This window comes from Anarhichas minor, unplaced genomic scaffold (genome assembly GCF_050575085.1).
Source record: "Anarhichas minor isolate MPS153535 unplaced genomic scaffold, ASM5057508v1 ptg000026l, whole genome shotgun sequence".
In the NCBI taxonomy this organism is placed as follows: domain Eukaryota; kingdom Metazoa; phylum Chordata; class Actinopteri; order Perciformes; family Anarhichadidae; genus Anarhichas; species Anarhichas minor.
In genome coordinates, this window is record NW_027466472.1 from 7,847,501 (window position 1) to 7,963,520 (window position 116,020).

At 42.0% G+C, this 116,020-nt stretch overlaps 6 protein-coding genes and 2 non-coding genes across 12 annotated transcripts in view; 6 read left to right on the forward strand and 2 right to left on the reverse strand.

Annotated features, from left to right (window-relative positions):
* alkbh8 (alkB homolog 8, tRNA methyltransferase) overlaps window positions 1–2,179 on the reverse strand; it is an 8,601-nt gene extending 6,422 nt beyond the window's left edge. The window contains exons 1-6 of the mRNA XM_076100477.1: window positions 2,023–2,179; window positions 1,354–1,487; window positions 1,155–1,255; window positions 819–950; window positions 492–587; window positions 47–151 (exon numbers count right to left, since the gene is read on the reverse strand). Of these exons, the coding sequence (XP_075956592.1) occupies window positions 47–151; window positions 492–587; window positions 819–950; window positions 1,155–1,255; window positions 1,354–1,487; window positions 2,023–2,160 (706 nt within the window). The 5' untranslated portion in view covers window positions 2,161–2,179. The remainder of the gene's footprint in view (window positions 1–46; window positions 152–491; window positions 588–818; window positions 951–1,154; window positions 1,256–1,353; window positions 1,488–2,022) is intronic.
* Window positions 2,180–7,578: 5,399 nt separating this feature from the next.
* sln (sarcolipin) lies at window positions 7,579–7,836 on the forward strand. The gene is made up of 2 exons (XM_076100566.1): window positions 7,579–7,668; window positions 7,816–7,836. The coding sequence occupies exons 1-2, from the start codon at window positions 7,579–7,581 to the stop codon at window positions 7,834–7,836; spliced, it is 111 nt and encodes a 36-aa protein (XP_075956681.1).
* A 358-nt stretch (window positions 7,837–8,194) lies between these two features.
* kbtbd3 (kelch repeat and BTB (POZ) domain containing 3) lies at window positions 8,195–13,809 on the reverse strand. The gene is made up of 10 exons (XM_076100817.1): window positions 13,559–13,809; window positions 13,301–13,466; window positions 12,365–12,547; window positions 11,543–11,716; window positions 11,158–11,448; window positions 10,455–10,697; window positions 10,044–10,334; window positions 9,741–9,890; window positions 9,347–9,499; window positions 8,195–9,250 (listed from the first exon to the last, which is right to left on the reverse strand). The coding sequence occupies exons 1-9, from the start codon at window positions 13,807–13,809 to the stop codon at window positions 9,377–9,379; spliced, it is 1,872 nt and encodes a 623-aa protein (XP_075956932.1). The 3' UTR covers window positions 8,195–9,250; window positions 9,347–9,376.
* A 1,980-nt stretch (window positions 13,810–15,789) lies between these two features.
* Window positions 15,790–40,281, forward strand: fam168a (family with sequence similarity 168 member A). Of its 5 annotated transcripts, XM_076100971.1 has the most exons (10): window positions 15,792–16,007; window positions 25,956–26,063; window positions 26,729–26,820; window positions 29,644–29,724; window positions 30,469–30,492; window positions 33,439–33,584; window positions 33,976–34,026; window positions 34,138–34,324; window positions 34,912–35,038; window positions 35,188–40,281. In XM_076100971.1, the coding sequence occupies exons 2-9, from the start codon at window positions 26,002–26,004 to the stop codon at window positions 35,022–35,024; spliced, it is 756 nt and encodes a 251-aa protein (XP_075957086.1). In that variant the 5' UTR covers window positions 15,792–16,007; window positions 25,956–26,001; the 3' UTR covers window positions 35,025–35,038; window positions 35,188–40,281. The 5 variants fall into 5 exon arrangements, with proteins under 5 accessions (XP_075957090.1, XP_075957086.1, XP_075957088.1 ...); XM_076100975.1 differs by lacking the exon at window positions 25,956–26,063 and having other exon boundaries at window positions 15,790–16,007; XM_076100973.1 differs by lacking the exon at window positions 33,976–34,026 and having other exon boundaries at window positions 15,798–16,007.
* A 10,539-nt stretch (window positions 40,282–50,820) lies between these two features.
* Window positions 50,821–50,893, forward strand: trnaa-agc (transfer RNA alanine (anticodon AGC)). The gene has a single exon. It is a non-coding gene; the product is annotated as a tRNA-Ala (tRNA).
* Window positions 50,894–56,808: 5,915 nt separating this feature from the next.
* On the forward strand, window positions 56,809–60,423 carry p2ry6 (pyrimidinergic receptor P2Y6). Its single transcript, XM_076101014.1, has 2 exons — window positions 56,809–57,227; window positions 57,407–60,423. The coding sequence occupies exons 1-2, from the start codon at window positions 56,809–56,811 to the stop codon at window positions 58,077–58,079; spliced, it is 1,092 nt and encodes a 363-aa protein (XP_075957129.1). The 3' UTR covers window positions 58,080–60,423.
* A 3,199-nt stretch (window positions 60,424–63,622) lies between these two features.
* Window positions 63,623–115,784, forward strand: arhgef17 (Rho guanine nucleotide exchange factor (GEF) 17). Its single transcript, XM_076100816.1, has 25 exons — window positions 63,623–65,930; window positions 65,967–68,902; window positions 101,509–101,586; window positions 104,556–104,738; window positions 108,158–108,274; window positions 109,148–109,240; window positions 109,347–109,523; window positions 109,661–109,711; window positions 109,913–110,022; window positions 110,181–110,266; window positions 110,366–110,484; window positions 110,610–110,817; window positions 111,103–111,176; window positions 111,294–111,377; window positions 111,489–111,592; window positions 111,699–111,814; window positions 111,990–112,109; window positions 112,195–112,468; window positions 112,597–112,683; window positions 112,859–112,926; window positions 113,122–113,270; window positions 113,475–113,649; window positions 113,904–113,999; window positions 114,334–114,516; window positions 114,633–115,784. Exons 1-25 carry the CDS (start codon window positions 63,623–63,625, stop codon window positions 114,824–114,826), a joined length of 8,190 nt encoding a protein of 2,729 aa, XP_075956931.1. The 3' UTR covers window positions 114,827–115,784.
* On the forward strand, window positions 106,384–106,456 carry trnam-cau (transfer RNA methionine (anticodon CAU)). Its single transcript has one exon. It is a non-coding gene; the product is annotated as a tRNA-Met (tRNA).
* Window positions 115,785–116,020: the final 236 nt, after the last annotated feature.

Genomic DNA, 116,020 nt, shown 5'->3' on the forward strand with positions numbered 1-116,020 from the left:
TCTTAGTTGGTGAGTCATCATTAGAGACATGACTGGTAAAACTCACCCTGTCCAGACTCATACTGGTTGACAGTCAGCTGGTCTGGCAGGATGTCGACGTGTTTGTTCTTCACACACCGCTCCAGAACAGCTAGACACTCCTGAGGAATACCTGGACGGACACAGACACGGACACGGACACACACACACACACACACACACACACACACACACACACACACACACACACACACACACACACACACACACACACACACACACACACACACACACACACACACACACACACACACACACACGGAATCAAAATGTAGCATCTTGTTGCTCACTATCCAATACATGAGATATAGGTGAAAATAGAAATATGGAGATTAAATCTACCAACAGAGCCCAAAAATATCAATAGATGATTTTAAGTGATGTGTTGGCCAAACAGTAAAAATACTTAAAATTGAAATATTTAGATTTTTTTGTTTTTAATGGATGCTTACCTGCAGCCAATGGCTTGTCCTTATCCACGTTGTTGTTGTCGTAGCGAAACTCAAAGCCATAATGTTTGACTCTTCTATGCTTCAGAGCTTTTTGAGCTAAAACACATAAGAATGAAATTAGCAAATGAGGTCCAAATTCTTGTATTTCTTATCCGAATTGTACACAACAGTTGTGTACATTAAACTGGATTCATTAAGGCTCTGTCATCTGACTAATGCTCAGCTTTATGACAAGATTGAATCAAGTTCCTGGGTGATCATGAGAAGTTCTACATAGCAACTTAACTTGAGAAACAAACACAGACAGCAAATTACGCAGCCCCTCACCAGTGACATCATCATTAGTGGACGACCAGTCGACAGCAGCGAGCAGCAGAGCCTCTTCCTCCGGAGACACAAAATCCTCCACCAACACTAATCCATCAGGCAAAGGAACGGACACTTCCTCCTGACAGGTTACTACAGACACACAAACAGAACATACAGTAAGGATCACACTACTGCAAAAGTATGTTTCTTATTGGACTAGATATCCAGCACATGAAGCACACAAACTTCAGCCATCCAACTTACTGTTAAAATAAACAATGCTTCAAATGAGTGTAGCAGATCTGACAGTATTTTAGGCTCGCGTCTGTAGGTGTCAATGTTTAAGTCAAGTACCTGAGTCGACATAACTGAGGTAGAGTGTGACGCTGTTCTCTCCGCATTGAAGCTTTTCCCCATTGAGGTGGGTGTGGGCTTTCCGAGCACTCTCTTCAGATCTGGAAACAAGATGACAAAAACAACGGTGTGAGTTTCTTCCAGAGAGGTGAAAGCAATTAACTTGTGTCATATAGTATTTTCGGCCCAGCACCTGTACCTGTACGTGACAAAGGCATAAGGCTTGTGAGGGTGCATGATCAGTGTCTCCACCTCTCCCATCTCGTTCAGCGCTGCAGACAGCGCCTCTCGACTAACTCCGTTCCCCAGGCCACCATTAGCCACCACCAAGCTCTGTGGAACAGACAAGAGGTCGACTGGTTGATTCTATAGAGACCAGTTTAACAACATAAACAATTTGAAAGACGACATCCAAAACAGGCTAATCACTGTTTGAACCCTACACCTCAAGAATCAATGGCTTCTTCCACCAGGCTGTCAGTCTGATAAACACCTAAACAGACTATTTATTATTATTATTATTATTATTATTATTATTATTATTATTATTTCCTAATAATACATCCAAACAGCCCAAGACACACGTACATTTGTACATTGTATTCCCCAACAAAGTTTAAACCGCTATTGTTTTCTTATAAACGACAGAAAACAGTAGATACAAGCTAATATTAAAGTTATACCTGCAAATTAGCTAGCCAGCCAACAGCGTGCACTCTTTCATTCAACTCACTTAAACTGAAAAACAACTTTGAATTGTGAATCTAATAGCTGTAAATATTTAAAATAAGTAGCTCGAAGAGGCTAAATGTTAGCTAGCTCTCTCTTCGCTGCCACTTCCTGTATATGAATATTTATTTTGTGTTACCTTGGTAGGCTGCGGTGCTGTACTGATGCCTTCATGTTTCAGCAACGTGTGACTGGCTTTTAACTGTTTACGAATAACTTTTCTGTCCTCTTTACTCCTTCTGACAGCTTCCATGTTGTTTCCCACACTAGCTTCCATGGTACGTCCGTGTATTTTGTCCGGGTGCAACAAGCATCAAACACTGACGGTTCCCGACGATTCTCATCCCAGGAGAGCAGAGCCACCATGCACAGTTGGCTCCTTTGAACCCCTTCTCAGACAAAGCACAATGGCAACTAATACCATTAACAATGGCTGTGTTCCAACAGTTGCAATGTGATGCAGCAATTAATTGTAGGCGTATACCTTTGGCAGCCTAAAATGTTAACTGTTTCACTCTACATTTTCCTCTGGTTGTGTGCCCTTCTATAATGTGAGTTCAGACCACCAAAATAAGGAAAGAAAGTCTATCTTTGTTACTCAGTAGTATGTCCAGTGAGATTACTGTACTTTCCATGGGTAGACTAATAGTCTAATACTGGTATTAATGTCCTAGTGTAGGCTATAACATCCCAGCAGGGACATATTGATCTGTTGTTGTATATATCTATATCGAGCTAATGATGGAATACCTCTTGCTCTTTTAGTGTAAGCCTCCCTTCTCTTTTCTCATCTAAGATACCCATTTTTTCCACTTGGTATCTAAGGCTTACTAACATCCAGTGTTTTGCCCTGCGCTCCATTATATAGGACCTGAACCCTGAAGGCAAATCCATGCTGCATGCCTTCCTAATCTCCGAACAAAAGACAGACAGAATTGCCCCAGGGATCATTCTATAGGCCCCGCTAACTTGATACTATGGGATAAAAATACAAGTATACAGGATGACTATCTTGGGTAGACTGTTTTGCAATCCATTTTCATCCATGTCATTCATCCATCATCAGACTGGACTCAAATTCTGGCAACTGAGGATAATCTTGTGTTACATGAGAATGAAAGAGTATCACAATAGGCTAGCTGGCTAATTCTAATGCATCCTTTTCAACAAAACACATTACCCTACACATCAGGGCAGATGCTGATCAGATACAACCAGTGATTTACGTTCAGACATGTTTCTAAATTGTAATTGATGTATTCTGTCTATTGTTTTGATTTTTTTGCCCTGATTTCTGCTCTCTGTCTGCTTCCTCCCTCACAGGAGCCAATTAGCTCAGATCCTGCATTTGAATTCCTCTACAGTCAGATCAATGACTCCACAGCCCCTTTGGGTGTGAGTATGTGTTCCAGCATGCATGTACTGTATGTGTTCGTGAGCATGAAACTTTTGTGCGTCAGTGTGTGCGATTATACACGGGTGTGTGTAGTGTAATGAAGCCCTCACCTGTCCTCAGCCATCTCAGTAATTACAGTGCCAGGCTGAACTCTGGCCAGTGGGAACCCTTCGTTGTTTTATCAGCACGCTCAGTTTAGTCTCCAAAACAGCAGCTGGTCAGACAGGAGACTGTGGCTGCCCTCTCCAACACCATTACAACGCTCTGCCCCATCTTATTTTTCCAAACAGTCAAATAAATAAAGAATATAAATAGTCTTCTCTCCGTTGTGTGTGTTGGATGATGCCTAGAGACTTCAGTCACGTACGCCCTTGCTGGGAGATTAATCAGCAGCAAAGCTTTATCCCTTGCTGCAATTTCTTAGCATTCACAACACACACAATTTTATCCAGTGAACACGATAATGAAAACACAGGGGAAAGACATTAATCAATTCTTTGTCTGATGACAATTTTGTTGCAATCCATTACTCTGAGTCAGTCTGACTTCCCAACTGTCTTGTCGTAGAAAAAAACGATCTCACTAATAGCTCAATTAAGTAGCTGCTGTGGAGTTTTCAAACACACAATTTTCCTCGGCGCATGAAGTAGTTACTTGTACTTGAAAATGTCCATTTTATCAGAGCACTTAAAGAACGTCTCATGCAAGCTGGCTTAAAAAGTGAGGTGCAGGTCATTTTTTGACATTGGAAACAGAAGCTGAGGAAATAATCTCACCACAAAGTCCACTAAGTATCTGATGAATGATCCATCTGCTAATAAAGACCATGGACTATGTGGTAAGATTTGTTTCTCAACTGCTATTTCAGAGTTGGTCAGCAATGAACTTGTGATCAATGAGTGTCAGCATTTTACAAAGTGGAAATATGTCTTTCAGGTTATGAACATGAGATTAGGATGATATTTTCCTTGCCAGGGCTTAAGAGCTGCTTCACCTTACACATCAGCCAAGTTCTTAAAAAGCAGGGTAATGGTGAGAACTAGAGTGGAACCACTTGTGTACCCAGAGGCATGCCATTACCCTTTGTAGGGCCAGAAGCCAGAGGCCAAACTCCTGTTACTGGCATCTTTGTATTCTGATTAGCTGTAGACTGCATGACGGAGATGGACAGATTGCTTTTTGAAATAGTTATTCAGTTCAATCGGGACTATATGCAAGCAGATATCGGTCGTTGGAAAAGGATAAGAGTCATAAAAACTATGGCAATGAAACCGGTAAAAGTACAGAAATATATCAGCCAAAATCCCTCACGTTTTTTTTTCATTGTTCTTTCATGTTCTATTTCCAGAGAGGAAAATATTTTCGGGACATGGTCATTAGGTCTAATCTTATTCAAAAGGAAATATGACTGATATGCAACCAGGTCATTGGCATTACAGATACCAACAGGAGAATACATATGCTGTAGCACTGAAGAATGTACAGATCCATCTATTCGCTGACTAACTGGCAGCTACAATGGATATGAGACAGACAGAAGTTATGAGTTGAGGTCTTTGGCAGCAGATCTGATGTTCAGACATAATATTACAACTGGCCTAAAGTATAAACAGGCCTGAGCCTTGTGTTTGCTGCCTGTATCATCTCTCTGTCAGGATCACAGTCAGCTCAGAGGAATTCCTGTCTCTCCTCGCCAGCAGGCGTTTAGCTTAGCATAAAGACTAAAAGCAAAACCTCATCTTGTTCATTTTTCTATGGATTAAACATGCTACAACATGTTAAGCATTTGACTTGCTGTATCCCCGTTCCTTCCCATTTATGCTAAGCTAATTGTCGCCTGGCATAAATTGATTGTTGATATTTTTGGTATTATAGATGATTTGATTTGTCTTTTTCATTCACAGCTGACAACCATGAAATTCTCACCAAACTTCACTGGTAATAAACAGTAGTCGTATTGCATGCACGTACACCCACACACATATCGTCCCAGAATGTGTGGAATGGTGTCTCTGAGGCCTTGTTGACACCCCTCCGTCTCTCCACTGATTTAGAGGGTAACCCTGCCAGTACTTTTCTATCTTAAACACACACAGCTGTCAGAGTGGGCCATGGTCCACCCCGCACATAGATGCCTGCACACCTCGCCCTGCTTTATTCAATCACCCCGGCGCTGGATCTCCGTGACAATGGGAATCCCTGGGTCAAATAGCTATTGGTTTGACGTTGGCAGGGCAGCAGGGGGATAAAATAGCAGACGTTTTGATCTTTTAAATCCTCTGGGAAGGACCTTGGAATCCTGTGATGGAGAGGTTCAAGGGAGCCAAGCTCATACACACTTTGTCCTGCTGTGACCCCTCTGTGTGTACGGAAGAAGGTGTGTCAAGGGGGTTTAACATTAGATCAAAGATAACACGGTTTTAAGCAGCTGTCAAGTGTGAGATGAACTGAGAGGTTCACTGTGGTGAACTTTCAAAATCCCTTTCTTAGCACCAGCGTAGAAGGGAGAGTGTAAAAGAACAATGGTTATACATTACCACAAGAGAGAGAAAAACACTTTAAAATCAACATCTATTTAAAGGAATAGTTTTGGCAAATACACTTTTTTGCTTTCTGGCGGATGAATTAGATGAGAGGATTGACAGCACTCTCTTGACCTCACAGTAAACAGCCAGCAGGTGGTTATCTTTGTTCAGCATGAAGACTGGAAGCAGGGGGAAACAGCTAGCCTGGATTTGTCCAAAGGTGGCAACATCTGCTCTCTAATTAACACGTTGTATCTTAGTTGTTTAATGTCATTGCAGTCAGTACTGGTAGCTCAGTAGTTTTCAGTTCATTTAGGTCAAGAAATAGAATTACCAAACAAAAATACTGAAGGGATGAGGGTTATCTGTCATTGTCGATTACAAAAAGGGTCGTGCTCTCCATAGCGTGCCACTCTCATCTGTTCTTTCTTTTCTGTCACCAACAGGCCGGCCTATACAATAAGTCCCACCCTCTTGAGAATGGCCCTACACATCCTTTTATTGTCTTTCCTGGCTGGTAGGTGTCATCCAGCAGTCACAGAGAATATTGAAAGTAACTCAAGTGCAGTGGCATGATATTACGTATTAAAGTATCTAAATAACTAAGGGAGGAATTAACCTTTCCTTTTTCCTCTTTGACTTGCCAGACAGCATGATAAACTATGGTATCAACTGGATTTAAATCTACATGCCTCCAATGTTGCATTTTGGAGAGGTCACTCGGTTATTGTTCTTTGCCCCTGTGCATAGCTCATACCCAGATACAGATACTGTTTCAGTTTCCTATATCCATCAGAAGACATGGATATTGTGTTTGGAACAACTGTAATCCACCTAGTATCTGCAATAATGTTTTATAAATAACCCTGAGTCCCTCCACTGTTGTGTGTCTCTGTGTAAGAGGGAGACTCTGTATGGTTATAGATGGAAAACACCAGTGGATGATATTGTGGAAAGTAAGACACTCTATTGGTTGTTTAGTTGCTGCGTGACATCAGTCCGGTTGTATGTGAAACATGGGCGGTCCGCTAGGGTGACTACTTTAGGAGCGGGCCCTTCCCCTGGCCACCGAAGAGAGCTGGACAACAGCAAGAAGATCAGCTGCTAACAGATACTACAGAGAAGAAGTGCCACAATAGAATTGTCAGCGAGAAGACAAGCTATCAGAGATCAAGTACTACTGGAGCGCATGAGAACGTCTGCTTTCTCCTCTTCCTGCTCATAGTGAGATTGCTGCCAAAAAAGGAAAGGTAACAGTTCACCGGCTACATCTGATTTTGAAAATGCAATGGGTGCAAAGGGGCTTGTATCTATTTCTTTCATGCACCAATAACTTTCCCATACAGTACTTTCTAACCTGATCACATGTATGATAGTGTATCATTGAGTATACTTTGCTGGTGTGTGTGTCATCTCCCATGTGTTTATATGAGGGCGTATTGTTGGCCCCTCTCCCTGTTGAGTGATGGAACAGATGTAACGACCCGCCTAAGAAGTGTCTGATCCCTCTAATCTATAACAAACATGCACACGCAAAACACAGCACATGTGCCACTGTAGACACACATACACTTATATATATATATATATATATTTTTACCACCATACTATTTGCCTTGGTAATACCTTAATTATATGTTTCATTGCTCATATCTCTCTACACTTCTCAGGTCCAGGACCAGCCTCAGCTCTATAAAAAACACTCAACATCTGCACCCTTCGTATTTGTCTGCTTCTTTCCTCCCCTCCTCCTCTTCTCGGGTGTGATACCACCATGGACCGCTCGGTACAGGAGCTGTTCCTCAACTTCATGATCGTCTTAATCACTGTGCTGCTGATGTGGCTGCTGGTGAAAGCGTACCAGGCCTAAACCATGGAGCAACGAGAGACGAGATGAACGGGAGGAAGAGGAGACAGAGAGATGTGTGTGGAAGGAAGCCAGCCTGATTATTGTAGGACTTTGATTATTCTTCAGACACAGTGTTTACATCTTTTCATTCTTTTTTTGTAGTCTGGTCCAGAGCTCAAGTAGCGATGCGATGTCTAAAATCATGCGATTGCTACAGACAGATTGTCATTTAAAAACTAATCTTGGATCAGAATTTGTTTTGAGATGTTTTTTGAAAGTGGCCTTGAATATTTGGCAAGAGCCAAAGGGGAAGTCACAGTAGAAATGGGAGGGTGAATAAAAATAAATAAACAGGGGTTTTAAAGCAACAGCTATGAGACACAGTAATGTCACATAAACAGTAGTACAGCATCCCATGTGGCATTCCTGTGACAATGATACAATGAACCATGCTGTTGAGTCTATTGTTCTGTTTTTACTAAGTGATGAAAGTATCTATGCAGATATTATATCTACTCAAAGAAGAAGACATCTACACAAATAAGGAAGCATTATGTTTATGTTCACTTCTTGCCATTAAACAGTCTTTCATTTGTTGGATTAGTTTTCTGTTTCATAACACAAATGTACTTTGCATTTATGATTTACACCGTGACGCCCTTTTCTCCTCCTGCTCTCTGAAATGTTAAGCATTTGTGTTCTTTGAAGCTACAGAGTGTTTCTCTGTGACAGTTGCACATTTTCATCAAAGCAGTTACTGAAGCTTATCAGGAGATTTGTGGATTGATCACATGTAGAATTATACATCATGAGAGGAGAAACAGGGCATGCATAGATACATGGCAGTCGGAAACTGAATATATGCAAGTAGTTTAAAATGAAAATCCACCCAGATCATTTACACAGCATTGCATTCAATTATTTTAGTTGAGTTTTAAATAGTCAATTATGTATGAGCAGGTCTTCATCAGCTAAAACAAAGGACGAATCAAGAAAATAACAGGCAGTCCTAATGACATAGAATATAACACAAACCCATAATAGGACCATTTTCTAAAAATATTACCATCTTGTGAAGCACATTTAGTTGAAAGGGACGTATACGTGTTTGTGTAATTTTGCCAAAACAAAGTTATTTGATCCATTCATGATGCAAATACCCCAAATGCAGGAAAATAACACTGAATTCCTCATGAAGGCTGTGTAAATGGAGCTTCAAAACTGTTAGATAACAAAGTATTCTTTTCTATGTTCTAGCTGTAGGAGAGCTGATAAGTGTACAGATACTGTGAGTTCTTTTTCTGGGGAATTCTCCTTTTCATACAAAGCAGGAAAAAAAAATATTCAGTTACTAAAATAGGATTTCTAAAATACTACTCTTCTACTCTATAGGGTTCCTCCATGGGAGAGACCACATTTTGAATGACACAACAGAGACCCTATGACAGCAGGTGCTTCACACATACAAAGTTAAGGATTAAAGTCTTTAAATAAACAAAAACAATAAAATAAATACCTGGTTTAGGTGCTCTTGGGATGTGAGGATGTGTGAGTGATGCGGTGATAGTCACAGATTGTCATTCTCTCAGTCAGCTGTCTGTCGTGCACAGAGGGTTGAAAGCCTCAAAGGGAGACTCATGGGTACTTGCTTACATCAGTGACACATGTAACACACACATGTATATCCACTCACATGTTTTCATGAGTGGGTGTCTGCTGTGTATCAAGCAGTGTCACCCCATGGGTCTTTGTATCTGTTGAAGCTGATTAGCTGGCAGTGGAACTCAGTGAGTGCTCTGGGCATGGGAGTCACTTCCTCCCATTGGTTTCTCTCACTGTGGTACACCTATACACAAGAAAACAGACAGATCTTAGATGATGAATACCCTCTGTTTGTCTTTGCAATGGGATTACTTTGATGCTAATGTTTCTCTGGTGAGCTACTGATCACGTCTTCAAGGCCTCTTAAAAATAAAGTGACATTTTGCCATCAAGTGGCCTCCACTTTCAGCTCAGGAAAAACTTGGACCACCCCCTTTAGCCAATAAAAGTCAAAGTAGCTACTCTGGATAAAAAAGTTCTCGTACCTGAACTTCATCGGTGATCTCGTCAGGTGAATAGTCTCCACCCAGGATGTAGATTCTGTCTCTCATACCAACCGCTCCAGCATTGAACCCAGCACACTCAAATGACCCTTCACCCTTCCACACGCAGGTCTCTGGACAAAAACTGTAGACCTGGATGTAGAGAAATAGGCGAATTTTGAAGTCCGAATTTAACAATAAACCTGCTCAGAAAACGTAAACAACATAACCCTTTGTTAATGCCTTCACACTACAATGCAATGACTGACAACTCATGCATTCATCAGTGCCAATCTGATGGCTCACTTTGTAAGTGGAGAGGTCACAGAGGTGCAGTGTATTATGAATCGACACCGCCTTGACCAGTGTGGCATGGAAGAACTGGCCAAACTCTGCCACCAGGCGGCTCCACTGGTCCTGCTGGGCGTCGTAGCGGAAGAAGCAATCCAGCGAGGGGTTGAAGGAGTCTGTGAGCTCCACCTCTGAGCCCAGTGTATAGATAACACTTCCACAAGCACTGGCCTCAGGGTAGAAGATGGCAGTGGGCAGCGGGCTGACTGAGCACCAGGTCTGGATCAGAGGGTTATAATACTCCACCTACAATACATGATAGAAAAGAGCCGTGTTTAAACTGCACATTAACAAAAAATCCACAGTTAATAGTCTAGCAATAAAAGGAAATCTTCACCCAATTGTATATAAAGGAAACACTGTTACCTCCAGCAGACTGGGAGCTCCCCTTCTTGATCCTTTGGTCCGTCCTCCAATGACGTACACTCGGTCCAGGCAGGTCACAGCTGTGTGCGTGGTTCTGGGCTTTCGCATGGGAGGCGCACGCGTGCAGGTTAGGGTCACAGGACAGAAACACCAAACCTCGTCCGTGGCGTCGTGGAACGGCTCGGCCACATGGAGACGTATTGCCCGGCAACAGTTCCCCCGGCAACCGCCTGTCACAAACATCTTAGATCCAGTGGAAAGACGATAAGTTGGCAAATTTATTCAACCAAAAAAAAAAGGAATGGCCCCATTTGTTTGTTGTCCAATTTTACGATTATGCTCCTCCTTTTACATCTTTTCTCTAAAACAGTGATTCCTAACCTGGAGGTCGGGACCAAAGATAAACTCAAGGGTTAAAAGATAATACAAGGAATAATAGTGTCTTAAAAACAGGTTTCTTCTCTCACTTTTCCTTAATTGTTTTTTATTTCTTGTGAAACAATACTGTTATCGGCATACTTTTACCTCTTGAGGTCTCTAAAACACCTTAAAACAAAACAATCTGGAGAAGAAAACTCACACCCCATGCACACACCAAGGCTATAAGTCTATAACTTGTAATAAGGGGTCACAGGTTGACAAATGGTTGGGAACCACTGACTCCAAACAGCAGCAGGACTCGAGGTTCAATCCTAAAACGTACCTTCTCAGCAAAGCTGGTAACGCAGGATCCTGGTGGGTCTGGCATAGCAGCGCCCCCCTCTCCGTGCCCTGTCCCCAGCTCTTTCCACTGGTCTGTTTCCAGACAGTAGCAGAAGGTGTGGCGGATCTCTCCATTCTCCTCCGTCTTGTGGGTGTAGATGTAGCTCTGTGTGGTGGCTGGCCTGGCGTCAGAGAGCAAGCCGCTGTAATGATCCTGCTTGCTAAGAGCCTCTGAGAGCAGGGCGAGACACGACTTACCATCGCAGAGGAGGGCGTCTGAGTCACGCAGGGTCTGAGAGAGAAGGTGAGGGGGAACATTGAGACCTCATTGCCGAATCAGCATTCCAGCAAAAATCCCAAATCCCGCAGATGCAGCGTGCTCATACCTTTAGTAGAGGTGCAGGTAAATGGTGGAGTCTGGTTAGAGATAACAAGCCCGGCAGCAGTTTTTGTCTTCTTGAGAGATCATGGCGTGTCCATCTAAGAAGGGACATCACCACAGCCTCCTCACTGGGCACGTTAAGAGCATCTGAACTTAGGCATGCCTCCAACACATTCACCTATAAGAAGCAATGGAAATAGTAAATACTGACTGAGTTCAGGCTTTTTGATGTAGGCAGAATGATAATAAGATCACTTGTCAAATCAAAATCACTTTTTACACTATTATTACTAAGAAAGGGAACAAACTTCAGGGCCAGACTTTATGATTTTCTACATATTGTTGTGGGAAGAATGTTATGCCCTTGTGTAGAAATTACATAAATTATGCACACAGTACCGCGTTTTATACATGAACTTGATGAAATTGTTTAAAACCCTTTCTAAATCATAGCCTTTTTTCCTGAGCATGTGGAAGATTTAAAAAAAGGTTAAGATGGCTGAAGCCTTTTGGCAAATGTTGTTGCTATATCTTGTTTTAAAGGCCATTTAAAAGGGATGCTGTCCTTTTTCTCAACTTCCTTCTTATATGGATGCATCATCACGTTATGAATCACGAAGAGTTACAGTTGACTGGTTATGAAATATGATTTGGAGTCGACATGTTAATTACTGAGAATGAGCAAAAACAGATTAAAGTCAATGCTCAGACAGATTGCAGACTCTGCATGCATAGTAGGAATGTCTGAGTTCATTGACAAATAATCTACATTCATCCTTATATACACTAAAATGCCTTCCTTATCGTGTCCTTTCTTAAGCAGCACCTGCATATCCAGAAAGTCCTGGGTTTTGGAGAGGTCAGAGAAGTTCTGAACCACAAACTCGTTGGCACTTTGGAGGAGGGAGGCAGAGCCGTAGGCCTCAGCGAGGGAGAAGAGGGACAGACAGTTACCAAGATCCATGGTTTCTATCAGGAAGTCGCTGCATGCTCGGGACAAGACTGTAACCTGAGGACACAAACAGTACATATTCAAAAATGTTTGTTATGCTAGTTAAATGACAGCCCTGTAATTACATGAGGTCACCAATTCATATAACCATAAAAATAATAAAATTGTTAGTTGTCCAATGCTAATTTGTGCAACAAATGCTAATGAAATACAGTCTGTACATGCCCACACAGTCCAGAGAGGAGGTCTGACAAGTCAAAATAAGTGAAGACATCTGTGAGGTTGTACCATAGGAAAGGAATTCAGCCATCATTCATTTTGTTATTTACACCTGTGCTTCACTGGGTGTCGCAATATACCAGTATTTACAATGACCGTGACATTTATAAATTATTGATGATGTGATAACATCATGTAAATAATCCAGCACCTCTTGAATCATTTTATATATGCAGCTATAGTTACAGACTCATGTACCATCCCCCTACAGTCGTGTTTTGAGTGTAATATTTCCAAAAATAGAGACGAAATGTTAAATAAACAAAGTTAGAGATGACTTTGACTGATGATTTTAAAAAATGAATCAAATTTTCCACAAATATTGTGAATATTGTTAGACTGAATTATTTTAGTCATGACAATCGTGCAGTAAAAATCTTGTGATATTGTCACAGCACTAACTGTAACATGTCAAAATATGAAGAATATGTAACACCCTGTGGCAGATGAGGAGGCACTAGTTATGGCACAAAGTTAGCAAAACAACTGTTTGTTTTAAAGGGAAAAAAGAAAGAATTGTTGTATTTCTACCTGCAGAAAAGAGGCAACCTGAAACAGCATGTCCACATTGCCATCAGTGATGAGTATCTCTCCAGAATAGGCAAAGTCCAGGAAAGAACCCACTGCCACCGGACACTGGTTACCCAGAGTCACTGAACCATCACCACGCTCTCTCATGTCCACCTCGAACATGGCCCTAAAGACAGAGCAGTTACTATCGATAGACAGATAGATATATAGGTAGGTAGGTAGGTAGGTAGGTAGGTAGTGGAAAGACAGACAGACTACCTGAAGAAATCACTGCATGCTGCAAGGACACAGCGATGGCAGGGAAAACTTTGTTCCTGGACCTTAATGGTGAAGTCAAACATCAAGCCCTGCTCCCTGAATGATCTGAGCACGCCCAGCAGCTGGAGTCCGTGGGACTCCGGCACCCGCAGCAGGGTCCGGCACTCTGGGACTCCATTGCATTGTGAAGTACTGCCGCTGGAGTTGTGGGCATCGGTGCTACAGGACGATGACTCTTGAGGTTCATCCATCTTCCCAAATTTTGATAATATATTTTAAAAAAATCTGAGATCAAAATGCATTTCCACAGAATATAGTGAGCCTGCGATAAAGGGGTTCATAATATTAGGCTACAGAAAAAAAAAGTTTAAGGAAAGATCTGGTGTCTATCACAGTCAGTATTGTCACAGTTCAAATACACAGTAGGCTACCTTAGATAATGAATCACTGTTAAAAGTCAAACACATTGTAGTAATAGAAGTACATGTGCAATATATTGGTATGTTGTCTGAAGAAGAACATGCAGTAGGCTACTCACTGTGTCAGCACCTCGGACAGCTCTCTCTTTCTCACGCCATTCTAACTTCCGGAAGCGTGAAATCACGCGACGACTCGTGCGGCTTTTTCTGTGTTAGCGGCTGTATTTGTCGGTAGCATCATATTTACTGAAAGCGCACCGTTGTGTTACTGATATTGAGCTATGTGTCTCTTTTATAAAAAAAAGTGTTGTGTGTGCATGTATGCGGCTCTTTGTTTGCGGTAGAGGGATGCGCAATGGCAGATGGGAACTGTAGTTCTCTCTTATTTGTAGTTTTACAGGCGGCAAAATCTCGGCGAGTGTGCTCCTATAGTGTAGCCCAGTCGTTAGAAGTTAAACCGTTAAACGTTGCAGAAATATACAAGAGTTCTCAAATACTACAGACTGTTATAAGCTTTATTTGGGATTTTGCACGCTGTTGCTGTTTGTGTTGATATTTGCTCTGCAGATATCCATTAGTCACTACAAATCCATTGTCAATGTTGCTGTTCTTTATGTTTATATATATACTTTTGGATATACATTATACATAGTACATGTTTATGCTTACCTCTGTTCTACTTTGTTGTCCTTGTTTATTTATTTAGTATATTTGTATATTCTCTGTATGTACGTTGAGAGCAACGTAAAAACCGGAGTCAAATTCCTTTTATGCGTACGCATACATGGCCAATACATTGATGATTCAGATAGTTCAACTTCACTCGTTTTTATTTGTTTAATGTTTGCACCATGTGTACCAGCAGTGGTATCTGAAAGACGTTAAACTAACTGCAGCAATCATTCACTCTGGACTTGATACTTACACATTATTGTTCTAGTTGTAGGGGGCAACTTTACGTTACAGCCCAAGAGACTGGCTAAGAACTAAGACAGCATTAAGCGGATTACTTAAATAATAGAGATAAAATAAGATATTAAATAACAGAATTACAATATACAGTAAATGCAAAAAGGCAGGCAGCGTGTCAGGACGTGTGTGTTTTGAAAATTGAGTCATTGTGTTGCATTGCAACTCATCACCACTGGGTGGCGTTGCCTTGCTGTGAAGCAACATTTGTGGTTGTTCTTATGCACGAAGTAAAAGCCTCTTGTTTGAGTTAGTGAACGTGAACTTCCAGCCATGCTGCAGTACCGTTTCACCGCCACGGTGCTGCTGACCACATATAACAGACACACAATGTTGATTTTCGAGATACCACATATCAGCAGGCTTTTTGTAAACATACACTAATATTACTGCAGCGCGGTACTCATATTCATATACGCAACAACATATAGGTCACTTCTCATCAACACAACAACCACAGACTCAATCATTGAAGTGCGAATACACAGAAAACAGAACAAAGAAGTAACAGTGTTATTATACAACAGCCTGTCAATTAGACCTTCAACTACATCATCTGTATTAGACTAGCATTCAATAGTCACGCTAACCCTTAAAATTGAATGCTCCATTATTGATTGATTGAGAGTAGGACCAGTAATATATGTCAAGTATGAAAAACGAATGCCCTTCTCATTTGCTGTTTTTATTGTGGTTAAAAGTAAAAGTCTGAACCATATCGATCCGCGCTACATATGATCATTATTATTATTATTGTGCTATAATCCAAACCGCTCCACTATATATATTATCGGTGGGTCAGACCCCCTCCTCCCTCCTCTCTCTTTAACTACATCCTTACATCCCTCCCTTCCTCTCTCCCTCCCGGCAATGCATCCCCATCCCCCACACGGTGGCCGTCTCTTCGGGTGAAAGCTGTCTTCTCTGCGCCACTGGTCCGACAAAACGCTGCTGTAGCAGAGCCAGTCCGCACCGACCTGAGATCAGAGCAGACACACGGGAGCGACATCACGTACTCGCACACAACACACGGGGAATCTTTTTATTTGTTCGACCAAGTGGTAAGTCTTCTCCGATGTTTTATAATGGAGGGCAGGAATGTCCATGTGTCGACTTCTTAGTTTTCCAGTCTTTTTTTTTTTTTCCTCCTCCGTTTCCCTTCAATTGTCCTCCGTGGTGGCTACAGTTTGGAGGACTAGCGGGCTACGCTAAACGAGCTAGCATAAATTGCGGAGTCCAACTGACACTAACTGTCGTTGTCGTGTCAGTATTAATGGTTTTACCGTTGGTGGTTTGAGCCTAGGTCGGTATAGGTAGCCGCTATTGTACCGGTGCAGTCCAGTCTGACTCACTGCGAGTGTGTTTCATTGTCGTTGGCTAATCTCCACTCAGCTAGCTCGCTAATTAGCCATTTGAGCAGCGTGTGCCGAGGGATGCGAGGATGCTACGGGGTTAGCGGGTCTCTTTTTAGGGCTATCAGACAAGCTAAGCTAACGTTACAAATATAGATTCCTGCATGGGGGTACCTCGGAATGGGTTGAATAGCCATGCTAACGGTAGCTAATCTGGTGATAATTGGCAAGATGGCATCTCGGAGTTGTTATCTAGAAATCGGCGGATTTTCAAAATGGTGTCTTAAGCTTGTTTGAGTGTGACCCTTTTTGTCCAACCACGGCTGTTTTGGCGTTGCTCGCTATCTCAGGAATGCCGTGTGCTGCCATACTCTGATGGATATAAACTAACGTTATCTATTAAATACAAACGCCTGCACGCCAGGCTGTCTCCTCTAGATTACAACCCCCAATATGAACAAAACAAAGGTATCTTGGAGTGTAACTAATTAGTCTTAAACGGAGTTTTGTGCTGTTTGAAAATATCCATAGCGGCTTTCTGCATAATGGCCATATTTGCACACTGGCTTTTAAATGGACCACTTTCACTAAGTCTATGCGCATCATTCACTCTTGGGTTCATTATAAACATGTGGTTCCTGATGTTAAAGTTGTTGGTTAGATGAAGACCCCTGGCTACTGTTAGAACAAGTATTACAAATACAATTTTGTTTTGGCAGAAACTAATGATTATGATCTGTATTTATTAATTTGATGACCAGTTTTTTTTTTTGATCAAACAAGTATTGTTCAATCTACAAAATGTCAGAATACATAAAATGTCTCAAAATCTATAGTGACACTTTCAAATGTCTTGTTTTATTTGACCAACTCTATCTTATCAAAAAATGTTTCATATTTTCTAAAATAAGGACATGTAATCAGAGAGCTGGACGTAGACAATGTTTAGCTCGGCAAAGAACTTGAACTATTAATCATGATCAAGATTCTTATTGATTCATTTTCTTTTGATCCACGAATCATTCAGCGCTAGAAGAGATTCATCAGTCTGTACTCACTGAAGACACAGAAGCCTCACATGGTTCAAAAGAGACAGGATTACACAAGATGCTTAAGGCATATTTTTCTTCTCTCTTACGACTAGTCTTATCGGGGAAATTAATCCTCTTCACGATCATCTTTTTTTTTAGGGGGGGGGGGGGGGGTAGCCTGCTTTAGTCATTGACTGCTAATCCAGTTTAATTCAAGAAACCTTATCTGTAGAAAGGAATTTATGAGATACTACTGTTCTTGGCCCTCACCAGAGCAAAGTTATCTGTGTACAGCTCAAAATGGTTTTCTGTAGAGACTGGAAGATGCACACGGCCCCATGCATGTTAGATATTCAGTCACGTGGTTTGTTTGAAAATGTTATGCTTCATGAGGCTAAACAACATTAGTCATATTGAATGCACCCAAAATAAATACAACAAATGCAAATTCAAAGGCTGTGCACAGTGTTTTTAAGACTAAATCAAGAAGCATCTGGCAGAGTTGCATCACCCTGATGAAGGCATATTAAATGCAGGGACAATGCTCAGAAATGTCAGTATATTGATGACATTTCATCATTTTTCGCAGTGGACTTAAACTAGAGCTTCAGTTTAATCTTCGGTCTAAGGTGACCCCCCCCCTTGTCTGCCATGATGGAGGAAAGGGTGGGTAATATGGGCTTTGGTATGCGTTCAGCACATTTTGTGTATGAATGGTGGGCTGCACATTGCAGCCGTAAAACTGTCAGACTATAGAAGGCCGGAGTCACTTAATGTTACGAGAGTCAGTGGTTCTAAAACAGGCCATCTCTCTAGCTCTTCAGTCCCGTGTGGTTCGAACCACTTAATAGGTTTATCATCAGTGAACAAGATGCTTACAGACGGCAGCAGATTCACCCTCTGGTGTCCAGCCCACAGTCCTCTGACATGATGACCAACATTTATTTAAAGAGAATAGCAGATACCATCAACTGGCTTTGGATTGGCTTTTATAATACACATTTATATCATTCAAATTCATGACTTAAACTGGGGCACTAATTATTATATTCATCATCTTTAAATATCTAATTATCTCTTTTTAATAATTGATTAGTAGTTAAACTATTAATGTCAACTTCTCAAAGCTAGTCCAAAACCGAAAGATACACATTTTACAAAATAGAAGACAATTGAAAGCAGCAAATGCTCACATTTGAACAGGAAAAGGATAATTATTTGCCACGTTTGCTTGAAAATTGACTTAAATGATCAACTGACTATCAAAATAGTTGCCAATTAATTGTCTATTGATTGGCTATTTAATTAATGGACTAACCATTGCAGCTCTAATCTGCTGACAAAACTGTTTCTTTATTGTCCGAACAGTTTCCTGATCAGCGTTGATAGATCGTTGTGTGGTGATCTTTGATTTAAGTGTGTGTCTGTGTGTGTGTGTGTGTGTGTGTGTGTGTGTGTGTGTGTGTACAGTGGCAGGTGAGACATGTCAAAGAGAATACAGGACAAGGATAAAAGGTTGAACTGATCCCTGGAGACAAAGTTGTGATGCATTCAGTGTCAATCGTATGGGGGGGGGGGGGTGGGTCTGCCACTGTGTCACACAGTGCACATATGTCTGCGCTGCACGTTGTTGTTTCATTACTGATCACGATCAATAGTTTTTATTCATGCTGTAGTCCAGTAGCAGTGTGTTGAGTGAACGTGTATCTAATTAAACCCAAGGGATAAAGCCTGACAAGTTGAAGAAGAAGAAATGTATTCTTAAATCAGCTGGAAAAAGTAAACGCATTGTATAGAGTGAAGTGATCGCCCTGTACATAAAAAAAAAAAAAAAAAAACACATTTGACTGGTTGTCCATTGCTGCAGCACCTCCTTTTTGTCTGAAACGGCCCGTTTTAGGGCAGGCCTGTCTCTTTAAGGCCCCTTTCAAAAAGCCCTGTCGGCTCCGATTGGTCATCTGACACAGGCCTGAGCAGGCTCCACCCACTAATTCCATACACAGACGGCCATGTTTCCGCTCTACCACATCTGCTTTAACGCCGTCTAAGCACAACTATCTGAGTTTAGCTGCAACTCTACCGTGATTATTACCACAATAACTAATTGACAGCGAGTCTCCTGCATGTAAACATCGCCTGCTTTTAATGCATAAATAAATTCCTTAAATGCGCAAGGAATATCTCATATATCACATATATATTAGTGTTAAAATATATCCATATATTCGATACATTGTCCACACATAACACATTGTCTTATTTTTCTTCAAAGCAGTGTTACAAATGTTTAGATTTAAAAAAATTCAACATCAAACTCATGACCAAATGTGATCTTTGTTCTCACCCAGCAGCTCGGTGTTTGCTCATTATTGCAATAGACAGGATGCACCAGTGCCTGCCTTTTTAAATATTGTTATGGAAGTGTTTACACAGTGTTGAGGATGCATTTATACCACGGCACGTACAGGCATGTCAGAGTCGGCTTTTTCTTTAATAATAAAGTAGCTTTTAATAACTCTGCTACCATGGAGGCGATTAGCATGGGTTAATTCTCTTGCAGGCTAAATTGTGGAATAGAACAAGTCTTGTAGGAGCTTCAGGTTTGTACAGCCGGATATGCACTACCACATGTTAGTCTGTAAAATATTCTATTGGGTGTTTGATGTAAAATATTCTATTGGATGTTATAGATGTAAAATATTCTATTTGATGTTATAGATGTTTTTAACTGGTTTAGTGGAGAGGTAGGACTTTGGCTCATGGTAACGTGGTACCCATAGATATCTCTTGGCAAACTTTTATCTTCATCCAGTACGAGTGGTTCAGCCTCATGGCCGTAGACTTTCCAGTATCGTTCAGGCCTGCTATTGATGTTGTAGTTGCTTTGAGAACTCATTAAAAGTCAAATTACTTGATGCTTTTTTTATAAGAAAGTTACACAGAAGACTCAAATTAACACCTTTTTAAAAAGACTCTTTGTTGTCACCACCCTCTGTTTCTTTAACGTTATTGAAGGTAACACTTTAACCTTTTTTTTACACCAGAAACGGTAAGTTTCAGATTTCTTTGTGCATCATGAAATCATACATTTTTAATACAAGCTGTGTCATAGCAAAATATCCAAATGTTGACCTCAGTGTCAATACCTTTTTTTTTTTTTTTTTTTTTTTTTTTTTTTTTTTAGAAAACGTTCCATACCATAATGTGTGACCACAGCAGGTGTAGAAATGTCTATAAATGGATGATGTCGAAGGGTGTTTATTTCATGGTAACATTTCCATTTTCACTGGGGCTTTCACAATACTGTCACATAATCCAGAGATGCAGACCCATGAGGTGCGTGACGGATGAGACGGTTTTGGAAAAGGAGAATGGAGTAGGAGGAAGCCGGCACAGAGGAAAAAGAAAAAGGGGAGATGCTGTCCCAAAGAGTCTAGTGCTGTCCTAGATTCAAAATAGCCCCGGGGCTGTTTGGAGCTTGTTGCTGCAGGGCAGGTCTGATTGTGTTCAAGGAGGGGGTGCCTTTGAGCGCTGTAGCAAGATGGATCTGGTCTCTGACGTGATTATGGATGTCACTTCTGACTGTGATAGCATGACACTGTTGGTTTGGTCTGTGTCCCTTGGGCCTGTGTGTTGTTAGCTATCAGGCTGTAGTTAGCATTGCTGCTCTTTCAACAGCCACGAAAACCTTCATGAGCACAATATGTTCTATAAATATTCATTTCAAAGAGAAGCACTTAAAATGATACATTTCCAGGGGCTTTAACGCAGCTTTCTGGTTGTTTGTCAAATAATATACCTTCTATGTTCTTGATATATCGTTTAGTCAATAAGATGTCAGGACAAAGTGAGCCCAGGTAATATTTTTAAATGGCTTGTTTTGTCCAACGGTTTTCAGTTGATTATCACAGAAGGCAAAAAAATCTAGAAAAGGATCTGAACCATTCCTGATGACTCATTGTTTCCGCTCTACAGTACAGTGAACCAATACAATAATATGCTGTAGAATAAAATCAATAAATTGGAAGCTGCCTGCATTACATATTTAATGTACGACTCATTATAAAGGTAGGTTAAAAAAAAAAAAATCTAATAATGCGGCACATTACACTCAGCAGTTTATCGTCTTATGATTTCTATTTCTCCGTTTCCTTTTCATATGACCCAAGTGAAATGCCGCCTTCTTGAGGATTAAAAAAAGAAATGTGTTGAGCTCTATTCTCTCCTGTGCTGAAGTGTGATGACGCCCACCGGTTTTGATTTGTTGCTTTAAAGAGTAGCTGCCTGGTGAGGTATTATGTGGGAGGACGGCGTAGGTGTGGGGGTTGTGTTGTACATGTTCTCTAGGAATGGGAGCTCTTTGTGTGTGTGTTGGAGTGAGTGAGTGAAAGGTTTATTCTTTCACAATCCTCCCTCATTATTACCTCTTCTGGTCTCCCCCCTGGGCTGCTGGAATCTCCCTTTATGGAACCACGGTTATTGTTTTGCAACACGCGCATTTTATATTAACATACACAAATTAAATATGTGGGCGTAATCTTTAAAGATCTGAAACAAGGCAAGGCCCGACTATCAAATTACTGAGCTCACACAAAACACTGAAAAGATATACACACAGCAGCTCTGTTGGCATGCAGGCTGGGACGAGCTGTGTTGTTGTGCTCGGGCCTTGAGGCTACAGCGTGTGAGTAACAACACAAATTAAGTCCCACTAATAGTTTAAGCTTAACACAGTCCTGGAAAATAACTGGTTAAGGCACGCAGCTGGAAGCTCTTCTTAATGATGTCAGCGTGTGTGAGTTTGTACACTTTGATGAGTATTGATGTTGCCGTTGCCGTTTAGCCGACACCATTAGTCGGTCAACAGAAATTGGCAACTATTGTGTTATTAATTGCTTCAGACGTTCATCGGGGGGGCAATATTTGCTGCTTCCACTTTCTCAAAAGTGTGGATTTGATGCTCTAGTTTTTGTAATTTTGTGATGTTTTTATTGGGAAACAATTATGTTCAATGATTTTTTTTTTTTTTTTAGCTTTTTGTTATGGTTGTATGTTTTCATGGCCTTGAGGTCAAGTTGAGACATCTCATTACAAAGAAAAGCCTTGTCCTCGCAAGTGAATCTTGAATGAGATGTGTACTTTAATGTTTGGACAGTGCTGTAGTGATGAGCACTAAACAAATCAAGTCAAAAATTGCAAACAACATCCACTAAACGCACCGTATTTTGGCTGTTGTGTAGCAGTTTTCAGTGCAAATCCAATTGTCTGAAATGTTTTTCATCGTCTCGGTGTCAGACGAGTAGTCGGGTGAAAAAAAAAAATGAAGTGAGATCCAATTTCATGTTAAAGATGGCAGACCGTTAAAGGGCCAGACGCGTGGTAGCATGGTCACCGGTTTGATCATCCTCAGCCCTTTTGACTGATGGAGGAACGGTACACAGCAGCTCTCTGCCATCTTTGAAGTCTGCCATGTTTGTACCGAGGAGTGTAAAGACGGATAAATGTGTTTTGTTTTTTTTACAAGAAGAAGCCAACAGACAGTCACGGAGTGTGTGTGTGTGTGTGCACTGTGAATTGTAATGAAGCTGAGAAAAATAAAAGAATCTCGATTCAGACCAACTGTTTTTCACGAGTTAGTCATCGGTGGCTACCGGAGAGACAGAACGTCTTGTACCTGCAGCTCATCAAAGGCTTTGCACCAGTTCTGCTACTCGAACTACTCTGCTTCAGTTTGGCAAATGTAATGCTTTTTCATGCACATGCACATTCTGTACCTTTGTAGAATATCAGCTCTTTAGAAGCTTGTTTCCTGCAAGACGTCAATTTAAAAATGTATCGCTGTGAAACGTATTAACATTATCTTCTCAATGTTTGAATAAATAATAATTCCAAACGCCTTATCATCTGATAATTATTTGGTAATAGTTTCATCTAGTAACTGTCAAACATTTACTACCTTTCTTTGTCTTAAATGACGAATGACAACACTCAATTGATTAACACTTGAAGGGTTTAGGAAATGATGATTGCGATGATGTAGATTAATTGGAAAAATACTGCATGCCATGACGATCATTATTTGCAGCCGTTTACCAACATGGCAACTGATAGTCTGACTCCAGTATGGACGGTACAATTCCCAAAAGGGCAGATTTTTCCTTTTGTGAAGTAAGAATTGTAGCACAACAGAATCATTTTGATGTCATTGTAAGCACCCAAAGTTGCTGTTTGCTGGATGTTGTTGATATTTTCAGATAACCAGCAATGTTGTGTCATATTCATATATTCCACGGATAAATGTAAAGTCTCTTTTATGATGACGCTCTGGAGAATGGTCTTCTACTCTCATAGATGGTGGGTCTGTGGAGCACAAGGTCTTCTGGCTAGAAAGGGGCTTTTTTTCTTTTTAAGGACTAGAGAGCCTGAAGCTCCTCTCCATCCCCTCCCCCTGGAAACAAAGGGAGTTGTGTACAGACACTCCCACTCATCACATGTATTTCTGCCTTCCTCTGTTGCTCACAAACCTTCATTAGACTCATTGTGGTGCCCCTCTTGTTCGCACCCATTCACTTTTCGTCACATTTGCCTACACACACACACACACACACACTCTGTTTCTCAGGCTGAGATGATGAACACACACGTCTTTCTCTACTCGGGCACAGTAATTGGGTATGTGTTTGCAGCACTAGACCTCGGGGTTAGCTTAGCCACCTGCCCGTGTGTTAATGGCCATTGTTCCCTCCCGCTACACGTTTACATGCACATTACAACTTGACTCACTACCAGATTAAGCTCTTACACAGGGTGCTGTAACTTGGATCTGATGGTTTTGTTGGATAATTGCCTGCTAAAATGACGAGAGGCTATGGATTAATGGGTTAGCAACAACTTTGGGATGGATTGCCATGAATTCTGACATTCATGTCCCCCTCAGGAGGAACTGTACTAGCCTCACTTTGACTCTAGCACAGCCTCACAGAGCCACGAGGATGACTCTAGACTTTCAGTCATCATTACAGATCAACTGTGTTGAATGTTAAAACTTGCACAATGGGCTTGGAAGACACTTGGGGAAAATCAGGGGGCTGCGTTTTTGAGATAATCCAGTGAAGCAGATTTCTTTCTTCTTCTTTAAATGTTGGAGTAATATTTGCCTTTTGTGTTAATCTTGTAATAATCAAACATTTGCAGGTAGAGAGACTGATTTAAGTGAGGTAGAGAAATCTAAAAGAGAGACTGAGAGGAGGGGCAGTGTTGTCCCAGAGGAAGGAATTAAACCATAGGAGATTCATTAGATTAATGAGAATGCTACTCTGTGATGTGCAGCAATAGATTCATCCATTCCAATGGCAAATTCCTTTGTCATGAGATGTGAATTTGGGCAATTGACATATTACCACAAACGCGCTCGGGTTCATGATGTTCATTTTCTGTGTCACGCATAAGTGTTTTTTTAATTTTTTTAAGGAATTTGTGCTCAAAACGACTCAAAAGCAACTGCATTCATGTTTGTGCTCGCATTGAGTTGCAGAGTGCCTCTCGGCGTTTTGACGTCAGTGTTCCTTGATGGAGCGCTGAAACGCTTCCTTGCCTAATGCGAAGTGTCACTCGGTGCCGTTTGGCATCCCCGCGGTGCTGTGTATGCCCAGGAATTATATGACGGTGACGCTATAATCACCTGAAGGATTGGTTAACTGGCCACCAAGCACAAGCCCAGGATGGATCGGTACAATCCAATTCTCAAATCTACTGGAAAATGATTTGGACATATTATTGATAGTCTGTACATGATGAACGGGCGATGTGCTGTGTGGGGAGAGAGCTCGCCACAACATATTTCATGCATTCTTGTACACAGCACAGAGCCCCAGTGAAAACCAGACTGAACCGGTCACTGCCAACACATACAGGCTCCCATCTCTGTCAGAAACAGAAGTACAAATCAACACAAGATGCACATGAACTCAAATAACACGCAGCTCACACACACACACACACACACCTCTTTCCTCTCTTTAATTTATTCCTCAGCTGTTCCGCTTTGTGTTTGTGTAATGCTTCTCTGGCTCTGGCTCATGCTTACTCATAGCTCGGTGCAAGACTCCGGCCTTTTCGTGCTGTATTTTGTTCTCCGTCACTTGCCTACTCACTGGGTGTGTTGTGCTTTTATTTCTTCATTTGGCTGTCTTAAATGTTTGCTTTGCTGCTTGTATTGGATGTTGTGTACGGCACGTCACATATATGCACAGTCATACTCCTGCCTCTCTTTGTCTCGGACATACACGCGTCATATAGGATAAACGTACACGGGACTGAATAAAATATCACCTCAAGACTGTTTTTATCAGCTAGAAACAACTTATGTACGCACATGGACAACTGATGGTATAAGAGATTTTAAAACGGAAGCAATCGCAGCCCATTTCACACAATATTGACATACATTTCTTTTAAATCCATACACTCAAACTCGCATGAATCACTGTCTCCCCTGCTGCGTCACTAACCATTTGCTGTTGCACTGGTGCTTGCTTTTATTTTTTTATTTTTTTTTAGCTATTTTATTTATTTTTCCTTTTCCTGTGTTCGTTGTAATCATGACCTCTCGCTGTTTTAATTTCAGATTTGCATATCCACTTCCACTCCTTCCTCATTTGCATACAGCAAGAATGGCGAGCGGGCATCCCACAGACAAATTCAGTTTCATGTATCAACCAGACACGCACAAGAGGTACGGGGCACGCATGCACACACACTCGCACACACACTCACACACACACACACACATGTATACTATTTCCCATGCCCATATGCTCCATGGCCAGGTAAGTTGGCACACTTGAGATATTTTCATCCGCATTGGGGAGTAGGATGGCTTTATGGGAGATGTAGTATAAGTGGCCCTGATACTGGTCACCTTCAACCCAACCATTGCCAGCACCAGAGCTCGCCCTGCCTTGTTAGGTGCAGTAGTCAAAATGAGGTAGATGTGCAACATTTTTGGCAAGATGTATTTAATGCCACACGGTGATGCCAAACCATTATTTTTCAGTGGATCCATGCGTACTCGTGCCTCATTTATTCCAAAAGTCTCTGTTTTTTTACATACTAATGTTGAGCCTACTTGACGGTGAGACATCACGGGGCTTTATTTCTTTTCTTTTTTTGTTGCATGCTGGCAAAATCCTTCAGCTGGATGTCGCCGTAAGAATCAGAGTTTGGGGTTTATGTGCGTGATGAGCGTGTGTGCGTGTGTGTGTGTGTGTGTGTGTGCGTATGCTTGGTAATCGGAACAATTTTCTTTCCAATTTACACAGCTTACGTCTCTCTCTCTCTCCATTTTTCTTCTGTCTTCTCTTATCCCCCCTGCCCTCTCCGCCACACTCTGTTTCTCAGTAAGAACAGGTTAGCTTCAGCTATGAATCCCGTCTACAGCCCTGTTCAGCCTGGCACCCCATATGGAAACCCTAAGAACATGGCCTTTGCAGGTAAGACACACACACACACACACACACACATCTCTACTACTATGACCTGTAAGTGACAAACAATACTGCTGCTGAGTTTTGAGTTTGAGTCACAGTGTGACTATCTGCTCTTTTTAAAACACTGCATATTTGTAATGATTCATAATTAAAAAACAGACATTTACTTCCATTATATTTTTATTAATTCAATATTGGTAATAAATACAAGAGATGCGTCAACTGGAGGGTTACATTTCCCAGCATTGCAAAGAGAACCAACAAGAAAATAAATAAAATTGGGCCCTTAGCAGCATCCTTGCAGTAAAAGCACAGAATTTGGCATGTTCTAAGGCATTTGACATTATTCACTAATAAATAATATAGACTTCTCCTTGACTTAAGCTTTGGTTTTGTTGTAGAGTATCGCTGTGTCCGTATAAAAGATAGATTATGTATCTCTGTTCCAAAAGCGTGCAACATAGCGCAAAAGCTCCAGTTCTCAATGACCGAGACCTTTCAAGAGTGAATCGCGATGCATCTAAGATTAGATTCTTTCCCCCACCCCTAGTTAGTTATTCTAGCTTAGTTAATTTTTTTGTTGTTTTTGGTTAATTTATCCCAAAACTAGTATAGGTGTAGGTCAGTAGTGCTGCACTGCCACACCGCACAGTAACACCATCATGCTGCCAACAACACCGGGTTCTAAATGCATATTATTATGGTGCACCTTTAGCTTACAAGATACAAAATGTGTTGGTGTTTGAAATAAATTGCACCATCATATCCAAAAATAATGGAAAGACCACAGACAATCTCTGTTTATCCCCAAAGTCTATAGAATGCGTTTCAGAGAGGGAGCATTTGAACAAAGTTTTTAACATTTTGAGCCCAACAAACGACATATGATTGCTGCAAATAGAAAAGACAGTTTACAGAAAAAGGATAGACGGTGTTGAATGAGGTTCGAGGAATGTCGGAGATGATGGTCACCAAGAAAGATGGAAGAACAAAAGCAGTCATTCTCTGGGGTCGTAATGAACATAAGCCGTTTGAGGTCAGGCGTGTAAATGAGGCAAAGTCAGAGAAGCAGAAACTCAGCAGAGTAGCTTCGCATTTTGACATCCAGGTCAGCTGGTTAAATTTGTTACATCACGCTGTGTTATGCCACAAAAAGACGGCCTCTTGTGACATCATTTTAACGTGATGCGGGAGCATGAAGCTGGGCTAATCTGGCTGCTCCTTTATGTCCTTTCAGTTCCTTTCTCTCCATCCTTTTTGAAGAGTTTGCATATCAAAGTTGCCTGCAGGAATGATGCATGTTTAGATGATGTAATCACCAACAAGCTGCACACACATTAAAATGAATATATATATATATATTTTATGCATTAAAATGAGAGTATTTGTGTAGCTTACAGTTATGTGCTTCCATGGGAAGACGCACACACACACGTGACAGTCTGAGGAGCAGCTTGTTTTTCAGGGATTATTTTCTGAGACTTATGCAACAGAGTAGAGCGAAACGTTGTTGTGGTTCAAATCTGGGATGAATAATTTAGTCAGTTTCATTAACAAAATCACTTTTAGGAATAGACTTATTTCCTGGTTGGTGTATTTTAGTCTCAATTTTTAGGTTATTAGGTTTGTTTGTAAACTAGGTCTTAAGATGTTTAATGTTACTCAGGTCAACATCTGACATTGTGAAAGAAATAAAGTAAAAAAATATTAAATTTCTGAGGTAAGGATGGTGCGTTTAATTCAAGATATGCAGTCAAGTACTGATTTAGCTTTTTTTGTTTCAAAAAGCAAATGCTAATATTTGTACATGTAAGGAGCAGTAGCTCTTAAGTATCAAACTTAAACATTTTGTTAATACTAATAGTTCAGTGAGTTTTTATATAACATCTGGTTTGTTATCATTTAATGAAATGTTCTGATTCTATTTATATGAACAATTAATTGAACAACTCTCCAGACATTCTGTTCCAAACCTCTAGAAGCGTGCAGTGCTGCGTCAAACAGAGAAATGCAGCAAAAGCTGAAATGAAAGGATGTTTATTTCACATCACTAATATTTGTCAGTTATCGAAATTGTTGTCCACTAAGTTTGTCGACTGATCATTTGATCAGCCAACATTTTCAGCACTTATCGTGACCGTTATGGAGATTTAGGCTCAATTCAAAATGTAATGATTTTGTTTTAAATTAGTTTTTATTTACTTAATCTATAATAAAAACATATTGAGCTGAGCACAGATTGACTAACCATCCCGACCCTCCGCTGCAGTGTATGCCGATGTTTATTAAAGCGGTTACGTGTGAGCGGCCCGCCCTACAGCAGCCAGAGCTCCATATAGCCACAGAACAGAGTCTGTGAGATCGACGGCCAATAACAGCGAGCAGTGAGCAGCACTCCGCTCACTTACCGCACCGTCTCTTTAACTCTCCTACGTTTGTCCTCCCTCCCTCTTTGTCTTGCTCCGTTCGAACGCGCACCTTTGTTTGCTCGACGTGTAATTGACGACACAAAAGTGTGTGTGTGCGTGTCTGCGTGCGTGTGTGTGTGTCTGCGTGTGCGTGTCTGCTTGCATTACTAATGTGTTGCTGAATTTATCTCCTCCCACGCCATATTGGCAGGTGTGTCTCGTCTGTATGTAAGATGCATTCAGCCGACTGTTATTGGTGCAGACATTTTTTTTAATGAGCGCCGTCTGTGCACATCCTGTTCTAAACCAAATACTGTTCTGCCCTACCTGTGTGTCTTTGTTATGTACATCTGTGGCTCTCTGTGTTTGTTCAGATATGGTTTCTGATATGTTCTCTCTCGTCTGTGATGTTCTTCAGGCTATCCAGGAGGGTACCCTGCCGCGGCTCCCACCTATACACCCAACCTTTATCAAACAGGCAGTCCTGGGTATCCACCAGGTGAGCCCTAACGCACACACACACACCATTCAATGACTTTGTTTACATTGAACAATGTAATGTCTCGGGAGAAATTGCTTGTCAGTACACTGCATTTTTCTGGGAGTTAATTAGCGGGATGTTTGTCAGCTTTCCAGGGAAAAACCATCAGAGATAAACACAGTTGAGTGTGAGGGATCCATTGAAGTTTTATGTAAAGGTTGACACACACAGACACATGCAGATGATTGCACATCATTATATATGATTCTGTTTCCTATTTATCTCTTTACTTGCACAATACGATAAAGAGAAATGTAAAGACTACAGAGCGAAATGTAAGGAGTTGAAACACGTGGAAAGAATCTTACGATATAAACAAACAGAGCCAGAAAGCCTAGAGCGTTATTACGTCGCTCCCATTGAGAGTCAAACATCACATTTCAGTTGGTAAACGGCAATAATGCAACAAATCATCTGTGCAAACTTGACAGTACAATACTGTTACAGATGTAAATTCAAAATACAACGGAAGCTGCTTCTAGTGATCATGTTTACAGTGATTAACCGCTTATCTGGGTAGAACCTGGAATTATTCCTAGACAAATGCTGTTTAAATAGTTTGCTTATAGTAATGAAGTAGTCCTCTTATAGTGTTCATTTTGGGACTTTTCATACATGTAATTCTACAGTAATGCATTTTTTTTTTTCTTCCCTTAACTCCCATGGTATTTTGCCTCACGCTAACCCGGCTGCTTCCTGCAGGCTACCTGAAGCTGTTGCTGTGTGGTAAAGATAATAGTTTTAATAATCATCCGCTTATAGTGATTTAATTTGACCCAGACAGACGTGATCACTACAAACAGTTTCCACTGTAAAACCAAATACAGACTAATGTATAAATGTATAAATAAAGAGGAATGTTTTAAGTGTATAAACTCTGGGGAAAAGTTCACAGAATTAGTCGAGATTGAGTTTCAGATTCTAAGACCTCTGAAGATAGCTTTTAATTGTAAATGCTGCCAAGTCTGCTGAAATAATGATAAATTATGTTTTTGATATAAATATGTATAAAATGAACAGCCTTGAACGACCATTAGATGTGCCACCATTTTATCTTAAATAACTTCCATAAATATGTTTCTGATGAGTAATCATTCAGTTCACACTGTAAAGTGTTTGTATTTCATTAAAGTTTGTCAGTGTTTAGGTTCATGCTGGGAAATCACTTAATGTGTTGAATAAATTACACATTTAAATTTGAAATCAGATGATCTTACAACTGCTGATCCACCGAGCTGTAATTAATTCATGCTCGATTGATGCGTACGACGCCTAAAACAAAAAACGTTTCCACACATTTTTAGTAAAAAGTTTTGTTGTGAAATACTACAATCACTCGCGCTTTATGATCGAATATTTTGAGCAAAGAAGCTTGTTGCAGTGATGTGAAGGCAGTGTGGACTGAGTGGTGATCTCAGCCTAAAGGGCACTGATGGTGAAGGAGAGGGAAGCTAGCCGCTAACAGCTAACAGCTGCCAGTAGCCGTATAGAGGCAGAGACGTGCTCAGCTGGGGCTCACGGTCTGGTCCCCCGTAGCAGATGGAATAACAGTCGTCTCAATGCTCTCCAGATATGGTGCGTCTGTATAGATGTAGATGAAGTTCAGTGTGGCCGGGTCTTGAGCGGTTCACTCTAGAAACACAGACTGGAGTTGTTCAAAGATCAAGCTTGTGTCTTAAATGAAACTTCTATTTGGTAGTGACTTCAATTGGCAAATATAATTTCGGCAATCGGTCGAAGGCCATGTCGGTATGATCTTTGGTTTACCTGATCTTAATAGTTTTAAGGGACCTCAGATGAATTACCTTTGTCTCTATTAAAAGCAGGTTATAGGACGGCTTCTTTTCTTGCTTGACTACAGTTATTTAGGTTTTATGAATTATCTGTAGGCAGGTATCACAATTTAAGATTTGAAAGCACAAAACAACAAATTGTTGTCCAGTTTGTTGCTGAGGAGAAAGGGAAGGGCTTATATAATGTCAAACATCTGGTATAATATGAGTGAAGTTTTGCTTAAACATATTTTGAAAGTATTAATTACTGTCAATTGACAAAAGATAGTATTTTCTGAACGGGACGGGAATAACTACTCAAATAGTATTCTCCTGAATGTTAAGTATCTTACTGAGGCAGGGTGTGTTTGTAGATTTCGTCTGGGCTGCTTTTGAACCTCCTCTCCGCTCGTCCCCTCCCCCAGTTTGGTTTTATCTTTTGGAAGTCTAACAACATATCAGGTATGCGTTGGCAAACCTCACCCAGCTTCCTTCCAACAAAGGAGCCTAATTATTGAAGTGTTTTTTTTGTTTTTTTTTACATCTGCAGTGGTAATATTTAACTGCACATTTAATTCTCTGCGTTCTGCAGCACTTAACATATGCTGAAATCAAAAGTCTTTCGATTTTGTGTCCCAGACAAACATCAACTTCCAGACAAGCCCGCTACGCTCTGATTTAAAAACCTGTCTTTGGACAATGTCATTATGACTCATGACCATTGAATAGACGAACCGTTTTCTATCAGCAGGGTTTTTGTGCAATTGTCACACACCATTGTCCTCTAATGCGCTGCAAACGTGTGTGTGTGTGTGTGTGCGCATACTCACACACGCTATCAGACGCACATAGCAGCCCCAGCATCTCTTTGTTCCCTTGTCCTTGTGTGAGAGAAGGGCTTTCATAAGCTCCACAGCAGCAACTAGCTAGTAGCATGTTTGACCTTCAGGCTCCTCCCAGTGGCGGCTCAGCAGTACTGCAGCCCACAGAGCAGAGCCCAGATAACGTTAATGCAGCGGTCTGAGCCAGATGCCTTCACTGTCCGACAGTGAACCTTGTGCTTTTGAACCTTCTGAGGTAGTGTCATAAGTGTAGTGTTCAATGGTGGCTTCACTTAAATCCTGTGTGCCACTAATGTTGGTTGCTTGACTGTATATTGTCCATAAAAAAAGGTGACGATGCTCCCTGTACGTTGACTACAGAGCTACACTCTTGCAGTATGCAACACAGTAATGCCAGCTTCAAACATCGCGGTAATATTTGACTTTTGACTCACCCTTGGCTTGCATTGTTTTGAGACTTCAGACCCATTAAAAGATGGCACCAGTCCCCCATCTGGTGGATTATGTAGGAAACGCAAAAGAGAAAACATCTGAATGAGGCTGCAACTAATGAATATCGTTTGATCTATAATTCATCATCAAAGATAGTTTTGTCCAAGCAGCAACAGATCAGATTCCCAAAATATAAAATGTCACTCTAATGTAAGACCAGAGGAAGCAGCCCAGTGGAGAAAAGTTACTAAACTGTTAATTAATCTGCAACCATTGTGATAATCAATTAACTGTTTGAATGTTGATGTAAATAATTAAATGAAGGATGTTTTTGAGACACTAATTTGGTTTTGCTACAACCCCAAATTAGAGTATTTTGATTCTATCTTTTGTCCATTCATGACATCCAACTGATGTTCAGTTAAGAATGACCTGTCAGTGATTTGTGCTAACTTGAAGCTGCTATAATAATGTGTTTACTAACAATAGATCACATGTATACTTGTGTGTAGTAGTGGTCGACTGTAGAGAATTGTCCTCCGTGATGCAATGATTGATGTTGCTTTATCGTTATATATTTCTAAATCCTTCTCTCTGCTCTTTTCCTTGTGACGTGTTTTTTTTAGGATATACTTCAGCAGGCGCCCAGTACAAAGTGCCCCCCACTCAGTCAAATGGAGCGCCCCCTCCCTACACCCCCACTCCCACCCCATACCCAACAGCCATGTACCCCATCCGCAGTGCCTACCCTCAGCAGAACCTATACACACAGGTAAGGATACTGAGTTACAACTGACATTACCCTGAAGACACACTCTGTACTCTGGTTTAATCTAGGTGACGGGTTGTTTGTGGGAATGTTAATATGATTCACACCAAATAATCAACTAGGTCTCATAGTCTCAATGAGCTCCAGAAGTTAAACTCTCTAACAAACCTGGGACCTAAAATTCAATTTAGTTTGCATTCCCACAGAGAAACGTTGGTGATTGAGCAAATTAAGCTGACTACAGATTAAAGCAGTTGCTTTGTTAGAGATGCAGTTACACCGTCACAAGTCAACAGCAACGCCATCATTTTGTTCTTTTGTAATTTGTTCTTTTTAATTTGGGGGTGTAGAAGCAGGACGATGAGTTTTCTGTCTACTTTTCTTGTTCCTGCAGTGGAGAATGGTTCCCGAGTACTTAAACCTTCTTCCTTCGCAGCTCCTTCAAGTGAATTAAAACATTTAAATGTTACAATAAGCTTTTATTTATCTCGCACAAATACTCACCCTCAGCTTCACCAAACTCTTCCCCACCCCCCCCCCGTGTCCGTCCTGACAGGGAGCGTACTACACCCAGCCGGTGTATGCGGCTCAGCCACACGTGATCCATCACACCACCGTGGTGCAGCCTAACAGCATCCCCTCCACGGCCCTCTACCCGGCCCCCGTCCCCGTACAAGCTCAACGCAACAACGGCATGGCTGCCATGGGGATGGTAGCTGGCACAACCATGGCCATGAGTGCAGGTAAGAGAACCACCGGGACCCCGAAACGTTTGTTTATGACCGCGTTCAGACACGACCTGCTGGCTAATGCCTGTGATGTCGTCGCTGTAATCTGTAATTTGATCATCAATTAGATTGTGATTTTTAAGCGGAAATCGCAGAAATGATCTCATTTGACGATATCAAATGTGAATATTTTCTGAGTTTCTTCTTCTTCAAAGATAGGAAAGTGAATATATTTGGGCTTTGGACTGTTGGTTGAATAAAACACATTTTCAGCCACCGTCAAGAGTATTTTGGGCATTTTTTTTTTGCCATTTGTTGCCATTTCGTGGACCAACAATTGATTGAGATCATTGTAGTAATCAATAATGAAAGTAAATTGGTTTCTTGGATCCATTCGGTTATTATTCGGACTGCTAACAGAGTGGAAAACCTGATTAAAATATACCAAAATACTTGAAGGAATTTAAATAAGGTGTCACATCAACATGCTGACCTGAAAGTCATCATGTACAATGACCACATCTACAGCCACAAACCTCCATCGTTGTTCAGCAGATGTATTTTAAAAATGACTCACTGATGTTGTTGTTTACTTCCTGTAGGGACCCTGTTGACAACGCCCCAGCACGCCCAGATCGGAGGACACCCAGTTACTGTGCCAACCTACAGGCCCCAAGGGACACCTGGGTACAGCTACGTACCGCCCCACTGGTAGAGCCCACCCATCATGTGAGTCACAACTGCCCTCTCCCCTCGCCTTCTCATCGCTCTTTTTTTAGACGTGAGCACACTCTGCTGCCTCACAGTTCTTATTCCCTCTGAGGTCTGAGGCATCCATCACTAAAGGTGTACCTCTGCTCTTCTTCTCCTCCCACCAGATCTGGAGTCCACCATCGTATGCAACTGCTCAAATCTTACACGGGCTCCCAATGGTAACCATGGGAACTCGGCACCTGTCTGCAAGAACAAAACTAAAGTGCAACAGCCACTTTACTATTATTGTTATTGTTAGTATGCGACATTCTCTAACGTTTTTACAAAAAGCTGCTTTTATTTTTCTCTGTTCATTTGCCAACCAGTCATTATCTTGTTTTCTATGGTTTGTTTTTAGTTCTTATTTTTATCTCCTCATCTTTTTGTTTTTATGTGTCTGTCATTGGAACTCCAGAAGGACTCTTGACCAATCACGGGTGTCAGTTGCTCCTGTTTCTGTGTTGTGCTGGTGTGTGCGTGTGTGTGTGTGTGTGCGTGTGTGTGTGTGTGTGTGCGTGTGTGTGTGTGCGTGCGTGTGTGTGGTCCTTCCTGCTGCTGCTGCTGCTCAGTTGGCTGGAATATATTGGGCACTTATTCCTCGTTATCATCTCCGTCAGTCACTACAAAGACTAATTGACTTAAGCTGCCAAAGTTTTAACTAGATATCAGCACAGGGTTTTAACATTAAGAGCAATTTAGCTTTCTGGGTTATTTAAGTTTTTATATCCTTTTTTCTTTTGACCACATTCAACTGAATTACTTTTTTCTACCTTTTTTCCTCTTTTTCCTTTTTACCCTTTTTTCCCCACTTTGTTTCTTGTTTTCAGTTTTAACCTCAGTCGTCTTCCAGCGCGTAGCTGTCCGTCTGGCAGTAGTCAGTCCATCGTCCCCGCGGTTACATCTCCACGTGGGTGCTATGAGCAGAGCACTTACTGACCATTACCCATCCTGCTGCGTGTCCCACTGTGTCCACATCGCACACACGAAGACATCATCACTGCCTTCATGCTACATACTATGCAGGCTAGCATGTTGTGACACTATCGGAATCTTAACATTAGCGTAGGTCACTGCGTTTAGAAAATGTAAGAATATTTATAAGAACCGTGTCAACGGCGTTGGGTGGTCATGCTCACTTTCACGCACGCACACACACACACACACACACACACACAGGGGCTCCTGTGGTGTGTCGGAAAACACACGATCTCTTAGTGGCACTTACTGCACAATACCTTCCAGTTAGGTTGTTACTGATCAACACACACACACATACATGACATGGATTTGTAGGGGCGGGCGTGGCAGACAGCAGCAGAGAAGGAGTTTAAAGGGATTGTGTTGGCGCAAAGAGAGGAGGGAGGGACAAGACGGGGAGATCAGACAACGAGTAGGGAGGAAGGGAGGAGGAGATCACATATTCACAGTCGGGTCCGTTCCTTTCAAAGGTACAAGACATTTGAGTTTGTGCCATTTTGCACTACTTGCATTGTACATTGATTCTTCACTGCGATTACACCGCCTCCTCCTTCCTTCTTCCAGGCAAGGACTTTGTAACCAAACACTCAGCAAATAGAAACCCAGACTCTTGAGCATACAGGTATCGATGGACCAGTCCAATACACGTGTGCCGGTAGATGGATAGAGTTCAATCCATTCCACAGTTTGTGCGAGTGCTGAAAACACCAAACCAAGGGCGTGTCGTTGTGCACCACATTTAGGAAGAAGTTGTGGCCGATCAGAGGATGTTGACGTGTGTCCATGTCATAGTGATGATTAGGTGTTCTCTGAATTTGGGTTAACATTTTAGCTTAATACATGCGGATTGCAAGAGGACTCAAAAAGGTGCTGGTTTTAGTGTTCATGGCTAGTTTAAGACATTTCGGATACTTTAGCGAGCGTGCAGAGCCGTGATGACGTGTTGTCACTTCAGTCCAGTTGACTTTTGAGACTTTTGGCAGTTTTATGAAAAAGATGAATCCATGTGTCCTCTATTTTTATTTTTGTTTGTTCACATTTCTGGAAAAGACGCATATCTGCTTTTACTGACTGCATTTTAAACATAATTCTCCATTTAAAAAAATAAATAAATAAAAAGAATCCAGCATAACCTTGATGGTCATCAGATGAGGATAATTGAGCCAATGAGACGTGGAGCATATACAGCCATTCTCTCTTGCCTTCTTATTCTCATACATGTAAAGGCAGTATGACGACCCATTCTAACACTACAAACATACCAAGTAGTGGTGGTGGGGTTTACTATTTAGGTAATTCTTAGGTGATAAATAATGTTATTATTTCAGGATTTACACACAAAAAAAAGACGACTTCATGATCAGTAGAGTACAGATTTGTATAACAAAAGCATTTACTGTGTGGGTATATAGATGAAGTGGTTTGATATTGCAATAAAATAAGAGGGAACGCCTCCAGCTGTTCACAGACACTAATTATCAGCGTCTTGAATTGATTTTGTTTTTTAATGCTTATTATTGTAATCTTTAAATATGGATTACAGGCTCTGTATGCAGCCTCCATTCAATAATTATTACAGTTACTGCTAAGAAGTGAAGTAGAACATATCAAACATTTGGGTATTGAATAACTTTGTGAGGGAATATTGCACAATTTAAGACAAAAAAAAAAAAAACTTGATGACTATAATGTAATGCTAAGTAAGAGGTACCTAGGCTTTGTAGTGCAGGAGGGAGGAAGAAGCAATTTATATTGTAATTACAAATAAAACAATAAGGTTGTTTGAGGTATTCTTAGTCCAGATGTTTGTACACTAGTAGGTTAATTCTGCATAAAGCCGCTGTCGGATGAAAACCGCCCATCTTTGAGCCTTACTTTTGAAACGCTCCTTGTGTTTTAGGAGGTAAAGTGGTTCAATATTATCGGGTCGTACGTGTTCCCACCACCTAAACGCTCTTGTACATTTGAATTCAAGCCAGTTTAAATTTGAAAAGAATCCAGAAAGTGTGTTTTCTTGCGACAGCAGTGATGTTCCTCATCATTAGGATTTATTTAACCAACCACTACTTCTGTCAGTATTTCTCAATCAAGTCTTACGGGGTCATTTTCTTCTTTCACTCTGGTCAATTGAGCGTAATGGGTATGCATACTATTCAGGTGTATTTCACTATAGCATTGGATCTCTCTTAAGTTTAACAAAAAAAAAAAAAACCGCAGTATATTTATACAGCAAGTGGTACAGTAATGTATTTCTAGCTAAGCATGGTTGCATCAGTGTGGCAGCTACTGTTTGTGCTTTTAATATATCTGTATTTTGACCTCTTCTGCATCTCTGTCCTCTACATATCGGTTGCTGAGAAAGGGGGGGGGGAGAGGTTGAGACGAGGTCTGTCGAAAAACTTGTGGAAATTTCCGTCACCAAATCCCACGTTTTTAAGTGTTGCCTGAACTTACAGACCTCGAGAAAGCAGCGGATTAATGACGGAACTGAAATTGACAAGTGCTGTTTGTTTCTGTTCTGTGGATGTAAAGAACGATGAATGGAAACCCTCAGCCTCCATGCCCTTTGTGCTGTGCCATATTTCACACGACCGTTAAGTAAATATTAGTTTCTTCTCCTAAGTAACTGGTGAATTCTGAGTCCTCGTTATGTCTAGCTTCCTGTGAATCTGTGTTTTCCTGTTACTGTCCTAATCCCTTGATGCGTATTGCCTTTTTCTCAATTTTACCTTTCTTACTGTATCCTCTCTGTGTTTATCCTATTTTTACCTCGGAGGCCATCTTGCATCCCTCCAGCCATTCAAACGTTCCGTTTGCAGTTCATGCAGGGATGCAAAATGACGTTGGATCCTGTGTTCTGCTCCTTTAACACTCTGCTCTGTGGTTTCTGGTCTTCATGTGCTATCAGTCTGACCTTTGCCAACCTCACCACCCCGCCTCAGTAGCAGTCACATTGAACTCTATTATCCTCTATTTTGTTTGGTAATTGGTAAATCTCCACTGAGCCTTTTTAAACACTAGATGTCGCCCGTGAAGTCTGGAAGTGGCATCACTGGTTCAAGGCTTTGAGCCAAAACTTTAAATGAATAATTTATGGGTGTCATTTACATCTTAGTCATAATAGGGCGTCATATTTTGAGCACTGCGATTTATTTTATTTTCCAAATTTAGACTTTCTCAATGCCCTTTTTAGACAACAAATACATTTTTATTTGATTGCTATTAAGACATTTTCTTGGGCTGTGGACCAATGCTCTTAAACACTACTTCTTGTTTTAATGTGGCGGCTCGGTAGAGAGGCAGACCCACAGAGCATTGGGGGTAGTTCAAGTAAAAGATGGTGGAACTGCTTCTTCTTCATTTCACCTCATTCCTTGCCTCATTTGTTTCAATTTGCACTTAAGTGAAAATGGACAGTTGGACACTCCGGTGTGTTTTTTTTTTTGGGGGGGGGGGGTACAAAGATGTCTTTTATCATCTTTTTGTTTTCCTGTGTCACTCTGTCGGCTTTGACATGTTTAAACATTGAAAGGTGGTAACTTTAATGTAACCAGAACCATTTATAACACCTTTCCTCTCTCCCATCTTCCCCCTCTCCCCTTTTTTTTTTTTTTTTTTTGCCTTGCAGTTGCTAAGTCTTAGTTATTTTCACAAGTATAAATTAAAACACTACTATCACAGTGACTAGTAGGCTCTTAAATGTCTTCGATGTTCTGCTGCAGCTTGTTAATTTCAATTTGTCAGAGATATCTCTGTTTAATTTGACACTAAATGTGATGCAAAAAGTGGAAATTCCTTGTCTTCCAAAAAAAAAAAAAAAACATACTTGTATCCCCCCCCCCTGGAACGAGTATTAGGAACAACCCCATCTTTGGAAGTTTTAGTTTGGTACCCAGTTTGCACATGCTATGGTATATCTGTTACCGTATGGTTGTGTTTGAAACTGAAGCCCAACGTCTGTTCAGCGTTGAGAGAAGTGAACTGTATGTTAGCTATTTGGTCCAGAGTGAAGGACCAGCGTCAGGCTTGTGATATGAAGTGTAAATCTGTTTTTAATTTTTTTTTTTTTTTTTTTTTAATTCTTTTTTTTTTATGATTTTCTTTTCTTTTTTTGTTGTTGAGGTTTTTTTTTTAAAGATCAGTTAGTGATCTAGTACTATAACTAAGCCAAGTTTGTAATTGTATATTTACTGTAAAATGTAGAACATTGAATAACTATTAAAATTTTCCTATAAAAGGAAGATTGTTTTGTTTGACCTTTTTTTCTTTTTCAGAATTTATTGACATTTTCTTCCCTAAATCTGGTAACGAATGTGTTAACAGTTGCCCTCTGGAGTTCATGCAGTTATACTGAGAGAAGACCAAGACATGTTGACCTAATGTTAAAGACATGAACAAAAGGGATTGCAAAACAACGTGTTCCATGGAAATGAACAGAATATAGTAGCAGAGAAGTCCGGGTGGGGCTCTTTTCATGTCTGACATTTTGCAAAACTCTGCGTGAGTCACGATCTCCACGCAAGATTTATTAAATCAAAGGTAAATGTTGCCCTTACATGGGATTCACACACAAAGTGTACGGCTCACTTTAATTTAACTTTTATTTGTCCATCTCTGAAAGTGAAACGGCAGAAAGTGTTTAAGGTCAAGAATGAACTTTTTATCTCGACTGAGGATCCATTTCAGCAAGTCAGCAAACATGAATGTGAACATGGATGATTTTAACCGTTCTCTATATGTATGTCTCATGACTCCCACATAGCCCTGGCAAATTAAGGCCGTTTAGAAGAAGGAAAGAAAAAAAAAAAAAAATATGACTTGACTTCAGTGTCTTCAAGAGAGTCTCTGAAGGAGCTGAGGTGACCGCTTTCATAATGATTGGAGGCGTGGGTGAGTGAAATGGTAACCTGCATGTCCGAGTCACAGGACTGACTTAATGGTCTCAAATGATTTCAACAGTGAAATGTAAATCTTGTTCTAGAGTTCCCTTCAACGACACATTAAAGTGTTGCAGTCTTTGCCTCTCTTTGTCCCGTTTCAGGAGCAGGTTGATGTAAGAACATGGACGCTGACTGAAAGTGTATGTGTTCAAATGGAAGAACCACGAAGAATTATTTCCCTTTTGGCTGAGAAAATAAAAAGGCCCACGGCAAAGAAGGCTCACTCTTTCACTTCTCCCTACATCCATCAGCTGACATCCGACTGGTTGAGCAACAACCAACCACCACTCTTTCAGATAAATGCAATACTGAACAAACACTGGCACACACCTCTTATATTAACAGTGCCCCACCAAACACACACACGTCTCACGTCTTTAACATGACAATAATTGAATGGTGGAAATGATGCCAGCTGGAAGATTCAGTCTGTTTTAACAGCAATCAGAAAAATGCTAATTAGACATTAGATATATCGAACTTTTGTGGATGCTTCAAGATGTATTTTCCAGAGATATGTGTGTAATCACGTGCTAAGTGCTTGTACTCGGCCATTTCCTTGTTAACGAGTCGTATCTGGTTTATTTATTCTGTCTTCCAATCACACACGCAGGCTACCAGATCAATCACAATATGATCAATCTAAAACATTTCAATGAGACTTTTTATACAAGAAATGCACTAAAAGAGAGACTATATAACATCTGCTGAGCAACGGCCACTGTTGCCACAAGAGACAAATATGGGATGAATTGCTAAAATGGCTCCTTGAGAAAGGGTGTGGTTTATTGCTTTTAAATTCAACCATTCCTTAATAGGAGGATAGATGTTATTTTTCTTCATTCAAAAGTCTCATGTTAAAGACAAAGGATTTTCACATGTAGGCATAGTCATGTATGTAAAAGGGGCTAATATGAATGATATAGAGTACATACAAAATGAGTGTATAACATGTTTAAAATGAGCAAAGAGCATTCCTTTTTTGTCAAATGTCAGAATGTAGTTGAGGCAACAAGTGTTGATGATATTGACCACAGTGGCCATAGAGGCTCATTTTTGAGCAACGAATGACTTAACTGATCCGTTGGGATCCTGCAGGCCGGATCACACAGCAACACATGGCCTCACAGCTCCAGATGTAACGGCTTCTCCTGCATCTGTGCATCTGTCCATCAGGAACCAGATGAAACGTTCCATCTCTGAGGGCATTTACAGACGTGCGATACCGTGTGAAAGTTTGAAATGAAGACTTCAGCTCGAGTGGTGTACACAAGCCTTAGGGTCATCAGAATATTTGCCAGAAAAAAAAGTATTTTTGTGGGAAACCACACACGAAGACTCGACAGCTATTAAATTAATGGAACTTACATGTCTGAAATGCACCAGGTTTATTTTTGCTGCACACTTAAAAGCTACTGAGGACATGACTTTTGTTAAATAAAGATCAGGTGCCGTTTCAGTGTGTAAGTGTGACTTGTGCACTCTACCAGCGGCCCCTTCATGACAATGTGTTTAAAGTTCAAGCTCTTCATGCCATGCTGTTGCAGATGAAAAAGAAGGGTGGAGGCCTCAAATTACTTTTTGGATCAGAGAGGCTCTTACGCTACTCCATAATCGTTACGAAATTTGCCGATTAAGCTTTGGGCAACTAGTTTCTAAAGGGAAATGCAGTCACTTCCCTGTCTGCACATGTCTTCGTTTCAACATAGCTAACAGAAGAAAAGAGGTCAGCCAGGTGTTGGTTTAGAAATTAAAATACCTAAGTGACTTGATCCTCTTACATGTATTTATTTTATCAGTTGTTATACATGTCCTGCATGGTTTACAACATCTTTGTACCTGTGAAGGACTTTTGTGCCACATCAGTTCAAGGTTCAGGGTATTTCTATGTGCAGATGTTTTAGTTTTTGCATTTTGCAAAGCAACCAGTTTTGTGCAGTTATGTCAGTGTGTGGTCGAGGGTAATGGTAGCCAACTTCCTAGTGTATACTGATTCTGTCCAAGCATCGGACATATCTTGTTTTCCTCTCAGTCCCAGCTGTGGCTTATTCTAGTTAGTTACTAAACTAAAGTTGGCTTGAATTTAAGCCCACAAACACATTAGTTATGTGCGTCCCTCGCATGAGCACAAACTCTCTACTTTAACTTTTTGGGGGAACACTAGATTCAATCCACATGAACGTGTTTTGGATGTGACAAATCAATCATTCACGATCAAACGCAATAGGAAATTAAATATAAAGGAGGGTAGCTCATAGAACTGTCTGTTCTCTTTTTACAATAACAGAGAGTTCTCCTCGGATTAGTAGATTTACATCTGATAGTTTGTGAATAATAAACAATTCGACTTTGAAGGGCAGATTTAGTGTGGCTGGCCACAAAACGGAAGAAAAAAAACCGAGAATACATCGCCTCCAGCCGAGGCCTGCAACTATATTTTACACAAGCACATACTTGGGATAACAGTGGTTTCTTTCAGACCTCAGTCTCAGTCTCTTAATCTCCAGATGGGATCCAAAACACAGCCATTACGTCAACACTGTTGTCCTACTGTTGGCTGTACTTTACTTCTGCAATAACATAGTTACTCAAAATTGATATATCTGAAACACGCTACACATATCTGGTTATTTTAATTTTAATTTTAAAACACTCTAACCTTACAAAGGAAGGCAGCTGCAAATCTGAAGGGACAGAAGGCACCCGAGGCAGCAGTTACAACCATTTCCTTTCACACGTACAGGCTTTTGTTCAACAGAACCTCTTTATGGGTGCCACTCAGCAATCAGCGCTGAAGCAGGTAAATAAAGTTGTGTTGCGGTTTCTCAAATTTGTGTCTCTGTTGTGTGGCTATACAGCTATACATCTTATCAGATGGGCCTATAGCCTATATACTGTGATGAAGACCGGACGCTGAGCAGGAAACAGCAATATTCCCAAATGAAATATGAGAACAATAAAAGTATCATAAACTCCCAACGAGATGAGACACCAGCTCTTCACCGGTCGGTGATGTTTGACCAAAAGCTGCCCATGTTAATGTCAATGAGCAGTAAACTGTTACATACACACTGTGGCAGTTGGTGCAGGACTTTATTTCATGTCCTCATTATAAATTCAATCCTAAAGAATGGCCCTGTTTGTACAAAGACCACTTGCCAAAGGGGTTAAAAACTTTTCAAAGAATTCACTCAACACCAGGCTACTTATTGAAGCTTCTTAAAATCCATAACCCTTGAATTCAACAAGTGAGTTAAGCTAATTGGCATGAAGCTTAAATATTGTTGCTGTACTTGCCGTTAATTATATGACTTTTGTGTTCACTTTTTATGTTTTTTTTTTTTTAAAGCCCCGAGAGTTTCAGCTGAACAACTTGCTACTTTTCTTGTGCTGGTATGTTTCTGCTGCAACTACGTCTGCACAGCTACAGCCAATGATAAAAAAAAAACAAGTCTAGTTCTAGTGACAATAGTACCTAATGGTTAAAAAAAAAATGATGAGTCGCTCCCTCTGTTCAGGTTCCGTGACGCAAGACTCATTTGCGCGTGCGCGGCACCGTTGTGTAGCGCGCTCCGTCGTGCAGTGCTGCAGCAGCGCGGCGGCAGTAACAGTGAGTAAAGTGAGCGCGCAGCAACCGGAGCGACTTCACAGCAGGTAGGTCTGGAGATAGAGAAACAGAGAGCTTAAACCGCACTTTTACCCGGTGTTCATGATAGAAAAGCAGCTCTGAGTGTGTTCATCGTGGTTTATTTACACTTGTTTTCCACTACGGGAGGTTTCTCCCCCCCCCCCCCCCCCCCACTCCACGAGTAACCGGTCTTTGTTGTTACAGAGAGGAACGGAGCAGGACCTGTCCCGTAACGTACCATGGCGTCAACTTGTTGATGTTGCCACCTTTTTATCTGTTTTGCTGTCATTCTGGGTAAGTGTGTTTTTTGTTTACAGTGTTATCGCCATTTTTTGCTAAAGGAGTGAAACATATCGAGCTATTAAACACGTTCCCATTGAGGCTTCGCGCGGAGGTGTTCTGCTACCAATCATATCTCTACGTGTTATTTTAGCTCTAGTGGTATCTTTGTGGTATTCTTAGTACAGTTTATAGTTTTGTTGTGACTTGTGAAATGTTTCTGCACTGATGAAGTGTTATTGAAACAGAAACTGAACGGAATTAACCGCATATACGAAACAATAGGATGCTTCTACTAAAATAAGTCACTGAAACGTCCCGCAAACCCACCAACCCTGGCAAATATCAATCTGTGTGTCAGTGAACTGGAACCAAATCAGGGAAATCAAATAAAACAGAACCACAGTGCCCTCAGGCAAGGCATTAACCTGCCGCAAGCTGCACAGTGGCCTGCCTCAGGGCAACAAGGGGTTTCACTGTGCACATGCGAGAATCTCTGTGACAGCAGCTATGTGGAGCTTTGCAGAAGGGTCGCAATGAAAATGAAGCCAGACGATAAGCAAAGTATTTGCCTCAAGCCATAAAAAAAAAAAAAAGGGCCATAAAATCATTCTGGGACACTTTCGCATGTTCCCACGAATTTGTTGTTTGTTTGTCAGCTTGAGAAAACAAGTTAGTTGTTGACATAATCGCTTGTTTGCAGACGTTTGTTCATATTTGCAAATCCTGAAATATTTATTTGACATTTCCTGTTGCATTGAAGTGGACGATTCTATGCATATTAAGATGATTAATATGGAGCATTAAGAACAACAGACCAGAGATCATGTTCAATGTTTGGTTTGTTCCTATTTATGGATTCTGTTATCTAATATTAATGGCATTGATGAATTACATTTTTTTCAGTGACTCCATTGTGACTAAAGCGTTATGATAACTAGCAGTGTTTCAACAGCACAGCCCATCTGCACCAACCATCGGATAATTGTTGTTTATACTTTACTGAGGACATACAGAGACAGGAAGAGGCGTCCTCATGGGGTTCCATTAAAACAGGGACAAAAAGATAGCTGTCAGCCAAATGCTCCCACGCACTCATACAAGTGGGATTTCCTCAATTACTATAATAATTGTGTTTGAGAAAGTGGTGAAAAATAGCCATCCTAGTTTCCCCGGGGGCAAAGATGACATCTTCAAATCTAGTGATTTGTTCAACCAGCGGTCTAAAACCTATAAATATGCCGTGTGAAACAAAGAGCAACAGCAAATCCTCATTATTGAGAAGTTGAAAATTATGCATTTTTTGCATTATTGCTTGAAAAAATGACTCGCTTCCAATTAAGTCCTGTGATTTGGTGATTTGCTTTAGTACTACAAGCACATGATTGCTTCCCTTTAGTCGTTGCACACATCATCTCTGCTGTTGATGACACCAGCAGAAAAATAGTGATGTGAGATTTCTCCAGTAAGCTCATATAACAAAACTTTGTACCTAACTCTAATAAAACAAATACGATGTCACATCACAGACGTAATAACCGGGAATGTTTGGATGGGCTCTAAAGACCTGGCACACTCGGCATGGGACTTTGGCACGGTGACTGTGTTTTTAGTGGAGATTCCTCTCTGCCAGGCCGTGGCCAGGCTTCTGTAGGTGTTTTGTCAGTCTGCCTGGGAACAGACCAATGAACAGACAGAGACAGAGAGGTGGAGAAACACGGTCAAAGTTGTTTACAGGAAAAAATTAAGTGCACAGCATTATCTCCCCGAGTTAAATTCTTAAAAGCTCAGAGACAGCCATCCCGAGCCTGCCAGCCAAGTGTCTCCTTAAAATTGGAAATGCATTCACATCGCCTCTGCACCACAAACCCATGACAACATCCACCACAGGTCACAGGCTAACTGCTACCTGCCACTCTGTTGATCTTTTGCTAAGCGTTTTTTGCTTCACCAAAAGGTGTGTATCAAGCGGTTACGGCGACTTGCAGCAGCAAAACATGTTTTTCTATCAACATTTTAAAAAAAGAGAATCAATAACAATTACCATTCCAGAGCAAAAACAAGTGCCTGGGCGACAACACAAGTTGAAAATATTTGCGTGTCCCCGATATTTGTGCATTATTAGTAAGCCCTTATTATTCTTATGATAGAGAGGTGTCACGGAAATCAGAGAAAATGTCCAGTAAGCCTGTTTGTGTGGCTGTCTATTGTATTTGTGTTTATGCATATCTTGTGTGTGTGAACCAAAGAAATATTTCAACTTTTTGCGTACATATTTTACCAGTGAAATGAGCGAACCTGAACACAGCGTCGGAATGAATGAATGAAGTGAAACACACTTAGCCTGATGACCGTGTAAGAAGGAACCTGGAAGGTTTCAGTGGCCGATGCTCTACTCTCCCGTCTCTCTGTTTCATTCGTTTCATCAGAGCTGCATTCACTTCCTCTGTGTTTGGCAACAGCTTGACGAGAGTCACACAGAGACCGGCCCGAACTGCTGTCTGTCGGCCTTTACACGCCTGATGAAATCATCGGTCCAAATCCCTCGCAGCGACGAGCACCAACAAGTTTTTTGGCTACAAGTTACGACAAATCATTACCAACAGGGAGCTGTGTACTGTCGCCTTGCAGCCATGTGTGTGATCCACGTCACCTTAGAACAGCTGTCAAACTCGATCACAGAGAGGGACAAAATTAAAACAATTGGGACTAGGTTGAGGGCCAAACAGGGTCAACATTTAATAAACAGGGTAGAAGGGACATTGGACAAAAAGAAATAGGCTACATTCTTTTATGCAGATGTACCAGAGCCAGATGTTTGGCATCTTTTCTTGGCTGCCAGTTCATTAATGTCTGGGGTTAGGTTGTGTGCTGTGGAAACCCTCAAGATGAATGTGAAGGTGTGCATCAGTGAGACGAGTCCTGTGTGGGTTTTTCTTCATCTTCATCACAGAGAAAAAGCTGCTCACACAGGTACGTGCTTCCAAACATGCAGAGCATTTATGCTAAAGTCTTCCGCTCATATTTGTACTTTAGACTTCGACACTTCTTCTGTGGAAATTAAACAATCAGTGTACACACGTAGTTTTCCAGAGAAAACCAGTCGAAGAATGTTGGAGGACTAGTTCAAATGCCTTTGCTGCTTTGTGTGTGAGAGGCGGCCTGAGGAGGGTTTGGAAGTTGTTTATTAGGACCGTTGACTGCGGTCGGTGCAACAAGCACTTGTTTTATTCTCCTCTTGGGTGTGTGTGTGTGTGTGTGTGTGTGTGTGTGTGTGTGCTTCTGTTGAACACCATCCTTCTTTATCATGTGTGTATTTATGGTGCCCCTGATTGGTTTTAAATTTCTCCTGTGTAATGGCCACACACAGTGCCTGTCCTCAGGATTGATCGACTTGTATTAGCCTGCACCATATTAGCTAAGATAATTAATGTTTTTCCCCTAATTAAGACAAACGGCTGTGGCATCTGCAGCATGCAATGATGTGTGTGTGTGTGTGTGTGTGTGTTTATCCACTGTAGCTGCATCTGTCTATGTTGAGAAAATGAAATAATGTTTGTTTATTTCAGTAAAGAGGATGTTTATGTTTGTGTGCGTACATGTTTTGTACATGCGAGTCCATGTCTCTGTATTTGTCTGAATGGAAGATGAATGTGCTGTACTGCTGAATTTTGGCCGGTTTTCATGTGTGTGTGTGTGTGTGCTTGTGGCTGGGTGCTTGTCTGCAGTCCGTGACACTGTGTGACACTGATTTTTGTTTCCTTCCTTGTCCCTTTGTGTGCCTTTTTTTTGCACGAGTGTGTAAACACATGTGCCGGTGTGTGTGTGTGTGTGTGTGTGTGTGTGTGTGTGTGTGTGCGTGTCAGTAAATGAGTGTGTGCTGTATTGTATCAGAGAGTGAGTATCAGCGAGCATGAATCATTGCTTAGCATGGGCAGGGACAGTATAGAGACCGCAGAAGTAACGAGAGGTGAATCGTTCCCTGCTCTCTCTCTCTCTCTCTCTCTCTCTCTCTCTCTCTCTCTCTCTCTCTCTCTCTCCTCAACTCAATATTTCTCTGTTCATTTGTGTGTTTATAACAGAGACAGAGAGCGTCTGTGTTGTTGGGGTCTGACTATGTCCTCATGGCCTGTACAAGGCTCTCAACAAAGGAAAAGGCTCTGTTGTTCAACAAAAGGCCTGTAAGATAATGCACCCAGGGCCAAGGAATGCGCCACACCTCAGAGTCCCAGCCAAAACGTAATACTGGTCCCTCATTGGTCGATCGCTGTGGACCCCTGCGTTTGATAAAACACCAGCGCGAGTTTCAAATCATCCAGTAGTGTTTGCGACGTGTTACACTGTGTATTCTCAGCTGCTGTAACCGTGCTGCATTGGATCAGTCACTGCTGCTGGAGTTGGTTGATTGTGGTCTTCTCACTTTAAAGACCAGAACCACGGCGGGCCGAACCTCGATTCGCCGGCCGGGTTCGAGATTGTTCCCTTGACTTTAGGTATTAGACGTATAATTGTATGATAGTGTTTGTCGGCTTTTGATATTATTTGACTCGATCATTTATTATTTGGATTTAATAAACTCTGTTATATTTTAAAGAGCAGTTTTCTGTGATTACTTGTGCTTGTGTGTGTGATAACAGCTGGATATTGTGGCTTGTGCTCAAATTCAACCTTCACTGTTCGCTCTGAATGTAGAACAGCACTTTGACTGTGGACATTCTGAGTGAACACCAATTGTGAGACTCAATTTGTAGTTTGGTTATTGGTCCCTGTTCTCAGGGTGGTGTCCCGTCATTTTGAGTAATTGTTAATAAGCTTATTAATGTCAATAACTGCATTGATGTTAATAGTTTAGTTTTCATATTTGCTGATAACCAAACACGCTCCTGATAGATCCCAACACCAATTAATCTTAATTAAACTAGCTATGCCTGAAGGTAGGCTGGGCGATATGGAGAAAATCCAATATACAAATATTTTTGACCAAGTACCTCAATATCAAATATTGCAACGATATTGTAGGGTAGACTATTGGTGCTTTTAGAAAATATTTACACATTGAGATGCTATAAAGACGATGCTTTATGCTATAAAGACGATAGAGTCACATATCACGATGGATATAATATCGATAGATTTGGCCAGCCTAACCCGAAGCCCTAATTCAGTCGATTACATACCTGCATTAACTGTTTCTTTGAGGTGGCAAAAACAATCTGTAAAAAAAACATTGACATAGTTTTGCCTTTTAAAATTGATATGGCAAATGTGTTAGTCATACCTCCAGCAGACACAGCAGCAAGAGTATTAATTTGGAGCTGTGTTTGAATCCACCAGGTGAATGAAAGTCACAATATTCTCTTTTAGATAATTTCCCTTTTGGTCTCCACCAGCAACATCTGTCCACTTAGCTGTTAAATGCTCTGCTATGTTCAACTGCTGGTCACTAACTGTTTCAAGTTGTTGTTTAGTGCTATTCCGCATATAGTGGATTATTCAACACTTGTTGTAGACATACCCTTAGTTGACTCATGTTACCTTATCCAGGGGTCAAAAGTCCTGACGGTACCAAATCCACAGGCTGAATAAACATTCAAGTTTTATACGGGGTGTTTGATTTATGACCCTGTTTGGGGTTATGTTGAGTTGTTGATCTCCTATATTTGTCCTGAGTTACAGTCCCATTCACATTCTTGCCATCATGGTATATAAATAATCTTGCGTCACCCACAGCTCTGCCTTTTGGCAGGCCTGAGGGCAGAAAGTGTGCAGCAGCATTCCTCTCTAGTCAAAGCATGTGTGAAAGAGAGTGAGAGATAAACGGAGCGCAGAGTGAGTGAGCGTCCCGTGTCAGCGACTGGTAACATTCCCCTCGCGTGTTGTGACAGTGTACTGCCACGTGGTGTTGAATGTTTTTTGATAGCTACTGCTGCAGAGGGGAATTAGCTCAGATGGTAGAGCGCTCGCTTAGCATGCGAGAAGTAGCGGGATCGATGCCCGCATTCTCCAGGAACCTTTTTGTCGGTGGATGCAGACATTATAACGCATTTTATGGGTAAGATTATCACATGTACTCGTGGACGCAGCATGAAAGAGCGGTGTTGTCTTTAACCACGTTAGAGGATTAATGACTATATTTGTTGCCAGGCAGTTTAGGTCATCTTTAATCTGCTCATCGTAACGTTACGTTCACAGTTAAGTGTAAATCAGGGGTGTCCAAACTTTTTTCAAAGAGGGCCAGATTTGATAATGTGAAAATGCCCAAGGGCCAACAGTCCCTGCTGACATTATTTTAAACAATACAAGTAGCCTTGTAGATAAAACGGGGATGCATTTATATCATTGTATAAAAAGAGTGACATGAGAAGATCAATCTCATGTCTGTAAGTTAAATCAGCTATAATCACTATTTTAAAGTGATTAGTGACTCGTCTAAAACATTTTAAAAAGGAATAACTTCAATAGAATCATTCTATACAATGTAGCTTCTTTACATTCTATTAGAATGTAAAGAAGCTACATTGTTGCCTTTTCTTTTCTTTTCTTCCCACAAGAACGTAATTTTGTCAGGTTGATAAAAAAATGTCACTTTAGTTCCTGACATTGTTATTTTACCACAGGGGTGTCCAAACTTTTTTAAAAGAGGGCTAGATTTGATAATGTGAAAATGCCCAAGGGTCAACAGTCCCTGCTGACATTATTTTAAACAATACAAGTAGCCTATACATACATTGTTATTTAATCATTTTATTTTCAATGACAGCAAATAGCAATGTAAGCATTCATGTGTGAACAAATCTCAACAACTATTCTGCCTTTCTTTCACATCTTGAAAGTCAGATAACACAAAGAACAAGCCATCTAAAAGCTAATTACATAGAAACCGATCAATATTCTCACCTCAAGATCTTAAATATGACTTAGTGAGGGTAATGAAAAGTTGTCTCACATTTAAGTTCAACACACATGAAACAGGCTAACGAAACAAATCAAGTTGTCTCTTAGTATCTGATGCTAGCTCTTCAGTGTTACGAGCCAGGCAAACATTAGCGAACTCGGTCTTCTTCTCGGGGCAATTATATTTTCTGCTATTTTCATAACACAGTCTTTGATAAACTCACCTTCCGTAAAAGGTTTGTCATGTTTAGCAGTTACCATGGCCACTTGGTAGCTTACTTTGATGATGTTTTCATGTGAAAAGGACCGCTGCTGTGTGGCCAAGTTATCTTGGAGTTGCTTCACTTTTCTAGCTCGGTCGCTGTGATAGCTTGTTGTAGCATTAGCATGTTTGGTCTCGTAGTGTCTCTTTACATTATATTCCTTAAACAAGGCAACAGTCTCATGACTAATTAGGCAGACACAGTTGTTTCGGTTTTCGGTGAAAAAAATATTGCGATCTCCACCTCTCCTGGAAGCGGCGGTCCTCATTATCGACTTTCCTTTTTTTTTACTTGCCGTAACATGACAGGTCAAGGGTCAGAGCCAATTTCAAACAGCCAGACAGTTACAGAGTGGTGCTGCCACCATGAGGTAAAAAGAGGAATTGCATGTTGAATTTGTATGATTTATTCATTCCGTTTTGACTGTGCTGGCGGGCCATAAATAATGCATTTTAAGACAGAAGGTGCGGGCAGAAGGCGCGGGCCGGACTTTGGACATGCCTGGTGTAAATGGTCTCTTACTACTAGAGCTCCGCTTTATCCAAGGAAGAGTTTGAGTTGATGGTCAAATATTTTACTATTACATATTTTTAATAGCACAACATCACAGGATGTTCCCCTCAAGGTGCTGTAACTAAGAATACGTGTCTGTGTTTTCCCACAGATAGAGTTTGAGGAGAAGATGTACGGACAAGTTTCAGAAAGCTTGCCAAGAATACTACAGATATGTGGGCAGAAAAAGCTGCTCTGAGTCATAGAGCAAAGGTAGATGAGTCTTTCACGCCCGTGATGACGGAGTCAAAGGAATTCCTGTAAAGGTTTATGAGCAATGGTTTAATTAGTGTTTGCTGTTAGTGTCGCGAATGGAGTAAACATGTGGCTTGAAATGACCTCATTACAACTTTCATTTTTATTTATTTTTTGAAAAAAAAAATCTAAAAATAGTCCAAACCTGTAACTAAACCTTTGTGTCATTTAACATTCTTTGACTTATTTTTTGAAGAGTTTAGAAGAATATTTTTCTTAATACCTACACATCAATATGCACCGGACAATATCATTTCCTCAAATATGCTGACAACAAAAATTTACTCTGGAGTCATTCTTGTGACACAAATCCCAAATAATGTTTTTTTTTTTTTTAAACCATTGTTTTTGTTTGTGTTTCTTTGCTGTTGCGCTTTAATGTGTTTCTCTATTGTAGTGCTGAACTAAGATCAATGCCGATTAGAAAATGGATACGGCCTGGAGGGTAGCCTTGGGCAAACACTTCACCCTGAAGCCATCAGCGGCACACATACACACACACACACACACACACACACACATTCACATACACATACACACACATACACACAGAGTGCGGATATGACCACTTGAAGGGCTGTGATTGTTTGCTCTCTAGAGTGAAAATTGGAAACATTTCTTTTATATCTCTTTTCTTCCAGTGAATATTCCCACTTAAACCTATTAGTTATTAACCATGTGAACATATGAACTGAGCTCATTTATATCTGTTCATACTAAATTTTGCACATGTTACTTTCAGAACGTATTTTGAACTGATAAGATATCTCAGTAGGATGGTTTATAATTATAATTTCAGAAGGAATTGACACTCGACAGTTCATGGACAATATCTTCCTTCAGTGATATATGATTATTTGCACCACAGTGCAGATAATGAGGTGCAGATATTCAATATGGGAATCAGAGCGGCGCTTGTTTCAGTTAGCAGATGCTTTGCTTCGTGGATCAATGATTTGCTTGCTAGGGCTTGTAGGATCCACTCTGCCATTGACCAGTTCAGTTCTTTATTTCAGTAACTAACACGTTTGGTTTCATGTCGCTACCCGCTCTCTGACACTTGAACTGCATACATGCTGCATGCCGACATTATGAATACAACCAACCACAAAGTGACACAACCTCACAAACAGGAGGCACCATCGCCCTGGCTGCACATGTGGGAAGTTACAGTATGGACTGCAGCTTTAATGTCAAAGTCAGACAAAAAAGTGTGCTATAAGGGCGGAAATCTCTTGGCAGCTCAGGTTTGAATACAATTTATTTATTTAAATTAAATTATTGATGCATCTTGGTTTCTATACATTATTTATTTTCTCTCACTGTGTGAGTACTTGCTACGTTTAAAACACAGCGTATTTGTATAATTGAAATAAACCGATGAATTTACTACCATTATCTTTTATTAATACAATAGTAGTCACAACTGGACGGTTACATTTGCCAACACATTTCCCGGCAATGAAAACGAATGTGTGCCTGTAGCAACATGTTACTGTTATTCCCGCTTTCCTCGATTATACCACAACTTTAGTTTAGTTTTTTCTCCGTAGGGTGTGGACATCGCTGTGTCTGCAAAAAATAACTAACTTTGAGCTGGTTGGAGTGTATCCACATGCCTACGCATAGCCGTCCTCCCAAAACTCAAGAAGTAGCCTAGCTTAGCATGTAAACACGACGCACATGTTTACGTCTGTTACGTTTCACCAACCAATCTGTTCAGCCCTGTTGAACAGATATAAATATCCGATTATTAACTTTTCAATCAAGACATAATCTTTCAAGAGAGCATTTTGATGAATCCAAGAATCTTCTTCATTACACTTCATCCCCTGAGGTTAGGCATGGTTAACCCACTAAAAGCAGGCCTGATCACGGAAGCTGACCATAAGAGGCACCTTCAATCCAAGCAAGAGCCCCCTTACATTATACAATATCGTGTGATTTACAGCGTTAATCAGGAATCCCTTTGTAAAGTGCAGTGTCTTCAGACAGCTTAGTGCTTTGAGTGACTGTCATGACGTCTCTGGGTTTTACGACAAGCAAGGAAGTTGGTCTCAAGGCCTTTCTCGAGACAGGCTATAGTCGTCAAATAAAAAGAAATCTGTATCACACTGGAAATGAATCATCTGCAAATAAAGCTGACTGTAGTGCACTCTCCAAAACCTTTGTTGTTCCTCCTCGCCTGCTCATTGGCTCGGTGGAGTGAAATGTTTTATGGTCTGCTGGCACTCCGCTCCCTCCACCCTCCTCCTCCTCCTCCTCCTCCTCCTCCTCCTCGCCAGGAATTATGAAATCCTGCGTCACTGTTGCTCACAACAAACCATTCATGCATGCAGCCACACAGAGGAGCTAACTTAAAAAATAAAAAAAACATACAGACTCACAGTTTTGTTAAAAAACACACAAAGACATTATTTTTTAAGCCATTTAACAAGACATGTATACACACTGTTACGCATACGCACACATAGGATTTAGTTGTGAATGAGTCACGGTCGGACAAGTCTATAGAGGAAGTGGCTTAAGCCAATCACTTACTCGCCCACATGTTGCCATGAAGCAAATGCATATGATTGATGCTGGTGGTGGGAGCAGTAATTACGATTGCTGATTGATCTCTGTGTATGACAACCTGCTCCAGACGGTTGGGAGTTGTGAGTGGGAGAGCAGACAGTCTGCAGCGGTTTTCATTTCAAACCTTGCAGCCTCCACTTGTTACAAAGTGTTGGAAGGATTGAATGATCGTACTTTATTTGGGCTGGCTGGGCCACTATTTATTAGTTTTTCTAGTAACTGAGCAAGTACGAACACTAGATACCTAGTGACCACCTTGTAACAACGATCACAGGTGGAAATGAATTAATATGTGGGCATGTCATTGCTGAAGCTATAAAGCATGTAACGTCAACTCTGATTACTTTATATGCTGTCGGATCGTGTGACCAGTGTTTCCCACGAGGGTTGGCAGGATGAATGAGGGGTCACAAGTTGATGGAAAGGAAAACTGAGCAACTTGTGATTTCCTGAATGATCTAATCTCCCCGGCCTCTAATCATTATTCAATATACTATATATTATATAAAGATTTTTTTTAACTGAACTGGTCACGACTGCTTCTTTTAAATTGGTAACAAGCTAAAAACTACAACAATCATTGTCAGGCCACTGTATTTTTAAAGTAAAATCTAAATATGCAAAATAACGTATTGTAGTATTGTACCAATACCTTATAACTGGTTTTTACTACTTAATGCAGCAATAATGTATTCACTCTATGAAGGGGGCACTCTTTACAATGAGTACATTTGCTACTTTAACTACATTTCATTGCTACTGCTTATATACTTTAATTCTAGTAAAATAATGGTTAATTTGACATTCCAGTGTCAGATTAAATAAATTGTGCTCTCTTGTGCCCTCTGGTGGAGACTTCCTCTCTCTCTGCCTGTGTTTACTTACACTCGAATATATCACATGGGCACTAAAGAACTCAAAAAACATTCATTTTCAATGCATACACAGGCATGTTCAATATAACGAAACTTGCTCAATACTAAGTCTGTTGTACCTTTATGTTTGCTGATTTGATTTAACCTTCATTTAAAAGCAACTGCTGCATTGCGTCTTCCAATGTAACAGCGTTGATCTGCATCGTCCTTGTTAAATACACTGATAGAAATACAACTTACACTTTAGGTGTCATTTATTTGAGGTAAACTGGTGTATTAGTATTGTGGTTTGTACTACACTGTGTACTGTAACATGCATACAAATCTAGAATTGTATTGTAAGTGGGAATATCTCTCGTGAATTTTAATATTTCCGACAGATCGGCAGAATCCCGTTAATGTGTGCTTATACACATCATCACTCTTGTTTGTATCTCAGTCAAAGCACTTTTATCAAAGTAATGAGCCCCATCATGTCTCTCCCTGTCCCCTCTAGGAAGTGAAGATGCCACACTCCTTCCCGACTGAAACACTCGTCTCCAAAGCCTTCCCTCTGGACTCCTTCTCTACCAGCGCATGGCCCACAGAGCCGTACGCAGCGGACGGCTTCTTCGCCAACGTCAGCAACATCGGCGGGTTAGGCGTCCCTCGCTGCACCTATAAGGAAGACTTCAAACGTATATTACTCCCTACTGTGTACATTTTAGTCTTCTTGCTCGGACTCCCTCTTAATGCTGCCGTCATACTGAAGATATGGAGTACTCGGCGCAGTCTGTCCAAAAACAACATCTATATGCTCAACTTAGCCATAGCTGACTTCCTGTATGTGATGTCACTTCCCTTGCTCATCTACAACTACGCCAGTCATGACTACTGGCCCTTTGGGGAGTTTACCTGTAAACTGGTCAGGTTTCAGTTCTACAGGTGAGATTCTGAGTATAATAATCTATTTATACAGCTGTGCGTTAAAAGTATTCCATTTCTTTTTTGACTTTTCATGTTTAGTAAGAGGACGTGGTCTTTCTCACAACACAGTACACAATATTGCAGCTTAATAAGATTTGATTTAACAGCATTTTCTTTGTCTCATCTTCCTTTTTTAGTAATCTGCATGGCAGCATCCTCTTCCTCACCTGCATCAGTGTGCAACGCTACGTGGGCATTTGCCATCCTCTGGCGATGTGGCCCAGGCAAGGCGGTCGCAGGTTGGCGTGGAGCATCTGTGGAGGGGTCTGGTTGATGGTCGTCGTCCTGTGCGCGCCCACTTTTCACTTCGCCGCGACGGGAATCCAGCGAAACCGCACGGTGTGTTACGATTTAAGTACGCCCAAGAAATCACTAGACTACTATCCTTACGGCATGGCTCTGACCTGCCTCGGCTTCCTGTTGCCTTTCATGGGCGTGATGGTGTGCTACTGTCGGATGGCCCTCATCCTCTGCCGCCCAGTGTCCCACCAGGGTGTCTCCAGGGCGACTGGGGAGAAACGGGACAAAGCGGTGAGGCTGATCATCGTGGTGGCGGCAGTGTTCTGCATAAGCTTCCTGCCGTTTCACTTCACCAAGACCATGTACCTGGTGGTGCGTACTCTGCCTAATGCGCCCTGCGAGACGAGAAACTTGTTCTCAATCATCTATAAATGCACCAGGCCGTTCGCCAGCATGAACAGCTTCCTGGACCCTATTCTGTTTTACTTCACCCAGCCACGCTACCGCCAGAGCACCAGAAGGTTCATGCTCAAAGTCACCACGCTCAGGAACAAGGGCACCAGCGTGTGAGCCGACGGTAGATCAGGTCCTGCAACAGTATTTCTTCAAATCTGGTTGCTACACCAGTGGTGGATCCTAGGAGGCTGCAAGGTGGTACACACGTATTGGTTGCTGAGTTTCCTTGTGTATGTTCTAATGTAAGTCCTCAATGCTTTTACCTACAACTCACGGCAACAAAGAACCTTACCTTCCTGAGAGGTTTCTAAAAATGTAGAGGTACTGGGATGTCAAGAAGACTTCTGAAACGCAAAATAAATGGAGGTTGTAATCTTGCAATATGAAAGATAAACAGACTGAGAAAGAACAATTGGCATTAACCATCACAGCAATCACAGTGTATTCCTCCTCGGGCACTTATTATGATTCTAGAGCGCTGCACATATACGATACATACCGTCAGCAGACCAGGGCATTCACATCCTGCATTCTCACCATTATCTGTTTTCTTTCAGTCTCCGCTATGCGCTGGGTAGAACAGTAGTAAAGGAGTTGTTTCACACTGTGAAAAGTGTAACAGTTTGATAGATGTAATGATATAGTGACAATGCTCTAACGTGATAGGGTAATGAAGAGTGTCTTCCGCTTTAACAGGCCTCTGCAGTTTGTATAGAACTGTAGGTGACAGATGATTGTGTGATTTGTGTGATGTGGAGGTGTAAAAAGAAATGATGAAAGAGAAAAAGAAGAGTGGATAAAATCCACTATGGCATGAAGCCATGTAAAATGCTCAAAGCAATTGTTAATGTTTATGACTGCATGTAAGAAATGCATGAACCACTTGTGTGGGGAAATGTGCATTTTTATATGAAGAGCTCTACGGTTTCTGCCCTGAAAGTTGTAAGACTTGGTGTTGCATGTTTTCACCACTGGATGGTGAGTGCACCCCACTGCTGCAACAACCGCTGCACTGATACTGAATGTTCCTTTTAAAAATGGTACGGATATTAACACGTCATCCAGTGAGGACAAGATCTCAGCTACTACGATCAGAGATAAACTGGTGCCAACAAAACCTAAATATCCAGCTCATACCACACTAAAATAGACCATCAGTCTATAGTTTTCTCCACTTGTCCATTAAATTTTCCAGTCAGCAAAGGAAATCCATTGAGAAGCATATGTCAATGTTAATACATTTAAGAGTTGTTATCTGATGCATTAGATACTTAAGAGGGAAGGAAAAATGCTATTTATGGACTTTAGGGTTAGGGTTAAATTAAGGCTCTGCCTGCTGTTTTCCACTTCCTGTTAGTGTATGATTCCTTCCCATGAAATGTTCCAAGAAATCACCTCTGCTGATGGAAGTTTAGTGTTATATAAATAATGAATAATAAGGAATAGAGACATCTAGGAAAAGGATCTCTGTGTTCTTAAGGAGGTACTCTAGAGTGCATGTGAAGTGTTTAGTACTTAGTACTGTTTGGATAGCACTAACTGGATACAATGCAGTCTAAATGTGCACAGCATACAATTTTACATCCTTCTACTATTTCTTATGGAGTTATCCCAAGTAACTGAGTTATTGAGTTTGTGAATTGGTTATTTGCAATAACTTTTGCAACTTGTCTTTCCGACACACACTGTGAAGAAACCGGCTGAAGATCAGGCACCCATGTAGCCCCTCTCTGAATTGACAATTTGATATCAAAATTTAAATATCACTAAAATAATCGTTAATGCTGTTTTTTTTTTTTTTTTAATACATTTAATTTGCCAACAACCTTTGAATCGCTCTGAAGCCTGACAACCTTTAGGCAGCTTTAAACACATGGTTCAAACATGCAAATGAGTTTTGCACCCATGAGGGAAGAAATGTTGTGTATATTGGTTAAATGTGAACATGTCAATTTCATGCATTTCAAATGCATGTAGAATTTTGACCACAATACAAGGTCATGTGCTTAAAATGTTGGGATCTTCTTAATGAATGTATGTGTGGGTGTACAGCGTGTATATTCAGTAATGTAGTAATATACTGTATGTTGTGCTCCTGGCTTCAGCAAAATGTGAATGCATAGTTCTTGTTGTGTGTATGTCCGGTTGAATATTTGAACGTCTTATTATATCTGTCTGAAACGTGTGTGTGTGGTCAGTTTGTCTGAAGAGATTCAGATGTCTAGAAAACACTGTGCCAACATATGTGTCAATCAGTATTATTTAGAAGAATTCTTATTTTTGTATCAGGAAAATAATTTTATTTTTGTTACGTAGTATATAATTTTGTTGATGAAAAAGTAACATTTAGGTTTATATATATTATTTTCTTACCATGCAGCCCCTTTGAGTTGCTTGTGTAAATGTTTTGGATGTTGTCGTAATGTAACAGCCATTTAAAAAAGTCACTCAGCCTATATGAATGCCTTCTACTTCTTCATTCAGAAAATATGACATTTTCCAGTGGGTATATTGTCTTTATTATCTTTTTCACAACATTAACTGTGTGTTGGTTGCTCTTTTACCTACTCACATGTTTCTGGACTGCAACCTGAAGATTTCCTGACTCAAGTCAACTTTTCCAATTTACAGGTTGACACAATTCTACCTGGCAACATGTCTGGTAGAAATTGCCTTGGAATTTATTGGGCAAAATGCATTATTGATGTTGCTAACAGTGCAAACAATGATGAAAAATGCTGACAGAGTTTAACAGTGTTTACCTGAGGGGGAACCTGATTGAGGGTGCTAAAACTGCTACGATGCTGTCGGTCATGACGGCATTGTCGGCTAACCGCCCTAAAGAGCAGTGCACTGCGCTAACCAGAGGTGCACGCTCACATGCACGAACCATGCACTACACGCATGCACTGGGAGAAGCTCGGATAACAACACACACAGAGAGAGAGCCCCTTCATTCTCTGCACAGGTACACATTACTCCATTTGCATAGCAAATAGTTGTTTGCTGCTATATTTAACGTTCAGAATGTTGAATACAGCTCTTTTAAAATTGTGTAGGGAGTTCAGCTAAAGTCCATGATCACCCACCAGTGACCTCGCATTTAACAGGTCAGACTGTGGAGGGCGCTGCAGTCGGCAGCTCCTCTCTAAGGGAATGTGACACAGAATTCCTTTTTCTGGGACAGACAGCCTCATGGGAAGCACCACAGAGGAGTTACTGGGCATTAGTGAAAACTTTTTTCTTTGTTTTTGCAAAACCCCCCCCCCCCCCCCTTGAATGCTCACCAGCTCACCAGCATCATCATAACACACTGTGGTATTGAGCTATTGGGTGAACATGCACTCTCTGGCTTCCTCTGTGAGCGTTTCACTCTAAAGAGACAGAAATACTGAGTTTATACTGTATCTTGGAAATGCATAGTGTTTATAGTGATACGCTCTTGTGGATATTTTACAAAAATGCTGCAGGTCCAAAATGTTTCTCTGAATGTGTCGTTTTCTGTCCAATACTCCTGACAATGCTACTGTCTTTTTCGCAAGGAAGGGGCTATAATTACACCTAGTTTGTCCACAGTATGATCTGCCCTTTATCAAAAAAGGGAAACAAAGCTTTTCCTCTCAAGCCCCGAGGACTGCGGTCAAGCCAGCCTCCACTTCGAAAAACACAGTCAAGCCAGCCCGCACGTTGTTTTGCGGTACGCGTATGTACAAGGCATTACGGTAGTAGCGTGTAAAATCTGACTTCAAAATAAGAGCAGTTCCGGTGAGTTTCGGTTAACGTGAGAGAACATTCATTCAATAAGTCTGTAAATCATAGATACATTTATTAATACATTAAAAACATAATCAAATAGATACATACATCAATGAAACTAAATGAATGAATGAAAAAGTATACATTTTATAAATGATAACTTTAAACAATAATAATTACTGCATGCAAACTGTATTTCAAGGAAAAATATAATTCCAATTGTGTAAATACTTATACAAATATATTAATAAAGAATACATTTACACAGACCAGTATGACTTCTAAGTGGCAGTACACTACATCAAATTCAGAAACTTCAAGGTTACACTAAGTGACTAATTTCACTTGGGATTGATAGCAGACCACCTCAGAGAATATCAGGACATTCTGATGTAGCATTTCAAAATGAAAGCCCTTCAAAATGTCATTCATGAGCCAACTTCCTTCTAATTTCAGATTAGATTTAAAAGAAATGGTCTATAATTACAAAATAATTTCACTATAGATTAATAGTAGGTACACCACCTCACAGTGTCACTCAGAGAGAGCCAGGACATTCTGATGTAGCATTTCAAAATGAAAGACCTTCAAAATCTCATTCGTGAGCTAACTTCAAATCACATTCCTTTGAGGACACTTTGAGGTAGTGTACGATTAATCTAAATTGAAACTATTATGGAACAATATACCATTTCTTTTAAAAGTTAATCTGAAATTATAAGGAAGTTGGCTCATGCATGAGATTTTGAAGGGCTTTCATTTTGAAATACTACATCAAAATGTTCTGATTATCCATAATTGACACTCTGAGGTGTTTTACTATTAATCTGATGTGAAATTAGTTTTGAACTGTGGACAATTTCCTTTTAATTTTAATCTCAAATCTAAGGTAAATTGGTCACTTAGTGTAACCTTGAAGTTTCTGAATTTGATGTAGTGTAGTCATTTTTAAGCCATACTGTTGTGTGTAAATGTATTCTTTATTAATACATTTGAATAAACACAGTTGGAATTACATTTTTCCTTGAAATACAGTTTGCATGCAGTAATTATTATTGTTTAAAGTAATCATTTATAAAATGTATACTTTTTCATTCATTTATTTAGTTTCATTGATGTATGTATCTATTTATTTCTGTTTGAAATATATTAATTAATTATTCTATGATTTACAGACTTATTGAATGAATGTGACATGTCCTATCACGTTCACCGGAACGTTTCTCTTATTTTGAAGTCAGTTCTTACACGCTACTACCGTAAAGCCTTGTACATATTGCGTACCGCAAAACAACGTGCGGGTTGGCTTGACTGTGTTTTTCGAAGAGGAGGCTGGCTTGACCGCAGTCCCCGAGGGGACTATGACAACCCCTATACCCCTAGTCCCGCCCACCCCCTCTGCCCTATCTCAGGCATTAACATGCAAAAAACAACATAAGTCACGGAAAACCAAATCATGCCAAAATAAGGAATCCACAAACTGTTTTGGGAATTAGAAGTGGATGATGCGTCGGGCCTGTGGAAGCGTGCTAACCTGTCGAAGGGGCTAAAGTTTGGAAATATTAAGGGATTAACAATGGATGGTTGTGTTTGTGGACAGGTTGTGAAAGTTTTGGCCAACAAAAGTAGCGCTTTCCTCTTTGCACGGATGCGGTTTCGGGAATCGACAACATGTAAGTTTTGATAACAGAGCAGCACTCACTGAACAGATTATCACTTGGTTCACCTCGTTATCAGTGCCAACAGTTACGTTTTAATAGAGTGATTGTTGTTGGGTATTCACGGCGTTAGGCTGCGTGGGAGAGAAATAGACCACAAACTTCCAAAAGGTGCTTGGATCTGCAATACCCGTGGAGTTAAAAATGTGTGTGTGTGAAATCTAACAAAGAAAGACATGAACAATGGCAGCAAGAGAGAGGAAGAATGCGGCTGTGTATCGCAGCGTTTCTTTCAAAAAGTTGGGGTCCTGGAGCGCCAACAAGAGTGAAGACCAACAACACAAATCAGAGGATTCGGAGGCAGCTGGCGTCGCCCTTCCCCCGGAGCCCAGCAAAGCAGAACAGCTCTTGGCGACGCGCAATGTCTGTGTGTCAAGAAAGGTTTCCAAAATCTCTGCCACCACCGCCGCCTGCCTCCCGACCGCAGATCCAAAGAGAAACTCCTCTACTCCTATCTCCTCCATTTCTCCATCCATCCGACAGCTCACTGAGAAGTTTAGCAGCAGCGGCTCCGCCGGGACGCACAGAGCCTCACCGGGAGACGGCGCAGCAGTGACGCCGGGGAGCAGCACTCTTCCCCGGGCCAGGGGCTCCACGAGAGACTGGTCGCCGTCTCGTAAATCTTTTCACGAGGACAGCGGCGGTGGATATTTCCAGCATAGTGATACTACTACTACTACTACTACTACTACTACTACTACTACTGCTGCTGCAGAGTCACTGACAGACAACAAAGTGCAAAAGTTCCACTCCGAAACTGACTCCGTTTCAGGCTCGGACTCGGAGCAGAAAAGTGAGAGGCGGAATTTTAAACGTTTATCAACCGACAGCAACTCTGGTAAGAGAGATTATTCACATGTCAATGCATGTCCCTCTGATAATAGAAACACTTTGACTACAGATGAGGAAGAGGATGTTACTCTTAGAGGGGTTCCCCCACCCTGTAAATCCCACAGAAGTTATGCCTTTACACACCACAGTGACTTTACTCCCCTGCACTCTGACCAGTGGCCCAGTGTCACCAAAATTAGACAAATTTTCGACGAGAGTCAAGGCACAAAGCACAAGACTGACTCTTCTGAGAATTTAAAAGCAGTCAGCAGAGGACATTTACATGAGCTCAGCCCCAGTGACGGTGCTCTTCTCTCGGATAGAAGTGACAAACTCTCGCCTTGCAGCTCTGCTAACGAAGCTAGTATCCCGTCTTTGCATGGCAAATGCATAGTTGGAGCTCAAAGCAGAGAATGCAGCACTGTTAAAGATAATTTTTATCACCGTATGGACTTTTATTCCAAAACTGACCACCAGCAGTTCTCAAATGACGAGGAGGCAGACTTAGAGGCACAAAGTTCTAATAACCTCAAACCTTCTGACGTAAATACTTTTGAAAGCGGCAGCAGTAGCAGCCGTCGTTGCACTGGGGGTAGTCACTACCAGAGGATTAACCCATCTCCATACAGATCTCATAGTCCCAGCACTGAGTCAGAGGCGGCCCACAAGACCCTCAGGACGACAGGCCTGACATCTGACCCCGGCCCTGACCTTCAACCCCCTGCTACTTTGTCTTGGAGTCCATCGGAGAACTTGAACACCTCCTCCTGCTCCTCCTCTCTTCAGTGGCCGACAGTGAGGGAGAGAAGGGATAGACAGGGGGTCGGGCTGCCCAGGGATAGTTTACATTCCTCACATAGCTCCTCTAGAGCACCAGCGCCCACCCCCTCCTCTGCTCCAGGTCCAGATAAAGCCATTACCTCCTCCTCTACTGTACCTCCCTCCACGGAGGTAAGAGCCTCAGCAAGAGTTGTCTCTCCTCTCAGGTCCCGCTGGAGGTTTAGCTCTGGTGACGAAGAGGAGGAGCACACCAGGAGAAGAAGAGGAGGTGGAGGAGACGGTTGGAGTGTTACTTCTGGCCCAGCTCCTTCCATCTCCCACAGAGCAGGAGAAAGGGGCACCACTGAGCGAGGAGGTAGCTATTTATCCCGCAGTAAAAATGGCTGGTGGGGTGCTAAGGGCATTGGCAGGTCCTCAGGCAGTGAGGAGGACAGCCCTGGTTCTATAGGCCCCCACAGTCGAGAGGCAGTGCGCCGCCGCTCGCTGAGAAAGAAGAAGAAAGTCAGTGGAGCTGCTTTTGCAACAGGCCGTGATGATATTGATGATCGTGATGGCGAATCAGAAGACAGCGACAGTGACAAGGCCTTGACCATGGAGCGTTTAGAGAGGCAACACCAGCAAAACACAGGAGGAGAATTTGCGGGAACAGTATCTCGGAGCCACTCTGCAAGGGAACCCAGCAGTCACAGTAACAGAGCCAGGGTGCAGCAATGGGAGCGCATCTCCTCACCTGTGATATCCACGTCACTTCCTGGTGTATCACGAGTGTCAAAGGTCAATATTCCCCCTTTTGTTTCCAGTCCTGGGGGTTCTCTTTGCAGCAGTCGATACTCCAGCACTGAGACACTGAAGGAGGAGGACCAGGCTGGCTGTACCAAACGTGCACCAAATGTGTTTTTTAACACGGGTGGAAAAGGGGGCAACGCTAGCAGAACTGCATCCTTGTCCATGCTGAGTAAAACATACCATGGGAATTTTACCATGTACCGCTCCCCAAGCTTTGGCCATGGGGATAACTTATCTCGTACACCTGTGCGGATGCGCTCCAAGATTGTGCCTACAGTCACCCCCTTATCTAGTGTACTTGCCAGAGAAGGTGGGGCATCGGCAGGAGTTAGGGGTGGTGAGACTACGGCATTAAGCAGGACAAAAAGTGGGGATGGGGTGGATGATAAAAACCCAATGTCCATATCCAACCCTGATATCACCTCAGAAACTATGTCCCTCTTAAGCTTTCTGAAATCTGACCTGTCAGAGCTCAAGGTGCGGAAAACAAGTGGAGACAAATCCAGGGTCTTGGATGGGTCCCCAGTGTACAGGATTGGCTCACGGAATCAAGGCGGTAATCTGCTACCTTCTGGTCATCGGCCGTCACTGAAAGACCTAACTGCCACCCTGCGGCGTGCAAAATCCTTCACTTATTCAGACAAACCCACTACAGCAGTGAGGTGTTACTTGACAGGTGGCGCCACGAAGAGGAGCTCTTCTGAGCAGCAGCTTGATTTGGATGGAGAGGGTGATGGAGGGAGGGTGTCAGAGAGGGAAGTAGAAAGTGATGGCGGTGATTTTAGGGCTGGGAGACGACAAAGAATGAGGGATTATGGATTTGATGATGATGGTGAGGAAGGGATGCCAACTCCTTTGCAGGAGAGGTATGTGCAGGAAGCCAGGCAGGTCATTCGAGATATCTGCCAAATGAGTACTAGAGAAGATGATAATGTAGATGTAAGGAGAACTGACGATGATTTGGAAGATGATTGTTTCCAGGTCAAGAAAACTAATGAGGAAAAGGAGAAAGCAGGAGTGAGTGTCGAGGATCAGGCAAAAACGGATCAAGAGGCTGAGTTTAAGAACACAAAAGACAAGGATAAACATGAGAGGGAGAGAGAGAACAGGGAGAGGGAGAGGAGCGAGAGGGATGGACAAAGTATACAGTTAGAGAAGCTAAACAGCAGGGGCACAGAGTACAGGGAGAAGGCAAAGAGAGAGAGCAGAGAGACGGAGAAAGCCTTACTGAAGGGCGACTCGGAGGAAAGCATGTTCTACGACCGCTCTGTGGATGAACTTTCGGGCCATGAGTCTAGTTTAACAGATGAAGGGATTGTAACAGAGCCAGAGACGGGCCCAAGTGACCCTTCTGAAAGGTCATTTCTGGGCTCAGCAGGGGTTAATTTGGGGTCACGAATTGCTAACGATGTGCTAGGGCAGCCTGTCACCGTATGGAAGCAATCGGCTCTCCATCAGGCTGAGGGGTTTAAGCAGGAAAGACAAGAGATGACAGAAAACAGCGTGAATTGTACAAATCGTCTGAACGAAGTCAACGTACCTCCCTCCTTACCTCATCCTGCCCGCATGGCTGAGAGTGACAGTATCATCATGGAGCTGAGCAGCACTGCTGGTATCAATAATGTTAACACTGCCAGTGAGGAGATCAACACCAACAGCGCTGTGTCGCAGAGGTCTGCTGGCACCACAGGAGGAGGACTTGAAGCCCCTGCAACACCCAGTTCTATCCGACGAAGGCGCAAGTTCTCCCCTTCTGGTATTAACAACACAGGCTCTGATTCCAGTAACGGCAGTAACGCAGAGTCAACAATAGCAGCTGTTGGAAATGGGGAGTCCACAGTCTACCGCTCTCTCAGTGACCCTATGCCTCAGCGACACTGTTCTGTGACAGAAGAAGGTAATAACAATTTTTACTCTGTGGACAGCAACCTGTTAGGATCCCTATCTGTCAAAGGTGGAGGTGGTGCTCCAGATGCCTCCGCTGTGGCCACTTTGTCAGAATACAAGGGCAGTGTGGCCAGTGACTTGTCAGTTTACAGTGATGGCGGGCTCCGAGATGATGCCGTTCACGACTACAGTGGGGTGATCAGGAGCATTGTAGCTGAGCCAGGTGCAATGGACAGACTGATGACCGATGACCATGGCAAAGCTCCCAAGAAGAAGTCGTTCAGTGACCCCAGTCGCCGTAGCGATGTCCCTTTACTTTCCCAGAATTACCCTCATCTCAAAGGTCAGACTGGCAGCACTGAGCCAATCAGTGAGCTGGATCAACCCGGTCCGATTCCACCTTCCAGCAGTGAGCCAATCCTGAGTGAGAAGCGAGAGGAACTGTGGGAGCCAGAAGTGAAGCCTAAACACGCATTGCTGACGCAGCCAAATACAAAAAAAGTCAAAGCTCGTTCCCAGTCTGAATGCACCCATCACTCTGACAACCATGATGATGACGATGATGATGCAATAGACCAAGGTGAAGAGGCGGAGGTGCAGAAGTTTAACTTTAACCTCAAGCTGGCTGAGGTTCTGTCCCCTAGACTGGTTCGTCGGCCCACCAGAAAGCGTCCAAATAGGCTAGCTCAATTTTTCCCTCATGAGGACCCATTTGAGCAACTGGGTTCAGAGGAGCTGGAGGACCACGGCGACCAAACCGACCTCACCCCTCCCCTTCCCCCGCTGCAACCCAAACCCAAAGCAAGATCCAAGCATGTCCGCCATGCCAGCGAACCTACCATCTTCCTCCCCATCTCCCCACCTCCACAACTCCAGCCATTGAAGGAAGTGGACTCCCTCTCAGTCCCACCCACTGCAGAGCCTCAGACCTCAAGTAAACCTCCAGGAGACCAAGCCCCATCTCTGGAGGCTGTGACCCAGAAATATATTCTGGAACTGAGCAATGCTGAGGGCCCAGGACCTCCTCCAGCAGCCAGGGATGGAGCAGAAGGTTCAGTGTTGGCTTCGGAGGGACCCAGCGAGACCAGCACCAGTGGAATTACAGAAGCTGGACCACAGAAGAAGAGCACAGAGGACACTGCATCCACAGCCACCCCACAGAGGACCAAGCCCAGAGTGGTGAGTCCACTTAAAACCATTTCTTATGCTCTGTTTGTGCATGTGTGTGTGTGCAAGTGCAAAGCTGGCATGTTCAATGCTCCCTTGCTGCATGGTGTCTTTGAGTTCTGATGATTTAAATTTGTATTTGACCGAGAGAGAGAGAGAAAGAAAGAGGGTGTAAGTGATTTGTTGTCGGCTTTTTTCAAATGTCTCAAATATGGTGGAAAAACTGTATTTTTATTTTAATAATGGAAGATAAATGGGTTTCGAGGTGATAAATGTTGTCCTGTATAGTTGGCTTGTTCTTGTGGTTTCACCCAAAAGTGCATGTGTGCTTTCTATGAAGTGATGTGAATCAGGACCCATATGGTAAATTTCAGAGTGCATTTAGGAGCAGTACTACAATACAGCAGCCATTACAGGCTGAACAGTGTTAAATAAACATCAGAGGATGTTATTAGTTTGATTAAACAAATCTCAGACAAAGGGCATGAAGGAGCGCACCAAGGCCTGCTGCGTGTGTGTCTGTTTTCATTTACTTGTTTCATCCAATATCGATTGTATCTGTGCCAGAATCGTAGAGTCATAGAGAGGGAATTTAAACCACCACTAGGTAGAATAAGAACTATATGATGAACGTACAATGTGCTAGAAACTTTAATAAACCGAAACGAATGTAAGAACCTAAATACTGATGAATGCACACGCTCTTATTTTGTAAGGTTTGTTAACTGTGGCTAGTTTGGAGGATTGGCTTGTGTAACAGTGCATTGTGGGAATTAGATGTGTCCGTCTGTGTGTTTCAATGTCTGTGTTATTCATTGAACACGCGCACATCACCTCTCCTGGGGGTCTTTGCCTAAAGTCCAAGTTTACTATTCAGTCATGGGTGTGATTCTGAATAGGTGTTGAGAAAGTAAAAACAACACGGGGCTTACCATCCTGAGCTCAGGACAGAACACATTGATATTGATTCATAGTATTTCCATCTATTGCCCTGGTATTTATTAGTTTTTGATTGTTTAATCCTTTGGCCCGTTGTCCTTCCTTGTTGCCGTAGGGACGGTAGCAGTAGCTGGCGAGTGACCACACCAGGCAGGAAATGGGTTTAGCGAAATGGGAAGTTGTTGTGGTTACTGAAGTGTTTGAAGATGTCCAGAATTACCGGCCAGCGTGTGTGTGTGTGTGTGTCTGTGTATTATAAACTGGTTTCCTTTTTTCTGTGTCTGTGTGTGTGTGCCTATTGTTTGCCTGGAATATATCAATGGCTTGTTTAAACGCTTGAAGCCCGGAGTTTTGCCAACACGCTGTGTTTAGAGCATTGCCCTCCAGCTCTGGTGTGTGTGTGTGTGTGTGTGTGTGAGTGAGAGAGAGAGAGAGTGTGATTTGGACTGAATGTAATAACTGTGCCAAGCTAAAGTGGAGCACAGACAAGTTCTGAGAAAGAAAGGAAGGAGGAAAGAAAGAAGGTGAGAGAGGGAGAGTTTTTTCCTTTTCTGGAGACTGGAGTGTGGCTTGTTTCACCCTCAGCACAGTGCACACGTTGTGACATCAAAATCTGTCATATGCCCTTTTCACTTTTTCTCTTTAGTTATCGATCCAGATGTTGGGTCAACATCTATGGTCTAAGTCCAAAAATACTATAGGTATCTAGCATTTTCAGCTCATGCCCCATCTCCATGTGTCTTAATTCTCCAGCAGCCGTCCTCCATGTTATCTTATTCTGCTCTTTGCTGTCCTTCTTGTGTCTCTGGAACATTGCAGTGAAGTGAAGTCATAACGTTTGTCTTGGTGTGAGGCAAGCTGCTGTGCCAAATGTTAGGTAGAGAGAGAGAGAGAGACAATAAAAGAAGAGAGCTGAAAGAAAACGCTTGCTGGCTAAAAAAAAAAAGGTTACAGGATCAAAATAGAACTGAGAGAGAGCTGAAGAATGAAACGGTGGGTGAGGGGGGGGAGTGAGGGAGTGAGAGGTAATGGGAGACGACGGTAGAAAAAGGCTGGTTTTTAGTTGAAACAGAGGTGGGTCATATGTACAAAATCAATAACTCATTAGCCATCGTGATATTTTTGGACTTACTAAAGTATTAAAAACCATAAATGTTTTTTATGCTATTTTCTGCTTTATTAGAACACAAACCTATGACTTTGTATGTTCTGCTCCCAACTGTTTGGTTTCTCACCCTCGGCCAGATTTTGGAAAAAATATGAATAACATTAATTTAGACGTGAAAACTCTGATTCAAGTCATCTACATATGAGAATGTTGTTCAAAAATCTTTTCGTCCACTAAATATGTTAAATAGGTAACCACAGTTTGTCCAACAGTGTCTGCTTTATGAATTGTGTGTGTGTGTTTCTTTCTTTATTTCTTTCTTTCTTTCTGCTTGTGTAGTTTTCACTTTAACAGCTACTAGCAGGATTGTGGCCCATCTTTACTTCTCCTCTTGTTGCATAACAGCTACTTCCAAAAAGAGCTGAGGACTCCCAAGAAGTCACAAGAATGTTTGTGTGTCATGCATTAGTGACCATATTTAAATATCGTATCATTTAAGTTTCAGTACTGGTGTGAAAACAATACTTTTTTGGCAATTTAGGGTCGGAATATAAAATGCTTTTTTTCTCTAGAACTCTGCTCTTAACAAAAGATTTAACAAAATGAGCCATACTTCTCAAATGCACTTATCTTAATACAAGGAAGAGCTGGGATGAATCAGAAGATACAAGAACTACAGGCTAAAAGAAAACAGTCTAAAATGAGCAACATTTATACCACATTAACATCAACATTAAAATATGTAAACAAGACTTAAGAATCTGGTCAATCATTAAGAACCAATCGTTAGAAGATACCCAGCCATAGTAGCTTTTTCCTTGAAATGAACATTTCTTTCTTTCTTTCTTAAAAAAATGGGAGAAAAGACGACGAGAAACCGAAAGCCAGAGAGGGAGGAAGGAAACGGACGGGTTGGTTTGTGCTCTGTTCTGCATGGATTAGGTCTAAAAGCACAGTGTTTATAGCTTAAGATTTATGACTGACTTTGTTTTATCAGCCCACCCACATGGAATCAAATCATTTCTCCCTGCCCGGCCCTTTTTCCTTCACTCCCGTTACGATCCCCACTCCTCTCCAGATGTCGTTGTGCACGAGAGGAGCAGTAAAGGTAGAAGTACTGAAGCAGTGAGTTGATTTGCTCTTGTCTTACAGTGTGAAATACTTACTGAGATAATTCCTTACATCACTGATTAAATGTCACTGATGGTAAAATACTTGTTTAACAAAATCATGCTGTTGTCGGGCATGTGCAGAAAACGAATAGGCTCAATATTATAATTCAGAAAGTAATCAAAAGAAGTTTTTACTGTACAGGAGAAATTTAAATTTCTTAATGATGTCATCCCTCTCAAATAGAATACAATGTATTTCAGGGCTGCTAATGGAGTTCTGTAGTCAAAATGCATCATCAAACTGTCTTTATTTTGTGATCAATGGATGGGTAGGAGCTTATCCAATAACGTTCTCCTTTGAACGCAGACTTAAAAGTAAAGTTAAAGGACACATTGCATGGACACACACAGAGAGGATACAGTGTGGGGGTTCTTTTTCTAACATGCGAAAGGTCATCCCAGGTTTCGTGACGTCCAAACAAGTGAAGGATGCTGAGCGAGGTAAAGGTGAAGGTGGGATGAAAGGATGAGGCTGTGGTTTGTTCTGGTTGAAGGTCCCCATGACTAAGCGGGTGAGCTGGGATGAATCGCAAGATCAAACGGCCACACTGGAGATATCCGTGGCTTCAATGACACACAGGCCGCCTCTGATTGGAGACATTTTGAGTTTACTTCCACCAGTGGAGGTAAAAACTGGATCATTGTACGGCGTGATTCTGTTTAGAAAATGTGAGGACATGAAGCTCTTACTGGTTGAGTAGATTGAACTTTGCGATTGGACAAGCATTTGTCATTTTATGTTCTTATTATGGTCCTTAGAGAGGGGAGAACTTTGGAGAGAGAACGTCTCCGACCTCCAGCCATCTTGTCCTCGACTCGCACGCAAAATATTTAGCCTGTCTCTCTGGCTCTCTCACACACAATATTGCTTTTGGGGCAGGCACAACAAAAATGTTTTGTGTTCCTCTGAGTAAGAGTGAGTGATTTAATAATAGACCCATTTGGTTTGACGGAGGGGGGGCATTTTGATAGATAGCTGGAACCGTGTGTGTGTGTGTGTGTGTGTGTGTGTGTGTGTGTGTGTGTGTGTGTGTGTGTGTGTGTGTGTGTGTGTGTGTGTGTGTGTGTGTGTGTGTGTGTGTGTGTGTGTGTGTGTGTGTGTGTGTGTGTGTGTGTGTGTGTGTGTGTGTGTGTGTGTGTGTGTGTGTGCGCGCGGTTCACATTTGTGGTTCACATTTGTGCAGCTAGTGGAAATCAAATGGTCCTTGCAGTCCAGTATATATTGTTTCTTGTAAAACACTTTTCACTCTCAGCCGCTCCATCTGGTTAGCTTAGCTTAGCATAAAGACTGGAAACAGGGGGGGGGGGAGGTGTAACAGCTAGCCTGGCTCTATACAAAAGTAATGAAATCCACCTCCCAGCACCTCAGAATCTAACTAATTAACATTATGTATTGTTTTTGTTTAATCTATACAGAAACTATAAACTAACAGCTTATCCCTTTTTCAGTCTTCGTGCTAAGCTAAGCTAATCAGCTGCCGGCTCCAGCTAAAGTACACCGCATACTGATATGAGTGGTATCTAACTCTCAGCAAGAAAGCAAATGTAGCATATTTCTCAAAATGTGGAACTATTCCTGTTAATTCAAGAATGCAGACCATATTTATCTTGTACTAGCGATATGAATAGAGGTAATTCAGGTTAGGCTGTCTAAACAAGTTTGAAAATAATCAATGTGTGTGTATATCATTATTTTATTTATTTTTAATTGTTTGTGAGCATTTGCAAAACGCTTGCAAACTCAACTGACATGGAGTGTCACTGCAAACAAATCACATGAGACCTGAGACTCCATCTGGTTTCTCACAGTTGGAAAACAACTCTGTGGGAAAGCTGTTCTGGATGTCCTTGCCCTTGGTTGGTGACAGTTGCAGTGCTTTGAAAATCTTTAACGTTCCCTTTTAAGGGTAGCGTAGCTCGCCAGTGGAAAGGCATGACAGTTAAAAGCTGTGAGGAGTGGGTTCCTCTTCAACCGTCTTTGCCTCTTTGTTATCCTCATCGCTTGTCCCAGTCGCTGCCCTCCAGACTGGCTCTCTCTAACTCTCTCGGTCTGTGTGGATCCACCCAGTGTAATTACAGAGCAGTTTGCTTATGTAAGGAAAGCCTCTTCTGAAACAGCACTTTCTAGCACAGCTGCTATTTCAGCTCTTTTTTGTGCACAGGCAGATTTCTACATACGAAAATGTGCGTGTGACATAAATAATGTATGATGAATAATGGTGTCACATGGTTTTTACGCTTCTTTGAGAATGGGGTCCTCTGTTGAAGACTATTTGTGTGTGTGTGTGTGTGCGCCATAGATGTACAGCATTGTATATCTTTGGCAGGGTTCCCCTCAGTCATGCGAGTCTTTCTTGTAGTTTTACTGTCCGGGTCATACATCTGCAGTCCACGTGGTCACATGGATGTCTAATGTGAGAGTTTCGTTGATGATTCACCTGATGCAAGGCTGCACCGTTGGCTGCCGTGTTCTAAGTGGAATCACCTCGGGTTTAAATTACAGCTGGTGCTAATTGGTTTCTTCAACAAAAGAAAAGGAAAGAAAAAGAAAAGCTTATGTTAAAATGACGCAAAATACTTAACGTGCCACAGAAAATCCATTACAGATGCATGGAAGAAGTCGAGGGATAACAACTCACAGATTGGGTCTATTAGATTTTCCTGTCGGTATTTAATTTAATAGTCTGGTGAGCACCAGACTTATTATATTGCTGCAAGGTAAAGAGAGAAGCTAGAAATAGCAATTAACTGCATTAGTGTCATCCTACACCACCCTAACGAGCTAGCTGCTAGCTGTTAGCCGGTGAAGGATGTCTAGCTGTGCAAAAATGCTTATCTCTCCACAGAGCTAATGACATTTACTTACCATTCATGCTTGCCTCTGAAACTATGACTTTGTGGACCATGAAAGATCTGATTCCGGTTGTAAACAGCAACTTTTACTTTTTACCACTAAGTCCAGTATGTGATTGCCGAACGACAACTTACGTTATCACAGCTCACTTTGTCAACCAGTTAGCTGCGTACTGTGTGACGTGCTCTGCTGTGTGTATTGTCGATCAGTCAGGGCATTCATTGCAACCTGCGTATTGCATTTTGAAAAAACAACACTGTACTAGATATCCAAAGCTGTTGGTTCTTTCGATAACCAAAGAAAAATAGTTTATCAAATAGTATTAGTCAGATGCCTTAACTTTGTCATGGACACGCTCAAAAAGCAGTGGACAGCCTAAAGTCACATTATTATTCATGTGTATGCTAGTATGGTTTTGTGTATGCGCATATCTCTCCACGACAGATTGTCATGGACGTGCTGCGTGCGTCTCTCCCAGTCACTCACACAATGGTACAACTGTGCCACCAGTGCAACGTGTAGCATAGTTTACAGCGTGGTCGGACACACGCACTCGTATACAGGGTTTAGGCCTAGCTCTATCAGTGGGTTGACTCGGCCGCTGAGTCCTATTCTCTCACTTGTCTTTTGTCGTCCAGAGAAACATGACAGTAGAAACACTCGGCTTCTTCCTCCCTTCTCTGTTTCTGTCCTCGTCTTCCTCTCACCCTCTCCTTCATCTGTCTTATGGCATCAGTCCGCCGATTTGGATCATGCTCTAGCTGCCAGTTGAGAAAGTCTCGTCAGAATGGCAATGGGAGAAGCTGGAAGTGTCGGAGCGTTGCTCCCGAGTGGCTGCTGGGATCCCGGATTAAGGCGCAGGGAGAGGAGGACCATTGGAAAAGAGAGACAGGAGCAGCGAAGGACAAAGCAGCCTCACAGGCAGGTGGTGTTGGTCCTCTGTGTGTTGGATGCAGTTTAAGTCACGTTGGTGACTTAAACTTTAGCTCACCAAGAATTAACTATATAAGCGATATTTTTAAAGTAAAAAAAGCAACTTTCAGTTATTGTGTATGAGTGTGTGCTGAATCAGAGGTTAGAGATCAACCTTGTAATGTTTAGCTCTGCTGCCATCATGTTAGCTTGACAGTGACGTCATCCCTATCATGTGGATTTCATCACGACGCACCTCCATGGTGTCATTACATCAGCCACAGTACATGGATGACATCACTGTAGGGCTCTGTCAAGTTTACGTACCCCTCATGTTCAGATTGTGTTTTTGCTGTAGGAATTTAGTCTCGTGAGTTCCCAGTTTTAAAAACTATTCTGGGGATAAGCAGAGGAGAAAATGAAACGAATCGATGCCGCAATACATTTGTCAAAAGTAGAGGTAGAATCGATTTTATTCTTGGTTTGACTCCTTCACCAAATTAGATGTCAAATGAGACATTTGACACTAAAACAAAACCAAATGTACTGTTTACTTTGTTCTTATAGACTTTTTGTGTCTGGTGCGCCACAGAAAGTGGTGCGTTGCATATTCCCAGCAGCAGTAAATTAGCCGACTTTAGTGTAAAATAATTGCAGTATTATCAGCAGCCGCCACCATGTCTGAACTAAATAAGATATGCGCAGAACTTTACAGGTACACCTCCAGGAAAATCTTAAATTGTGTGTTTATGTCGGGGAAACAGATGCTCGAGTTCAAAGTAAGGCGAGACATACTTTGATCACTGTACAGGTGTTTTGTGGCATGGCTCCTCAGAATATTTGTACTCCCAACTACACCTCACCTGCAGTTTATTGGTGAGCAACACTGCATAGTATACTTTACCCAGGATACCTTTTTTGCATATTTGCAGTTTATCTCTTTGCTGCCTTCTCAGGCTATTCTTTCCTGTGCTAGTGTTGAGAATGCTCTCACCACACATGACGGAACATTGAGGCAAAAATTGCATTTCTTCTCGTCAATCCCACAGTTTGTAAAATACTCTATCTTGGAACAGCGCTGGGGAGTGATGAGATCTGCACATGGCACCACGTTGGCATTGAATAGTTTTTGTATTTGAGTTGTTGATTATCGGGGTCAATAAATGTCCATGGGATTAATTATAATTATTAGTTTTTATAGGTCTTCTGTACATGATATAGAGAAAATTGTTTCTTTTTGACGCTAGTAGCAACATACATGTTTGTCTTATTTGAGGATAATTTGATGGAATAAATGATTGTATCCTGTTTTTACATTTCTCACAGGTGACAAAGCTTTGATCACTCTGGCCGCTGCCGACCTTTGTACTTAAGTAAAACATTTTCTCTCAACTAGATGAGTTTTGACAAAACTGTGAGTCAGCCTGAAAATATGCTGACCTTACCCCAACCGAGAACATTTGTGTGCGTGTGTGTTGTTGTGAATTCGTCACTCCTCGTGTATGTGCTTTGGTTTGCTAACAGAAAGATTTAAGTGTTCGAGCCCAGTTTTTAAACAAGCTCATACAAACAGAACTATCAGCGTCAATGTCGGACTAAGTTAATGGTTAATTTTTGGCTTTTGAGCCTTTAAACACTGAAATGATCCTTTCTTGGATTATTTTATTTGAAAACAGAATTTCACAATTGTGTAAACAAACATTTATGAATATGTTTTAGCGTGTGCGTGTGCGTGTGCGTGTGTGTGTGTGTGTGTGTGTGTGTGTGTGTGTGTGTGTGTGTGTGTGTGAACTAAACTTGGTTTCAGTGACTGTGAGAAAATGTGTGATAAGAAGCCATTACAATGTCACACATATCAGTGCCCCATGTTCTCTCTGCTAATGCTGTGTATTGTTTGCATGTGGCAAAGAGCAAAAGCCCCGCTGAGTTTCTAAGGGTGTGTTTGAAAGTGTTTCTCTAATAGAGGTTTTAAAACCTCCACAAACATAATTAGGTACACGGTTGGTTTAAGAGCTGCATTGGATTGTTGATTACACTTTGTTTTTTGCACAGATTAAACAGATTGTGGTAGAATCTGGTTGGTTTTTAAAAAGTGCTGGCAGGCGGATTTTGTTACCAGTCTATCCTTTTCCCCTTGCTTGCAATCTGTATGCTAAGCTAAGCTAACTGGCTGCTTGCTGTAGCCTGCAGATTTTAGATCTAACCCTCGGCAACATAGAGAATAAAAAGTGTGACTGTGAATTCCAAAAATGATAAATCCACTACACAAATGACTTTTCACCTCTTCAGTCCACTGTTAAAATGGGTTGGACTGCTCACAACAATAGACAATATATATATATATATATACTGTATATACAATCTGTGACGCAGGGTCAAGTTTAGACGTGGCGCCAGGGAGCCACTGCTGTAAGAAGCGATCACCCTGGCTCATTACAAGATTATTTAGAAGCATTACGGATGCACTAATGCCCTTAGTTTGGAATTTGAGCCAAAACGAATCAATCCTGCGAGTTTATCCCTCAGAGTCTCCATGAGTGATCGCATCTTCAATGTGTGTCGGGACGTTTTTGGCATTTTGGCATGAAAACTGCTGTTGATTTGAAATACTTGAACCAGAACCAACAGTATTAAAACATTTCCGGTTACACCATCCGCAGTCACTGTTTATGTAACTGATCTTGGTCGGAGTGTGTGTGTGTGTGTGTGTGTGTGTGTGTGTGTGTGTGTGTGTGTGTGTGTGTGTGTGTGTGTGTGTGTGTGTGTGTGTGTGTGTGTGTGTGTGTGTGTGTGTGTGTGTGTGTGTGTGTGTGTGTGTGTGTGTGTGTGTGTGTGTGTGTGTGTGCGTGCTGACCCTCAGCTGTCTCTTGCCAAATATAACAGCAGTAATCATTATGGCAATAATGATGGTTGATGATGATGACTGCCATTTATCTTGAGATTGGAGGTATGTGTGTGTGTGTGTGTCCGAAGGTATGTTTGAAGGGCTCACACAGAGCTCCCATCACCCAATGACAGCTCTGGGTTTTGTGGGTAATCGGGCCTGTCTTTCCTAAAACAATGTAGTCTTTCTTCACTCCTCAATAGGCTTCTTATTTTCAACCAGGCCTCGACTTTTCCCCCCCTTCAAACATTTTATTCACCATTTGGCATTTCAATTGTGTGGTTCTGAAATGTTATTGTGAAAGTAGAAATTATTTAGGGTTCACACAGTGTGCTACAGAGATGCCGTTCGCATTAAACGTCACTGGAGCGAATATTTACTCGAAGATTGTCGGACTAGATCTAAATCTTTGAAATCGATCTCCGGTGTAATGAAAACAGCAGGATTTTTTTTTTTTGCCATTTAGGGACCTAGAAAAACATGCTTGTGGTAAAATGTCAGGGTCCAAACCTACTAGTTCAACAACCACAGGTCACATTGGAAAATATAGCAGCGGGTCTGACACTTACACACACTCATTATAGCATTCATAGACATTTACTTGCACTACTTTCATGTCATCTGGGTCACATGTTCGTTGTATTTAGTATTAGTAGGATTGGCAGGCAACATGTACACCATATTCTACTCCCTCTCTCTCAAAAGCCACTTTCTTTTTTACAGAGACCCCGCAATACTGCTGTAAAGAAAACCCTTCATTACACCGGCTTTGTTTTCTGACATTCAACCAAACAAACGGTACCACAACAGCTTCTAGTGTGTGTGTTCTAGTCCCGCCATGTCTACCTGTGAATAAACCCTCTTTCGGTGTCCGTACCTTTTTATAGGTGGAGGTGAAATAACGGCCTTTTTTAACAGGCTGTTTAAAAGGGGCTTCAGAGATACAACTCATAACTCCAGTGAAGCCATTTTAGCAACAAAATGTCTTGCGTGTTTTTCATCATCGGATTGCCTCTTCTGATCGGCCTTTCTAGAGTCCACCGGTCAAACTAATTAAAAACCAAATATTGGCCAATAACAATCGAAGCACCCTTACTATTTAGTGGAAGTTCATAATTTCAGTGCAGCTACAACTCTCACTGAGAAGTTACAAGGTTGTGAATGAAGGCTGAGCAGACAAAAACACCCGCGATAAGAAGATGCCTTGTTCCTAAAAATAGTTCACGATCTGACATTGAAGTTTCAAACCATTTTTTCAAGGCTTGAAGAGAGTAGTGCATCCTTGTAGTCATCGCTTTGATTTCAAAATGTTTTTTTTTATAATCACATTAATGACATATCTTATCATATTATCTGAATACAACACATTTACATCATTTGACCCAGTGTTTACGATTCAAACAGGCCTCTCTTTAGCCTGATGAAGAAGCTGATTGCCAGTTTGCTTGACTTCACGACTTAATCTGTGTCCAAGCGTTGGAATATAGTTCTGTAAAGATAGACAAACACGTTTCTGTGAACTTACTCTGCAGTGGTGGTTGCTCGGAGCATTTACGTTTGTCCTGTCAGACATCAAAATGTGGAGATTTAAGAACTGTTATCTCTGTAAGTTGTCTTACAACAACCTGCACTACTGTGTTCATCTCACCCACGTCAACTTCCTGCTAATAGATTTTTGTCGCTATTGCCCTTGCTCCGTTTGAGAAGACGACACCCTCGTTCTTAAACTGGCCTACAAATCTCTTGATTGGCTTTGTTGTTTCTTCACCTGCTGTCATGATAGCATTCAGGAAAATGCTGTTGCAACAGCATAATTATATTTTGCCGTTTGAAACCCAGCCTGTGATCTGTGTCACTGTCTGCTTTGTAATAAGGCAAAACTGCCATCACGATAATAGATGGCTTCAGCTTCATACAGACTTGAATAACCTATTCTTTATATTTGAAAAACATGCGGTATTGGCTTTTAATTTGAAAAATGTGTGCAGAGGTGAAAACAACATGGATCCTGCCTTTTAAGGAACTGTTTCTTCTGTGTTATCCTTCTTGCAGGAACCATAATTGTCTTCATTGAGAGGGCAGGGCAGGAAGTGGGTTTGGGGGAGGCATTTTTTGACCATCGCACACACACACAAACACACACACATTTCCGTCCTGCATCTCCCTTAATGTGTTTGTCAGAGCAGAAAGACAGTGGGAGACCAGTATACCACTGTATTTAGGATAGACCGTGATGGAGCTGTGGACTCTTTTTTTTTTTTTTTTTATTTATTTTTTTTTTTTTTTTTTATTTTTTTTTTTTTTTTTTTTTTTTTTTGGGCTTGAAAAAAGATGATGGCCGCCCCTATGTGTATTATTTTTCTCCCATGGCAACCTTGTGTGTATGTTGCCGTAGGAATGTGGTGACCTCAGAGGGGCTAGTGTTTCTGTTTGAGAGAAGAAGAAGGAGGAGAGAAAAATGTCGGCACAATAAAACAAGTTTACATCTCTTCCCCACCTTTCTGTTCACCTCATCAGTCTGTCTGCTGTCATACGTTCAGCCCCCAACTTTTCTCACTGAGATCATTGTTTCTATGTCAGCCTCTCTCTCTTTCTTTCTGACCCTGTCCATCTTTCTCTTTCTGTCTCCCTCACCTCTCTCGCTCTATTTTTATCCCCTCTCCCACTGAGCTCACATCTGGATCTTATTGACAGAGTGAACAGCCATTAAAGACTCCCTGGACTCTCTTTGTATGTATGTGTGTGTGTGCGTGCGTGCGTGCGTGCGTGTGTGTGTGTGTGTGTGTGTGTGTGTGTGTGTGTGTACATATTTGCTTGTGTGTGCCTGGCAAAGCATGGCAGACCCAAATATAAACTCCTCTTGATAAAAAAAGATTTCACCAAACCATGCATGTATTTACACACAGTGAATCATCACGCCCCAAATTTCAGGTAATTTGATAAAGTAATGTGAATAATGCAGATTTTAACATAAATTATGGGATTTGTTTTTTTATAACATCATCTGAGGTTTCCCAGTTGTTTGAAAGGGACATTACATGTTGACCAGCTACACTGTAAAGCGGTTATTATTTTTCATTTTAGAGCAGGTTATATTTTGAAAAGTAATGCTCTCTTGATTTCTTATTATGATAAAAAAATATTTCCCCTCAACATTTTCAAATGTTTCCTAAGTAGAGCTTATAATGTGGTTGCTTTCTGATGGATGCCTGGAGAATGTCCACTCTCTTTTACTATTTGTTCACCTCACGTAAACTATCCAATATGAATCCAATATTGAAGCCTAAGCCCTGCGTCTTTGGGTCCGGCCTTCATTTTTTTTTGGGGGGGTGGTATTTTGAATAAAGATCATGTGTATTGTAAGGCTATGTAGCTGTGGATGTTGTGACTTACAATTTTGCCGTTTTTCTCCAGAATGTTTGAGCTACAATGAGTTGTGCACGGTTAAGAGTCCCCGACTGTGTTAATGCAAAGCTTTAGATTGTCTTTTCAGCTTAAACATTTTTCTCTGAACCTCTTAACCCCGACATTCTAGTCAGTCCCAACTCAGCATTTATGTCAGATTATAAATTAAAGCTACACTTGAAAGTTTTTTTGTATGTGATATTTTGCCAGTATGATTGTAAAGCGCAATTATTTTACCTACTATGACTAAATCCAGGTGTCAGGTACCAAAACAAACACATAAGACTTGTATTTCAAAGTTGCTGCATGAGTGAAAATGCAAAATGCTGCTATCTTTTGCTGCAAGACACATTGCTAAGTGACCGGGATGGCAAACATGGACATGCCGTGCACAAAGCACACCATAAATCTGACAACCACCTCAGGCCCCGATCCCTGAAAAACTCTCCTAATTGCAGTTTGAGGTGAGCAACCTCCAGGGCCGACACCGGACCTTTTGACCTCTCATCCTGCTACTCTGTGGCAGCTCAATGCTACAAGCATTAACCCAACTGAGAGTTACCAGCTAGACAGTATCGTATCTTCCTGATGACGGGGTGTAGTCCAGGTAGAAAAAAAGAAAGTTTCTTAAACTCAGGAGGTGGAGAGCTCTGTCCGACTGGCTGACCTTTTGGCCGTCACATTGACTCTTTCACAGTGTAGTGAGAGTCCGTGTGAGAGTGAGAGAAATCCAAGATCAGGCTTGAGGCCCAATTTAATACTTATAATGAATGACAGTGACCGACGAGGCTCAGTGTGAATCATGTCAAGCTCATGTCAGTCTGGTGCCTTAATATCAGTCTCTCTGTCTCTTTCGCATCTGAGATCATTGCAGCTACATTCTGCATTTAGGGCCAAAACATGGAGATATGGGCTTGTGTTTTCCACAGTAACTATCGTGAACGGAGAGCTTGTGTTGGAGTTGGATATGTGTGTGTGTGTGTGTGTGTGTGTGTGTGTGTGTGTATGTGCTCTATTAATAGGAAGAGGAATGGCACAGGCCTGGGAATGTTGTCGTCTCCAGAAAAACAAACTTTTCTTTCCCCCTCTGTCCCTCTTTCTTTCTCTGCCTCTCTATGTGAGATAGGACTGACATGATGGGGAGGGGAGGGGAAGAAAAATGACAAGATAAGGGGAGGGGGGAGGAATATGGCACGAGAGAAGATGAGAGATGGGAAGGGTTGGTATTTTCCAAGCGGAAAAGAGAATTATCGTCATTGAATTTAGCTGCAACCATTTTTGTTGTCTACCTGGTTTTGAGCGCACGGACAAACACATTTTGTTGTTTGATTTGGAAGACTTATTGACTTTACATGTGGCGACTAGTCTTGACTGAGACTTCGCTGTGATAGGAGTGAAACTGAACTTTGCTGCAAAACCAGACAGCCCCTGCACCTTGTCTTCTCAGCCATCTCCGGGGTTCATATTTCTCTTTTTCTTGCTTTTTGCTCAAATTAAAATTGCACAAAGTAACGCTGCCTTTCACTCTTTTTTTCTTTTGTCCTTATTTGACTGTGTCGGCATCTTGTTTGAATAGAACTTGAATTGTCGATTGACAAAAACAATCGGGGTTTCCATGTTTACATTCGAGCATTGAACCATGCTATGTGATCATTGAGGTCATACGTTTTAGCTGTGTTAAAAGGACGAATGCAACTGTTATTGATCCAGTATGTATCGCAAGTTAACAAAATATACAGGATTAATAAAAGTGCTCAGTGTCTACCCAACTGTCAACTATTTTTGGACCTGGCTGTTTATGGTCTGTACTGATATATGTGTATTTATGCAGCACAGCACAGACCTCCTTGTACAGTATGTGTGGATGGATGCATTGTGTATATTTGTGTCTGATGTGTGTGTGTGTGTGTGTGTGTGTGTGTTCGTGCAGACATGCTACCTTGATTCCCGCATTCCTGTCATTTGGGCTCAGGCCAGAGCATTCTGGGAAGCAGACTGCTGCAACGAGGAGGGAGGGAAAGATGAAAAAAAAGAGGAAAAGAAAGATCGAGAGGATTCTGACTTCTTATGATTCCTTCCATTCTGAGGAAGAGATCCCAGGGGTTATTTTGGTTCCCTTTGAGGAGCCGTAGCCAAAAACAAGCTGATTGTGATGTAATCTCTTGTCTTTTTGCTTTCTTCTTCATTTCTCCTCTCTCTTCCTCCTCTCCACACCCTTTTCACAAAATGTGTTTTTTCTTAAATGCCCAGAAATGGTTCATCATTTGTCACCCAGGGGACCGAGAACACAAACCAAGAGTTCTGTTGAGTTTCTGTTCATGAACTGAACAATATCTACCACATTAGTCAGTTCCTGGCAACTTACATTAAACAATATTGGAAGTACTTTATTGAAGTGTGTTTTGAATTCCGTAGATATTTCCATAAGTGCCATAGAGTGGAGGATTGGGTGTGGGATTGGGTGTTTTTTTGGAAAGCGGTAAAAGTCGGTGTCAAAGAAGGGAACCGTAAGTTTGAGTTTAGGCAGTGTGCGCTCACTGATCTAATCGCTCCCTCTGAGAGCAACTCTGGGACCGAGCCCGTATCACACACACACAGACACACACATACGCTGCCATATAAGGAGAGAGTGAGAGGGAATCAGGCTGGGTTGAATCAGGGGGTCTCTTTTCTTCTCTCCTTTTTTTTTCCCATTTTCTCTGGCTATCCTGAAGTTCAATGGCAGCTCTCTTTCGTGTTCATGCTATCATCTTCCGTTTTAGCTTGCTCTCTCAAGCAAACATTTTCCTCCCTCTCCGGCTTTACTCATGAGTACACATTAACTAAATGTCCCACTGCTCGCCAGCCCCTGTTCAAATACACCACAGACATTAGCCCAGTCCAAACACATGGTTCACAGGAGTGTAAGGTCATTAGGAAATAAGTCTGTTTTAATCTAGAGTACAAGCAAACAAAGCAGCACTTCCTCTCCAAATCATTCAATGTGACAAATGCAGTTATTTTCTACGTGGCTGTTTGTTCTCACTCCGATGTTATTGCTCTTTTTCAGAAAGTTCAATGCGACACTGTTGGTGAATATTTTGACAAAGCGGTGGTTAATGTGTACTGTAAAGATGACAGAGCGCACCCCCTGTGGCTTCTGTGTTTTGTGCGTGCGCGTGCGTGTGTGTGCATGTGTGTGCGCTGATGTAGTGGAATGTGAGCAGTTATAAACGATCCTGGGAGTATCCGGTTGTGTGTGTCTGTAGTGGAGATAAAGACGATGTTTACCCCTTTTTTTTTTTTAGTTCTGTCCCACTGGGAGCACGACTCATGGGAGGGTGGTCCTCAATCGGGTCTTCTTCTTGCCGCATGGATGACTAGCACGGAGGAGCTCTTGTGTGTTTGACATCACCCTTTTCAGCACAGAGCATTATGCGAGCTTATGTGCTCGTTGAACGTGTGACATTTGACATTGTTGCAATGCAAAAACTAGCGAGACGAGAAGTGATTATTCTGACATTGACACCTTCTTGGCTTGTGTTTACCTAAAATCAGCTCTTAAGCTACCTGTAGCGCTTGGTCAGCTGACCAACCTCTCTTGGTTGGTTGGTCTCTTGAATGGCTTATTCATAACAATATACTTTTTTTTTTTTTAAAACAGACATTTTAACACTCAGTCACAGTAGGAAAAGCATTGTGCTTAAGCTTTATAAGCTACATCTGCTTTGGCGAAGAGACTCTGAAGACGAGAGAGTTACATGTTTTTATCTATTTCTGGCCTGCCTGTTATGTGTTAAAGTGGTTCACAGACAGGTATCCATTCAGACCTCCATCAAGATGCCAGATGTTGGTGCTAGGACATTGGTGATGCAGCTCTGTAGTGTGACACTGCAGGGTAAATGTTTTTTGTGTGTGTAGGTGTTGATCAGGAGGTGCCCTGTACTGCTTGTTTTTTTTCTCATTCATGCTTTCTCTTCCATTCAGATGTTTCTGTGGCAACCAGTGTTACATAGCAACTGACCGCCCAATAACAGAGTCTGGTCTCTCTGCTTTTCTATCTCTCTCTCTCTTCCCCCGACTTACCTGCCTTCCTGTCCAAACTGAAAGAGTCTCAAAAGAGGTGCTCTGCAGCACTGTCATTAGGCTGATACTGATCCTTAAGGCCCTTTTTAGAGGGTAAAGTGACAACTGCAGCAGCTAATCATGCATATGTATCTCAAAGCAAAGGGGTGCAGCAGCAACAGAAGAAGTGGAAGTTGGTGCTGGTTCACGTGTAGGCGGTGACTGCCTCCCCCTCCCTGCTGCCTCTGCCTGTGTGACGACGCTACCGCCAGGCTTTCATTCAACTGTAAAGAAGCGGCAACTTCCATCTTTCTGCTCTGTAAAGGCCTTTTACACTTTTCAGTCACTGAAATCAAACCATTCATCCCGGAACATTTCCTCTGCTGGCGCTTTTTTAGAGGAGCGGGTTTCTAAAAGGATTGAGTTCCTGAACTAGCCGGGATGAATCTATGCGAGCTCCTTCAACCACTGCACTCTGTGTTCACTTCTGCTCAGCGGGCCGCTGCTGTGCTGCTCATTCTCCAGGTGTGCAAGTGTGCACCCATGTGAGTGTGATGCAGAGATCAGACAAAGAGGAGCGTCATGAGAGGGAATTGTGAATGAGTGCGAATATGGAAGGGTTTCTCAGATGTCATCACATCAGTGTGAAAGAAAAAAACTAATGTTAAAACTAATTTTTCTTAAAAGTACAACACTTCAAGCCCAAATTGGCTTTCTGTCTCAACTGTGATGAATCAAACTAGATGCAGTTTGACTACTGATCCGCTCTGCTTCTACTTAAAACTTAAACTATTTAAAATTTCTTAACAGCGCGAGAGTAACATCGCGAGAGTAACGGCGCTCGAATAATCCTGCCTTGCCCTGCCAACTTGCGCTGACAGCATGCTTCTTTTTTTTTTTTTACACAACCTGTGCAGCTGTGATTTAACGTGGCACTAAAGTACAAGGCTACATCATAGCTGGGTGTGGTCACAAGTACAACAGACCACACCTGACCACACCCAGCTCTGATGTTGGGCGTTTTTCGGTGGTTCAAGAGACTATTTAACCCATAAAGGCCAGAGCAGATACGTCGTTCCTCATCCAAAACATTCCTTAAGAGTTCTACTCACTCTCCCGTTGAAATACATGGAGCTCAGGATTTTGAACCGTATGAGAGTGACGTGACTCTGTGTGAGCGGAGCTTGTGTGTTCTGTAAAACTTCCCTGGATTAAATATCTGCTCTATATCCTCTGACAGCATTTTCCTGGAAAGGTTTAGCTCCATTCAGCCCTTTTTAAGAAGGCCGGCACGTTTTGATTGCCTAAAGCTGGAATAAGACGCTTCATTTATTGTAACTTTACCAGCCGACCAACCTATACACACACACAAAAATACACACATGCAAGGATTTTGAGCCGTGAGGGGTCAGGAATGTCGAGGATAAAGAGGTGAAATGGAAAGAAAGAGGGAGGAAGAAAGTAAAAAAAGGGAAGTATGAAGTGAGAAGGGGAGATTGGCTCTTTCCACAGTGTAGGGATTAGCCTCGGCTAAGCTGTAGTATTATAAAAGTACAATCTGCTGGGAACGATGCTGACTGTCTGCTAAGTGCCCTTGCAGTCTTGATTTATCTCTTGTTGCTATTTGCCATCACATCCTCTTCCTCTCTCCTTGTAATTTGTCCTTCCCCCTTCCTCCTCCCTTTTTCCCACTCTGTCTCAAAGTACTGAACATATCAGTGTGCTCAGGGGTTTGTGTGTGTGTGTGTGTGTGTGTGTGTGTGCGAGCGAGCATGTCCGATAGCTGCTGAAGAGCCAACGTTATCACTGTGTGCATCTTTCATGAGACACAGTTCCCTGCAGGGACATCCAACTGACAGTCTCTTCAAGATCCCTCTATTACTAGTACATCAAAAAAAAGGGAGGCATTGTGAGAGAGATGGAAGGATTTCTAGAATAAATCGGGGAGAGAAAAAGAGATGGAGGAGGGGGGAAGACGGGACAAACTGGGTGGGAGAGACAGAGACACGGGGAAGGTATTTACGGAGTGGTTTTGGGGTTAGGACTAGTCTCTGTTGTCTATCTCCGGATCCCAGTGCATTGTGTGATCGGTTGCCGGGCAGGAAGTGGATGAGATTTCCGCTGGTCGGGGACTATAAATTGAGGACGTACGTATATGTACAGAGGATCGAAGGCTCCTCCTGGTGTGTGCCTGTAATGCTGTTTGGTTGAGGATGCTGATCAAGATAAAAAAGGCACTAAACTCACGTCAACGTCTTTTTGAAAAAAAATAATAACAATGGTCTGACTAGTCATTTATGTCCTTTTCAGTCTGTGTTTTGTCTTGGAATTACCTTGACGTTTGTGGATATTCGATTTATAAAAGGTACCCAAATGCTTCATTGGGATGTATCTTTCTTGGTCTTTCAACCTGAAAGTTCCACATTGTGAGACAAACATCGTGATACACACTTGAAAAGATGAGACGAAGTGTAATATATGAGCGCTCACTCCAAAACACAGCAACTTTGTGGCCATCAGACAATGCCTTGAAAGTCATTGAAAAGTCCTGAAACATCCCAGTGACATTTAATACAGCTCTGAATGACATTTATATTTTCCAATACTCTTCAAATCAAATGTACTTCTGTGTGTTCATTTAGTCTAGTTTCGAACAAGAATATTTTTTTCAAATATAAAAAGGCCTTGCATTGGAGTTTCTCCTCATCAGTTTAGTTTGTCGCTTCTTTCACATGCAATATTCTGTTCTAGGTGTCTTCACGCGTGTGTCAGAGCGGAAACATATTGTTCTTGGGTGCCTCCAATATGTGTGTGTTTGAGCACGTGTATATTAGCCGAAGCATCAATCGTGTCCTTGCCTCAGCCTCACCTCTCGGGGACAAAGACTCTTTTCACAGCACACGTATCTCTGTCTCTCTCTCTCGCTTTCTGTCTCTCACTCTCTCTCTCTCTCTCTCTCTCTCTCTCTCTCTCTCTCTCTCACACTGACACAGACACACACAAATCCACACCATCCCATAAGGGCGTATTTGGAGAGCAAGTGTAGATCTGGTTACCTGTGCGCTCTTTCTCTCTCACACACACACATGCTACAGTTTCGACAACAATCACAGCTCTGTTAGATTGCACATTTACTTCGTTCATTAAACTCTCTATGACTGCCGCTTCTGGCCGGAAGGGAAGTAGAATCAAGTATCTCATAGGTTTTGATTTTCCTGTCAAAATAAATATTTTATGAACTTAAATCTAGTTTGCAGGGGCCCTTTATCTGATGGTGCATGGCTTCTGAATGAATCCCGTAATGCCCTATTTAGAAAAGTTTAACTGTGACCCTGTGGCAGGAAGACAAAAACATTTGAATGATTTTTCAATTTGAGTGCTGCCCCCTTGTGGATAGTGTGTGTGTGTGTGTGTGTGTGTGTGTGTGTGTGTGTGTGTGTGTGTGTGTGTGTGTGTGTGTGTGTGTGTGTGTGTGTGTGTGTGTGTGTGTGTGTGTGTGTGTGTGTGTGTGTGTGTGTGTGTGTGTGTGTGTGTGTGTGTGTGTGTGTGTGTGTGTGCTTTTGATAGTTACCTTCATTTAGAAACATGCATTAAAACACCACATTGAATTATGTTAAAGCTTTAAACCATAGACATTGATTGTCTAAATATCTTTCAGCGCACAGTATTTTATTAATATAGTATTTTACCTTATTTATCTGTTATAAGCGAGAGACAGATAGATGGAGAGAGAGGGTGAGACAGGGTAAGGTGAACCTGGACACACGAGAGAGGGATCTCAGTGAATATGAAAAGACGGAGCTTTATCTTGAACTCCCATGTTGAAGGTAGCAGCGGGAATCCATTTTTTCCTGGAATTGTCCGTCATCATCCTGTTATCCAGCGTTGGCCAACGGATCTCCACACTCCTGCTACATGCACACAAAGGTGGTACAAGCTGTATGCATGCATAGGTGTGTGATGAGAAATCAGTTTTGATCTGTTTGAGTAGTCATGTGTCCACCTCTCTCTCTCTGACACACACACATACACACACCTGTGGACCAGTGGATGTGCTGACGGGTGTCATCAGTCCTCCTACATGTTTATCTATAGACTCACCCCAGACTGCCTCAGTTTTTGTGAAGTGATTTTGGCTCAGAGGCTGTGATACAGATGTCGCAGCTGTCATTTAGCAGCATTTAGTAACAGTCACTGACACAGCCTGGTGGGGCGGCTGAGCAAGAATTAAACCACACACACACACACACACACACACACACATTTCTTTGCAGGGTGGGGAGGAAATACGAGGTTGAACCGCGGCTACAAATTCAGCCCACTGACGATCAGCCACATATGCGTATCTGGCATGGTGCAACTATGCTATCCTGGCTTGGTTTTATTCATAAATGCTGTTGAATGTGATGTATGAAAACAGCGTCGAATTTAGGTTTCTTTTATTTTTTATAATGGAAGGTTGTAATCAGGCCCCAGACTTTATTGTCATGATGGATCTGTAGACTGAATAGTCAGGTTGTGAAAGTGAGTTGCACTTGTGATCAATGTTGTCTTTGATTCTGTGTGTTGACACTGTTTTTTGCATCTGTGTACATGTGCAGATGCAGAAACACACACACACACACACACACACACACACACACTTTATATCTGTTTTTTCTTCACCACCTAGCAGCTGTATTAGTCCAAAACTAAACAGGAAATGCTGAGGATGTGATCACTTTGGAGTTGCTAACAAGATGCTGTGAATGCTGATGTAACTGTTCAGGTGATGATTGTGTGCTCTCGTGTAGCTTAAAAGATGAGTCTGGTGATGTTCGATGTATTTCTTATGGTGAAAGAATCGTAGTATTGTCTTGGTAGAGTAGACAAAGCCAGAGCTTATTCCTCCGTGTCACAGAGTTAGAGGTGTTGGTGGTTATGCAACCGAATGAACGTAGAAACATAGAGATGCAGATATAAAGAAAGAGGCAAACATCTCCCTGTTTAGTCCCTACAGAACTTTAAAGCATCAGACTTTGGAGGAAAGTTAGTTTAAAGTGTCATTCAAGTGGCCTTTATTTTGTATTAAAGGTGGTTTGTTGGTAAAGAAAATAAATAGATGTCTGGCCCAGAGAACGGAGTACATGTATCAAAATAATTCTGCGGCCCAACTCCCAGCATGCCAGAGAGGTCGTCATCTCTGATCTCTGTCACCAGACCTTCAAGCTCGTCTGTTGTTTCTATGGCAACAAGGATTAAAGGCCAATTTCCTGCCACGAGCTTGACCTTTAAATGTCCCTTGTGACCTTTTTTTCTGTTGTCACCGACTGATCTCAGTTGGGGAGAAAGGCGGAAGTGTGGTTGGGTTTAACGCTGGACAAAAGCCACCTCATGCAATGCTGAGTTTGAACGGGAAACTGTGTGTTATCGTCATTTCGTCAAACTAAATAATAGTGTGCAATGTAGGAGTACGTTGTATTGAACTGGTTGACGTCAATTGAACTGGTTGACGTCAAAGCACTCCAGGCTTATTCGTGTAAATATCGCATAGCGCACTGTGTTTTTTAAAGATACTGTTGCTTCTCTCGGTTACTTGAAAGCTGTTCACACCCACATGCCGTGCCGTGCTCTACTTATGAAACTTTTTCATTAAAACTGCATTTTAGATTAATGCACTCCAGAAAACTCGCTGGCGATGTGTGCACACTCGCAAAACCATGCACGCACAATCCTTTTTCAGTCTCTGGTCACAGATTTGTACTCCCATGTGTATTATAAAGGGTGTGTACATGGCTTGCTGCGTGTTAATGTGGGTGCCCGTACGTAATGAGTTGTTAAAGGACCATACTGGTAGTTCTGCATGCTTTAGGTCATTAACTTGATGTGGTACTGCAGTTGCTAACAGAAGCTCTATGTCAAACTGACCGAAACGGAGTGTGCAAGGACGGTGGAAATTGGTGAAACAACCATGTGATGAGAATATAACTTTGTTCAAAAACGTATGAAGGCATATAAATATAAATAAATGAAGCCAGTACTCAAATAATGGCCAATAATAGCTGAGCTCAGGGAAGACAGAAACTAAATGATCAGTACCTGTATTACAGCACAATGACTTGGATGGTAATTCAGTATAATCTTAGTATATTTTCACAGTTCTACACAACGCTGCCATATTTCTCAGTGTGCTGCTTTGAGTTTCTCTTTTTTGTAGAGATGGTGTTCTCACTTTGGTGCGCTTTCTCAATATTAAGCTACTTTTCAACTCAACCCTTCCTGAAGTTTTTCAACATATTGAAAGGGGTTTATTATAAAACAGACGGAGGAAGTGTTGAGACTGCATTAATAGTAACGGAAAGCAATGGAAAACAGAAAAGGCCTCTTCTCTAAATTACTAATGAAATACATACTTACAAAACACAGAATTGGAAATGTGATAATGCGACTATCTCAAAAATTGCCAGCTTCCTTTATGCTGCTTTTCTGGCATTTCTCATTATATTCTCATATTTTATTGACTAAACAAACACTTAAAAGCTACTCCATTTGTTTAGTATCGCACTTTAATAAAGTTAAGGGGCTCACAAGAGACGGAGAAGAGAGAAAAATCAAAGTAGCAGTGGCTGAGAGATTCTAGTCCCAAGTACAGGTCAAGCATCAAAAACACGATCCACAATTCCCATAATGCAACTCAACAGTGTCTTTCATTAGACGCTGCATACCCCCTAAATGCCAACTTCTTTCAAACCCCACACCTCCAGATTGTAACCTCATGACAAGTAAGCTGAACCTGGTGTGTAAATATGGTGGAGCGCCCCTTTAATCGATAGATTTAGAAGTTTTTTGCCATAAAATAGAAAAGCATTAGCAGCCCGGAAGACGTGAAATCCATCTAAAAAGTTGCAGCGTGCTTGTTTAAAACCGTCCTCAAAATGCACGAGTTGCAGTTAATGACACCCTTTGCTCGCTGTTGTCATGGTTATCTGTGGGGCTGCTGCTGTTCAGTGTTCCAGCATCGAAACAGAACAGAACGTAACTGATGCTGTTGTGACATGAAGACGATGTCGGACAGATAATTTGCTAGTTAAGCGGGAAATGGATGGATGGACAGCTCCGTCATCCTCCCTCTTCTCGTCCCTCAGATGCCCCGATCGATTCATTTACGGAGGGATTGGTCGAGTCTGGCTGAGCAGGACGGGGGCTGAGCGCTGTAAGCGTCTGCCCTGCCTGCTGTCTCTCATTTTACACACCCGAGAGGGGAGGGCCACGACACACACTCGCACACACCCACACACACTCACTTTTTATCCCTCCTGTTGTCCACACACACACACCTCGACATACGCTCAGATCTTGCTTACATCATCCAAGCAGTAGAAACAGATCAGACACCCATGCATACAAGCTGAAGTGTGCGCCTCTGCCTTCCACATATGGTGTATGCATGTGTGTGTGTGTGTGTGTGAGTGTGAGTGTGTGTGTGTAGAGCCTATCTGCTACAGAACAAGACGCACACTTTGACGCACAAGACTGAATTTATGGAAGAGCAGAAGATTTGCGTGCTGAGAAGTTGCTTTCTGAAGGACTGAATTATTTGAAAGCCCCCGTTGCCAGAAGAAGAGAGGACCGAAAGAAACAACTAGCGGGAACATGTTGATTTTATGTCGTGAGTAAGAGACAAGGTGGTGATCGCTTCGACCCTCAGGTGTTAGTCTTTTATTTCATCTGACGTTCGTGTGAGTAAACAAACAGATACAAACCCTACCGGGTGTTTTATTCTGGTTGTTTCGCGGGTGTCTTATGTGCCAAAGTGAAAGTGCGTTCGGGCACAGGGACCGCTCCGTATGCTGCAGATGGTTCGAACCCTTGCCCAGTTCAGCATTGCTCTGGAGGAAATGAATGAGAATGGAGAGGATGGAGGAGAAGTGGTGCACAGAGATGCTGTGGATCAGGTCAGAAACAACAACAGGAATGGGAACTCCAGTGGGAATTTGAATGGGAATGGACTTTGTGCTGGAAGCCCCCACAGAGAGGTAGGCTGTGTTTTCTATTCTTTGCCGTTAAGATTTGTGTGGTTTTGCTTCGTATCAAGGACATTATCGCCCGCCTGTCCGGGTCAATTTAGATTTCACTCCATCCAGCCTCCTTTCTTTCTGCTCCTGTGCTCTCCTCTTCATTCTGCTGCTGCAGTAGATCCTGCTCTTCTTTGAATTCTTCGTATATTTGTTCTGTTGTTCTGTTCTGTGCATCTCCTTCATTATTGTAACCTCATTCTTTGTTTGAACATGTCTGTCTTCCTCGGATACTGTCTCTTTCCTCAGATCCTCCTTCTCTCCGTCTCTCTGTTATAGAATTAGAGCCGAGTGAATCACACAATTAACTCCCAACGCCGACTGTCACAAAAACTGCCGCCACTCTTTGTAGTCTCACTGTCTGTCTGTCCATCTGCGCTCGTTCACGAGTCTGCACTCACTGTCCAGTGTTTCAAAGATCTGTGCGTATCTTTGTTAGTTTTTAAGTGTAATTTATTGTATTTTAGGAATCTCTAGCAACAGTTTATTTTTACGTGTTAGTGGTATACCTTGTGTTCCTCGAGTGGCAGCAGAATCAACAAATACGCTTCGGATTACATCTACATATGAACGCACACACTCACTCTCACTGCAGACATAACATAGCCGCTCTAGTTCTGCTAATCTGCAGAACTACAGCAGCTTTTGAAAATCTGTTTTTTTTAAAAGTCCTTATAATAATTGTAGAACCACCGCCTGTTTTTGATCAATAAATCTTTTAATTTAACATTTTTTTTTAAATGTCCATTTTACACAGCGTATTGTTTGTCTTGTTTTCTGTGACCAACCATCCAGAGCCCCAAAACTATTTTTTGTTTAATGGCATAAAAGAGTAAGAAAAACAGCTAATATTCACATTAGTGAATATTGCTTAAAATTTTCTGTCAATGGAGAAAAAAATCAATAAATCAACACATTCAGCTCTGTATGTAATGCAGGATAAGAACAAAGTACTAATCCTTTTGTTAGACCCACTTGTGGTATTGATGAAGAAAATATTGAAGCATCAGCCGAGGACCAATAACAGACCTCAACATATATTATTGTATTAAGTGATTGTGTGAATGTAAGGGGAGCTTTAGAAAGTAGAGTAAGATGAGAGGAAAGGAGTGGAGGAGGCGATGATGATGATGATGATGATGGAGGAGTCGGGAAGTGGATCAATAGCCCGTGCATGCGCGTCAGAAAGGGAGACAAAACTATTGATCAGCGTAGAGTAGGTCAGAGAAGTCGGTGGCATGCAAATGACAATTGGGGAGTACATAGAGATGATATACAGCCTATGATGGAGACACACACACCCTGTCGCTAACATCTGCATGCCAGAATTACATAACTTGAAGTTAAGGATTTACTTCAACACGAAGAAGATGTGGGAATCCGTCCGTGTTTTACAGTGGTGTTTGGATGAACGGAGGAAGAGAGAGGTGATGAGGATGCTTTCTCTTTTGACTAAGAGGCTGCCTGTTGCTGCTTTCGCCAGGCTGTTGCCAGGGGATACCGTTGTCGGGGAGTTAGGATGAAGGCAGCAGGGATGGAGAGGTGTGACGACAGCGATGAGATGAGAGGAGAGATGGCTGTGTTTTTGTCGCGGATGCTTTGAATGAAAAAACTTCAGCTCAGACCTCAAACACAATGGGGTTTTTAGGGAATCAAAGACAGTATTTATTTATTTTTTTATATTGATGATGTTTAGGTACCCATTCAGTAAATTGGCCACATGCAAAAACAAGGAATTGAAAGAACACAGATTCAGCATTTCCTCCTCAGTTTTCATCAATGGAAAGTGACTTAAAGTCTGCAGTAAAGTTACAGACGGCAACACATTCAGCATAACAGACACGAGAGTGCAGTCTATCGTCTCATCTCATCTAGTCCAGAAAGCAAATAAGCTTATTTCCCAAGATGTCAAACAATTCCTTTAACTTATTCATAGAAGCTGCCAATTTAAGTTTGTATACTTAGTGGTCTGTGCATACCGGTCATTTTACCAGTTATTTTGATTCGAGAAGAAGTTTGCAGTTTTTCAAATGGAAGATTTATTCATTTGCATCCGGTTCCATTTGCCAGATAATAGTGCAGGACATGGGGAAACACAAATGAACTTTAAAGGCCCCTTCACACCCATGGTGAACTCACACAGGTGATTTTGATCATTTTGGCCAATTACGTCTCAGTTAACAGACTGTGAGGGACATCTATTAGCTTTGTTGCATCAGTTAGAGCGGGACGAAATGAGATGTTTTCAGACGTTCTGTTAACTAAGACACAGACATGCAAAAATAAACATGCCAGAAACATAACCTTGTTGGCAATATATCATTATTTGTGCGAGACTGTATGCGGTACAGCTGTGTCCCAGTCTTTGTGTCGGTCACAGAGAGAGAAGAACGTGACCTCACAAAATATTTGATGCAGCTGCGGCATTTATAAAGAACGATTGGGAACGTCAGTCCTTTATTGGCAAAATACCACTTTTAGGTACTAAATTGTCCGTACAAAATGGGTACTGGATGAAAAGCTGCAGTTATTTCCCCTCCAATAATAAATAAATGAAATGTTACAATTGAATATCTTGTTTTGAATAAAGTTTCTCTCATTCGGCAGCCTTCAAATGACAAAGTTTGGCCTCGTCGAGCTACGCAGAGCAAAATTACAGGGACAGTATTGTACAGTTTTATACAAACAAAGTAAAGGGCAACACAAAATCCCTGAGAAATAAATTCTACAGAAAGGAATTATCAAAACGAGTGGGGGGAAAAAAGAAGAAAGACCAAAGCATTGCTTAACTTTGCTTCTGTTTGGTCTCGTCTGTAGAGCTGTTGAGTGGTAGCAGCATTAGTACCACATGACAGAACAACATACACTCAAAGACAGATATACAGTACACGGTTGATACGCAGCATGGCCTCGGCTACATGAAACCACAACTAACGTAGTTAAGCAGAATGACATTAGACAAAGCTGCCTGTGCTGTGACTCTGGTGTGTGTTGTCTTTGCCGTCATGCTGTAATGTTTGGCTGCAGTTGTGAGGAATAACTTGCTATATGGACCCCCTGTGTCCACGCCATTACCCAGACACCAGAGCTCGCAGAGGCTCACATGAGAACATGCTGTACTCGCACACATACTGCACATATTTTTCTCACACACACACACACAGAGACACTGGAGGGGTTTCCTCTCCGATCCCCTCCGTGTTATTTGGTGACGGGCTGAATCCTGTGAAACATCCATCCTGTCACATTTACTGGTGCTGAGCCACCGGCGACGACCCTGACTCCCGAGCAACGTTCGAGAAAGAATAACCATACTTAACATATCAATGCATGTTTGTACTCTTTGTGCCACAGCTTTGGCTGTTTTGGGCTGATTGAATTACACAAACGCATTCTTGCTCTTCAGGCCACATCATTCCTGAGATCTGGGTGGTTAAATAGATCAAGGTTATCGGATTACAAATAATTTGAAGGTGTGATCTCAAGATTTCAGATTTCAGCAGGTAAAATGATTACACATTCTGCCTGTAAAACATACATCACTGTTTGATATCGGCACAATTTGTGACGTGCCATCAAGCAACAGTTTGACGGGATTACAACCCGTCTGATCATCTGACAGCTAATGTCTTGCACCGTCTTGCAAATACCAACATTTGGTCTAATTTTAATTGTAATAGATAATTATTAATTAGCTTGTGAAGGTGAACATTTTACTCCCCACCCTCATGAGCGACGTGGGAGAACAATGAGATGGCGAACGGTGACTCATCATGTGTCATCACAGCACCAGAGTTAGTGTGTGACTGTTTTATTAAACTGGATCCATTTGACCAATGTGGTGGCTTGACTCATAAACCATTCAGCCTCTCGGTTCCCATTATTACCAACTGAACAGCTCTGCGACGGCCCAAATCACTTCTGTGATGTGCGTGTGCCTGAATTGTAGTGAAAGCAGTCAGTTCTGATTTCGTTTGCTTGTTTTTGTCAGGTTGACATCAAAGTAATGATTCGTAATGAGTCGTGAAAAGAGAGAGTGGATCTGCATTCGTCAATTTGATTAACGCATAATAATTTTTATTAGACATTCATGCAGGAGACAGCTGTGTTCTTGTGTGGAGGGCAGTGTGTCTGTGTGTGTGTGTGTGTGTGTTTGTGTGCAGCACGCTGTCAGAAAATGCTGATGAACTGGTTGTAGCTACCAGGGAAATCCTGATGTTACTACACATACTGTACGCTGCATAAATACTTCAGTTTGGAGTATTTCTCAGATAGCACCACTGCAGTTCCAAATACACACAGAGCTGCTGCTGTCTAGCATGCAGCTGCGCTCCATGCTTGACAGCATCACGCGCAACAAAATTAGCATCCGTTGACAGACGTTGGTAGTTGATTGATTGTAAGACACAACGCTGAAACGATTAGTCGGGTCATTGATTAGAAAATGAATTGACAATGAATTGATTTTGGTGCCATACTGTCTGGGTTAGCCAACAAAACAATCAAACCTGGATGTCAAATCAGTCTATTTAGATTTTGCAGGTGTGAAATTTACCCAGAAAGATGATTTCCTTTCAATAACATTCTAGTTAAACAAAACTGTGATGCAAGACACTTCGGTAGAGCTGCTGCTTACTGAATCAGGGGACTGAGCCAAGATTTATTTTGAATAGATGATTCCTGAAGGGTCATTTTGGGGTATAGATGGAAGATTACTGTGGTATTGTGTCTTTCCCTTTCTATCCATGTTCAGCCCTGTATTTATTCCTTCTACTCCATTCTGTTTGTGTTTATATCTCAGGGCAGAGTAGACTTTGAATGAATCTGAAAGAGAGGGTGGCATGTAAATGTCAACCTAATAAAAAAAAAAAACACTCACACGTCGCCTTTCACCCTCCGGTGATACCCCACAGCGCCCCTGGGATCACTTCAGATGCCAAACACTAAACATGGTCTTTCTGGGAAGTTATTGTTACGGTTATTTATAGGACACAGTGGTGCTGGCAGAGAGGAGCAAGGGAGCAGGGGAAAGAAATCCTCCTCTGTGTGTTTTTGTGGCCTCTATAAACGTGTGTGTGTGTGTGTGTGAAAGACACAGTGGTTACATAGGCACCATAGGGTTTTGCCCTGTGGCTCCGTCTGATATTTATAAGTCATGTTTAGTTCTGTACCAGAATATTTTGGGAGGCTCCCCTGAGGCCCCTGATATAGTATGTCTGACTTGTTCCATGATCCTTAAACTCCCTTTGTTATTCTCCTGTCTCTCTCTCTCTCTGTCTCTGTCTCTCTCTTTGTCTCTCTCTCTCACACACACACACACACACACACACACACACACACACACACACACACACACACACCACGGGATAGACTTTTGTAGCACAAACCTGTCAGTTGTTGCCATGGGGGAAACACTGGAAAACTGTGTTTTAGCTACCGATTTTGATTCATCTGATCAAGTGGATGAAAGTAAATTATAACTTTGATTAAAAATGTATTTATTTGTTGCAGATGTTAAAAATCAACTTAAGCTTTTTCTGTTTGTTTTTTCCTCTTTTTGCTCTTCTTCCCTTCATATGTCTTTCTTCGTCTCTTTCCCTTTCCCTCTCTGCCTTAATGTGTTGGGCTTTTTGTCCGCTATGTGTCGGAGCAGCTTATTCACTTGCAACCATGAATCATGAGTCATTGTTAGCGTGAACAGCTGAGTCAAGCTTTGCTTCTCTGTGGACTTCCTGGCCTCTGTGACCCCTAATCTGATCCCTTTGTTTGTGTGTGTGTGTGTGTGTGTGTGTGTGAGAGAGAGTGTGTTAATGTGCAACAACCGTAACTTCTTTGCAGTCTTGTATTTGCTCCTTCATAATAATCTTCATAGTATAGCTCTGTGATATTTAAATCAAACATTTGAAGGGACCTAAAGCAGTATAACTATAAAATCAGAAAGTACTCTGTGTTTACTTTGCCCCTCCAAGAAGATTAGGCAAATTAGACTAACAATGGATTAAAAAGAAAATACTATGATGTGGTTTGAGAAAGGAAATCTGCATATAACGAGTCAGCAGTGGTCACGGTGTTCTTTGTATTTCTGTGATGTGTGACTGATGTTGGAAGGCAGGAATGCAGATGTAGAAATGGGACATTTAAAATGCCAGGAAGGCAAAAGGCCCATCTGCAAAGTACAAAAAGCATCAGCAACTACAAACATTTTTATCAAGTTAAGTTGAAGTGATTTTTCTCCTGCTTGCTCATACTGCATTATGATCTCTCGTAATCTTGTTCGTCAGAAAGATTCAAAAGAAAGCCGTTCCTCAAAGAGTAGGGACTGTCTCGGGGACAGTTCCTTCCAAAATGCACGTGAAGTTCCTGACTTCCAGGAAAAGTTGCTGCAATGGACAAAAAAAGCTGTGATAGAAGAGTGTGTGTTCAGTAGAGTTCAAACCCATTGTTTTTTATGCATCTAGCCACTGTCTTGTAAGTTAATTTCCCTTTTGCTGTCATGCAGTGGAATACGGCAGTTGAATGACACATCTGGGCTGCAGCTCTCTAAACATTAAACCCTGACATTTACAACTTAACACTCAGCCGTAACGATGTGATCCTGGATACTTATTTTACCCACACGTCTTCAGTAAGTCATGTTGGACATGTAGGCTGTAGGAGTTTTGTGAAGTGTCTTTAAATTTAACTTGCGTATCTACTTTCTGTCCGTGCGTCTTGTAAAAATGGACGTTTTTTTGCATGGCGAAAGTTCGTTGAAGCAAGAAATAACTGTAAAGACAGGACACATAGTGGAAGAGAGAGGAGTGTGAGATGCAACACATGCTCCTAATGGGAATCGATCCAGAGTGTTTGCAGCCATGTGAAATTGTCTTATCCGCTTGGACACCACAATAGTTTGCTTTTTTTTAAATGATAATAAAAAAGAAAACATTAATACAAGACTGAAGAATTAAACCAGTGAGACCTCTGTGTTGTCTGAAACACAGAACCTGACATTTGGTTCTTAAACACTGTAAACTGAACTGAACCTAAATAAAGCAAGGTTACAGTGTATTACAAAAAAGGTTCATTCCAATTGACTTTATTCCGGGTCATATTAAGACTCTAACATTTTGAATGCATGTCAGTGTTTGTGTGGGTGCCCTTCTGTGTCTGCAAAAAAATGTGCATTGTCCACATTGTGTATCCTTTAGTAGAATGATCTGATCATCTACATGCTTTGATGATTGATCTTCTTCTGTTTTCACAGGACATGAGGAAACATGTGATGATGACCCTCTTGGACACAGAGCAGTCGTATGTGGAGTCACTACGCAGTCTCATTCAGGTAACACACAACTACACGTTCTCACACTATACTAGCATATATACACACGCAGTTCACCTCAGAATATTCTGACATATCTCTGGTCTAATAAGAGTGTAATGTTCACCGATGAACAAACAGTCTTATTGAGCGTTTTACCATCGCACACAAAGAAACACAGCATTGTGGATTCACAGTTTGCTGAGGACGTGAATAACGAATGTAGGTAACAACGGTGTTATGTAATCCACTTATTGCCATTCATCCCGTCAGGCTAATCTGCTAAGCCTGTCACATCTCACTGTCATCAGCATTATCTGCTCCCACACACAAAGAAACCCTCTCACCTATATCTGACACCTGTCGCTAACTAACCTTTAGCCCAAATCTTAGCTGCATCCCTCTCTCTCTGTCTCACACACACACACACACATGGTCCCTACCTGTTTTATAACCTGTCACGGTCCCTACCTGTTTTATAACCTGTCACCGTTCGCTGTGTGTGGGCTAGCACACATCTGTGTGTGTGTGTGTGTGTGTGTGTGTGTGTGTGTGTGTGTGTGTGTGTGTGTGTGTGTGTGTGTGTGTGTGTGTGTGTGTGTGTGTGTGTGTGTGTGTGTGTGTGTGTGTGTGTGTGTGTGTGTGTGTGTGTGTGTGTGTGTGTGTGTGTGTGTGTGTGTGATTGTGCACTCACATCCCAACGTTGCACACTGACTTGTCTCCCTCTATGCATGCGTTTCTGTCTGCGGCCACAAAGTGAATAATCCTGCGCTGCGTTCCCATGGCGACACAGGGAAAGTCAGTGTTACCACGGTGACTGCAGCGAGAGTGCAGATCCCCCTGAAGGAGGGTCTCGGATGCGGTTCAGCTGAGACCGCTCGACGGCAGCGTGGTCCCAAGTGGAAATCCCACTCTGTGGTTTCTGTGAATAGATATATTATTTGTTTTTGTATCACAGCTTAGTTAGCTGACAAAGGACCAGATATATAAATATGAGCTGCACTTAATGTTTCTATAATAATTACAATGGATCAAATGCCCGCATGGATGTGAAAGATGTCGCACATACTGTCAAGCACACAGTCTAAGTCATATTACTCGGAGTAGAGGATGTGATGATTTATTAGAATGATCACAACTATTTTTATACACCCAATTAAAAATCTACACGTTAGTTAGGCCAAAAGGAAACCATATTTAATGTGTGTAAGAGAGACACATCTGATATTCCCTTGTAAATAGTCCCAGATAAATCCTATGTGGACATTGTGAATGATGACGCTGTGCTCAACCCCGTCACAAAGGTGACACATCATCAAGTTTGTCATGATGACCCACACAGCGATCACTCATCGTCCACACTTTTGTCACCTTCCTGACCGTCTCCTCTCTCTCTCTCTGCAAAAAGAACAGTACAACACTTTCACGAATGAGCAGAGGTACATTTTAGTGGCAGCTAATGCAAGTTGATACTTGAGACAAAACACACCGAACTTCCAACCTACCTGATTTCAAGATGAGCAGCATCGTCATCAGAGAAGCTCTGAATGCTTCTCTATAAAGATGAGCTATTTCAGGCAGATAATGAGCTCTTATGTAATGTATTTCAAGTTGAATGAAGATGAATCAAAAGTCTCAAACCCCTCTTTCTCCCAACTTTCTACAATACAAATGTTTTAACAAGGCAATTCAATTATACATCCGATGGGCCATGATGTCAGGCAGTGAGCAACGCACCGCTCACTGGATTTAACTGCTTCTGGAGTCACATCTGTCTGAGTCCATTTTAGATAGTAAAATGAATCTCTAAATGTCTCTCTGTGGCACAGAGTTTGTTTGAGAAGACAGGGATATATTAGCTTGTATCATTCTGTTACTAGGTCTTTTACTGGGATGTGTGGTTTTGTTTTTCCTGCTAAGCCCAGTATTGTCAGCAGACGGCGCTCTAGGCATTATACTTGGCATCAGTAGCTAGCTAACAACAGTAGAGTAGAAGAAAGCAGTCAGCGCGTGATGAGTGAGTTCAAGTATAAACGGGACAGAGAGCTTCTGACCTCACCTGTATTTATATAGTTCAGCAGGTAAACTGATAATATACAGAACTCTGATAATAGATAATATGAGCTCACGTGAGTACAGCCTTAGTAACAACAGTAGCCTAACAGAGACATTGAATTTGATTGTAGCCGTGAATCAGTTTTGGGTTTTGCTGAGCTTCTGTTGTTAAAATGGCGGAGCTAATAGCTAATTCTGCTAACTAAGCTAAAAGACTAACTAGTTCTGTGTGAGCTAAAGTCCGTTAAATGTTTTACATATTTATGTTTGGTAATAACTGTGTGAAGCATGGCTGAATTGAGGGAATGTTTACAGCAACGTAGTTTAGGAGAGAGCCAGTATCATGCAGGCTGTAGCTAGAGCTAATAATTACTTCTATTGGAACGTTAATGCTAATCGCCGCTAGCATGCTAATGCTATAGCCGGTGTTATTACCTGTATGCTAACCCTCTAAAGTCACGTCAGAGAAATATGTTTTACGGCAGACGTTTTCAAAATAAGAGCTCATTCAATAATGAGCACAATTCATACAGGTTTAAAAGTAGTAATAATACAAGAGCATACTAGTATACATACTAGAGCAATGTTAAATACTTACCAATTATTTACCTGGTGTTTTCATCTAAATTAAGTTTGTCCATTACTTACCCGTAAACCCAGAAAAGAAAGTTAATTGAGAGTAAAGCAAATCAAACTACAGAATTGCCATCAAAATTGGAGCAAAATGTCTCCCACCATCACTGTAAGTTACATTAAAATCTAGTATTAACACTAATAAAACTAATTTCAGCTAATTTACAAGGAGCTATAACAATAATTAGTTCCCAAAGGTCTCAATGCTAGAAACAAATTGCCCCGCGGCAGCTAACCTCGTGCATATAATGTTAAAGTGATTTGAAATGGTCTGTAACTAACTGGTTGTCATGTCCTCTCAGGGCTACTTGCGTCCTCTCAAGCAGCCGGACAGCGGCTCCATAGTGGACCCTCTGCTGGTGGACGAGATGTTCTACCAGATCCCCGAGATCCTGGAGCACCACGAGCACTTCCTGGAGCAAGTCGCCGGCTGCGTCGGCCAATGGCACGATAGGCAGACCGTGGGACACTTCCTCATCCAATCAGTGAGTAGAGATGACGATAAGCGTCCTCTCCTGCTATTGTTAATGATAAGAAATATAATTCATATGAGTCTACTAATGTGTTTGAACTTTACAAAGAGTCAAATCGGGTTTGTTGCTTCCATGATGTTCAAGAGAACAAGTTACTGTGGAAAGCCAACTGTAACCAAGTGACTTTAGTGTCTTACTGAAGAGTTTTCTTCTTGCTCTCTTCTGTAGGAATGTATTTAGCATGTGTTCGCATTGTTAGCTCGTGTATGCGATATGTAAGGTGAGTGTGTGAGACAGTTAACCTCAGACACTAGCAGTAATCCCTTTACGTCTACGAATCCAACACAGTAAAGGCTGGTGTTGTGTGGAAGAGGCTCCGGAAATTCTAAACGTTGTGTTTATAATGCACAACTATGAATTATAGAAATTCTGTTCAAAAGATTCAGTGCACTTTGCTTCTCTGGGACAGTTTTATTGCTTCACTGTGTGTTTGTTTTTATTATCTCTGCAAGATAAGCTCAGGACAGAAGTTCAGCTCTGTAAAACGGTGGTTTTCTTTGTCATTATTCAAATGCATTCACGTTTTATACAGGTTCTTGTACATGTTTTGAGACAGTAGTTGATCAATCTGGAGGTCTTAGCTTTGGGAACCGGTGGGTCGCCGGTTCAAGTCCCCGCTAGCCCGGGCACTACAGAGCTACCCTTGAGGAAGGCATCAGACCCCAAACTGCTCCCCTGTCTTACAATAGACAGTGACAATAGAAGTTGAATCATATTTATTGTTATCATATTTATAAATTATTATATTTTGAAGTTTGATTCCACAAATTTTCTATAAATTGGACTTTTCTGATGTACTAAAGTGCAGCAGTCAAAGCAACTTGTACAGACACATAAACTGTATCTGACTACACGAGAGCTTAAATGAATAAACAGTCCTTAAAAAGCATTATTGGACTGAAGGGAAGCTGTTTTTATTGAAGAGACAGTTGGCAACACTGGTTTAATATTTTGTTTTCCCGGTGACCTCTTGTCGACCTGTTTAAAGTTTCCCACGACCCGAGGGTGGCTCTCAACCTAGACCGTTCAAAAACAAGTGCTCTCAAACATCCGCGTTGGACTAAATGTCAGGTTGAAAGAGAATGAAAGAAAAAATGACTTCTAGCTTCAGTTGTAACGGCTATAACAGTTTACATGAAGTCAAAAGAAGCACATATATTCCTGTTTCTTCACAGTCAGACTTATAGACCAGAATGCAGTGCGGCCACAGCTTTTGTTTTGTATTAGGTGGGGTGAAAAAAACCTCACGCTCTTGCTATGTTAATGCTATTGTTATCCCGCTCAGCACCTCACAGCGTGAAAGAAACAACTGGAGACACAAACTGTCACACAATGACAATGGGTCTAAGGGAAAGACGAGCAGTTAAAGAAGTAGATTGAGGAAAACTAAAATGTAACATTACATCATCTTACAACACTTCATACGTTTAATATACATTGTGAATAGGAAAGGAATGGCAACAGAAGAACACAGCGGAGAGAGGAGTAAGGTTGTTGCTCAGCTGTGGTAGAGCCTCCCCCACTGCTCACACTGAGCCTCCCCCTCCTCCTCCCGCCGCTGCAGCTTTTCAACGTGCAACAGTCTGTAGGATCTCAGGCCTCGTTGGCGCAGTAGGCAGCGCGTCAGTCTCATAATCTGAAGGTCGTGAGTTCGAGCCTCACACGGGGCACTTGTTTTGGTTCAGCTGTCTGCCGTTTACAGCGGCAGAGGGATCCAGCACATGTGCTGTGTCATTGTTTTACGGTTTGTGGGAAATGTCCCCACAACAGGGGTATTTTACACTGCACTGAATCGGTTCTCGTTTGTGTTTTTAGACACAGATGTAGACACTCTGCTCTCTCTGCGCCCTGTAATGACAGACGGTTAACAGAGCTACGGCTAAAAAAGAATATTTAGTTTCACCGTCTACATGAAGTAGAGATGGAGAGCGTTCCTGTTCTCTCTCTGTCTCCTCTCCTGGGACTAGTCCTCAAGTTGTCCTCAGATTTTATATCTCTGTCCTCTTACTGTTCCTCAAGACTAAGGCTACATCCACACTAATACTTTTTCGTTTAAAACAAAAGCGATCTCCGTCCACACGGGCGTTTCAGCAGCGTGTGTGGAATTATTTACGTCCATACTAGCAAGCCTGAAAACAAATATCACATGAAGTTTTAAGTTTTATTTTTCAAACTTGGTTACAACGCTGCAGGTAAAACTCATCCGTCCTCGGGAGCGTTTCTAAACTTTTTCGTTGCTCTAAAACGGCTGACTAGTGTGGACGCTCAGTGTAAACGTAGCAAAAGATGTGCGTTTTAAAAATGGAAACGTAGCAGTGTGGACATGGCCTGATAGAGGAGAGGACACTGGGAGATGGATGATGAAAGAGAAATGCAGAAGAGGGTCGGGCTATTTCATGACTCTGACGTAAAACACACATTGTGGATTATTACACTGTTTGTGTCCTTCACTCCCTCTATTTGTGAAAGGAAAGCAGGTCGGGGTGAATCATCTGTGTGTGTTTATGTGTATGTTTGATGGAGTGAAAGAACTATTATTCTATTATATTCGGCGAAAACACCAAGGTATAATGATTTATTTACACAGTGACGAACACAGCACATACTCAATGTTGACTGTTGAGAACATATAATTAGCGCACAGTCAACCAAAATAGCAATGCGGCGAAAACAAACAACTGAAACGATTATTCAATTATCAAAATAATTCTATTTTTATTGTCTTATTTATCAATTAATCGACTAATTGTTTCAGGTCTAATAGATTAATTGCCATTTTTGCACTTCCGGGTTCCCTCATCTCAAAGTCAACGGTTTTTTTTGAATGATTGTTTCGATGTCTGAAATAAGGTCTGTTGTAAACACACAAGCCTCAGAGATGTTGGTCAAACGCCTCTCTCTTGAATTATGAAGGTCTTGCGTGTCTTTAAAAAGTCCGTTTCTAACAAGTGGCTCAATGAGTCAGCAAACGTCGTCACACAGACTCGTCCGCCTTCACAGCCTCGCTGTATATTCTCACTCTCATGCGACCGTGCTGTAGTTTGTCTTTAGCCTAATGTTGTCTTTTTACTTAAGAATCATAAAACATGATGTTCATTTGTGAAGATTATCTGGCTGAACAAAAAGTGTAAGTATCATAAATGTTATAATGCAATAATAATCCCAAATCCCTTTGGCATTTTGTTGAAGGGAGACGTGTGCAGTGATAACATAGAGGTTGACCTGCTGTATAATCCTCTTACCAGCACCTCACATATTCTTAATCAACTTTCTTTTGCTAACAGGGTTGTGGTTCAAACGTTGAACAAGCCATCGTCACATAAAGGTTCACGCGCAGTAATTTAAAATATGCTCTTCTGCTTTTCCTCCAGTTCTCCAAAGAGACGCTCGCTAATATGTATTCAGCGTACATCGACAACTTCCTCAATGCCAAAGATGCTGTGAGGATTGCCAAGGAGGCCAAGCCAGCGTTTCACAAGTTCCTGGAGGTGAGTGTTCGACAGGACGTCCCGTTTGCTCCGGGCAGCTGTTCTCATGTGTGTGTTTGGAAAACTGGCAACTTAGTCGAGACGTTTTCTTCGTCTGGTGGAAGAGCCTTTAACCAGCTTTCAGAGCATGAAAGCTTCTTTGTTGTCCGTGTTTGTCAAAGTTTAAATTGTGTATATGCTAATGTGTGTGTGTGTGTCTTGTCTTGTTCCTCCAGGAAGGTATTCCTGTTATTTTTCTGTTTAAAAGAGAGACATGTGATTGTTCTTTCTCTACAGGAAATGGATATACATCGACCGTATTTAGACACACTGGCTTCAAATACAGTTTTTGTGCTAATATCCTCATTTCTAAATCCGATTATGTCAAATTTAATGCGAGGAACTGTGTTTTTTTCCTCAGCTCAGGAGATCTGAAGGATCTTAAATGTTTACCCAATGCAAGAAAACTACTGAAATATATTTTCTCTTTCAGTAAATATATATCTTTTTTGATCTTTCTGGGTGTGAAATTATAAATAAGGACTAATTACTGTCTCAAATCATCTCTTTAAACCAATTCAACCAGATGATTTGTCTTAAAAACCCTGGAATATATTAGCACTATGTCCAGTTAAACATGGTAGACCACTCTTCACCAGAAATACACGTATGGGAATAACACCACAGACAGAAGGGCCGATGCAGAAATTGTAATCAGGCACCACAAAAAGCTGCTGTGTCCTCGTCCTGTTCTCAGTTTTCAACCACAGAGAGCTTCATGTTTTTAGAGTGGAGCCACGTCGCCATCCTGTGGTGGAGACTTGAATTGCAACACATCTCGTTACTTGAGCTTACTCGTGTCTCCATCCTCCTCCTATCTTCACCCCCTTACAGCAAAACATGCGTGAGAACAAGGAGAAGCAGGCTCTGGGGGATCTGATGATCAAACCAGTCCAGAGGATTCCTCGATATGAGCTGCTGGTGAAGGTGAATAATCCTCCTTTCTGTATTCTGTTAAGTAGCCTCATCCTGTGTTTAGAAGCTCACATAGAGGCAGATTAATTAATTCATTTGTGTTTGTTTTGTGTTCAAGGACCTGCTCAAGCACACCCCAGAGGATCACCCGGACCACCCGTACTTACTGGACGCCCAGAGAGACATCAAGCGATTGGCTGAGAGGATCAATAAGGGGCGTCGCTCCGCTGAGGAGGCGGAGAGGGAGGCCAGGGTCATCCAGGAGATTGAGGCGCACATAGAGGGCGTTGAACATGTGAGATCTATACATCACAGTAAAGATAAAATGCAAAGCAGACTGTCCTCTTGGTTAATTGATTAATTTCACGTCACAGGATATAAGAAAATGTTATGGTATGTTAAGTGATGTGTGTGTGTGTGTGTGTGTGTTAGATTCTGAACCCCCAGAGGAAGTTCTTGAGACAGGAAATGGTCATGGAGGCGGTAAGAAGTACTTTCTGAGTTGACAAATATTTGTAGCATAGTAAGGTTTCTGTATTCATGTCAAGGAAAATAAGTCAAAGTAATGGGACTGATTAAAGAGGACTGTGTCATGAATATAATATTGTATTAAAAGTGATCCAGAGCGCAAGTTAAGATTGTCTGAGCTTCTCTTCTCTCTTGTCTGTCTCTCTCTCTCTGTAGAAGACAGTCGGTGGGAAGAAGGACCGTTCTCTCTTCCTCTTCAGTGATCTGATCATCTGCACCACTCTCAAGAGGAAGTCTGGCTCGTTAAGACGCAGCTCCATGAGCCTGTACGTGACACACACACACACACACACACACACACACACACCAAGCCATCATAATACAGTTTCCAAACCACATTGCCCCCTGGTGTGGTACAATAGGCCACATTTGTCCTCATTTTCTCTTTCTATCTCTTCTTCTTATTCTGCTCTCTCTCTCTCAGATACTCTGCTGCGAGTATGATTGATACCTCCAGTAAATACAAGTTCCTGTGGAAGCTTCCCCTGGAGGACGTGGAGGTGGTGAAAAGTAAGGCTCCAGCTATTGATGGCATGAAACACATTCCTGTCACTTCAATGATTTCTTCATCATGATGGTGTTTTAATTTGAAATACATCTCTGCTTTAGGCTCCACTCAGGCAACAAACAAGGAGAGCATCCAGAAGATGATTAGTCGATTAGACGAGGATCTCAGCACTCTGGGTCACATCAGCAAGCTGTCTGAGACCCTCAGCTTCCCACATCAGGTACTGTGGACCGGCACACACACACACACCATGTATCACTATGTCTTCACTTCCTTTTTTGTACACAATGAGAATGACTTCATTTATTTTGTCCTTTTTTCTTGCTGTTTCCGTCTCTCTCTCAGTCCCTGGACGAGGTGATAAAGGACCTGATGTCGTCGGTGCACAGGGAGCTGTCGGAGAAGCAGTCTCTGGCCTTCAGCATGACCTTCCTGCCCACAAAGCTGGAGTTCACCACGGCCTCCGCCGAGAGCAGCTTCGTCTTCGAGTTCACTTCGCCTGACACGCGCTCCAACTTTGAACAGGCCTTTGAAGACGCCAAGAAGAAGTTAGGTGAGTGAAAAAGGGAAACGTTATTTCCTGTAGTGTAGCGTGTCAGGTACAGTAGACAAAGGAGATAGCAGCAGCATGTAGATGCAATGGTTTCATTTCATGTCGAGTTGGTTTTATTTATAAAGCCCAATTTATCACAATTTTGCCTCAGGGGCTTTACAATCTGTGCAGCATATGACTTTGACTCTCCTCAGGTTAAGTATAAACTCTCAGATCAGCTGCAATAAGCACCTTCAATTATTGTTGTTGCCGTTTTCTCAACTGTCAATGTGCCGTTGTGTTTAGCAATGAATAAGGACCAGTGGGACCCAGAGTTTCTGAAGGCTATTCCTATCATGAAGACGCGCAGTGGAATGCAGGTGAGATTCTGTGTTTACATGTAGATGATTTATCTCATTTGAATGACTTAATACCCGTAGACGAGCTCTCTTTACAAATGTACAAATGTAATCAATGAAGTCGTTGTTTGTCTCCAGTTTTCGTGTGCCTCTCCCAGCCACAGCTGTCCCGACAGTGGTTGTGAGGTGTGGGTGTGTAACAGTGATGGATACGTGGGACAGGTGAGAAAATACTATTATATTGGTCCATGTGCTTTCTGGTGGAGAAAAGAAACAACACAATTGAACAGTTGCAGTTAAAGCTTGACTGATGATGATGCTTTCTCTCTGCAGGTGTGTCTGTTGAACATCAAAGATGAGCCCACAGTCGAGGCCTGTATCGCCGTCTGCTCAGCGAGGATCATATGTATCGCTGCCGTACCCGGACTCAAGGGAAGGTCAGTACACACACACACACACACACACACAATTGCATTAACGGAATGCTTAATCGGCACCTGGTTCATTGATTCGATCCCTGACCGATGACTCTTGACCTCGTAGGGAGCGCGGATCAGAGCCCACTCTGGCCACAGCCTCCGCAGCAGCGGGTCACACCCAGCAGCAGCTCCACATATCTATCTGTCAATCATCTCTGGAGCTGACGGAGCAACCCACAGGTTAGTCCATGAGGGCTTTACAACATGACGAGCAGCAACAGCTGCTAGCTGCTATAGTATAATCCTATCTTTTGCTATTATTGGCCTGTATGAATGGCATCAACTTGGATTCTACTTGTATACACTGCAGTTTTTGTTTGGATACATATCTTCACGATGAACTGATTGTTTGCAGGACCAGGGGCGGAGCTTGTTCCTTTTGACAGCGATGACACGGATGACGAGGATTCACCCAGCCCCTCCTCTACTCTACAGAGTCAGGCCAGTCACTCCACCATATCCTCCAGCTACGGCAGTGAGTAAAAATAACACTCCAGTCTCACACACACACACACACACACACACACTTAAATACTTAAACTCTCATTTCCTCCTCTAAGATGACGAGGGCCCCGGCTCCAAGGACATGGCCACAGAGACCACCAGCAGTGAGGAGGAGCAGGAGTTCCCGGTGGCGAGCTCCTACGGAGCCCCCGGGATGTTGGGGGTGGGCGGAGGAGGAGGAGGCCGCGGCAACACGGAGAGCGCCATGGACGGCCGCGCCATGCGCCGCTCCTCTCGGGGCTCCTTCACCCGGGCCAGCCTGGAGGACCTGCTCAGCATCGACCCGGAGGCCTACCAGAGCTCAGTGTGGCTGGGCACAGAGGATGGATGGTGTGTGTGACACACACTCACGTACACACATGAATTAAGTTTAGTTTTCTGTTTGCACATAGAAAACGTTGGTTATTAAAGCACTGATTTCATCACCTAACCTCCTATCATGCCTCTGTTCCCGTTAGCATCCATGTGTACCAGTCCTCGGACAACATCCGTAACCGTAAGAACAGCATGAAGATGCAACACTCAGCCTCCATCCTCTGTATACTGTGAGTTCCCTTCTTTTCCACCACTTTGCCTTTAAAAAGTCATAATAATAGTGGAACTTATGCTGCTTTAGACAATATAAAATGTGGAGCCACGAGGAGGGAAAGCTATTTTTTTTTTCATCTCATTCATTGTGTGCTTTACTTGACATCCCTCCTTTTCTTTTTCCTCCTACAGGTATTTGGACAACAAAGTGTTTGTGGCGTTGGCCAGTGGAGAAGTGATCGTCTATCAGAGGGAAGCAGGTAAGACGGGCGGGTGGAGCAACTTTTGTTTCTGTGGAAGCTGAAGCGTTTTTCTGAACATTATCTTTAAATGGCTGCTACTGGGAGTGCTGACATTATCGTTATTCCAGCTTGCTTCAACCACTTAAGTATCCAAATTATTCATGTTTCTGTATTCTCCCCCCCCCCCCCCCCCCCCTTAATCTCAATCTGCAGGTAGTTTCTGGGACCCTCAGTCTTCTCAGACCTTAGTTCTGGGCACGCCCAGTAGCCCCGTCACCAAAATGGTTCCCGTGGGAGGAAAGCTTTGGTGTGGCTCACAGAACAGAGTGCTGATTATCAACACAACTACACTGGTGCAAGAGGTGGGTAGAAGGATGGACCAAAGTGTGTACGGGTGGATGAGGGACGATGCAGACAGAACAATCACTCTCTGTGTGTGTGTGTGTGTGTGTGTGTGTGTGTGTGTGTGTGTGTGTGTGTGTGTGTGTGTGTGTGTGTGTGTGTGTGTGTGTGTGTGTGTGTGTGTGTGTGTGTGTGTGTGTGTGTGTGTGTTCTCTGGCTCTCAGCACTGGTTCCAGGTGGGCACAGACAGCAGTCGGTGTGTGACCTGCATGGTGGCGTACGGTCAGGGTGTGTGGTTGGCGTTGCAGGGAAGTGCACACGTGAAACTCTACCACGCTCAGACCTTGGAGAGCCTGACGGAGGTGGACGTGGCGCCTGCTGTGCATAAGATGCTTGCAGGTAAAACAAGATTATTTTAGAGTGACAGAAATGTGTTTACATATTGTATTTTTTATCGTGGACAGCAGCGCTTTTTTTTTCGGTCTTTAATCCCCAATTTAAAATATCTTCCCTGTCCTCTATCCTCCCTCATTCTCTCTCTCTCTCTCTCTCCACTGTCTCTCCCTTTTCTCCCTTCATCCTCACCACTTTTCCCTCCCCCCTCGCCTACACCCCATTGTCTCTTTTGTCTCTCTCTCGCTCTCTCCATTCAGGTGCAGACGCGATCATCAGACAGCACAAAGCCGCCTGTCTGAGAATCACGGCGTTGCTGGCCTGTAAGGATCTGCTGTGGATCGGCACCAGTGCAGGTAAAAACATCCCAAAATACATTAAGCTCGATGATTTCACCGAAGTAGCATTTAGTTTCCCTCACAAACGTCATTCACATGCAAACAGCATTACAAAAGTCATAATGGATATGTCGTATTTAGTGTTTATTAGATGAACTGATTAGATTTTGTCGGTCAAAGATCACTGTGTGTATGTTAATTATGACAATTTCACACAATTGTCTTGACATTTTGGACAGACATGGATGTAAACTACAATACGACTGTTTGGCAGAGAAATACAACCGCGAAGGCGTTAATTATAGTCTTTCAATGAAAAGAAAGTGTGTTTTAAGATGGTGTTCTTCTGCAGGGGTGGTCCTTACGCTGGTGATCCCGGCAGTGAGCTCGGGAACCGGTGCCGGGACACTGAAAGTCCCCCAGGTGCCGATGGGCTCGGCTCACGGACACACGGGACACGTTCGGTTCCTCACATCCATTGAACTACCGGAAGGGTTCGACATGAGCTTCCCTCCGACAACAACTGACTCCACAGGTCAATGCTTCTTTAATTAAATTTTTTATGTGCACTCTCGTCTACTTTTGCAGCACAAAAATTGATAAAACTTCACCGAAGTATCATCCCTTTAATCCCCTCCTCTCTGTTTTTAGGCAACACCACAGTTGACGGGAACCTCCAGAGGCGTGACTCGGCGCGGCGCCGAGCCTCGGCCCACATCCCGTCAAAAACCAACCATCTGGTCATTTCCGGCGGCGACGGCTACGAGGACTTCCGACTCACCAATAGCAGTGAAACGGTCGGACGGGACGACAGCACCAACCACCTTTTGCTTTGGAAGGTCTGAGGCCATCGACCCCCGGTGTGAACAAACCCGCCCCAACCTCCTCCGCACAAGCTCCCGCCCTCTCCACATCGGACTCGTCACTTTTTTGGTGTTGCCGTGGTCTTCTGCTCAGTTCCACCAAGTCTCTATGTGCGTAATTTGGCTGCCAACTCCCTCCTGGACCTTTTTAATGAGTATGATCACGTCAAAGCCAGTTTTACCGTGTTGATGTTTCTGATGGTGTGCGTCGTTGCTCTCTTGAGTGGGTGTCTGTGCGTGTGCATTTCCTTTTTTTTTTTTTTTTGGCATCTGCAAATATTGTCTAGAAAAGCGTCTTTAAACTCGAGTCTTCACTGAAGGAGACAGAAGAAGAGACGGAGAAGGAGGAAAGAAACTTTCACACGTGGATGTATGGTTAGACTGTGAAGAAGAGGAGAGGAGGTAGAAACAGGACGTCTGAGTACATCAACCCTTCACCCCATCATCACTTCATCTTAGCCTGAACTGCAGATAAAATGCCTCCTGATGATCAGAGGTAAATGTCATGTAAAAGTAAAATACACCATCACAGACTGTAGTTCGATGGATATTCTGAATTCATTTCTGCAGTCGGAGCTCAAGGTTGGAAGAGAGGTTCAGCTGATGTCTGTGAGCTTTTAAAAAGACAAAAAACAACGTCTCCACGATCATTGCTTATCGACTGCTAACATTATCTTTTCTCCTGTAGAGGGAGAGTGAATATCATTAAAGTGCAATATGTGGCAAGGGTATCTAGCAAGACACACACACACACACACACACACACACACACACAGACAGACATTAATGCACACATCCTCTCACTGAATAGGAAGCATAAATGTGTTTTTTCCACAGATAATCACTTTGTATCTGATTTTCTTATTTCATTTTTGTTTTGTCAGTATAAGATGACATGAACGTAGATGATGCCCGCTGCTGGAGTTGAGCAGGAAAAGTGCATTTGGAGACGTTCCTCCTGAACACGACTATGCCAAAGCCTTGTATGCGTTACAGTTTTGACGTGAAATGTTTTTGTTTGTTCAGCAGAAATCCGGAGCTGAAGTTACTGACTTCTATGACTCTATAGGCTGTGGTAGCAGATTAACGATAGTGATGTACAGTATTTATGGTTTTGATTTTTAGCGCCGCCTTTTTCCAGCACTTAATTTATAGAAGATGTAGTTTTCACTTTTT

Excerpts from the sequence above, each read along its gene's own strand:
- arhgef17 (XM_076100816.1), top strand. The coding sequence starts at position 63,623 with ATGGCAGCAAGAGAGAGGAAGAATGCGGCTGTGTATCGCAGCGTTTCT. Across the intron at positions 109,712-109,912 it reads AGGAAATGGTCATGGAGGCG|AAGACAGTCGGTGGGAAGAA; the intron begins GTAAGAAGTACT and ends CTCTCTCTGTAG. Across the intron at positions 113,650-113,903 it reads TGTGCATAAGATGCTTGCAG|GTGCAGACGCGATCATCAGA; the intron begins GTAAAACAAGAT and ends CTCTCCATTCAG.
- kbtbd3 (XM_076100817.1), bottom strand. The coding sequence starts at position 13,809 with ATGGATGAACCTCAAGAGTCATCGTCCTGTAGCACCGATGCCCACAAC. Across the intron at positions 12,548-13,300 it reads AGGTTGCCTCTTTTCTGCAG|GTTACAGTCTTGTCCCGAGC; the intron begins GTAGAAATACAA and ends TTGTGTCCTCAG. Across the intron at positions 10,698-11,157 it reads TTACCAGCTTTGCTGAGAAG|ATGTTTGTGACAGGCGGTTG; the intron begins GTACGTTTTAGG and ends ACTGGATCTAAG.
- fam168a (XM_076100971.1), top strand. The coding sequence starts at position 26,002 with ATGGCGAGCGGGCATCCCACAGACAAATTCAGTTTCATGTATCAACCA. Across the intron at positions 26,821-29,643 it reads TAAGAACATGGCCTTTGCAG|GCTATCCAGGAGGGTACCCT; the intron begins GTAAGACACACA and ends GATGTTCTTCAG. Across the intron at positions 34,027-34,137 it reads TTCCTTCGCAGCTCCTTCAA|GGAGCGTACTACACCCAGCC; the intron begins GTGAATTAAAAC and ends CCGTCCTGACAG.
- sln (XM_076100566.1), top strand. The coding sequence starts at position 7,579 with ATGGACCGCTCGGTACAGGAGCTGTTCCTCAACTTCATGATCGTCTTA. Across the intron at positions 7,669-7,815 it reads TGCTGGTGAAAGCGTACCAG|TCTGGTCCAGAGCTCAAGTA; the intron begins GCCTAAACCATG and ends CTTTTTTTGTAG.
- p2ry6 (XM_076101014.1), top strand. The coding sequence starts at position 56,809 with ATGCCACACTCCTTCCCGACTGAAACACTCGTCTCCAAAGCCTTCCCT. Across the intron at positions 57,228-57,406 it reads GTCAGGTTTCAGTTCTACAG|TAATCTGCATGGCAGCATCC; the intron begins GTGAGATTCTGA and ends TTCCTTTTTTAG.